General features: G+C 44.7%; 3 protein-coding genes and 1 long non-coding RNA gene across 12 annotated transcripts; 1 reads left to right on the top strand and 3 right to left on the bottom strand.

The window, feature by feature from the left end:
- Window positions 1–20638: 20638 nt before the first annotated feature.
- Window positions 20639–24259, bottom strand: ING1 (inhibitor of growth family member 1). Of its 2 annotated transcripts, none has more exons than XM_015851437.2 (2): window positions 24094–24259; window positions 20639–22254 (listed from the first exon to the last, which is right to left on the bottom strand). In XM_015851437.2, the coding sequence occupies exons 1-2, from the start codon at window positions 24233–24235 to the stop codon at window positions 21551–21553; spliced, it is 846 nt and encodes a 281-aa protein (XP_015706923.1). In that variant the 5' UTR covers window positions 24236–24259; the 3' UTR covers window positions 20639–21550. The 2 variants fall into 2 exon arrangements, with proteins under 2 accessions (XP_015706923.1, XP_015706924.1); XM_015851438.2 differs by lacking the exon at window positions 24094–24259 and adding an exon at window positions 22419–22708.
- An 83-nt stretch (window positions 24260–24342) lies between these two features.
- Window positions 24343–56139, top strand: CARS2 (cysteinyl-tRNA synthetase 2, mitochondrial). 4 transcript variants are annotated; one of them, XR_001552571.2, is made up of 15 exons: window positions 24343–24457; window positions 32581–32698; window positions 35644–35715; window positions 36407–36512; window positions 37188–37271; window positions 38911–39040; window positions 41342–41475; window positions 44886–44953; window positions 47953–48019; window positions 49924–50062; window positions 51196–51319; window positions 52500–52598; window positions 54535–54789; window positions 54984–55178; window positions 55980–56066. XR_001552571.2 is itself a non-coding variant. In XM_015851436.2 (14 exons), the coding sequence occupies exons 1-14, from the start codon at window positions 28077–28079 to the stop codon at window positions 56052–56054; spliced, it is 1710 nt and encodes a 569-aa protein (XP_015706922.1). In that variant the 5' UTR covers window positions 27707–28076; the 3' UTR covers window positions 56055–56139. The 4 variants fall into 4 exon arrangements, 1 of the variants encoding a protein (XP_015706922.1); XR_001552570.2 differs by having other exon boundaries at window positions 24348–24460; XR_001552568.2 differs by lacking the exon at window positions 24343–24457 and adding an exon at window positions 27704–28315.
- A 336-nt stretch (window positions 56140–56475) lies between these two features.
- NAXD (NAD(P)HX dehydratase) lies at window positions 56476–101881 on the bottom strand. 5 transcript variants are annotated; one of them, XR_001552567.1, is made up of 13 exons: window positions 101763–101838; window positions 100265–101064; window positions 98865–99236; window positions 95296–95446; window positions 93983–94028; window positions 92207–92295; window positions 81708–81816; window positions 68567–68617; window positions 68382–68486; window positions 67897–68017; window positions 59488–59608; window positions 57625–58415; window positions 56476–56871 (listed from the first exon to the last, which is right to left on the bottom strand). XR_001552567.1 is itself a non-coding variant. In XM_015851433.1 (12 exons), the coding sequence occupies exons 2-12, from the start codon at window positions 100812–100814 to the stop codon at window positions 58265–58267; spliced, it is 1866 nt and encodes a 621-aa protein (XP_015706919.1). In that variant the 5' UTR covers window positions 100815–100833; window positions 101763–101848; the 3' UTR covers window positions 56476–58264. The 5 variants fall into 5 exon arrangements, 4 of the variants coding, with proteins under 4 accessions (XP_015706919.1, XP_015706917.1, XP_015706921.1 ...); XM_015851433.1 differs by having other exon boundaries at window positions 56476–58415; window positions 100265–100833; window positions 101763–101848; XM_015851431.1 differs by having other exon boundaries at window positions 56476–58415.
- Window positions 101882–103549: 1668 nt separating this feature from the next.
- Window positions 103550–112349, bottom strand: LOC116652745. Its single transcript, XR_004305904.1, has 2 exons — window positions 110393–112349; window positions 103550–108643 (listed from the first exon to the last, which is right to left on the bottom strand). It is a non-coding gene; the product is annotated as an uncharacterized LOC116652745 (long non-coding RNA).
- Window positions 112350–127624: the final 15275 nt, after the last annotated feature.

The following is a 127624-nucleotide window of genomic DNA, read 5'->3' as shown; positions in this document are numbered from 1 at the left end:
AAAACACTGAGCGAGTTGTTGGTCTAGGAGCTGTTAGTAACCTCCTTGCGACAAATAGCACTGCAGAATGACTGAATCACAGAATGGGGGAGGTTGGAGGGGACCTCTGGAGATCACCTGGGCCAACCCCCCTCAAGAAGGGTCTGCAAGATCACATCACCCGAGACCACGTCCAGATGGCTTTTGAATATCTGCAGGGAATGAGCAACTCTTGGGGCAACATGAGGAAGTATTCAGTCACCCACACAGTAAAGAATCTTTTCCTCGTGTTAAGAGGGAACTTGGTGTGTTTCTTTTTGTGTCCATTGCCTCTTATTGCTGGGCACTACTGAGAAGAGTCTGACCCCATCCTCTTGACATCCTCCCTTCAGGTACTTATACACATTGACCAGATCTCCCTTGAGCCTTCCATTCTCCAGGCTGAACAGACCCAGCTCCCTCAGCCCTTCCTCACATGACAGATGCTCCTGCCCCTTCATCATTTTATTTGCTATATCACTGAATGAGTTTTATAATACTGAGTCTAGTTTGACCCTTGGGGGACACTGCTACCTACAGGCCTGCAACTAAATTCCACACCACTGATCACAGCCCTCTGAGACCAGATTTTTGGCCAGTTCTTAATCTACCTGACCATCCACTCATCCAGACTGTGCATCCTGAAATTGTCTATTGGGATTTCATGAGAGCCAGTGTCAAGAGCTTTGCTAAAAACCAGCAACATCCACAGTTCTCCCCTCTTCTATCCAGCCAGTTGTCCCATCATAGAAGGCAATCGGGTTGTTTAAGAATGATTTCCCTTTCGTTAATCCATACTGACTACTGCTGATCATGTCTTCCACATGCTTAGAGACAGTCTCTATCTCTAATTAACTTTTCCATAACCTTTCCAAAGACTGAGGGGAAGCTGGCTGGCCTATAATTCCCAAGGTTCTCCTTCTTGCCCTTTTTGAAGATTGCGGTGACATATTCTTATTTTCAGTCCTCATGCAGCTGTCTTGATTACCATAATCTTTCAAAGATGATCAAGGGTAACTTAGCAATAATGTCCACCGGCTCCGTCAGCACCTGTGGGAGCATCCCATTAGGGCCCTTGGGCTTGCAGATACCAAGTTTGCCTAAATAATCTCTAGTCTGATGTTGAGTCAGTGATTCATGAGGGCTGGCAGTGGCGGTGAATACTGAAGCGAAGAAGGCATTCATTATCTCTGCCTTCTCTGCTTTCTCTTTTGCCAGGGCCTCTGCCCTCACATTTTCCATAGTTTTCCTTTAGTTACTGATTTATTTGAAGAAAGCCTTCTTACTGTGCTCGACATCCCTAACCAGATTTACTTCCTAATGGGCCTTGACCTTCCTCATTGCACTTCTGAGTACTCTGACAACTTTCCTATATTCAGCTCAAGCAGCCAGTCATTGCTTCAACCTCTTGTACACCTCCTGCTTATGTCTGAGCTTTGTGAGGAGTTCCTTGCTCATCCATATGGTTTTTCTGCCCCCTTTGCTGGATTTCTTGTCCATTTGGATGCATTGTTCTGGATCCTTGAATATTAATCCCCTCTTCCTTCTAGGGCTGTTGCCATTGCACTCTTCCAAGAATGTTCCCGAAGGGGACAAAGTTAGCTCTCCCATACTCCAAGGCTGCAGTCTTGGCTGTGTTTCCTAAAAAGCATGTAGCCATTCATGGCAGCATTCCAGTCATGCAAGATATCCCACCATGTCTCTATAACTGCAGTGAAAGCAAAGGTCTGTGTCAGCACACAGATCTCTAGTTCTTTCCTTTTATTCCCCTAGGTATGCGCTTTAGTGTAGGGGCACTTCAGAGAGGTATTAAAGCACACCAGTCTCCCAGAGGGGTGCAATAGGATGCCCCATAGCCCTGTCACCAGAAACTTTATTACTGCTAGTAAGATTTAAATTATTATGAACAAAATGAGCTGTCCGTATAGCTGTCCTACTTTTATATGGCTGTCCTATAGAGACCATACTACGAGCCTGGAAGGATTTCAGTAAAGATGTGCTCCACGCTGTGTAAATCCAGATGCTAGGCTCAAAATTCATTTGTATTGAGCTTGTACAACGTATCCAGGCACAGGCACTTAGATGTATTATATCATCACCTGGATCTGACAGGAAAACCACTTAAAATTAAGGAAGCTGAACTCTACGTAAAGCAAAACTACTTTTGAATGAAGATTAATTCTAACAGAAGTTCTACTTAATTAATGGCATTTCAGGACAATGCTTGGCATGGATTTATGCTCTCAAACCTGTGGCTGCAGGTATATCACTTCTGGGAGCAGCAGAAGTAGCAGGAAAAAATAATAGGAAAGTGCAAATGCAAAGACCAAAGCCTGCTATGACTAGCAAGATAAAACCATCTCAGAATTGCAACAGCTGTGTATTTCACAGCCATGCTTTTCCAACAGGACAAAGTCTACATCTGGCACAGATCATGGACAACACCCATTTTACCTGATGCAGACAATGAGTTTTGCTTTTACTGAAGCAGCAGATGAATTTGCTCTCATCCTCCTCCTGATTCTCCACGATGCTACCCCATGAGTGTGTGCACACCACAGGCGATACCCTAAAACTGAAGAGACACAGAGATAAAAACCAAAACAAAACAAAATATTCTACACCTGTTGAGGAGAAAGGAAATGATAAAAATGGAACAAGATCAAATGCCACCTCAGAAGCAAACTCCAGTCAGCCCCACGATCTCCACTCCTGAGGCTGTCAAGGAGCTGTGGTGGTACAGTAAAATCACAGTGCCTTTGTAACAGCAGCCTCCATCAGCAAATGGGTAGAAGGCTGTGAGAATGAATGCTTGACACAGAAGTGAGGAGGGACAAAAGCAAAGTGCAGAAGGCATTTAATGAGCCCCCAGAAAATGTTTTGCTAGAGGAGAAAGATCATTGAACTCCTACATGCTGCCTTGCCTGCTCCAAATGGTTAGAGGAGGGGTTTGGAGCATGTAGGTATCTTTGAAGGATTATAATCATTGCAAATCGTGGGGAGGGGAGTGCTGCTCAGCACATACCTTGTGCAGCATGTAAAAGGTGGGAGGCTTTGTCTTGCAGAACACCGCATGTGGCACGTGCTGGTTGAGTCTATCTCTGGTTGCACTTCTATTGCCACTGTGAAACTTCTCCACAAGACTACTTTGTATTGCCAACAGGAATGGCATCGTGGCAAGGACGACCACAAAGAGCTCTTTTCAAGCAGTAATTTGCTGTGTTTTGTAGCACATGGACTATGGGAACATACGGGCTTCTCTGCACGGTTTAGAAGTAAAGAGAACAACGCTTTGTAAGGAAAGAGGCAGAGCAAAGGCTGTGGTCATATCCCAGAACAGAGCTATCGAATTAGGGATCTGCTGAATAAACTACAACGGCAGTGAACAGGGAAGATAAAAAGGCATAATCTCATCAGATACAGACTAAGGAAATAAAAACGGATGCTGTTAGTAGGGTGCAAATAAAAGCCACATCCAGAAGGAAATGAACTCCTATTAGATGAGGAGAATGAAAATAGAGTTACTCTTCCTGTTCTAATGGCTAAATGAGAGTGAATGTGGGCATCCATTTCCCACGGCCACCAGGAGTCAGCAGTGGCTCTCCACCAAACCCACTGCAGCTAATCTATCTAGCAGGGTGGGAAAGGCGAGGTGTACGTGCTCAGCCTGACCCCATATGCAAGAAGCAGTGATAAGGCAACTTCAGGCCATCACTTGCATAACTCCTACATGGATCTCACAAAAGGCTGGATTATCCTTTTTTTTTTTTTTTTTTTTTCCTGCCATGATTAAATGGGAGGTTGTGGTGAGGTGGGAATTGGCCTCTGCTCCTGTGTAACAAGTGATAGGACTAGAGGTGACAGCCTCAGGCTGTGCCAGGGGAGGTTCATGTTTCTTCAACAATTTCTTCAACAAGAGAGTGGTCATGTGCTGGAATGGGCTGGCCAGGGAGATGGTGGAGTCAGCAACTCTGGAGGTGTTGAAGAAATGTTCAGATGTCGAACTGAAAGACATTTTGTAGTGGAAAATATTGGTGATAGGTGGACGGTTGGACTGGATGATCTTAGAGGTCTTTTCTAACCTTTTCCAAACAACAACCCTCTTTGGTTCAAGAGGAGATGGTTTTAAGTTGAAGGAGGGAAGATTTAAATTGGATATCAGGGAATAAGTTCTTTACCAAGAGAGCAGTGAGGTGCTGGCACAGGCTGCCCAGAGAAGCTGTGGATGCCCCATCCCTGGAGGTGTTCAAGGCCAGGTTGGATGGGGCCCTGGGCAGCCTAATCTGGTACTAAATGGGGAGATTGGTGGCCCCGCCTGTGGTGGAGGAGAGAGCCATCTACCTCTCACATGCATTTACAGCCCTATGCTGCATGTCTGCTAATGCTCTGTGAAAATGAAAAGGAGAGAAGCACCAGTTTGCAGCGGCTAACGATGGAGCCTTCCAAGGGTTCCACTGCTGAGTCTATTGCTGCAGGTTAAAATGAATGCATTTCCATAGCTATAAGTCTGGAGTTCTGACACACAGCGCTCTCAACACTCTTGCAGCTGGATTAAGGCAGCTACTGGGACTGAAGGAGATGGCCTGAACAAAAGTGGCATGCATAGCTATCCTACAAGTCCCTTGGTCTGTGTACCCCTTGCTGAACCTGGAAAGAGTTTTCAATCAGTTCAGAGGTAATGGAGACAAAAAACACGTTCCAATACCTCGGTGTAAGGACAGAGCCCGGGAGGTATTTCTGCCACCTGATATGTACATTTGTTGGAAAGAAAGCTGGATGTGAACTGAAGACTTAAAAGAAATTGGATTACTTGCGAGGGCACCGTAATTGAAGAGAAATGCGTGTGCTTGAAACAAATTTATTTACTACCACGGGAGAACTGTAATTGAAAAGAAGAGAAACTTGTAGAGCGGAGCAGTTGAAATTGGCTGGAGAGGGAGAGAAAGTAGGGGCTCCCACTCTCTGAAATAAATTTCTTGCTTGATTTGTAGTACCAAACTTTAGAAACATCTATACCAATTAACTTGGAAGTGTAAGGCTTTCCTCAGGGAGCCAGGCCATACTGCACAGGGATAGAAAAGTGAGATGCTTTAAGCTTGTTCCTTGGCTCCTACACAAAGCGGAACAAGGCACTGACTAAGATGGTACTTGATGGCAGCTCCGGGTCCAGGTTTCAGGAGCCTGATGAGTGCACTACAGACCCTGCAGGGCACTGGAGGCCTTAACCAGCACTGCTGCGGCTCTGGGCCACAGCTATGGGTAGGAGGGACTGAGCAGCCCCATTTATAGGAATCATCAAACTAAGCAGCCAGGGATGCATGTGCTGCAGTGGGTGCCTCAAACAGCCTTCTGATCCTTGTCGTGGCTCTGCAGGGAGCCAGGAGCCAAATGCAGTGACAGTTTCATCTCATCATGAACCCCAGGTCACCTGGATGCTTTGGTGCTTCTTAATTGTGCTCTGAAATCCCTTCTCTTCTCTTCTCTTCTCTTCTCTTCTCTTCTCTTCTCTTCTCTTCTCTTCTCTTCTCTTCTCTTCTCTTCTCTTCTTTTCTTTCTTTCTCTTCTCTTCTCTTCTCGTTCTTTCTCTCTCTCTCTTCTCTTCTCTTCTCTCTCTCTTCTCTTCTCTTCTCCTTCTCTCTTCTCTTCTCTTTCTCTTCCTCTTCTCTTCTCTCCTCTCCTCTCCTTCCTCTCCTTCTCCTCTCCTCCTCCTCTCCTCTCCTCTCCTCTCCTCTCCTTCTCCTCTCCTCCTCCTCTCCTCTCCTCTCCCTCTCTACTCTCCTCTCCTCTCCTTCTCCTCTCCTCTCCTCTCCTCCTCCTCTCCTCTCCTCTCCTCTCCTCTCCCCCTCTCCTCTCCTTCCTCTCTCTCTCCTCCTCTCCTCTCCTCCTCCTCTCCTCTCCTCTCCTCTCCTCTCCTCTCCTCTTTTTTCCTGCCTACATTTATTTCTTTAACAAAAAAATTATTTCTCAGTAAAAAAGAAACAGATGATCTGAATCTGTCTCAGGGACAGACTGATCCAATTTCACATATTCCCTGATAAAACCTTCTGACCTATGACAATCTCACACTAAAGGAATTAGGGTTTCCACTTCTACAACATCCTTTGACAATGAGCTCCACCATTTCAGCATGCGCTGAGTGCAGAAGTGCTCGTATTTGTTTGTTTTAATCTTGATCCCCGGTACTGTGAGAAACAGTGAATAAATTTTCTTATGCGGCACACAATTTTGTAGAGCTATCTCGTATTTCTCCTCAGCCATCTATTATCCAAGGAGAGGAATCATATTCTGTTTAGCACTTCATATGAAGCAGACCTATACAGTAAATCCTGATTATTCTCTGTATCTGTTTTTCATTTCTACCACAACATTTTGAGATGAGATGACAGCACATGAAAAGAGGATGCATCATAAATTCACAGCATAATGATGTACCTTATTTTATTCTCTGTTCCTTTCCTAGTAATTACCAACAGTTTCTTTACTGCTCAGCACTGCACCAGTGTTTGCAAAGAACTGCTCAAAAAGACCATAACATCTTTCTTATGTAGTGACAGAGATCGGAGAGCCCATCGTTATGTCTACTTGTGTTGTTAGGATTGTTTTCCCCATGTGAATTACCCTGCCTGCTTCCACCCAAATTCATTTTCCAGCTCCCAGTACTATGAGATCCTTCTGTCATTCTCTGTGGTTGGGTTTAGTTCAGATAACTCTGAATAGTTTTATCTGACCAACAAATCCTCTCACCTCACTACTAATGGGTTGTTGTTTTTTTGGTCCTACATCCTACATTACATCCTTACAAATACTTTGAACGCTGTAAGTCACAGCACGTATAGAGGTGATGTTCCCACTTGCATTAGAAGTGATGGTCCCACCGAGTGAAGATGATCCTCCCACTGTATTTCCCATTGGTGAAGCCCCACCTTGAACATACTTTTCGTAGTGCCTTTTAATGCATGTACTTTGTTTTATATAATTTGTCTTCTTGAAGTTAAGCATTTCTGCAATTGACATTTTTGTTTAACCTTTTCTTTCTCGTGATTAAACTGAGTATGACCTAGGCCTTCTTCACAGGGTTACAGCAACAATTGCATCTTGTGAGGTTCCTGGCAGCTTGATATGACTCTGTGTCATGTGTTTTAGCTGTCCAACAGTTCAGGCTTTGCACCATGCTCTGTAGTCATAGTTGCTTGCTCACATGGGAATCATGGAAATGTATTGTGCATCCCTCAGGATGAAAAACAGCACCATTAATCTCCTTCATGGGCACATCGGTAGTCTTCAAAGTCTTTTCAATAGGCAGTAGGTGCTACCTAGGGGAAAATCCTAAAGCACAGGATGTCTGTCAGCCTGACCATCAGAAGATGGTTGATCCACATCAGAAGATGCCCATGCTACAACAGTTATTAGTTATAAAGCTACATCAGTTATTAGAAAACTACACACCACCTGATTCTTTCAAAAAACTGAAGGCTCTTAACAAATGTTTGTGGGGAAAGAGCTGGTGCTGGTTCACCAGGTCTGCAAGGAGGAATGGTCTGAGTCTGCAGGAGGGAGGAGTGCTCCTGCTGATTTGCAGACAGCAGGCTGTGCAGTGCTGTGCTGAGAGACGCTGCAGGAGCCTTATAGCCTTCCTCTCAAACCATACAGCTTCATTAGGGAAGAGAGAGGGCTATCCCAGGCTGCAGTAAGCCCAGCATTTTCCTGTAACCTGCCTGAAATGAAGATGGATCTGGTGTAAACATGTCACCTGTGTGCCCTTTGCTGTAATGTTTGAGAAACTATATATGTGAGGAGACATATCATTTTAACAGGGAGAGGCTGATGCTTTTATTTGAAAACCAGCAAAAAATCACTGAGGAAAGCCCCTAAACCAACCAGAGCAGCAGGTGGTTAGCTGTTCTGAAGCATGTGGCTCCCACTCTGTGGACTCTCACCCTGCTGGGCAGTCCCTATTCACCAGTACAGTGGGGCATAAGGAAGGCCTGGCAGAGGGATACCAAACACACAGGGCTGAGGTCAGGCCTTGGGCTGGGAATCCAGGCTGTGTGTGCCAGGAGACCTCTGTGCTCCCAGGCCTGCTCACCCTGTTCTGCAAAGGCAACAAGTCATTGCCTTCAGCAGCATCTTGGTGCCTGTCAGCTGCAAAACTAAAGGGTGTGCAGCTTCTACCTTCCTCTGTGCTGGTGGATGCTAATCCATAGGCTGCAGAACCTGACACCAAGCTGCAGTCTTGGGATGACAGAGATCTGCTCCTTTATAAATTCTGATCCCTCCAGCAAGAATGATAACTGTGCAAGGACAAGAAAAAACCTTTAAATATAAAAACAGTTTTACTTTTTTGCTGTCGCAGTTTACTTGCCTTATATTATGTTAGCATTGAATTGCTAGCCCATAATTGCACCAACTTCAGAAGAAGAAAACTGTAAGAATTGCCAAGGGAGAACCATGAGTCTAATTGCAACAGTAGCCATCTGACATTTCCCATTTCCTCCTGAAGCACATTTCTCCCACAGAACTATAATGCTGTCGTGCTGTAAGTGAGCCCTGCTGGCACGCAGCCTGTGGGGTCTGGCACTTCTGTACCAGCAGTCATGTGCGGCCCTGAGATACCGAGAGCATCACATGGATGGTGGGCACAGAACCATATCAGAAGTCAGGCATTTTAGAGTGTTTGAGTTGCACATTTTTATGCAGCTTAGAGTAAAGTTCCTGTTGCAAACTACTGTCTCCATAAAGAGAAACCAAAAAGTGCTGTTCCCTATGGCTCCTTGTGTGTGTGTGATGATGATGGCTGCAAAGTGCTTGACCCGTGAGAGAAGGTGCAAACAGATGAGCAAGAACTGGCACCTTAAGATCTCCTTACTCAAACAGCTCACATTTAAAAATGAGTTATTAGCATTCTCCCATGGACATTAAAGTGGTGCAGGGAATGGTTAAACATCAGCGTGATGCAGAGGTGCTTACCCCTGTAGAGCTGCGTGCTTTGACGTTTCAAGAGCAACCAGAACATTTCCCAGTGCAAATGGAACAAGAAAGGTGGGAACAGGATCCCTTGCTAAAAGAAGTTATTAGAAGTAATGCTCTGCCATGCAGGAAGAACAGCTAAGGAGAACACAGCTAAGACAGCCCGCTTTCTGCCTTTTTTGTAGGCACGATAGCATTTTATACTTGCTGAATGCTTTGCTTTGATCAAATTAAGCTGTTTAACCCCCATGTTGTGTCTGGTCTGATAATGAGCTGATCTTGCAGTGGTGGTGTTCCTTTCAGAAAGAGCAAATTGCAGGATGAGTGGCTTGGGGCATAGGAGCACTGCGTGGCAATCAGCAGGGGTGTTGGAGGCCATCAAGAGCAGCTCACATGCTTTCATGGAGTTACCTTCTAAATGTAAGAGCTAGTAATGCCAGGTAATGACCAGAGGAGAAATATTTCATCTGACAAAAGCCTTTTTCCTTTTTCTTTGCTGATTTCCCTCGGCTGAGAAGAATATACTTGATGCTCAAAGAGAAAATAAATGGGCGCCTCTGCCACAAGCAGTGGGAGTCCTAGCAGGATGCTCAGCTTGGTGTGTTGTATGCACTGCCTTCATCTGTAGGCTCCGTGCAGCTGCTGCTTGGCTCTACCCAGCCAAGGGTGTGGAGTGGAGGCAGCCTGTGGCCTCTCCAGAGCTCTGATGTAGAGTGATGCACCAGGGGTGGTTTATTTATCCTCTCCTCAAATCTGATCGTGTTGGATTTTACCACTAAAGGATTTGGACCATGCATGTGTCTGGGAAATGTTTGTAATACCCTCTGAAGCGGTGATGGTTAATGGTCTGATCTCACCAACATGGATATCCAATATTGACTGTGATGCATTCAAAGTATTTTCCTCAGACATTTTCCCTTGTCCTTGTTTGTAGCTGTACTTGAAGCCGCAGAGACAGCTGAAATACCACAGCTTTGGATTTTCCTGCCTTATGTCAGATAGCTTTTGCACACCAGTGCTAACAAACTGATGCACTGTGACTTCTGAACCTCAGCTTTAGAAATGTGACAAATCAGACCGTCATGGTTTTGCCCGGGATAGAGATAGGCTTAGGATTTCTGTTGAAAACATTGGTGCTAGCATACCAGTGCTTTAGTTGTTGCAGAGCAGTGTTGCACAGACCAAGGACTTCTCTACTCCTCGTGCTGCCTTGCCAGCAAGGTGCTGAGGGTGCTAAGCAGCAGGTGACAAAGCCAGGGCAGCTGACCCAGGCTGGCCAAAGGGATATTTCATACCATATTGTGTTCTGCTCAGCAATGAAAAACGTGGGGAAAGAAGAATGAAAGAAGGGAGCCAGGATTGTTGGGAGTGATGGTGAAGAAACTGCTATTCATGATGTACACAGTTTTCTTAGCATTGGCTGAAGCAGTGAGTTAATTCCTTGTTTGGCTTTGCTTGCATGCCCTGCTTTTGCTCTATTAGTAAAATGTCTTCCCCTCATCCCACAAGTTCTCATATTGCCTTTCTGTCTCTTTCCTCATCCCACCTGGGAGGTGAGTGAGGAGCCGCTTGGAGCTGAGCGCTTGCAGACAAAACACCAACTGTGTGGCTGCTCCTGGAGATGGACTCGTGTTACAATATTAGTGTCATGTAATTCTTTCTAGGTCAGCCTAGAATGGCATTTGTGTACTTGTAATGTAGGAATGGCTGACTGAAAATGAAATCCTGGGCTTTTGCACGACTTGGCATGGCCTTCTGGGCCTGAATGTCAAGGCTGGCGAAATAAGTCTTCAGGGATCAGAGCTGAGCTTTCAGTCATCAGAAACTTTTTCTAATGTCAACATCCTGTAGGATTTTGTTTCCTAGCTATTTTTGAATGATTGTGCTTTGCTAATGTGATAATTCTCCTCCCAAAGGTTTCTGAAGAGGTAACTCTATCACAACCAACTTTGTTGGGTTTTTATTTTGATGGCCTTTGACTCTGAGGCAGTGCTGATTCACAGGAATGCACCACACCACAAAGTACTACAGGATCCACTTAAAATCCAGCTCAAACGCTAACCTTGTAACTCCATCCAGCCTACTCAGACTAGAAAATGTTACTAATTCCTTCTGGATTGCAAATCCTGAATCTATTTGGATATATTACAGTATATGTGACCACTTCCTAGGGGACATTGGGATGGATGGCACTATATCACTGGGAACTGTGAACGCATTCTGTCACATTCTTCCACATCACCATTCATTTCAAAACACTCTGAACTAGTGGCACTATGAAGAGTAATTACCGTTCTGTGTTTCCAGGTGTGTTACATCAGTCTTAATAATTAGATGCTTGAATTAAGATTAACATATCGTGAAACATGCTTTTATTAAGATACCATTTGCAGTAAATGAGCTATCAAATGTGACAACACTTCTCCCCACAGTGTTGGAAAGCCAATCATTTTTCTTCTCCAGCAGGGCTTGCTGTATCACCATCTTCACCACTGCAGCATATTTTGGGTAGTCCTCTGTGCAGCCAAGAGTTGGATGTTATTATCCTTATGTGTTCCTTCCAGCTTGGGAAATTCTGTGATTCAGCACTGAAGTTTTCTGACACCGTTGAAGGGTTGCATAAGGAAATGTGTAGGTTGAATGGAACAGATAGTAACGAGATGAGTAAATCTGGATAGAATGACTCTTCCTATAAGAAGGGATATGCCAGTGCCTGCATAGGTTTAACTTGGATTAAAAATAGCTGGGTTGGTCTCTCTTTTCAAAGGGATCCCCAAGCACAAGGTTATTTTACTTGTAAGAATAAGTACTTTTCAAAGGTGCAGAACAGATTACTTGCTTTTTCTATTTGGAGGAGTGTTTTCTACTTGCATGACTGAACTTGCAGCATCTGGAGGAGCCTGCCCAGCCAAAGGTGCAACAGTTTTGTATGGAGAGAGAAGAGCACTTGCAAAAAGCAGAGAGCTGATATGGAGGCTCACACACAGTTGAGCCAGCAGAGCTACCCACAGCTGGTCCTGGCCCCTGCTGCTGGTTATGCTGGCCCACCACTGGCTTTGTATGGCCAGTACCTTCTGGAACCTCTCCTGTGCCCAATTACCTCCCAGAATGGCTGTCAGAGGAGCCCAGCAGGTGGTGTAACCAGCAAAGATGATGGAAGAAGATGGGGAGGGAGCCGGCCCTGCCTAGCAGCAATGGGCTGTTATGCTGGCTCATGTCATCACATGAAACCTTACCCTAAGACAGCTGCAAGAGGAGGAACAGTACAAATGAGAACCAGGAAAGAAAAAGGCAAAGCAGCTCCTTCTGCCTCAGTATGGCTTTTCTGATGTCACAGTGGCAGTAGGAAGCCAGCTCTGGTGAGAGGAGTGCAGGAAGAACAGCATCACTATGCACTGGGCTGAGGCACAGAACAGACGAAGCAGCAGAGTGAGGGCCCATGTGACATCTCTAGCAGTGTATCTTTTCAAGAAGAAGCTTCTTAAATGGAGAGGGAATCACAAATAAGTCCTTTGGGCCACCAGACAACTCAAAGCAGCTCACAGGATATCATTGAGAGCAATGAGTGCGGTTCTGGGGCAGGTTCCCAGCTGCTCTGCAGGAAGTAATGTCATGCATACTTCATGGGAACTGCTTTTGGTGGCAAGGGGTGCCTTGAAAGTGCCCAAAGAACATGCACCTTTTACCTGACGAAATCATGTTTTTCATGGGAAGGGAGAAATAGGGCTCTCAAAGTAACCTTCGACAAACAGCTTCACATCGGAAAGAGAACCACTTCACAGCTTCTTTTAACAAAAACAAGTTAAGCAGCTGGAAAAGGTGAGATGAAGAGTGAGAGTTTGGCTTTTGCTTAAAAGCACCTGTGCTGAGTACAGCAGCATGGATTTCACCAGGGAGCTGAGGGCTGATCAGTGACACTGTTAGAGTTGGGTCAGGGGACATAACCTTGGTCAGATCCAGAAATTCCTGACAGTCTGAGGCACAGTGGTGCTCCATCGGCTTCTTACACCTTCACTCTCAGTCCTCATCCTCCTGGTATTTCTTCAGCTGATATTGATCTATTTAAGAGGTATAAAGCAAATAACTGTATTTAACAGCCCTCGTTGTGAGCATTCAGCGAGCTCTTAAAAATCTCAGAATGTGAATCTGCAACATTTACCCTCAGGCTGGAATCCCATTAACAATTTAAGATGTCTGTATGCAATAGGACATTAAGGGTAATTTTCAGCTAGGAGGGATCAATCTAGCGGTGTGCTCTAGATCTCTGCACATTACAGAGGTAGCTTTCCTCTGAGTCAATTCCAATTTATATACAGGGAGCTCTGAAAAATGGCAGCACTTTTCCTCTATGGCTCATTTAGAAAGTTTTCCTTAATCCTGGAAAGAGCCTTCATAACCTGACCCAGAGCTTTGCATGCCTGTCACTTACTGGCAGAGCCCTGTTGGCTTGCCACGTAGATCTGAAGCTCCTCCAGTGCCAAAGACTCCAGTGTATGGAAAATTCACCAGGTGTGGCTGGCACTAGAACAACAAAAAGCAGCCTGACAGATGAGGCTGATGAGGTGGAAAACACTTCTAACTGGATTTGTCTGAATGCAGCCTGCTCCTCAACATTATCGCTAAATAGGCAGAGCCCGCTAACAGTTCTCATATTTGGAAACGTGGTTTCTCAGTGAAAGGGGAAATTAAATGGGATGCCATCAGAGAGCCTCAGACAAAGAGAAAACAAGGGTAGTCCAAACCTGCAAGTTATCATCAGAGAATAGATTAATAGATTAGGTAATTTTATTATCTATTAATAGAACATTAATAGGTGTTACGTAGTGTTGCAGACCCTTCTCAGCTAACTAGCTGTAAAAAACACTCTCTACAACGTAGTTCTGTAGTTCACACTTCCAATAGAAGTCTCTGATGTTCCCTCCTTGAGGACCTCCTGCCTTCACCTCTGTCTTCACGTGGGAGATGAGGGGCTGCAACTACACCCAACCCTTCCAGCCAGCAGAGCTCCCCAGGTGATGCCAAAACACATAAAACCTCCTCAGAAATACGGTCATCTAGTGTCTAAAGAGAACATGAACACCCAAAGCCCAGGACTTTAAAGCATGACAGGGTGCTTGAGCACAGCAAATTTAAGAGCAAACCATGGAGAGGAGGTACAAGATGGTTCTGTTGATCAGGCATAGCTAAAGTCCCGGTGACTGTGTCACAGTTGTTGGCATCCTCCAGTGTCCATCCTGTGACCTTGAGGATGGATGTCTCCTGTCACAGTTCTTCTCTACATCATCCTGCTGTACAAAAACTGAGAAGTGTGTTAAAAAAGGCTGTCTTGAGTGGATTGTACATTTTTATAACCCACTGTTGACAGGGCCCTCTGTAGAGATGTGAAGACAACCTTAGTGGAAGCGAGAGTCAGGCTACTTCAACAGCAGCAAGCAGCAATTGGTATTCACTTTACAGCCATGGGCACCTGGGGTGTCTGGGCTCTAACACCAAACATCTGCCCGTTGCTGCTACCACAGAAAGCAGGGGACTGGAAAAAATAAGCTGCTGATTACAGGTAGTGCTTGGAGTAATCCCTCCGGTCATGAATTCCACACAGCTCAGCCTGGGGGATTTTAGCAGCAGTGCTTGCTTCAAGCGATCTCACACAAAATTACTGCATGCTTTCAGGCCAGGCACCCAGTTTTGAACAACCTTTCAGGCAGTGACTTTCTTTCTCCAACTGGATGAAGGAACAAAGCCATAAACAGGTAGAGGAGAAAATTACTGCTCCAGCAATAGCCTCTCAGGCAACTAAGCTGGTGGGAAGAAGTCAGGCAAAAAAACCTAACGGTAGTTGGAGATAACAGCAGCCAATAAAAGCTGCGGGCAGTGTCATTGAAGCTACATGTTATCCAGGGAATTTACAAAGTGTATAGAATCATAGAATCACAGGGTTGGAAAGGACCTACGAGATCATGTAGCCCATCCACCCTCCCATTACCATTGCCACCCCAATCTGCACTGAGCCACCACTTTGAGTAAGGCATTTGGCAGTAACAGGGGGAATCATACAGAGCAATTTATTGTGTCTAATCCCATGAAAGCCCACTAACATTGTCACCACAGGAACCTTTAGGAAAAATCAAGGGCCACTATTACAAAAAAATTTAAAAAAAAAAAGAAAAAAAAATCAGAATCCCCAGTTTTACTGGATCTTGTGGAAACAAGATCTGCTGACTTTAAGTGTCGTGTAAAACACACTTGAAATTCCATCTGGCTTTGGTAAAAGCAGTAGGAGCTCATCAGGCAGAAACAGTCACAAAGGATGGGAAGGATGGTATGGACTTGGTGCTAAGGTGCATGTACATAATCAGAGGTGTGAAACATGAAAGCAGCAGAAATTGTGCTCATGCATGTAAGTGGCTGTTTAGTCCTCATTTCAAGCATCTTACAGCAGTGCCTTGTCCTTGGGCTCATTTGTGTCCATCTTCATTCCTGTTTCTTACAGCAGGCTTCAAGGGAGTTGGATGGTCTTGTCTGGGGCTAAAAACAAGTTGTAGAAACAGCACTGTATTAACAATAAGAACAACAAGACACATGTCCAGTAGCCTGATATAGAGAACTATCTACTGAAACAGTCCCAAACCTGACTACTGTTGATCAACGTATCCATCATGTAGGACCCCCACCACTTCTTGAAAACATTTGGGTTCATAATGTGTTCAGTGATTGAATCTTTCATTTCAAGGCCCCGGGACATCGAGTCTGCATACTGAGGATAATGATAAGGAATTGCAGAATTATTTGGGTTGGAAGAACTTTAAGAATGACCTGGTCCAACCCTCCTACCATGGGCAGGGACATCTTCCACCATATCTGACTGCCCGGAACATCATCCAAACTGGCCTTGAATGCCTACAGTGGTGGGGCATCTGAGTAAAGATTTTCTTTCTCATGTCTAAACCTGTCTTCTTTTAGTGGTATGACCCCTTGTCACACCACTACATGCTCTGGTATGGTCCCTCCCCATCTTACCTGTGGGCCTCCCTTATGCACCAGAAAACCTCTTCCTAAAGCCTCCTCTTCTCACGGCTACAGAACCCCACTTCTCCCAGCCTGTCTTCATAGGAGAGGTGCTCCAGCCCTATGATCATCTTCATGGCCCTCCTCTGTACCTGCTCCAACAGCTCCATGTCCTTTGTGTGCTGAAAGAACTTGCTCCATGATTTTCCAGGGCAGTAAATTGTGGCTGACCCACATGTAGTTCCCCAGATTGTCCTATTGTTTTTTTAAGAATATTATTGTATGTTACAACCTTGTCCAAATTGTGCTACGTACAAGCAATCATCCGCACACCTGGCATAGTCTATGCGCAGTCCTTCCACCTCTGTCCTACGGTCACCTTCTTGATCATCCCATATAATTTGAAGGGCAGGATGATAACTGCCCACATCCCCATGAAGGGCAATTCCCTTCACATGGCTGGCTGCTGGGAATCCCAGTTCTTCGCACCTGTATCAATAAACAAGATCTGTTCCCTAAAACTCTCCATGTTCCAGCACCAATGGTCAAGAAAAAGTGACTCTGTAGTTACTGTAATTGCCTTCTCATGAAAATAAGTATAGAATCTTTCAGTCCTCAGTGTGAAAAAAAAAAAAATACTCCTGGTTTTCTCATGGAAATTAATATTCATGGGTTGTTTTTTCTTTATAGGGTTTGTTTTTGTTTTGGGGGGGAGGGGGAGAGGGGGGAGGTGGGTAGAAACTCACATAGCTTTGGTTTCACAGTAGGTTGAAGTCAAATCTAATTTCATCTGCTTCTGCTCTGACACAGTGACAGTATCCCTGCCTTGCCTCCGGCTTATGAAGACAAGGTTCTACAGCTTCCCTGGACACCTCTGCAGACACGGATGGTATCGCCCAATCAGCAACACGTCCTGTAAAATATAGTCCGTTGATGATGTGACACCTTGGCAATCCACCTGTAGCAGTTCTTCAACGTGCTGGTTATCAAAACCAGCAGAGGTGCAAAAGTCTCACATTCTTTGTATTTATCTTCTCAGGAAATGTGATGTTCTGTTTCTTTTGAGCCTGATTAGCTAGAACTCCTTTAAATATTTTATAGCCCAGTAATGATTACTTCTAATACAGAAGTCCAGTTGTTTACTTCCCTGTTGTGCTCCATCTTCTACTCCTCACAAGGCACACTCTTCCCTTTGTAAAGGTTTATTTGTGTTGATTCCAAGGGCTCAGAACAACAGATGCTCTCATGACATCTTCTGTATCCCAAGATATATACACGTGTTTGTGTATGTCTGACAAAGACCGAGAGTACTATCAGTAGCTCCAATTTAAAATATACCGCCTTTGCCTTCTTGAAGCTGTCTCCAGTCCAAGCAAAAGAGGTTCAGCAGATAAAAAGCTGAGACAAATTACACAATAAATCAAATCCTGATAGAGCGTGGAGATCGGTGCATCCAAGCAATCATATTTCTGTCCTGTGGTGACAATATGCCAAAAATGATATCATTGTGATCAAAGTTTCTAAGTAATTGTGACCGCAGATGAGAATTGATTAAGGTTCAAGGTGTGCTACGTTCATTTCCTTCCAATGTCCGTGTCCTCAGGGAGCACCTACCAACCAAAGCATTAGAACTCAGGGGACCTTTCTGAAAGAGTTACTCATAATCTTTTAGTTGTGGAATAAAATCACCTTGTGGAACACGCATCAAACAACCCATCTTTCACTGATATGGCTCTCAATAAATTGTCTGGAGTTATAAGACTGAGGAAGTCATGAGGAGAATGGAGCACTTTATTTCAGATGAGACCATGCAAATCTCAAGGAGAGAGGAGGCTGGCAGAAGGAGAAGCCCCCTCATGTATATCTAATAATTAACACAGCAGAACATTCCTTCCCATACGCAGGTAAATCACTCATGCACAGCTCAGGGTTTCTCATCCTTATCTCCAAAACCTTTTCCTTTTTTGCAAGCATGACTTTTATTTTGGAAAAAAAAAAAAGAAAAAAGAAAAAATGGACCCAGTGAAGCGTATGATGTGGGAGTGCAGGATGTGTAGCGCTTGAGGGACAACAGTCAGTGAAACCGCATTCATTCGCCCACAGAGTGAGAGTGCAGGAGATGACTCCATCTGTCTCCACCAAGCTCTGCACTTGAAAGATCCAAGTTTATTTTAAGCACATATATGTGTTTACATATGCTGAGTTAGCAGCCCTAGATGTGTTATCTCTTTGGGCCCTACCAGCCAAATGCAGCTGTCTTTGTCTTGCAATCCATTTCCCAAAGCAGAAATGAGGAGCAGAGGTTCAGACCCAGCTCATCCGGCACCCCTGTGGAGAGCTGACATCTCCCCAGCATGAAGCCTGTGGTGCCTGCGTCACCTGCAAGCCTTCTGCCTCAGCTGATGGCAGCATACGAAGGTTGAATTATTAAAGTCAGCTGCTGAAAATTAAAAGCAACATATCTTCCAGCAGAGCTTCAGTAAGGTCCTGCAAAGCTGCCTACAGGGTGACCATGGTCATGGGCTGAAGGACCAGCGTGACACCCACCAACAAGCAGAAGCCCTCCCACTCTGGCCACCAACCCAGCTCCCACAGTTCCAATGCGTATGTCAGCTCTTTATGACTACCACCACCAATGAGTGCTTACCAGGAAAAGTAATCTAGCCACTTTGAGGTGATGAGAAAACCTCAGGCCTGAACAAGCGCTAAACAATACTTTGCATATCTATTTCAATTTTAAAAGAATAAGTAAAAATACCTTATGAAAAGTAAGACCAGTGGAGCAGTCCATTTCTGTTGTATTTCTTCTGCGTGGAGGACACAGCTGATAAGCAGCTGTGCTCAATTACTAAGAAACCTATTAAAACCCAATGATACGCATGGCCAGGGTTGGTGCTGCTTAATGGAGACAGTGGTTGTGCTTAACTGGGAGGCTTTCAGGTGACAGAACGGTTGGAAGCAACACGTTGTTCTGCCTCATGTTTCAGCCTGGTGGGGCCTCTATCTGTCCCGCTAGGAGCATTCTGCAGCTGGCACTGTGCATGAAGTGCACCCTCGCAGCCAGCCTTCACCTTCCAGCTATGCCTTCAGCACCAGCCCTCCCGCAGAACTGCTTGAGGATGGGGACGACTCAAGTGTGAGGTCTGCTGCCAGCTCCCTCTGCTGATTTGTTGAAGCCATGGTTTTCATTAGTTGGAAGGATTTTATCACTAGCTCAAGTGCTCAGTAACATTATCTGGGCTTCCCTGGGACATCTATCCAGATCAGCAGTAGGTACAACTGCCTGAACGCTTTCGGCGAGAAGTTTAAGAAGTTTAGGATTCCTATTGCTATGACTTCCCCTTCAATAAACAACTGCTGCATTTTATGCATTAGAAATTAATGCTGTAATACCGGTAGCTGAGTCAAAAGCCTCAGCTCAGTTCCTAGAAGCCAATGTCCCTCCCACTCAAGTCCCTTTTGCTGGCAGTCACAGTGAGAAATGGTCACCGAGAGCAGCCCCTGAATTGAACTACGGTAAGGAACTGTGCTCACAGATTGAAACCAGACCTCCAAATGGTACAGCACAGGTCCTGTCTGCTACCAGGAGCTAGCAGCAGGAAAGGGGAGGTTATCAGCAGATAGCAGCAATCCTAAAGCGCACTGGGAACAGGAGGTGGGCCGAGTGGTCGTTTGACCAAGGCAAAGGAGACTGGGTCTGACAGCCTGTAGCGACCTGAACCACATATGCATGCACACACCCCTAGTGTACCTAGTGAGAAGTACAACACGACTTCTGCTCATCGCTGTGAGTCTGCCTGCCTGCTGGGGAGCATCCCGCATCGTGAACTGGCGGTGTCTTTCCTGAACATCTTCAGAAAACACTCAGCCTCATCAAATGCTTTATGTCTGTCTGCATCCAAAACTGTTTCTCCATTACTTCAGCATTATGCTTTCAGCATCCGGGAAGCAAAACAGTGACGGCTTTTAAGAGATCACCGTGTTTCCAAAATCCCAACCCCAGACTCTCACACAGCTCCACTCTGACCTGGCAGATGCCGCAGCCTCTCTGTCCGCGTCCTGCTGCCTGTGCCTTTCCACCACCGGCCCCTTCTGCACTTACAGCCAAGTCCCGCAGGGGGACGGAGAGCCGAGATCCAGCACGGAGGAAGTGGCGTGACAGCTCCAGCACCAAGCTGCAGCACAGGTCTGGGTACCCATCCCACGGCATCACACCTTCAGTACGGCTTTAATATGGATTTTCACAGGAGATGACCATGAAAAATACAAATACGTTCCCTGGTGCAGCTGCAACACTACTTTGAAAACACTGTAATGCGAAAGAACTTCCTGCCAACAACACAAGCATGGCATAATTTACATCCACCGTGGGTAAAGGCATGAGAAACAACCAAGCAAGATCAGCTCTATGCAATTGATTTTTGGATAAATGGCCAGGTCTGGGAGTGACTGCAAGCACAAGAAAGAGTAGCTGGGCAGAAGGTTAAGTGCTGCTTTGACTGTCCTACGCTCTTGTTAGTCTGTAAAGATTGATTATCAGAACTGTAATTTGGTTACCACTACAACAGTTCCAGGTTTCCTAGCAGCAGCCCGCTGGAGCTGCTGAGGTTAAAGAGAAATGATGCCTTGGAATGATCGTTCAACGTGATTGCTAAGAAGCAAACTGTCAAAAGTTGTTTCATTTATTTCTTAATATCACAGCTGTACAGTTTTCATACATACAGCAGGAAATGCACATTGGTTACACAATGGCATTTGGCTGCATTTCCAAGTATAATACATTAAGTGCAATTCCACTTAAAAAAATGTACATTTATACAACTTGAACAAGTTAAGGATTGCTACGCTACTCTCGGTGACAGTATAAAGCTTCCTTTATGTTAAGTCATTACTAAACCGCTTCCTGGTTAAATATAAAACGTATCCCATTGCTTTAAAACTGTTCTCATGGTACTCGGCCAGAATAGAAAATATTTGCTGTGTCAAATTTTAACCATTGGCTTTTCTTTTAAATAATCCCCTCAGCCTATTACAAGGTTTGCTGTTGAACTGTCATACCGGCACTCCGTAGCAGGAACCAAATTGTACCCTCCTTCAAGTTTGACCTTGCACCTCTCATCACCGCAAGAAGCGACGTGTGTCACATACTGCAGCTCTATTCGGATGCACAACCAGAGGGCTGAGCTATCTGAACAACTCTGCTCTAACGTTAAGTAACATTCTTCCAGGAGGAAAAAGAAACGACATCTCAGAAATACTCGCCGTCAACGCTTTAATGGTTGTTATTAATGTATCTTTTAAGACCCAGCTGGATATTGAGTTGGAACTCTTATAGCTTGACTTTCAGAATACATTGGTCCACAGACCATATTCTTGTTACAGCTCACCAAATGAAAAAGAAAACTGCTCTTATTGCCGTCCCTGTAACAGGAATGGTTCAGTTTTAAACCTCCTTTAAAAATATACATTTTACAATCCTTTCACCTCAACAAAGGTGACACTGACAATAAATACACTGGTTTGGTGGTCTTCTTTTCCTTTCCCACAAACAGTCTAGAAACTACCTGTTGTAGGCCCTTTCTTTTTTAGACTTCTCCAACGCCTTGTCCATAGTCTTCTCATTTTCTCCTCTACATTTGGGGCAGTACCATTTGCCCTTCGGTTTGTGATTGAGTCCCACGCACGAAAAGTGAAACCACTCAATGGGGCACTCATCATTATCGCATCCTATCATTTCCCCATAGGAGACTTGGTTGCATAAGCAGTATGTCGGCTCGTTAGGATCAATGGGAAGGTCTGGGGGAGAAGCTTCCCGCTCCGCTTTAGCCTTGGATCGTTTCTTCTTCTTGGACGTTTTTGCCTTCTTCTCCTTTGGCGTTCCTGAAGTGATGTCATCGTGGTCATGGTTATTTGAAGCGTTCTCTCGATTCTCATTATTTCTTTGCCTCCTCGACCTCTTATTGTTGGGCTTCTCAGACTGAGCGATTGTCTCGTTCTTTGACTTATCCTGGCTGGCTTTCCCACTGTTCCCAGTGGTGTCGTTAGTCTCTTGGCAGGTCTCAAACAACTCCACGTGGCTGTCCACTTGCCTGGATCTGTTCTCCACCAGCTCCACCATCTGACTGACGATTTGGATCTTCTCATCTCCCAGCTCCTGACTCCGAATCAGTGCCCTCTGAATGCAGTGCAGCATCCTTCTCTTCTGCACGGCATCGCTCTCCCGTTTAAACTTCTCATAGTAGTCATCCAGGTCCTTCAGAATTTCTGCAAAGAAGAAAGAAAAACAGTAAGGATCTCATGAAATGAGGTATCATGAGTATGATGAAACGAAGGCCTCTCGTATCGCTCCTCTCCAGCAGCACCACCGGTAAATCAAAGCTGATCAACGATGAATTGACTTAATTCAATTGACTTAACATCGCTCTCACTTGACAGCTGGTGCAGAGCTCCGAAGGCGCAGAGCACGGCGTCCAGTTACAGCAGGCGCCATCCGACGTTAACGGCCAGCAACAACAACACGTTTGCAGGCTGTTTGAGCCGGCTGCCTTCATTCCCAGCGGCCAAACAACGAGCCCGTGCTGCACGGCAATGCCGGCCACGCCCCGGATGTGACGGAGCAGCCATTGTTCTCGGGCAGGAAACCGGCGGCGGTTCCCCCGTTCCGCAGCTCAGAGCAAAGGAAACGGAGCAGGAGGAGCCCGCACACAAGAGGCGGCGGCCCTCTCGCCTTTCCACCTATCAGAGCGGGCGACGCGGAAAAGCCCGCCCCTGCTGGCGTCCCGCGCCCAATCGGAAGCCGGAAGAAGCGAAGAGTAAAATAGCGCAGAGCCAATCACAGCGCCACTCAGGAGCGGGAGGAGGCGGGTCCAGCGCTTCCCCGTCCCCTCCCGCGGCGCCGCCGGTGTCCGGCCGCCCAAGGTTGTGCTGCCGCTGCTGGCAGCGCAGCCAATGGGAGCAGGGGCAGGTCGAGATATTCAAATCAACGCCACTGAAAAGTTGCTTCTCGAAACGTCACAAGGGGGCGGGGCGGAAGGCGGGACGAGCCGCCCCGCGGTCCAATCAGAGAGAGGAGGCGGGGCGAGCGGCGCTATGCTAACGAGGGGTGGTTATAAAAGCCACGCCGACGCCAAATCCCCAGCACAGCGCGGAGGCTCCCGCTGGCCGTGCGGTTCTGGAGCGCGGTACAAACGCGCCGACCGCCCTGCCCCGCCGCTGCCGTTTCCCCCACCCGCTCGCCCAGCCCCCGCGGAAGTTTCCCCCGTCCCCTTCCCTCCCGAGGGGATCCGCCTGGCGAGACGGCCACCCAACACCGCGAGGCTCGATCCCCACCGCCCCGGGAGCCGCGGGCAGGGGGGCGCGGGGGCTGAGGGAGTGGGGTGCTCCCCGCCCCGGCTGTCAGCGCTGCCGGGTACGGCCTCCCCTCCCCCTTCCCCTTCCGAGCGGACACCGGCAAAGCGAGTGACAAAGCTCCCCCCGGCCCGGCCCTGCTCTCCCTCCGCCCGTGGGGCAGAGGCACAGCGTGCCCCAAGGGAAGGAGAGGGTACCCCGGTGCTGAGCACATCCATCAGCCCCGCGCCCCCCCCCCCGTCCCCGTACACACATACACACACACACACAGAGGCAATACAGTACGCACCCGCCGGCCCCAGCCCCCCGCTCTGCCTAACCCCCTCCGCTCCCGCCCGCCCGCCCCCCCACGAGCCGCCTCTCTCCCCTACTCCAGCCATCATGAATACTGTACATTCCTCTATGTTGTGCCGTAATCTCTCCCTCGCTGTCCGCGCTGCACTTTCCTCCGTACCCCCCGAAGCCTCCTCCCGAAGGGTCCGGAGGGCCCCCCTTTGTGCCCCGCACGCCCCGCTCCCTGCCCCCGCCTTCTCGGCCGGCGATTCGCGAGGCGAAGCGGAGTCCTCGCTCCGTACGAGGAGCCGGGGGGACCTTTTGTTCCGCCCCGTGACAAGAGGCAGCGCTGCGGCTCGTTCCCCCCTCCGGCACACGGCTGCCATCCCCGCACGGCCGAACCCCGGCTGCGGGGAGAAGAAAGGCAGAGACACCCTCCCCCAGCCCCGCACCGCACACACGCACGCAGGGCGAGCGCTTTACCTTGGTATTTGGCGTCGATTTCCCTCATCAAGGAGACATTTCTCTGCAGATCGAAGGGCAGAGACTCGATGGAGTCCAGATAATCCTCCACGTAGTTCACGAGGTGCAGCTGCTCACCGTTTGCAGGACTCAACATTTTCATCCGGCAAAGAGGAGGAAAAAAAAAGGAGGGGGGGGGGGAAGAAAAAAAAAAACCCTCCTTCTCCTCTTCTCCTCCTCCTTCCCCACGCCTCTCTCCGTGCCCCGTTCCCCCGGCAGCTACATGGAGCCCGGCGGCAGGCACAGCCGAGAGCACGGCCCCGCCGGTCCCTACAGCCCGAGCAGCTGATTGAATGGCTGTCGCGGTGGGGAACTCACGGAGGAGGTGGTAGGAACAATCAGCGGGATTTGTGCGTGCGGAGGGAGGGAGGGAAAGGGGAGGGGGGGGGGGAGGAGGAGTGAGGGGGCTCGTCCGGCCCCTCCGAAACACGCCGCCAGCAGAACGTGCCCCGCCGGGCGCTGTCACAGCCGGCCCGACCCGGCCCCGGTTCCGCCGCCCGATCTCAGTGTTCCCCGCCGCCTCACGCCGCGCACGATCCAACGTGGAGGAGCCGAATCCCAGTTTCAAACACTTGGGAAACACTCAGCCCCGCCACGCACGGCGCATGCACGGCCCTCCCCGCGCTGTGTACACACACACACGGACGGACGGACACACGGACGCGGGCACACACCGCGCGCGCACGCTCCCATCCCCCCCCCAGCCCGGAACCGCGGCGGGACCCGGCACCGCCCCGAGCTCCGAGTCCCTCCTCCTCCTTCTCCGCCCCTTACACACGTTTGGGGGGGGGGGAGGCGGGGGCTCCGGGGAAGCCGTGCCTGGAGGAGACCGGCCCCACCTGAGGGGGGTGCTGAGGGACCGGAGGGGAACGGGGTGCTTTGGGACACGGGCGGCGAGGGCCGGCCGAGCACTGTAGGGGGGACGGGAACCACGCGGCGCCGCCGCCCCGCTGCAGGGGGCAGGGCCGGGAGCGGCGGAGGGCAGCGCGGCCTCTCAGCGGGCGGGAGTATCCATCATCCCCGCGGCATCGCCGGCCAATCAACTGCTCCCTCGTGGCCCGCCCCGCGGCCGATCGGCCAATCAGCGGCGGGCTGGAGGGAGGGCGCAGCGGTGACAACACCGCCCGGGACAGCGGAGGGGCGGGAACGGCGCCGAGGGGTGGGGATGAGGGAGAGGGGGGTGCAGTGCGCATGCGCAGCGCCCGCAGTGAGAGTATAAAATGGAGCCGCGTTGTGGCGGGACGGGACTGTGTTTCCCTAGCACCTCCCCTGTGACAGGCTGAGGGAGTTGGGTTTGTTCAGCCTAGAGAAGAGAAGGTTGCGGGGTGACCTCATTGCAGCCTTTTAATACCTGAAGGGAACTTACACCCAGGAGGGGAGTAAACTCTTCGAAAGGGCTGACAATAGCAGGACAAGGGGAAATGGTTTTAAGTTGAAAGAGGGAAGATTTAGGTTGGATGTGAGGGGGAAGTTCTTTACTAGGAGAGTGGTTAGGCCCTGGAACAGGCTGCCCAGGAGGTTGTGGATGCCCCGTCCTTGGAGGTGTTCAAGGCCAGGTTGGACGGGGCCCTGGGCAACCTGATCTAGTAAATGTGTATGTTTGGTGGCCCTGCCAGGCAGGGGGGTTGGAACTACATGATCCTTGAGGTCCCTTCCGACCCGGGTCATTCTGTGATTCCCGGCGGGCTCGGCGGCCACTAGTGATGGGCTGAAGCGCTGCCGTGTCATAGTATCACAGTATCACAGTCTGGTGCGGGTTGGAAGGGACCTTAGAGATCATCGAGTCCAACCCCCGGGATTCGAGCCTCTGTGTAGCAGAGCGGCACTTCTACCACTTGCACCACAGGGGATTCGAACCCAGGGCCTCCGGTGTTGCAACGCGGCATTCCTACCACTGCGCCACCGGGGCACACCGGGCCGAGGCAGGCGGAGGAGCCGCCCCTTCCCTTCGGGGGGTGGTGCTTCAGGGGCTGCGCCTCAGCGCTCCCGCCCTGTGAGCTGCAGCGTGGCGGGGCCGTGCGCTTCGCTGTTGGCTCGGTGCATTACGCGTGCTGTGGGAACACGTCACCGCTCTGCCGAACGCTTTCATCTCCTTCTATCGGCGCTCACGGCCCGTTGCCAGGACGATGGCCTCGCTGCTGAGGGGAGGGTTGAGGGGATGGAGGGAGGCGGCTGCGTCTCGGCTCTGGGGAGGGGGGAATGTGCTCGTGTTTACCTGGAATTTCCTCTAGCGGCCCGAAGAGCTCCGGTTTCTGCTCGGAGAAGCGGTGTGTGTGTGTTTGTGTGTAACAACTAATGCGGCTGTGGTGCTCGCTGTCTTATTTCAGACGTCACCGGCGATCCCCTAATTGAGGGGGTCTGACTCACGGTGTCTAAGCACGGACCTGCTGGTGCGGTTGTGCGTTGGGCGCTGCCGTTCTGCCCTATGGGGCCCCGTAGAGAACGTTGAAGTTCTCGGTCCATCCCCTGGTTTTCTGTGTCTGTGAATTGCTGCGCTTGCTGAGGCAGACGCTGCTCATCTCGGCTCTTACGTAAGTTACTATGAGTACTACAGCATCCAGGCAGCGCTCCAAGCCGGCGTTCCAGGACCTGTGCCTGCTGAGTTACATTGAGAGAGGCATTGAGAGCTGTGCAGAGGCAGCAGCAGCCTGCACACACCACAGCTGAATGGCTGGCTCCACCTGGGCAGCGATAAATGCACCTGTTAATTTCACAGTATCACAGTCTGGTGCAGGTTGGAAGGGACCTTAGAGATCATCGAGTCCAAGCCCTGGGATTCGAGCCTCCTGTGTATCAGAGCGGCACTTCTACCACTTGCGCCACAATTTGCTACACAAGAAATTCTATCCCTTGGTAGAGGGAGGTGTAACTTCCAAGTGTAGCTGTGGCCTGCCAGGCTTCAGTGATGTGCTCAAAAGCAGATGGGGGTGGATGCATAGAGGATGCACAACTATCAGCTGTTGTAGGGGTGCTGTTTACTCAGTCTTCCTCCATTTGGCCTTGCACCAGCAAGGGTAAGGCTGAGTTCAGCTGAGAGCATTTGCTATCTCCTTTCACAGTTCCTTCTCTACAATATTACGTTGGCCTTTCCGCTCTGAACTGCAGTAGGAAGATGAGACGAGAGACTCTGAGTGGAGTTTCAGTTCTTTATTAGAGACATACTCCTTGCAGTGGCAGAGCATGCACAAGGGTGGGGAACGATTGCCATGTGTCACAGAATCACAGAATTGTAGGGGTTGGAAGGGACCTTTAGAGATCATTGAGTCCAACCCCCCTGCCAAAGCAGGCTCCCTACACCACGTCACACAGGTAGGCATCCAGGCGGGTCTTGAATATCTCCAGAGAAGGAGACTCCACCACCTCCCTGGGCAGCCTGTTCCAGTGCTCTGTCACCCTCACTGTAAAGAAGTTCTTCCGCACATTTGTGCAGAACTTCCTATGCTGTACTTTCATCCCATTACCCCTAGTCCTGTCCCCACGCACTACTGAAAAGAGACCAGCCTCACCACTATGGCTCCCACACCTCAGGTATTTATAAACCTGGATCAAGTCCCCTCTCAGCCTTCTTTTTTCAAGGCTAAACAGACCCAGTTCTGACTGAGTTCATACACAACGAGTACTCGCTTAAAACGACTTGTGGCATCGCTTGTGTGTTCCACCCAACTTTTATTCGCTCCAGTTCCGCAGTTCACAATTTCCACACCGGATCCGAGCAGTGTAATCCCATTACCTCCTCCGCTTCCTCTCGGCGCTCCGACCGAACGCAGGCCGGCACCGGATCCGCCCCGTGAGGCGCGGCGCAGCGGGCCCCTCCTCTTCCTGCGGTGCGGCTGTAGCTACCCCGCTCTCCGGCTGTCTCCACACAGGCGGCTCGGTTGTGTCGGCGGGTTGTTGCCGGCTCGTCTCGCCCCCTCCCCCGTAGAGGCGGGGCCGGCGGTGCGGCCATGCTGCTCGGCGCGGCGGTCCGGCACGGCCGGGCTGGAGGAGGCGCGGTGCGGCGTTGGCGGAGCGGGGCGGCGCGGCGGAGGGAGTGGGTGCAGCCGGCGGGCAGGGCCTGCGGAGTGGTGCTGTACAACAGCCGGAGCCGCAGCAAAGAGCCGCTGGTGCTGGCCAAGGACGGCCTGGCCACCTGGTACAGCTGCGGGCCCACCGTGTACGACCACTCGCATCTCGGACACGCGTGGTGAGTGCGGCGGCTGCGGTATCCTGGGCGGGTAGTGGAGAAGAGCCTGACTTGCTGTCAGTGTGACGCGTAATTTTGGCACGGTGGGTTGTTCCAAGTCTTGATATGGCAGCTGTTAGTTCTTTCATCTTCGTCTTACTCTCTTCTGCTGCTGCTCTCTTCAGCAGTGATAGAAGTGCCGTTTGCATCACCAGAGGCTTGGGTTCGAATCGCCTGTGGTGCAAGTGGTAGAAGTGCCGCTCTGCTGCACAGGAGGCTCGAATCCCGGGGGTTGGACTCGATGATCTCTAAGGTCCCTTCCAACCCGCACGAAACTATGATACTGTGATACCTCTGCTCGGGCGTGTGAGATGCTCCTTTAATAGAGTTTCACTAATGAAACTTTGTCCTGAGGAAGGAGAGCTTGCACAGCAGGGCTGTTGAGCTGCTACTTGATGCCACCTTTATATACTCTGCCCGTGTGTCCCTTTGATAGCACAGATTCCAAGTGGATTAGTGGCTCATGACTACAGCACTTACAGAGTCATAGAATTGCTCGAGTTGGAAAAGACCTTACAGATCATTGAATCCAACCGCAGCCTAACCATACTACCCTAACTAACAACCCTCTGCTAAATCATGTCCCTGAGCACCACATCCAAGTGTTTTTAAACTCAACCGGGGATGGTGGCTCAACAACCTTCTTGGGGAGCCGATTCACTTGGCAGGTTGGAGGACTGCACCTTTTGGTCTTTTGGTCTTCAGCATCTTTTGAGTGTCAGCTTTGGTCGGTGGTTCTCCATATTATTCTGATTGAAAGGCAGGGTAGGAAGCCCTGCGTGCTCCGCTTGCTCTGATACCCATCTCTTTTTAAACTGTGCCCAAACTAACGTTTTCAAACTTCAGTTACTGTGGTATGAAAGAGCCGCTAGGGCTGAACTTCACACCCAGAGCAGTGAGTCAGTCAGATTCTGCTGCTGCCTCTTTAGTGCCTTCATGTGTTCTTTCCTGTAGTAGAGATGCCTGCAGTGATGATTATCCTCTTTCTTAATCAGGTGAACCCCTCAATGACCAATGCATTGACAATTCCTTCCACTGTCTGTGGTCACGTGAATGTCAGTTTGGCATTTTGTTGCTCATTCAGGCTTTGCTCTGGATGACAGAACATACTTTATTATCAGTACTATTATTACTGCTGCTATTATCAGAGAGGCAGCACTGAGCTCTCTGTGACAGCGACAGGGCCCTGAGGGAACAGCATGGAGCTGTCAGGGGAGGGACAGTTGTGTGTTGGGAGAGTGTTTTTCACCACAGGGTTGTTATCATGCATGGAACAGGCTGCCCAGGGCAGTGGGCATGACTCCAAGCTGCCAGAGTTCAAGGGGGTGTTTGGACACCGCTTTCAGCCACGTGATCTGATTGTTGGGTGGTCCTATGTGAAGCCAGGGGTTGGACTCGATAGTCCTTGTGGGTTCCTTACAACTCAGAATATTCAGTGATTCTATATTATGTTTTTAATCTTTTTTCCAGTTGCTAGGCACACCTGTAGAGCTGTAAGAATATTGCTTTTGTCACTGACACAGCTGGGAGGAATGCTGCTGCTGGGAGTCTACAGGCCAGGAGGCACACTGGGAATAAACATGAAATCAGGTGGAGCAATGGCTCTTGCAGTGGTGTCCTTCCTATAGAAATCCCTCATTATGCCCCTTTGTGATCTTATCACAAGAATTCGGTATTTTCCATCCTTCAATGGGAAAGCAACTGATGTCATCTAACTGGACTTTGACAAGGCCCCCCCCACATCCTTATCACTAAATTGGAGAGAAATTGATTTGAAGAGTGAACTATTTGATGAATAAGGAATTGGTTGGAAGGTCAATCCAAGGGACTGTGGTCAGTGGCTGTATTATATCTCGGTCGAGGCCAGTAATAAGCAGTGTTCCCCAAGGACCTGTTTTGGGTCTGGTACTGTTTAGCATCTTTATCAATGATATAGATGATGGGATCAAGTGCACCCTTGACAAGTGTGCTGATCACACCAAGGTGGGAGGTGCAGTTTATACAGTAGAAGGAAGGGATGCCATTCAGAAGGAACTCGGTAAACTTGGAAGGGTGGCCCCTTCTGAACCTTGTGAGGTTCAACAAAGCAAAGTGCAAGGTTTTGTGCTTGGGTTGAGGTAATCCCAGATATGTATACAAGTTGGGAAAATAAATCCTGGAGAATGGCCTGTCTGGGAAGGACTTAGGGATTCTGGTTCATGAAAAACTTAACATGAGCCAGCAGTGTGCACTTGCAGCCTGGAAGGCCAATGGTATCCTGGGTTCCATCAGAAGAGTGGTGACCAGCAGGGACAGGGAGGTGATTGTCCATGTGAGGCCTCAGCTGGAGTACCCCAAGTCTGGTGGACCCACACAGGAAAGATGTGGAACATTTGGAGAGGATCCCAAGGATGGCAATGAAGATGATCCAATGGTTGGAGCATCTCCTGTGAAGGCTGAAGGAACCGGGCTTGTTCAGCCTGGAAAAGAGAAGTCTCAGGGGAGACCTCATTTTGACCTTCCAGTATTTAAAGGAAGTTTATAAACAGGAAGGAAATCAACTTTTTACACAGATAAATAGTGATAGGACAAAGGGGAAGACTCTGTCCCCTACTTTCTTATAGCCTCCCTTTATAAACTGAAAGGCCGCCATCACATGTTCCTGGAGCCTTCTCTTCCCCACTCTGTACAGCCCCAGTTCTCTCAGCCTGTCAGGGAAGCCAAGCCAGCCAGGGGGAGGATGGATCATTTTTGTGGCCTTGTCTGCACGCAGTCCAACAGGTCCACATCTGTCCTGTATTGAACTCCACATCTGGATGCAGTACTCCAGGTGAGGTCTCACCAGTGCAGAGGAGAGATGCAGGATCACCTCCCTTGACCTGCTCACCATGCTTCTTTTGATGCAGCCCACAGTGTAGTTAGCTTTCTGGGCTGATGGAGCACCCACTTCATTTTAACTGCTTTCTTCTTTGCAGTTTGATGCTGAAGTTGTAAGGAACCTGCTTTTTGAGATTTACTTGGGCTATTGCAGTGCTTCTTCCATCGATTAAGTTAGAAGATCAGAGAGAGAACAGCACAGAAATTGTATCTGCTCTGGGGATTAAACCTGCAGCACTGTTAAATCTGATTGTAAGCTTTTTGATGCTACTATTGTCCCTTTGAAAGGGGTCCAAAGAATAATTTAATATTCTTCTGGAATAGTGTCATGACATGAGATGAATATTGCTCCCAGTGAGATGGTATTCATTAATACCAGCTGTCTCCCTGGTAGCATGTGCCTTTTTCTAATACAGACAGTGCGAACAACATCAGAAATGTATTATTCTGCATTAAGATGCTTCACATGCTGAAATCATCACAGAATGGCTTGGCTTGGAAAGGACCATAAAAGACAATCTAGTTCCAAACCCCCTGCCATGAGCAGGGACACCTCCACATCCAACTTTAGGTCTTGAACGCTTCTGGGGATGGGGCATCCACAGCTTTTCTGTGTAGCCTGTTCTGGTGCCTTATAACCCTAATCTTGAAGGGTTTCTTCCTCGTATCTAGTCTAAAGGGTAGTTGGGTACTGGAATAGGCTCCCCAGGGAGGTGGTTGAATCGCCATCCCTGGTTGTGTTTAAGAGCTTTTTGGATGAGGTACTCAGGGATATGATTTAGTGTAGGGTTTTTAGAGTTAGGGTTCTGGTTAGACTGTGGTTGGACTTCATGATCTTCAAGGTCTTTTCCAACCTGGGTAATTCTATGATTCTATGATTAAACCTACTCTGTTAGGTTAAAGCTACTAGTCCTTATCCTATCACTGCACTCCCTGTTCCCTCCCCATCTTTCCTGTCGGCCTTTCCTGGAAGGCTGCAGCGAAACTAAGGTGGTTTTCATTTTAAGATCAGCTTATATGTGTATCTCTGTCACGTTGTGTTCTTTGGAATAGTCTCTTGGTTAAGAGGCAGTTTCAAAAGCAGCCCGGTGTTTTCATAAAGAGATGCAAGAAAACAGAGAAAAATTTGCTGTAATGTGTCTCTAATGCCAGAAGAGGGTAGAGCAGTTCAACTGAAATATACTTGACTTCTGTGCATATACTTGACTTCTGTGCAGATTGAAACTAATTTTGGGAAAGCATTTTATGTGCTTGAGACCTTCTTTTGCAAGTATTCGGGGTATCTGTGTGGTTGTTAGTGCTCATAGTCATTTTGGTCAGAGTTTTATTCATATTTACTGCAGCTCTAAAAGCTTGTTTTTCTTTTCCAGCTCCTATGTTAGGTTCGACATCATCCGAAGGATATTGACTCGTTTTTTTGACACTGAAGTTATCATGGTGATGGGGATTACAGACATAGATGACAAGATCATAAAAAGAGCCCATGAGGTAGGTACATGCTACAGCCCTGGACCCAAATGTTTGGTACGTCCTACTGCTAGTTATATAGGGAAATACATTCTACAAATGTTCTACTGTTGTTTTAGTACTATTTTATTTTATTTTTTCTAATTTAGATAAGAATTGTTGAGATTTCTAGCCCTCTATCTACAGCTGAGGTAGTAGTCCTCATAGCCTCCTGCCTTGTCTGGAAGGCAGTGGCAAATAAAAGGCCACAGTGCCCCTTTACCAGTATTGAAACAAACTGAAACTTTCAGCCAGCAGAGTTTTGTCTGTTTTTTGCATCATTGATTGTTAAAGACAGCGTTTAAATGGTGACACACAAGGTTGAGGGCCATTCCTAGAAGGTGCCGAGCACCATCTAGCTGCAAAGTCAGTGCCTGCAGGAGTGTCCTCAACCTTGTCTGACATCGTGGCTTGACATGATCCTGACACAGCATACGGGTAAGTCTTGACAAGGCTGGGGCTTGATGGCAGGGTCGATACAAAAATGGTAAAGTAAAAAAAAAATCAACACAATCCAACTTGTCACCGAACTCTGAGTTATTGGCCTAATTCAAAGTTTTATATCTGTAAGTAGTCTGTAGTTGGTTTTTAATCAGACCTTTTGTAACAGCTGAGATTGTGAATGACCATTCCAGTTTCTTTTTTTGATGTTGTTGTTTTTTTTTTTGGCCTGTAAAATGCCACAAATGTATTCTGCTTTGTAAACTTCTTTTAAATAAACATTATATTGGTTTTTGGAATCTGGATTGTGAATGAAATGAGCTGCAATTACAGTTGCAAGAGCCAGATAATTTGACAAGTATCTTTTTTAGTTAATCCTTGCATAAATGATTACTGTTGCAGTACTGCATTGGAAAGGAATGCTACCACTGCTCCCTTTAAGAAATATATTTGTTCCCTTAGAAACTTCACTTGCAGGTTTTATTGTTAAGGCCAGCACTTTCTAAACAACAAAAAGCCACAAATCCATATCCATATATTTTGCATTTTTTCTTTGTTGTCAGAATCCTATGGGGATTTTGTTTTGAGGGGAATGTGTTCAGTTATTCTTTGGCTCTGTGAGGAAATCTTCTGTGTGGCATATTTTGTCTTTTTGAAATACTTGCCCTTCTGTGAGCATTTTGTTGGGGACCTCTGTACCTGAAACACTACAGCACCAGGATCAACGTATCTGATTTTGTTGTCTGTCCTCTGGTAGGACCCATCTAAACTAGCTCTGAAAGTTGGGCGTCTGCTCTGTGAAGAAAGTGCTTTGTTCCCCCTGTGGTCCTTTGAGGAAGCGATTAATTGTTGCTCATCTGGGTAGGAGGAATTTCCTTGTCTCCCAGTGAGTGTCTTTCTGTTGATCAAAGAAGCTTGTGAGTTGCTTGTTGAGATGAACCACATCACAGGAAGAGCTCTCTTTCTGGCCTGCATGGCTTTACCTCAGGGCTGAGCATCTTCCTTCTTCCATTGCTGGATGAGCATCTCACCCGTCTTTTACCAGAACTCCCACCTAGACCAGCTTGTTCAAATACGATGCCTACCCCTTAAAGATCCTCTAGTAAAAAAAATTGGATTTATTGTGTTAATGATTTGATTATGTGCAAGCTGGAGAGAGTGGCAGTCTGTTGGCTCCTCCTCAGTATGTTTTCCTCAGAGAAGATATAAAAGCTTGGATCTGAGATGCTCTCATATAGAATCATAGAATGGTTTGGATTGGAAAGGACCTTTCAGATCACCTAGTTCTGACCCCTTGCGATAGACAGGGCCGCCTCCCACTAGACTAGGCTGCTCAAAACCCCATCCAGCCTGGCCTTGAATGCTTCCAAAGGGGGCATCCACAACCTCACTGTCCCCAGTGTCTCACCACTCTCCCATTAAAGAATGTCTTCCTAATATCTACTCTAATCCGCCCTCTTCCAGTTTAAAGCCATTTCCTCTTGTTTTTTTTACTACATACCCTTATAAAAAGTCCCTCCCCAGCTTTCCTGTAGGCCCCTTCAGGTACTGGAAGTCTGCTGTAATGTCCCCCCAGAGTCTTCTTATTTCAAGGCTGAAGAGCTCTCTTGGCTTGTCCTCGTAGGCGAGGTATTCCAGCCCTCTGATCATCTCCATGGCTCTCCTCTGGACCTGCTCCAACAGCTCCCTTCCTTTCTTGTGTTGGGGGTTACAGAAATAGACACAGCACTCCAGGTGGGGTCTCATGAGAGCATATATCCTGTCATATCATGCTTGTGCTTGCTGGGATGGGATTTGCCATCATGTGTCTTTCAAGTCCTGGCCTATTCTGAATATTTGAGACAAGGATCTTGTCATGTTTAAATTGCCTCTTTCCTTTTGGATTGTGTTTCTGTGGGTACTCCTGTTTCTGTTGGTCAGTCTGTGAATGTGAAATATGGAGATATTTGAAAGTACTGCACCTGGCAAAATATGGAACCGGTTCTCAGTTAATCGTGCTGATTGTATTGAAATATGTGAGTAATGATCAGCTGAAATATCTTATTTTCTTAATCACTACAAATTAATATCCTGCCTCATCCTATAAGTCTCTGGTCTGTCTTTCTGACACATTGGTGCTATTGGTGTCCCTTGCCAATAGGCAGAATGCATTTTATATCCATGTGCTGTAGTTTATCTTGTCACTGGAAATGGAAGATTACCCTCTCACGAGGAAAATAAAGGAGGGGGGAAGGAATTCATTATTTTAATGTTCGGTTGCTTTCTCTTAAAATATATCTTTTAATATTTTGGCATTTCAGAAGCCTGAATGAAATACTGCTCTTAAGTTATAAATAACTGGCATTGCCTCCCATGAACGTTAGTTAGATTAATAAGCCTCTCTGCCTCGTTACCTTGGGGGCTCTGTAAGTCCTTCAATTAGCTGTTAACTGATAAAAGATTGTGGTATTTTATGTTATTACTTTGATTTACTAATCTTTTTTCAGATGAATATATCGCCAGTAGCTCTTGCTCGTATTTATGAAGAAGACTTTAAACAAGATATGGCATCCTTAAAGGTATAGCTACTCGAGCTTCTGCGTTTTAGAGTCTTCTCAAGCAGTTATTTTGGTCAGGAATCTGAATTTGTCAGTTTGATCTGAGGGGGGAAAAAACAAAAGGTGATTGCTTGCTTGACTTATGAAGTGCGACTGGGTAGTGATTTACTTTTTCATTCTTCTGAGAAGACAGAGGCTTTATATTGCACATCTTTTGCATTTAAGAGTGGGAAGCAAACCTTGGCTATTCAGGGAGAGGAATTAACAAGTTAGATTTTTGTAGGAACACAGACTTTCTGCCCTGTGTAGTAAGGTCTTGATTCATAGATAACATGTGTTTACTATCATGCAGAAATACCCAGATCTAAAACATGTAATATTACATGTAAAACATGTAATATTCAGTCTTTGATTGCAGATGGCTTTGCTTCTTGTCTGGAAGCAGGGAGCAAGCCTCTGGTGAAAGTTAGTAGATTTATTTATTTATTATATCTGTCCCTTCCTCAATTTCATTTTAATGTTATCTGCATCTTAAGTTCTGCTTGTGACCTTCTTATGATATTTGCAGGGTTGTTTTTTGTTTTTTGTTTTTTTTTTTGCTAAGCTAAAAATTGGGACAGATGTTCTTTAATGTCAGTTTCTTAATTTGGAGTGACTTCTCAGCAATGCATTACGTGTGGGTTAGTGAACTGTTACAATTTCTTCATTTAAGGTCCTTCCTCCAACAGTGTACATGAGAGTGACTGAAAACATTCCTCAGATAATTTCCTTCATAAAGACAATAATTGCTAATGGACAGGCTTATGCAACTTCACAAGGTAAGATTTGTAGCAAGGCAACTCCTTATTGCATGCATGGAAAAGAAATACTCAAAGGAATCTTGTTTTGGGGTCCGATGAGATGTGCTGCACCAGGTTTTCCTTATGTTGATTATCATGGGGTGAGCAACTTGCTTGTTATGATACAAATATGCAGAACATCTTTTGTGTCAGTATCTAAGCAAGAAGTGGTTCAGTACTGAACATAAATGTTTATTGTAATAAGCTGCTGTCTCAGCTCCTGTGGGGAATTCCTGGCCTAGGCTTTGTGAGGGAGCTGTTAGCTCTGAACATCTGATATGTACTGTAAAAGACGTGTCTACAAACAATGTGTGGTATATTTTTAGTAGAGCTGATGCTCATAGAAGAGTCTAAGTGTATTGTACCTGGAACAGTATAGGTAACATTTCAGTCAGGGGATGAATCGCTTGTCCCGGGAAGAACCCGGGGAGATCTCCAGAAAACAACATTATCTTCGGTGCAAAACAAGTAAATTAGGTTACTGAAAAGCCAGTAACAGGGTATTGTGGGCTGCTATTGCTGCAGCATTTCTCACTTTCAAGTGGAAGTCCAAGGGTGTTTTGTTTTGCTTCCACAGAAGTGTTATCTCCATTGTATCAACACTGTGAGTGTTCCCCATCTTTACTGTGAAGCTGAATATTTCTTTTCTATTAGGCAACGTTTATTTTGATGTTAAGTCTTGGGGAGAGAGGTATGGAGTACTAACTGCTGTTTCTCCTGATACACAAGGTGAAGCAGGTAAGTTCCTGATAGCAATTTGTCTGTGTTAATGCTTTGTCTGAAATCATGATATATTGATATCTAAATCTTCATTCAACAGTCTGAAGCACTTTTAAAATTTGTGTATAGACAGCTTTTTTAGTTAATTAGGACATCATTATTTCAGTAGTTACTTACTGAGGCATTCACTGTTGCTATTCACTAGGCAGCAGTGAGGGATGGCAAGGAGAAGCATCACCTGCATTGTTATAGTTGAGCAGTTGCACCCTACTGGGGTGCACTAACCAGGTGCATTACATCTTTCATTGCTTACCACCATGCTACTGTGTGAGCCCTCTTGGTGGGCTGTGGTAACATACGTCTGTACCCTTGGTTGTATTCTATTTTTGCTGCAGTTTTACTGAGCAGGGTTGCTGATCTTCTCCGTAGTTTCTGTAAATCAGCTCTGATCGAGGATCTGTGTAGGAGAGTTTAAAACAGATCTCCTGCATGATTTGTGTGCTGAAGTTCACTGTGTCTTCATTGAAAATGTTGTTTGCAATTCCTGAAAATGCCCAGGTGGATCACAGCCAGATGCTTTTTACAGCTCAGCTCTTGAGTTGTATCATTTAAGCCCACAAAGGGGATGTGCTCTAGAGGCAGTTCTTGACAGGCTGAAACCATCTCCCTGACTAGCTGTAGGCACCCAGTAGCACAGGGGTCCCCACTGAGTACATCTAGGGATGTGCCGTGTTTCATTGCACTGTTAAACCTGCTGTCTTCACAGGGTTTCTGCATACAGTACTAAACAAGGATGTAGTTGTGCAGAGGACACGAGCACTAGGTTGTGGAGTAGTTGTGGGGTCTCTCCCCTTGGAGGTGCTCACAGTTCCACAGGATGTGGCCATGAGCTTCCTGCACTGAGCAGGTGGTTGGACAAGACATTCTCCAGAGGTGCCCCTGAGCCTCAGTCACTCACATTTTACCTTGTTTCCCTTCAATTCACTTACTAATAAATTCACTCGAATCTCTGAAGATTCTGTAACTGCTGTTGAGTTTATAACTGAGTAGACAGAGGTTTGGTTTGATTGTTGTAGTAATATACTCAAAAAAAAATCAGGAGAGACATGGAGACAACAGGCACAGGTCAGCCAGGGCTTGGCAAAATAGTGAAAGAGACAATGTGAAGATTCAGTAGATAAAACTTGGGCTGTGTTTCTATCCTTTATTTCTTACCAATTCTGAATGAGGAAGCAAGTGTAATGAATTTTTGCAAAGTGCTTCACTTGACATTGCAGTGTTCTGAATTAGAACTGATTCTATATAATATCGATAAATCACAGATCACAGAATCACAGAATGAGTTGGAAGGGACCTCAAGGATCATGTAGTTCCAACCCCCCTGCCTGGCAGGGCCACCAAACATACACATTTACTAGATCAGGTTGCCCAGGACCCCGTCCAACCTGGTCTTGAACACCTCCAAGGACGGGGCATCCACAACTTCCCTGGGCAGCCTGTTCCAGGGCCTAACTTCTAGTAAAGAACTTCCCCCTAACATCCAACCTAAATCTTCCCTCCTTCAACTTGGATCCATTTCCCCTAGTCATGCTATTGTCAGCCCTTTTGAAGTGCAATTAGAATAGATTGTAACAGAAGTCTCTCTTTTCCTTGGCAGTTGATAACGAAAAGCGGCATGGTAGAGATTTTGCCCTGTGGAAAGCTGCCAAACCTCAGGAGATATCATGGAGTTCACCCTGGGGAAAGGGAAGACCTGGGTGGCACATTGAATGCTCCACGATATCAAGGTCAGATTTCTTGTATTTTAAATCCACGGCTGTTTCTTGTTTTCAGTCACTCTACAATGGTAGTGGCGGTGCTGCTTTTTTCTTCTCATCAGTGGAAAGAACCAGTTGTAATCATCTGTTTTCTGCAATTTGGGGGTTTTGAGTATGCCACAAATTCTCCTCCTCCACCTTAATGGAGCAGCATCTGGTTTTATTTTGTCGCTTTCCTCCTTGGAGAGAAAAGCGAGCGTTTAAAATAAGCCACGCAGGATCACACGGTTGATCAGGGAGTCTTTTACCTTCAACTGAGTAACCAGTGTTTTCATGAAAGTTACAGTATGTCTTTCATCTGTCTTCCGCTTTGTGCAATCCACATTGAACCTGGTCAGTACATTCTGTGAGCATGATGTGAATTGTGTGCGGTAGCGGTTTGTTTAGAGCTGGCTTAAATTCATTTGCTCTTGATTTGGAATTTAGTTTTATTTACTTCACAGAATAGTAGTACTTTCTGCAGTATTAATTTATGACCGATTACTTTGTGTTTGGAAAAGACTCTTTAACTCTTTTGATTGATGATGGTACTTAGATTTCACAGAATCACAGAATTGTAGGGGTTGGAAGGGACCTCTAGAGATCATTGAGTCCAACCCCCCTGCCAAAGTAGGTGCTCTACACCATGTCACACAGGTAGGCATCCAGGCAGGTCTTGAATATCTCCAGAGGAGACTCCACCACCTCCCTGGGCAGCCTGTTCCAGTGCTCATTTCATTAGTCTCAAGTATTCTTTGGAAGCTAATAAGAAATTACTGCGACCTGAGCTTGTTTCTCTTGAGTGTTTGGAACCTAAGCTGTAAGCAGGTGGAACAACTGCTTTAGTTTTCTCTTCAACAGGCTGTGCTGGTACACCTCGGGTTGTTAGTAATTACCACCTGATAGTGAAAAACGTTTAGAAAAAGTGATTTTATGTCACTAAACAATTTCTGCACTATGGAACAGTTTTTAAAGCAACTAAAGTACACAAAAGCATGATGCATTTGGAGTGCAGCCTATGACAGAAGTGCACTCTAGATAAGAAATAACAACTCTTTACAAAATTGCATATCTGCTATTGTGATGCTACTTAAAGTATCTGTCTCTTTCTGTAAAAACTTACTTGACTGTGTCTGGATGAGGCTCTCACCATGTAAATAGGTGTTGAGTCATACGGAGAGCGTAAGTGCAGTAATCTGGGACTGGGAAAAATGGGGAACTTAGACTTTTAAGTTATCTAAAGTGTTTTGCTGTCACAGTCAGCTGTCAGGTACCCATTTTAAGCAATAACTACTTGTCTGTTTTGCCAAGCACTTGGAGCTAGGTGAATTAACTTGGAAACAGCTTTGAAGCTCATGTGTGGGAAGGTGACCGAGCATTGGTCACTGGTGTAGTCCTGCAGAAGGGAGCCATCTGGCATGACTTTGATCTGGTCTCCTTTTTGGAGCTTCACTCACAATGGGATGCACTGTGCCTCCACAGGCAAGATGAGGTCTCCAGAGGTCCGTGCTTGATCTGATTTTTCAAGCAGGCAGAAAGAAGCAAAAGGGCCCGGGATTTCAAAATGGCCACTGAGACACTGTCTTCCTCTTCTGATTTCCTTCTCTTCTTCTGCCCCAACTAAGGTGGTTTATAAACATATCAATCTGTGCATATTTATGTCTATAAATCCCTAAAAGAACAGTGCGCAGAGGATACAATCAGGCTCCTTTCAGTTAGACCCAGTGCCAGGACAAGAGGCTGTGGGCACAAACTGGAACGTAGGAGGCTCCCTCTGAACACCAGAAGCACTTCTGCGTTGTGCAGGTGATGGAGTGCTGCATAGGCTGCACAGAGGCTGCAGGGTCTTCTCCCTGAGGGTCTCCAGCAGCCGTCAGGCTGTGGCCCCGGGCGTCCTGCTCTGGGTGGCCTGACAGGTATAAAATAAATGAATGCTAATACCATATCTGAAGAAGCAGTTGTCACTGAACTTGTTTCGCCTGCAGATGAAGGCAGCTGTCTGATATTGTAGGAGGGCATAGAAAAGAGATGTCCTGCTTGCCATTCTTTAATCTAAACAAGAAAAAACAATCATTCATACTGAAGAAAATGAATTGTGGGTGGGTATGGCCCTGTTTGTACACATAGTTCTGCTGCAATTTTCATATCCAAGGTCTGTGAGTTCTTTCTTGACGTTACATTACTGTCATTAAATCATGTATTTATATTGCTCCATCTTTTTTTTTCTTTCTTTCTTTCTTACTAAAAGTTTTGGTAGTGTTCTACTTACCCATCAGGAAAATGTTGTTACAGTGCAGTGTTTGGAAGGCAGCTGGACATCCATACTGGTGGAATAGATCTCGCATTTCCTCATCATGAAAATGAGATTGCGCAGTGCGAGGCATATCATCAGTGTGAACAGTGGGGGAATTATTTCTTGCATTCTGGTAAGTAAAATATTCATCACCTGAGAGGCGTATAGAACTGCAGGGAATCTTGTTCTAGTTTTTTAGGGTTGCCATTTTTCTGTGGCATGAAATGTGAGGGAAACTTTACACATAGATGCTGTACTACAGTGGCCAGGTACTGTCCTCACTAAATAAAGGAACATAAATGAGTGCGTATCTTGAAATTGAATGCCTTTATTTATAAGATGGTTACAGTAAATACTGAATATCATCCAAATCAATCTCCAAATAGTAACAGTGTGTGCATTACTCACATGTAATGTTTACTCCAAATGAAACATGCAGAAATCATAGAATTACCCAGGTTGGAAAAGACCTTGAAGATCATCAAGTCCAACTGCAACCTAACCATAGTACCCTAACTCTAACAACCCTCTGCTAAATCATATCCCTGAGCACCACATCCAAACGGCTCTTAAGCTCAACCAGGGATGGCGATTCAACCACCTCCCTGGGGAGCCTATTCCAGTACCTAACTACCCTTTCTGTAAGGAAGTTCTTCCTAATATCCAACCTAAACTTGCCCTGGCGCAACTTGAGGCCATTTCCCCTTGTCCTGTCACTTGAAGAAAGAAGAGTTTTTCCTCTTAGAACCTCTTCCCCTCTCATTTGAATTTCTCCCAGATTTTTATGCTTATGATAAGATGTTACTTTGGTTATAACAGTCCTGCAGGAAAAGAGTGGAAATAATTGATCTTTTCTATTTCTTCTAAAAGTAATTCCTGCTGTCTTAGAGATAGAACCTTCAGTATCTGGAGGTGGGTGAATGAAGGTGCCAGGTAGACAGGTAGACGATCATAATGTTTTAAAAGCTTTGAAACTGGAATAAACCAATCCAGTTCTCCAGTCTCTCTCAGTATCAGTTTCTTGTGGGCTTGAAAGGAAGCTTTGATTGCTGAGCTAAGTAGTAGGTATGGTGAAAGGCTTTAATCATGGTAGGAAAAATGCAGTGTACTACTGGAGGATAATAATAGCGGTTGCAAAGCTGCATGAACCAACAAGCCAACCAAGCTCACAGCTGTGATCCTGCAGAGAAGCATCTCAGTTGAGATGTTTTGCATCATTTGAAATGTGGGGAAAACCTAACAAACAGATTCTCTAGTGATTAATAGCTGCAAGTTTTGAACATGTGATTCATGTACCTGTAACGATGTAAATTATCCTGAGAAGCTTTTATAAATATATTCTCTTCCTTTAAATACTCGAGTAGCATTATATTGAGTGATGAGTAAAAGACACAAAATTAATGCTGAGGTCTGGGTGAGTCAGACACTTTGGTTGAGTCTGCTCAGGCACAGTCAAAGAAGTTGCTGCTGTGGGAAGGCAGAAGGTCTATAACACCTATGGGCTGTATCTATACCAAGTCACTCACCCCTCACAGAATCACAGAATGGCTCAGGTTGGAGAGGACCTCAAGGATCATGAGTCTCCAACTGCGCCGCCACAGGCAGGGCCACCAACCTCCACATCTAATACTAGACCAGGCTGCCCAGGGCCCCATCCAACCCATCCTGTCCAGCCCAACACATCCAGCCCCTTAACCCTCTTCACTGATGCACATCCTCAGCATCTGCCTATCCTACAGAGAGTGACTGACTCAACTTGACCTTGGCCTTGGTGTATCCTCTGCAGATCTCTGTTATTCTTCACCGAGAAGTCACTTTGCTGTTCACACCTGACTAAACTATACCAAATTGTCTTTCACTCACTCGATCTCTGGCATTATGACATTGCTTGACGTTGTGTAGAACTGTTCCCTGCTGCCTCGTACAGTGGTCCAGTGAAGATTCTGCTGAGCAGTGCTCTGAACTACATCATTTTATGATCATACTGGTGGTGTTCTTCTAGAAACCTCCAAGTTCATACTTCCTGTTGTAGTTGTTGTAGTGGTTCTGGATGGTCTTCAAAGTACTGAAGGCAATAGAAAATCAGCTGCAGTCTGTTTTCTCTTCCTGCTGAACAGTACTTTGTGCAAGATCTCTTTTTGAAGTCTTTGAGTTACTTGTCTGAGCAAGAGTTGTACAGCCTGTGCTACACTATGGGAATTATTGTGGCTTTTTTTGTGTGTGTGCGTGTGTAAATATGTATCTGTTGGTTCTGTTTGGGATGAATTTTAAATTCTAGTTTCATTTCCCAATGCAGAGGCTGTTATAAGTCAACAGAAGCTGGTACATCCTCCAGGGTGTGCTTTATTCCTGCAGTGCTGGGGATTTCTCTTCACTTCTACTGAGATGCACTGGTTACTGCCAGCTGGAACCTTCTGCTAAATAGAACAGTCAGTCTGAGTTTTTGAGCTTGGAGTCATAACTACTAAACACTAAAGTGTTCTTTGAAACTAACTGAAGGGGATTGAAGATTTCTCAGGAAAGAAAACAAAAAACCTTGATTGCAAGAGCGATTTGAATGCTTCTGTTTTGTAGGAGCTGACAGATTGCGTTCATTAATTCAAAGAAAATTTTGCTGGAGGACGATAGCATGAATTATTGAGGGCAAATGAATCAGCTTCAGAAACAATTTATTCTGGTAACAGAGTTCAGAATTTTAGCATGCTTAGAATTGGAGGAGCAATCCCCATTAGAAGAAGAAAATCCCCTGCACCGGGGATAAATCTTCTTATAAGGGCTTTATTTTTAGACTACTTGTACTCTGGGAAGAGCGCCAAGCCAAAGTTATGAAAATCCTTATATTTTGTGATTCTTTAATGAAATCATTCTCTCCGAGTACTGAAACTCTTGAAGAAGAGCATTTCAAATTCAGATGTTACTGATACTTTACTAGGAAATCGTGGCCAACTTGTTTGAAATGTGGCTGCCAGAAGTTAAGCCAGTCAATATTTAGGCAACTAGGAGAAGGGGTTTGGCCAGACAACCTGCCTTTCCATCTAAATCCCTCTGTTATTTCTCTTCTATCTGTTGAACTCCCTTGAGGCAGTAGACAAAGAGTTGGTTCTGGTGGAAGGCCTTCATGGGGGCTGGTCAGAGTCATGGCTACGTGAAGGTGCTGTGTGGTGAGCAGCATTAGCATGCAACCCTTGCTGCTCTGCAGACATGCTCCTTGCTGCCTGGAGTGCTCTGGAGATGCCAGACCTTGGAGGCTGTGGCTGAGAGCCGCATGTCCTTGATGGGGCACAGCTGAGTGCTGAACAGGGGGATGCATTTTAAGGGTAGAAGATCTAGGTGGCCACCTTGTGTTGTGTTGCCTGGATGTGTGCAGGGCTGCTGGCAACAGTTATGAATGGTAACTTGCGCATTGCATTGAGATGGTTGGCACTCATCCACCTCAGCCTCTGCTTCCTCCTGTGACTCCAGTATCTCAGTGCAGAGCTTTTTCTCCTTCAGTGCCCATTCAGAAGCACGCTAACGTATCCTGGTGCATTTATTTTGTTCTAGGGCATCTGCACGTTAAAGGAAGTCAAGAGAAAATGTCTAAGTCGTTAAAAAACTACATAACAATCAAGGTAATCTCTATTTGCATGTTGAAGAAATGTGTGTATGTAGTATATAAATACTAACCACAGTCTTATTTTGTGAAAGGATGTGACTGAATGCTTATACTGCAGGGAAAGTGAAGAAGAGTGTTTTTTCCTAGTGCTGGTGTCCTTGTTTGGATGCAGTAACCCTGCTCTCTCAGGCGTTGCTCCTAACTTGGGTCTCGCTGAGCTGAGAGCACTTGTGGGACCATAAATACTGGTCTCCTGTCTTTATTGTATTTTTCTTACTGTCACTTTCTTGCCAGCACACAGAGAGCTTTAATTACCACCAGGCTGCATGACTGTCTTGTTTTGGTGTGTCAGAGAGAGGGAACCCTTAACCAGAGGGAGTGATTCAGTAGCATCTGGGTTATCTTTTGTCTCATGAAGGCCCATGAAGAGACTGAGCTCAAGTTTGTGGTGCAGCGTAGAGCAGTGTCACCATGTCTGTGATGCACGATACATAACACCAACGTAGCTCCAGTGTTAGCTGACACCTATTGTTAGAATCAGGTAATTTTCTTCCTTGAGACAAAGCTTGAGAGGCAGCTTCAGCACATATGTTCCCCTCTGCCCCCGTGGAAAACTAGTTACAATCCTTTTAAATTGGCGTGAGCTGCTTTGTTCTTAATTCTACCCGTCTTGTCTTGTCTGCATGCAGTTAAGCCCTGTCTCCCCCTGGAACATTATCCAGCGCTCACAGTTTTCACAGCAGTTTCCTGAGTCTGAGCAGATGTTGTAGACAGGGCAGAGAACCAACCATTAATGCAACACATGCAATGAAAAAAAACACCTATGGAAATGTTCCCCTCTGTTTTTGCAGTGGTGCTTCTTTGCAGGAGGCAGTTGTAGAGAGCAACAATGTGCTTAACAACAAAAAATTCAAGACCAGCTTTCTTCTCATGCTGGTCTCGTCTTTTAATTTCACGATTAGACACGGTTAGCAAGTATTAATCCTCTCCCTCAAGTAACTTGCAGTCCAGCGAACCACAGTTCTTCCCATGCGGCCTTCCTGCATCCTGGACGTTAAGCCCTGTGTGGTACTTTGCAGTGTGTGCTCTGAACAGTTCGCAGCCTCTGATGGTGCCGCTGGCTTTTCCATTGTCTGTGGTGGCAGAGGAGCGCAGAATGCATTCCTGGCAGGCACTGAGGCATGGCTCGCCTTTCCTGCTGGGGCACTGGATGCTCTCTATCCAGCTGCGCTATTTTTCTTCCCCCTTCATCCTTTCTCTGTGTTTCTTTCATGTGTCTTACTCTTGTTTTCTTTAATGATTATTAATTCTGACCTTCAAAATCAAGTGCGTAGCGGCGATGCACAGCCAAGCAACCCGCTTTGGGAGATCCATGCTACTTTCTTTCTCTGTGTTCTGTTTTTAATGAAATACAGAAGTAATTTCCAGAAATCCCTTCCCAAATTCAAACAATTCCTCATTAGAATCCATTTCCTTGTTTTAGTGTTATTGTTTTCCTTCCACATATTAGCATAAAGGACACTGTGGTGCTGGAGCAGGTCCAAAGAAGGGCAACAAGGCTGGTGAAGGGCTTGAAGAATGTGCTCTGTGAGGAGAGACTGAAGAAACTGGGGCTGTTTAGTCTGGGGAAGAGGAGGCTGAGGGGAGACCTGATTGTTCTCTTCCAGTGTCTGAAAGGTACTTACAGTGAGAGTGGGTCTAGTCTCTTCTCACAGGTGACAGGATGAGGGGAAATTGCCTTAAGCTGTGCCAGGAGAGGATTAGGTTGGATATCAGGAAAAACTTCTTCATAGAAAGGCTTGTTAAGCACTGCAATAGGCTCCTCAGGAAGGTGGTTGAGTCACTGTCCCTGGATGTGTTTAAGAACTGTTTGGATGTGGTGCTCAGGGCCATGATTTAGCAGAGGGTTGTTAGTTAGGGTAGTATGGTTAGGTCATGGCTGGACTTGATCTTTAAGGTCTTTTCCAACCTGAGTGATTCTATGATAAAGCTTCTGAGAGTGCTGAGCGCATAAAGTTACACAGAGTTGATTTAAAAAACGGCCACTTAGTATTATAGTCTGTTTCTTGATTTATTTTGCCCCGATTGCCTCTATTGCTTCTATTTCCACTTGAGAGACTGCACAGTGCTGATGTGTGCTGCCCTCTGTGCTCAGGCTCTTTGATGTTTGGGCTTCTAGCAGAAGCTAAACCTCAAAATGTACATCTTTAAGCAAATGCCATTTCCACATTTTCTTAATTGCGCTGGCTTCACCCCATGATTTTATATTGGCAGTGATGCTTCAGTGTTGCAAACTTCCTATCACTGGTTTTCAAATTAAAAATCAGGAGCGCAGTAGCAGTTAATCGGCCACCTTGTCCAACCTTCGTGCTGAGAGCAGAGCTGCCGAGTGATTGAATGTCTTATCAGTGTACCTTCCACGCATTTAAACAGTTCTTTGTAGGGGTAATAAATTATTGTTAAAGCTAGATAAGTAGTAGGGTGAAATTAATGAGGTTTCGTGGCCAGCATAGATAAATTCCAGCAATATATGTGTATATATATATAAAGGGTTATTTTTATTCACTCAGTTTTCCTTCACATGCTCCAGAAATGTTGCTTTCTTGTTCCTGTCTTTCACAAGCTTTGCAATACTTGGGAGCTGTCCGTTCCTGCAAGGTCACGTCCTCATTTTGGTCTGATGGCTTTGGTTTGTTTTCTTCAGAAGTCTTTATTTAATGCACAAATGATGATGGTTACAAAATATTTATCAACGTCTGATATTCATGATTGATGTTCCATGTATATCGATGTCTTCTACCTATATATGCACATCTATCTTATATGTTTATGGCATTAGACTTCAGATGTGAGACCAGTTCTCTAAATTAGAGTTTTAATCCTATCTTCAGCTACTGTCGTGGGCTGTTTGTAAAGTCTGTTTGCCTGTAAAACCAGTGTGAGAGGATTAAAGAGCAGGTTGAGAAATGGTTCGATATAATGCTAAAGCTGTCTTTTTTTGTGGTTGGGGTTTAGGATTTTCTGAAGAAGTTTTCCTCGGATCAGTTCAGGATGTTCTGTTTGCGCAGCAGATACAGCTCAGGTAAGAAGGTGTATGTGGCTCCTCACATTCCTCCCAGCCTGGATTTCCAGGGGTGCCTTGGAGCTCTCACCTTGTAGGTGGAAATGTTCCCTGCCCAGAGAGGCTGTGGCAGCCCCATCCCTGAAGTGTTCAAAGCCAGGCTAGGGGGGCCCTGGGCAGCCTGATCTAGTGCCTGATTTAGTGGTTAGCAGCCCTGCCCATGGCAGGGGATTGGAAGTGGATGGTCTTTGATGTTCCTTCCAGTCCAAGCCATTCTGTGATTCCCTGTAGGATTGGTCTTAAGCCAGCATTTAGGAAAGTATCTTTACCAAGGACGGTGCTTAACTGTTTGTCTAAATACCTTCCACCCTCATGGGATGAAATAAACTGTGCACACTTCAGTGCTGCTGGTCTGCAGCTGGGGGCACGTGGGACTCTCATGTGAATGTGACACTGAAACAAAGGACGAAGGAAAAAGGTTTAGCACCTACAGCACTGTCACACACGTATTTATTCTGTAAGTAGGAGCTGATGGCTGCGTTGCCTCCGAGGTGACGAATGACACTGAACCCCGCAGCTCTGAGTGCCTGCACATCATCCTTCTCTGCTCCTCCTGAACTGGTTGCATCTGAATGCGTATTAGAAGGATGTGACAATTCTAAGTGGTTAAATGTCTCCCTGTGATAAAAGCAGAGGGCTATCTTGTAAATCCAGGCAGATTTGATAAAAGGAGGTGGTGGTGGTGTGTTGCCAGCAAGCTGCTCTGTAGATAAGAACTGCTGGGAGGTCTGCAGTGCTTGGCAGGATGCGATGCCGATGGCAGGAGCTGTGTCAGATAAGCAGGCAGAGTCAGGTACTTGCTATGCAGTCTGTCAGCACGTGTCTGTGCCATCAGCTCAGTTCTGCTCAAAGACAAATTTACTTCATTCCTCCTTGCCTTTCTGTCTGCTTCCAAAGTAATTTTATCAGGAATGAGATCCCCAAGCACCTCCTCTTTGTTCCTAAGGAGGTTTCTGTAACCTAAACCTATTTGGGATGTTTCCTGCCATCCCTGACTTTGAAAGAGAATGTGTTGTCGTTGCTTGAGTGTGGGCTTGGGTCCTGAGTCACTGGGTTTCCTCTTGTATTCCATCACTTCTGGCTTTGCTCTCACTGTTGCATATGGGCTGTGAAGCTGCTGTAGGCGTGGGGGTTTGACCTCCAAAGCCCTCTGCTGCTCTCTGGAACAGGCTTAAGAGATTTTCTGAGCTTGAATGGCGGTGTGCAGTGTGTGGCGGTTCAGGAGAATGCCCTGAATCAGCGGAGAAGAATGGATTTAATCAAAGCTTCATCAGAATAAACTTCCATCGAGTATTCCCCTCTGAGCCCTGTAACCAGGGCAATGGGTTGAGTAATGGTAGCGGATATCAATGATCTCTCTTAGTACCTCACCGTTTTCTAAAAGTCAGCACCTCAGCCTTTTAAAAAGCTTTGTAAAGCTTAAATTTAAGACCAGCGTTAGTGGGACAGTAATGCAGATTTTCATTGCACACAAGTAGAAAACCTGACGAACGCAGCCCAGGGTTATACCTCAACAGGGGGGGATGATCAGAAACATGTCCCATCCAACACTTGGGTACAGAAAAACCCTTTGAATCAGGTAGTTGTTCCCTCCGTGAACTTCCAAACAGTCTTATCAACAGTCCGATTCCTTTTCAGTTGGCTGTATGTTGGGATCTATAGGAATTGTCTTTTATGTTGATCTACGTAATTGACTTAGTGCAACGTAAGGACGAGAGTGCAAGTAATTTAAAGAAAAGCTCGCTGTGGCAAAGAATAACAAACTTCTTTGCTAGAAGGACTGTGCCAAAATACTGTGCCTGGGTATGGCAGCCACATCCTCTGTATCATAGTGCTCAGATACTTTGTTTTTTTCTTTTCCTTAGCTGTAGATTTTAGCGATGAGACCATGAATGATGCCAAGAACATTCTCCAGGCAATCTCCTCATTTATTAGAGATGCGAACGCTTATATAAAAGGACAGCTGGTGTGTGACCCTGTTAGAGAAGATGTACTGTGGGAAAGGTAAGTGCTCTCCCTCTATCTAAAGACTGTGGTTATATGAGCAATGATTTGCATATATGTCACATATGCTGACATCCTGGTGTGGGGCAGAGGGCAGAAGGGTTGCTCAGAAATTGGCCAATATAGCTGGCATAGGGAAAGAAGTAATGGTTATTGAGACCATGGCAGTGACAAGGAGAATATCCATGGAGTCCCTTATGAAGACTGGATCATCTTACAGAGCAGAGAGATGTGGTTTCTGCTGGGTGTAAAACTGAGGAGCGAGGTGCTCTGGAAGCAGAGTAGGAGGGGCAGTGAATGATAAGGCTTGGAGGTGTGAGGCATGTGAGGAAATCAATGTAGATTGTCAGTGGGAAACATAAGAGGGTAACACCTTGTGTGTTGTTAAATATAAAGGCAACCAAGGTGGCACAAAGTTCATATTTTTGGAAGAGAAGGGGAAAGTCACAGGGGAGAGCTTAGGGTGGGGTGGGTTTAGGGTGGCAGCAACCTGATACCTGAGACAGGAGAGCATTCCAGGTGAAACCACCCTGCAACAGGCAAAACAGGGTGAAGAGGAGCCTCAGAAGAGCTGGAGTAGCTGGAGGTCCCCAGCTAACTGTGCTCCTTGGGCATTATTGTGAAACAGCCCCTGGGGTTGGTGCCTATCAGTGTCCAGGTCATCTGGCATCCTAGCAGAGAAAGCTGCCGGTGCTGTTTGCAGCCTTGGTTGAGCTCTCCTGTCAAGTGCTGGAGCAAGGCATGGGACAGGGCTTTGGGACAGAAATGTGCCACCAGCACAAGAAGTGGGCTGCTGGGGAAATAAAGGGCTTAGCAAATAGTTGATGTGCTTAACATGAAGCAAATTTTCCATGTGGTTTTAAATGATTAGGCAAGCATTTGCTATGCTGTTGCTGGTTCCTTTGGTTGGTGATGTATTTATTGAACAGGTCCAACACTTTGACAGGCATCAGGTTTCTCCCTTTGCAGATGTGAAATGCAGCTTTCCTGACCAGTGCAGCATCTCCCAGAGCAGCTAAGAAGGAGATGGCAGTGTCCTTTCAATGACTCCATCTGGCTGAATAGCTGATGAATTCAGCGTACTGCTGGCATCTTGTTTGTCTTGTCATAAATGCTGCCTCTTCTCCTTGCAGGCTGGCCAGCACAAAGGTAAATGTGAAGGCTGCGCTTGCAGATGACTTCGACACCTCCAGGGCTGTTGCAGCAATTATGGACCTCATTCACCATGGCAACAGACAGCTTAAGGCTGTTACTAAGGTAACCCATTAGGATACAGAGATCAGAAAATGACAGCTGTCCACTGTCCCACTGTTTAATGCAGACAGATTAGTTTATTGTTCACGTAAGAAAACGGCAGAAACAAAGCTCCATAAATTGTTGACCTTAATGGTACCCATTTGTCCTGACCGTGTAGCAGGAATTGTATATGGCTGTTGTTTATGCCTCACTGTGTACAAAGTGTGTCTCTTTTGCTGCCCTCTATTATTTATACCTGAGGTTTTTGAAAGGCCTGAAGCCATGGTGCCACGCTGCTAATTGTGATGCAGGTTTTATGGCCTTACTGCGCTTCTTTGCCTACTGTCCGTGCATAGGAATCGACCTAAGGGGGGAGCAGGGGGTGGCTGTTCTGGGGGGCTGTGGCAGGCAGGCACAGTGAGCTGCAGGTGCATGTTGGTGCCTGAGTTCAGCTCTGAGCCCTCTGTAACATGTCTGGGAGCAGCCCCGCTCCTGAGGCTTAGACTCCTAGGCAAGAGGTGTGTTCTTTCCCTCCTTAACAGCTGTGAGTGAATTCATGTGAACGTGCCTCGTTCCTCTTTAATGTTCTCATAGTCCTTATCTCAGCTGGTACATTCCTGCCCCTTTTCTTCAGTGCTTCACATGAGCTCCCTCCAGTTCAGATCCTTTGCAATTTTCAGTATGTGGTTTATCTCAGATCCTGCTGGAGATACTGGATAAAAGCCAGTCCCAGCTACTGATTTGGTTGTTTGCATCTTTATTCTTTTTTTAGGCAAGTCCCTTCAATCTCTTCTCAATCTGTCACTTAATCTTGATTTTTTCTTCTTTAAAGCTGAAATAAGTGCAGAGGAAATAAATAAAGGCCCCTGTTCTTAAATAGGCTGCTGGTGCTACCAGAGTATGGCAGAGCACCGCAAGCAACCTCAGAGCGGTCTTGCTTAGATCAGTAAGATACTCACTGAAGGTGGTGTGAGGGTTTTCTTTTGTCATCTATTTTAAGAATGCCCTTGAACCTGTACTTTTATCTTCAGTTGATTCTCATGGTGGAGCCCTTCCGTGCTGTGTCATTCCCCACCTGGCTGGGTTTTACTGTTGGGGGTGGCTCTGTGCCATTAGCAGTGGTTTTCCCCATGGGCTGGGCTGTTGAGAGCTGAGTTTTGTAATGTGTATTGACTGGGCCATTTCTTCTGTTTCTCAACAGGATGTTGGATCTCCCAGAAGCTCGGTTGTGTACGGGAGCATTACTTCCTATATAGAAAGCTTCTTTAATGCCCTCGGGATGTCCTTTGAAGAAAGACAGGTATGAAACTCCTCTTTGGGATGCGCTGGTGCGTAGTAACGGTGTCAGCATTATGCTCTGTGGAGCACTTGCTAAAAGCATCAGAGGTAACAGAGCTATTTCTGGTTTGGGTAAACCTTCCTGCATTGCTTGCGGTTTCTGCTGTGGTGTGTTAGGAAAGCGTCTGAGCAGACAGAAAAGGATGAAGCCCTGCGGGAGCCTGTTTCTTCCTGTGGGTGTCCCTGTATGACTTCTGCAGCTGTCACGTTGTAGTAACGCGCGTCTGAGGAATGAAATGAGAAAGTTGCCACTTGAAAGCCTTTACATTGGTACTGTTAGGTATGCGGTATGTGGTATGTGTAGTCTAACATAACCCCCTGTACTTCCGCAGTAGTCCCATTTTGTACAGTCATCTGGGTGCAAGCTGCCTCTCTCTATGGGTGAGAGAAGGAGCCTGGATAGCCACAGGCAGGTAGGGTGAATGTGTTTTGCACTTAGGATGGGTTTGACCAGACAGAAGTTGTGGTAGATGTTTCTCTCTTAGGCAGCCCTCCCCAGTTCCTGCTGGGGTTCTGGCCCATGCATGGAAGGCATCATTGCCCATTTGGAGCCTGTGAGCAAAGAATCATAGAACCACAGAATATCCTGAGTTGGAAGGGAACCGCAAGGATCTTTGCAGTTCCAACTCCTGGTTCCACACAGGACCACCCAGAAATCAAAGGTGAGGCCTGAGATCTCTCAAGGAGTTCCATGTTCCAGAAGTAACAGCAATAATCATCCTGGGGATAGACAAGGGCTACGTTTCCTTACAAATCTCCTTATGGGCCCTTTGAATTGGTTGGTACTACAGAAGAAGAAAATTGAGCTCAGCCCTCAGAGCCCATTGGGTGTTTTACATGGAAGATGAGCTGATCTCATATCCAGTGCTGTCCTCCTTGGGGAGGATCCCTCCTTTGTGCCATGGATCAGTGCTTCCATGAATGCTGGCAGTAGTGCCTGTGGAAGCAATGCTGCTTAGCCCCACTCATCATTCATCTTTACTCTCCTACCCTTCTGCATTCAAGCATTTACTGTGCTCTTCTCCCTGCCCTAGGTTCGTGGCTCTTAACATTTATTACTTTCAGTCTCATAAACTTCTTCTTCGGAATGTTTATCAAGAAGAAATTATTTACTGTGAGAGTGGTGAGACACTGGAACAGGTTGCACAGTGAGGTTGTGGATGCCCCCTCCCTGGAAGCATTCAAGGCCAGGCTGGATGGGGCTTTGAGCAACCTGGTCTAGAGGGAGGTGTCCCTGCCTATAGCAAGGGGGTTGGAACTAGGTGATCTTAAAGGCCCCTTCCAACCCAAACCATTCTGTGATTCTCTGACAAACCAGAACCTTCCAACTCAAGTGATTCTATGATTCTTCAATTAAAAAATGCCGGATTTTCCTTGGTTGTACTCCTTGAGGAGGGCTGGGGTTCAGACACAGGGTAGGAGGCTGGTGTGTGTGCTCTCTCCTGAGGAGCTCATAGCTGCGGAGCTGGGCTTCTGTTGTGCTGAGAGCTGCTGCTAAGCCATGTTTGGGAACGCATGGAGCTACTTGAAAGTATGACTGTGCCATAATTTTGGGTGGTGAGGTGCTGGCACAGCTGCCCAGAGAAGCTACGGTGCCTCATCCCTGGAGGCTCAAGGCCAGGTTGGAAGGGGCCATGGGCAGCTGAGCTGGTGGGGGGCAGCCCTGTCTATGGCTGGGGTTGGGGTGGGTGGGCTGTGAGGTCCCTTCCAGCCTAAAGTGTTGGGTGACTCTGTGATTCTTCTCACTTCTGTCCAGTGCGAGGAGGAGGGGCTGCAATGTTTCAGTTACATCACTGTAATGGAAGGCATGCAACCAAGAGAGGTGGCAAGGCTGCTGAGTTGTGGTTGACTTTGAACTCGTTCTCAGATGTTTTTAAAGCACCATGTTTGGTTTGCAGGTTGCGGTGGAAGGAGGAAATACAGCTCTGCTCTCAAATGTGATGGATGAGCTCGTGAGCTTCCGCACAAAGGTCCGTAATTACGCTCTTGTGCTGCCGGAAGCCACAGAGACTGTGCAAATGGAAGAAGGAGCAAAAGGACCAAAACAAGAACAGAAAGAGAAGAGACGGCAGTTGATGCAGGAGAGAAAACCCCTCCTGGAGGCCTGTGACAGTCTGCGTGGGGACCTGGCTGCCTTAGGAATCCACATCAAGGTATAAGACAGCTGCTCCCTGTGTGAGATGGGCCATGGTTTGTCAGGCAGCATCCAGATGTGCCCTTTCACAGCTCCCCCATCAGTGTGCCCTGTCCCTGTACAACAGCAGTAGCAGGAGGCAGCTGATGGCACTGCTGGCCTGTCCTGATGCTCAGCCTCGTGTCCCCATGCAAGCTGTAGCTCCTTTTGTAGCTGCCAAGGGAGTGCTGTTTTGCCACTGAAAATCCCATCATGTCCATAAATGCTGAGATTGTCCCAGTTCCATACAGAAGAAGGGCTGGGAGTGATGTGTGCTGATTTTTGAAGACTGAAGAGGAACGGGAAAGTAAACTGAGGTTACTGGTGGAGATGCTGCCTTCCCTCTACCTACACTCCCGTACCAAAAGGGTGGGTCTGCTCATGAGGGTCTGTTCCTCACTTTGAGCTGTACATACTTTCCCTGGCTCCTGTACCTCTTCTCTCTCCATGGTGCGTCCTGCTTTTAGTCTGCATTACCCCGGCTGTGCCTGTGCTCGAGAAGTCCCCTCATTGGGCTGCCATCTCCTCTTGGTTTCAAGATGCTGCATTGCTGCTTCAGGGGGTGCTGCTGCTTCCAGCTCTGAGTCGCACTGCCCTTCTCACCTCAGCTTCAGCCCTCGGTTCTATCTTGCTTCTTATATGCAGAACCATCCCTGCTTTGCTCAGCAGTTCACGCTGCTCCTCTCACACGAGCCATGCTCAGTGTCCTTGCATTGTTTTGCCACTGAGCAGATACAAAGCGGGATCACATGAAGGGGTGTTACTTGCTAAGCATGAGAGGCGTTCTCAGTGCTGCCATTAATAGCAGGCTGGAGCTGTGGTCAGCAGCCTCGGGATCTCATGTGGAAGCCAGCGTGCTGCTAAGGGCTGGGCTGAGGGACAGAGCACCACAGGGCTGAACTGCAGCTGTGAAAGCAGAGGGAGCCGTGGGAAGCTTAGAACATCTGCTTCCCTGTTTGAACACAGCTAAAAACTCATCTCTGCTGCTCGGTCAGGACAGCTTGTAAATGCAGAAGCTGAGGCTGGCAGTGCTGCAGGACGGCGGCTGCTGTCAGTGCCATCTCAAAGCTGCACATGGTGCATTGTGGGGCACCCAGAGCGAGTGTGAGGCAGGTGCTGACCCTTTGTGATCCCAGCTGCCGGGCCTGACCCACTGCGTGTTCTTTGCAGGACAGAAGCACAGCTTCAACATGGGAAATGGTGGAAGGTGGGCAAGCAAAGCAGCGAGCTGAGGAGAAAAGCTGAGCCTTCGGCGCTGGACTTGTGCTTTTGGCTGCTGTGTTGTAAATACTGCTCCTATTCTAATAAAGTATAAGGTGTAACCTTTTCAGTTTGCTTTTGCAGAGGTGAGTGTGATTTCCCCCGCTCTGGGAGCACAGGGGCTCAGGGTGTGTGTGTCAGCACTGGAGAGAGGGAGGAGGTGGTGCATGCGATGCACTGCTGGTCCCATTACTGAGTCCCCATGGAGCAAGCAGCCGGCACCCAATGTGGGGGGTGAGTGAGGGAGTGGGCCTCTTTGCTTTGGCCATGTGTGCTTTAAACACAGAGGTGAGGCGATGTGCTGTGTGCGTGCTGCTGCTGTAGCTGTGTGCCACCATGACCTGGAAGAAGAAATGGTTTTAATGCAGCCCAACTCTGGGGGGACAAACGTGCTCAGAACACAGGGTTAAGTTGCTATATTTTTATTTCCTACTGAAAGGAATTGCTACATTTCCAGAACGTTCAAAAAATCATAACAATTATTATTAGAGTACATTGGTGAAGAACAAAGTTACAACTCTTCTGTAGACTTAAAACCAACAGGGCAGGTTGAGGTCCGTACTGATGGAGATCCATTGGTTTGGCCTACAAGTGCCATTTTGCTATAGCGCCCTTTTGATACGCTGCCACTGCTGCTCTATAGATACAAAACCTTTTGCCCAGTGTTTGCAGGAAATCCAGCAGCTGTTTTATATCAGTTCACTTTCCTGATTGTTTCTTTGAAAGGAGTTCGGGGCTTCTGGAATGAAGGAGGTAAATCCCGGTACCTTGGTTTCCTCCAGCATGTTGGCCGGGTAGAAAACTGCTTAAACAAACAGCAGAAATCCATCTCTTACATGTAGACAGTTAGTCGGGCTCTGCTTTAAGAAGTCTGCGAACCCTCATAGACCAAAATGAGCAAACGTTTAAAAACCCATTTTACAAAACAGGTTAACTGGGTTAAAAAGAAAAACAAAATGCGTTGGGGTGAGGTAGTAGTCACAGTGCATACAGGAGTAGTAATGCTAAGGGCCAGAGGGGCGATAGGCAGAGCAGCCTGACGCCAGGTGGGAAGCTATTGCAGGGTATGAGGGAGCGATGCGCCTTGCGTACGTGTCACGGTGCTCCACTCTGGAGCTGGAAAACAGTGGTTGCAGTGAATATTTAACAGCTGTTTTAGCCCCTGCCGCCATTTTCTGTTCCTTCCCGTGGCTCACAGTGCACAGCTGCCTGCCTTAGCTCTGACTATACAGTTAAGTGCTGTTGTCTGCTGTTAGTTCTTCCAGTTCATATTCCTGCTGGCTAACAGATACCAACCTACTTCTATGTGTGCTCATGTTCTCAGAGCTCCAGTTCAGCAGCTACTTGAGCTCTAAAACACTTTGCTCTGCCATTATGCCCAAGAGCCTGAGCAGGTCGGTTTGGTGGCACGGTGTTCCTACCCTGCCTAGCACCTCTCTGAATGAGAACGTGACACAAGTCATCGTGCCCAGTTCTGGATGACTGAGACCAGCTAAAGGACTAGAAAAGAGTTCTTTTCTCAGGTAAGCATAAATGCTGTTTAATACTAACATACCTACAGTATATCCTTATTGTGCAATGGGGGAATCTTCCCAAAGCCGAGACCTCGCAGGAAGGATGTCCAGTCAAAATGAATGCTGCCTCTGGGACTGGGAACGGAAAAGGCAACTAGTTACATTCAACATCTAAAGCAACGCTCATGCATTCCCTTTCCAAGGAGGCTGGCTTTCTGCTTCTTAAAGTGACTATACTACATGGCAAAACATGAAGTGCAATCGTTAGGATTCTAGACGGAGGGTCTAAGGATGAAATCAGGACAACCGTGGTGCAATGTAGGAAATTCGGTTGAGCTGGTGGAAGAATTTTATTCTTACCTAAGTCTCAAGTGCATTGTTTTGCTGCTCGTATTTCAGTTATTGCTCAATAACTATCAAAAAGAACAGAAGGATACTTTCAGCTTAGTTTTATTATATTATAACAGATCTGCAACTACAGCTTCTTTCAGCCAAAACATTTCTGTATTCCAAACTCTTAAAAAATATCTACATTAATCATAGTTTTCTATTCTTAAGAATAAAAAAAAATCTACCTATCATACCGATGCTGCTACAGCACTTGAAGGGTGCATGACTTAAATTCTACTGTAAATGCAATGACTGGCAGTCGTCGGTCTTCTCTCCTCCTCTGCTTTGACTTCAGGTTTCAAAAAGTTTGCTAAAAGCTGTTCCGACTTCTGAAACCATGTCGGAGGCGGTCATTGAACGTCCCAGTTTTTGGAAGGCCTGGTTGTTGCACTGCCTTGTCAGAGAGCAAGCTCCAAATGCAGCCACGAGGAAGGGATTTTGACTAAAAGGAAAACAAAACAGTATATAAACCATAGCAGAACACTCTTGCTAAAGCAGTCTTGTCTAACACTGATCCAGCCAGTGCAAGTAACCCTATAAAGGACCAGGGAGCTCCTCAGCGATGGAGCTGGAGCACACCGAGCCCTTCCACTGCCACACCGGTGTAAAAAAGTGCTTTATAATGGGATGCGTCAGGCAACCACCCCTCACCTCAGCTGGTCCTTGGGTGTAACACAAGTTCCTTTCCCCATACACAACAGGAGGAGACTCTGCTCTCAGAGACAGTGTTGGGGTCATGGGCAAGCAGGTGGCAGTCAGTTAGATGTATAAATACCTCACCAACTGCACAGAAGGTCATTACGTACCATTAAATGAGCTTAACAAGAGCTCTGTAACACCTGAAAGCCGCAACAGAAACTCTTGAAGCTCTCCCTACGTTGATGAACTACCTAACAGCGTATCCGTGTATCCATGCCCGCTATTCAAGCACTGATCCTCCCACAGAGCAGGCAGCACAGATGTGAGTTCTTATGTTCTACAGCACCAGGTTCACGCCTATGGTATTCCAAAGCCATCTCCTCAACATCCTGCTTACTTACTAGGAGAACCCTGTGTGCTGTACTAGAAAGTCTGCAGAACATGTGCAGGGTTTGCTGATCTCTCCAATGATCCGGTGTACGCCATGCACACAAACGAACTCACCCTTTTCATTATGTAAAACCAAGTTACTCTTTTAGGGACAGCTGCAACTTCAGATACACCAACAATCCCGTTTTCATTTTCCATTCTGGATATGTTATGGTTTATGTGATGGAAACAAGGTGATGATGATCATTACATTCACTATTTGGCACACTAACTAGAGAAAGACGAAATGTGGAGTAGGGATCTGGCATTTGCTGCAGTCAGCCATGCTCAGTGGGGCAGCCAGCAAGGCAGAACTCAGCCTCAAGCTTCAAAACTCAGCCCTGGATACCCTTTCTCCAAATATCCAAGACTGAAAGAATACAGAAAGAACTGGAAAGGGGAACACACGCTAATAACAAGTAAGAAATGATCAATAATATCCATACCCATTTGTTTTTTCTGCTCCAGCCAGAAATGCCCAGTGTGCTAAGACTCCAAGGGAACCAGAAAGGAGGTCTCCTTGTCCTCCACATCTCCGGCTGCTTCCTTCGTGACTGCATACAAGCACTGTAAATGAGCAAACCAGAACCAGTCAGGTGCGTTTCTTCTTCTGTACAGCGTGATTTTGCTGTGGCTGTGGGAGCAAAGCTCTGAGGGAACTTGCAGGCAGCAGAGTATACTGAAATACACTAGTTTGTCAACCACAAAAGAATTGTGTTAATATTGAAATAAACACTTCCCAGTTACTTTTCAACCATTGGTTAAGTAATGTGGCACAACGCACGGACCTCATTCCACTCAGCCTGCAGGGAACACTGCTGCCCAGCAGTTTAGTGCTTCGTGTTTCCATCCACCACCAATGCTGCTGTTATAAGCACACACAGTACAGTACAGGCAGTACAAAGCAAGGCGCTGCTGGTGCCAATAGCTTTCACCTTGGGATTCTCCAAGGTGTGTGACGGAGCAGCCCAGGAGTTATAAAGAGATTACCATTCATATTTTTCAGAGTAACCGTGTCTTTCAGATAATGGGGAAAAAAATCTGTTTGTGCATAAAATGAAGGCCTTGCAGGTAAGCCTTCTTAAATAGCAAGATTAAAGAAAACCTACTTAATGCGAGCAAACCCTTCCCAGTTCATTTGCATAGCTCATTTCTGTTCTTTGTTACTCAGTGCAGCAGAGAACTGTACTTCATTCCCATTGCCTCCCAGCTCTTCCAGCAGCAATTGCTGGGCTCAGGAGGCCGGGCAGTTGTGTGTTCTTACTGCCACTGGGAGGGCAAAGATTCATCAGCCACCACCAACACAGCAGCGCTCCCTGTACGTAACATTCCCAACTGCTCTCCTCCCTCCCCTCCCCCAGCCCCAAATTAAGATTCCGGAGGTGTTTCTCAGCGAGCAGGAGTTAATGTCAAATTTCACAAGTGCAATACTCTGCTGAGCGAGGTATCTGAAAAAGGTATGCCCTCGTAGGTGGATTTTATGTTTTTTTAATACGGCGCTTTGGAGAAATTACCTCTAATTCTGCTACTTTGAAGATGGTATCTCACAGGATTTTCGCTTTGAGGTCTTGAACTCCTGGCAGGAGGCAGGATGGAAATCCTCTGTTCAAAAGCTTTGAGGCCTTCTGACTGACAGCTGAGCACGAGCCCCCGCTTATTAGCTGTATGTCACCATCTGCCACTATTCTGCAGCCCCACAACCTTACAGTCAGTTTTGAGCTGTGCAGGGAAGTAAGATCTCCTCAAAGTGGCCAATTATAACACCCCGCGACCAAAAAAAATAGTGCTCTTTTGTTTCTAAGTCTCAGATATGTGCAGAGTACCTCATGGGCAGCAACAAAGGCAGACCTTTGTACTCTGTACAGAGATGCTGGAAAACAAATCCAAGCAATAGCTTCAAAGAAGCAGAATTATAGGAAATACACTGAATGAGGGGGAAAGGTGTAACGCCCGGCCCGTTCTCGCAAAGAGGCTCCGTTCCTCAAAGAACATCTCTAAATAAAAGGATGACGAACATTACAACAGGCAGTGTGAACAGGAATGAAAAGCTCCTCTGAACAACAGTCGCTGTTGAGAGCTTTTAAAACAAAAGAAGGAATCCCACAGCAACGCTGACACAGCCTGGCACGCTGCCCAACCCGCAGAGGACAAAGTCTTCCAGATGCTCTTCCCAACCTTCTCCTACAGCGGTAAGAACACATTGCTGCCTTCCCCACCCTTGCCAGCCCAACACCCCAACTGAGTGTGCCCCACTGCCTGCATAGAGCGGCTCTTCAGCCACCAGGTGGGTGACCTGACAGCGCTGCACTGAGCAGTGCCAACTGGTGGCGATGCTGCGAGAGCTCTATGAGATCATAGCATCACAGAGCGATGTGGGTTGGAAGGCAGCTTTAAGATCACCTAGTTCTAACCCTTTGCTCTAGGCAGGGACACCTCTCACTAGGTCAGGCTGCTCAAAGCCCCATCCAGCCTGGATGGACACGAGTGGATGAGATAAACAGAGAAACAAGACCTTCAGAGGCAAAGACAGGCAGCCGATGCCAGTCACACTGTTGGTAGAGCGAAGTGTCCTGTTCTGTTTTTTAATAGTCCCTGGCAACCAGATCTGATGTCATTATTTCACAGGGTGATGAACTGAAAAACTAACTCAGTATAATTAATGACAGACTTTTAATGAAAACCAGTTTATGGCAGGCAGCCTTCCGAAAAACAATCAACCCGACTCCCTGCCACCATGGAGCACACACAGACTGTAGTAAGAAGCAGAAGTAAAAATGCTGTAACTGAAGAGATCACTGAACGAAATAAGGCAAGAGAGAGCTACTAGAGTCAGGACAACCACAGCCCTGTTCCTACAACTCCACCACCACTTCAGCAATTAAACAGCACACAAACACTGCCAGAGCTGTATGCACCAAATACAACGCCCTGGCACACTGAGTCACACACGTTAGAATAGGTACCATAGAATAAGTTACCACCAGTCCCTTTTCAGTATGCCTTGAAGATAAGATAAACATTAGCATTTGGGGAAGCATTCAGACCATGGCCTCATGCTACCCCTTATCTCTACCAGCAAGCTTTGAGCCAAAGGAGCTCACAGCCCAAACTGTGCAGGCAGATCAAAACATTTCTTCCTAACATCTCAACTAGAACTCCCTTCTTTTAGTTTAAAGCCATTCCCATCACTATCAGACCATGCAAAAGTTGGTCCCCCTCCTGCTTATAAGCTCCCTCAAACCACTCAACTGATGTGGAAAAATGTAAGTTGGCTTTTATATAAAGGGTGTTTATACTTTTATATTTGCTAATCACACTTCTAAAACTTAGCTAGGTCCTTGAGGGTGAGATATTAGAGGTAATGTAAGTTAAAAGGAAACAAACTGAATTTTATACTTCTTTCCTTGAATAGGTGCAGGAGCCAGGGGATGGATGTTATAATAGATGAGTAATGCCAGGGAGACAACAGGCTGAGCTGTGCATGTAGCTGACAACAGAGTGGGGCAGTGTATGGTAAACAAGAGCTCTGTTTCACTTGGACTGCAGAAGCAGGAGTGTAGTTGAAGGTAGTGCCTTTCGGTTACAATCTAGGCAGAATCTACTGGGCAGCTGGATACCACAACAGCTTCTAGCTAAGCAAGCAAGGGACTGACAGGCACTGAATAGCTTCTTTTCTAGCCATGTAGAGAATAAGTGGCAGAAACTCTTAAGTACTGTTTGGGGATTCAGGGTAAGAGCTGTTTTTTTACCCCTTATTCAGTAAATCTTACTCCCTTTCACACGCTTTGCTTTTCTTGTCCATGCAGTTGGGCAACAGGAGTGAAATGTTTTACCATTGGCTCCAGGTAGGAGAAGACAAGTGGCAGTAACTGGCTGGCTACCATGAGCTCTGCTTTTGGAAAGGAGGGGAGGACAGACACAGGTCCTGGCAAAAGCACAGGAAAAACTCATCATAGCATTAAAAACAAAACAAAAACTAAAAACCCCAAACAATCAACAAAATAAATTCTCTATTTCAAGGACCCAGCCAAATTTTAAGCTTGCTAGGAACTAAGACAGGTATAACCACACTTTATTATTGACCAGTTCTCCAATGAAGAATAAAAAGAAAGCCTTAGAGAGCTGTGCCATAGTGAATAAAAGCTGACTTACCTTTTCCCCATAGGCTGGGTACTCATTCCTACCCTGGTCAGTGATGGCACTGATATCACCTACTAAGAGCATGGTGAAGCTCATCTTTGTGGAGCAGGGAATCAACAAGTGTAGACCGAGCTATAATGTGAAATTGCAAAAGGAAAGAGAAAAAAAGTATATAAAACTTAATTTAAAATCTTGCCAATTACGTTTACAGGGCAGTTGGCAGCTCGTAACTGAAGCTGAGACACTTTAGGAGAGCCTCATTTGTAGTGGAGGATCATTACTGATTTCACAGAGGCCACGTATGTGATTCAGTTCTGATTTTAAGGCTCCAAAGAACCACTTGAATCATCATCTGATGTGATTTGTAAAAAACAACCTTAAAGGTGTCCTGACATTGGTTTGGGAATCTATCAGCATTCTAGGTATGTTATTCTCATGGCTAATTTCTTTGACTCTTAATAAAATCTTCCTTACTTGTGATGTGACTTAGTTTAAACTTCAGCTTCCAATCAGAGCTTATCGTGCTGCTTTGTTCTGATTAGAGATACCTGCTAACAGCAGTCCTTCACCGACAACACCTGTACTTCCAGCTCACTACCAAAGCACTTTATATCAAAAGTAGATTGTCAAATGCATTTCCTGCAGACACATGAAGAAAAGTACACTGAGAATAACCACTACAATCAGTCCTAAGCTAAGAAGTGTTCACCAAGACATTGTTTTCCCTGCTGCAAAGCTCTGTGTGCTCAAAACGCTTTCTTTCCAAACCAGCAAAGCACTGCACACCACAGCTACATGGTTAAGTCTGCAATTTCTACTTCTTCTGGAGAGCAGTGAGACTTAATTCTTCAGAAAATGTGCATGCATTTTCTGCCTAAAGGAGAACGTTTAGAAGTGATGCTAGGCACTACAGTATTGGTGAGCTAAGCACAGGAGCTCAAGCAAGAAAGGCCTAAAAACAGGTAAGGCTAAAGCACGATAGACAGATGATGATATGAAAAATAAAAGGCAAAAGGAGAACATAGATGTTTTCATAATATTTGGTTGTGCTCAGAGGACACTGCCTGATCCAGTATCTGCGTTTCCCTCACACTGGTATCATCGCGTATGTTGTCCCAGCTGAAAAACAATGACATCAGATCAAAAGGACGGACAGATGAAAAAAGCAGCAAGTTAAGAATGGAAAACCTGGGAGAGAATTCAAGGTCAGTGACACGACAGCATGCTCTGTGCCGCATTGGAGGAGCCCTTCGGAAATTGACCAATGGTATCTCTCAGACCCAGAGATCATTACTGTTAAAAGGAAGCTAAAGTCTTTCCAGCAGAATTCTCAGGAGCTCTTTACCAGCAACACTAAACACAGTGTTTGTAGTAGACACTATAATCTGTATTAAACTTGACAACTGCTTTCTCATGGCTCAGTAATGCTACCTGTAATGTCTGTAATTCTGGAGAGAGAAAGCCATCAATCACATAACCACTGTAAGAACACGAACACGGCCCACAGCTGCATCAAACAATTGCTACAAAGGCACAGAGTTGTTTTTATTTCACGTTAAAAAGCTGCTTGGCTAAGAGAAAAGAATATCAGAATGTGAGACAAAGGAAAAGGTGGAGCAAAAAAACACACCAGTGAAAGCCCCAAAAACACATGAGACAGACACCAGATTCGTGCCATGCCTGACCGTACAAAACTGAAATTGCAAACACTTTTAGTTGCTTCCTCCCCTTTTCTGAACCTTGTGTGACCACAGACAGCAGATGCTGTGTGTCTCCTCTCTCCAGCAAGCAGTGAGAATATACTTATCTCAGAAAGAGCAACTCAAAAGAACAGAGATAAATGAGGCGATGTGATCAGCCCAAAGTGCCACCCAGTTTTCCCAACATTCATCACAAAAGCAACGAGCCTGCACAAAAATAATATGGTTGACAGATAAACCCCAGGAAGAAGATTTGCTACTGTACTCTACAGGTCTCTAGCTGACGTAAACTGGAGCCACGGTATTTCTTCCTCTGGCATGGATCATTCTCCTTTAAGCACGGACTGATAGTCCAAGGCTGCAAGTCAAGTCTTCCATTGGTACAAATATGACAGTAGACCTCGTGTAAGGCAATCTGAGTGCTGCATGACCCAAAGTCCTTCACCACACAGCCATAACTGCACTGTTTCCAGTCTCAGCTTGCTTTGCAGTCTGCTACAGTAGTTGTACTAATGGGACTATGTGGAAGTCCTCAATGCCTTCTTTACATCTGCCTTTAATATGGAGATCAGTTATCCTCAGGGCACTTAATGCCCTGATCTGAAAGTCTGGGCTGGAACACAGAATACACTCCTGGTGATTCAGGAGGAGACAGTTAGAGAGCTCCTCCTCCACCTGGAATGTCAGAAGTCCAAGGGACTGGATGGGCTCCACCCTCAGGTAATGAGGGAGTTGGTAGGGTTGCTTGCCGAGCTGCTCTCCACCATCTACCCTGAGCTCCTGGTTATCTGCATTGGAGGCAAGAAGGGCCATAAGGAGGATCTGGGGAACTACAGGCCTGTCAGACTGACCTTGGTACCAGGGAATGTTATGGAGCAAATAATCTTGGGTGAGATCACACAGAATGTGCGTGGTATCCAGGGGATAAGGCCCAGCCAGCACAAGTTCATGAAAGACAGGTTGTGCTTGACCATCCTCAACTCCTTTTACAACTGGGTGACCAGACTGGTGGATGAGGGAAAGGCTGTTGATGTAGTCTACCTAGTCTTCAGCAAAGCCTTTGACACGGTCTCTCACAGTATTTTCCTGGGGAAACTGGCTGCCCATCACCTGGATAGGTATACCCTTCTTTGGGTAAGGAAATGGCTAGAGGGCTGTGCCCAATGGGTAGTGGTTAATGCAATCAAGACCAGCTGGCGACCCATTACAAGTGGTGTTCCCAAGCGTTGGTACTGGGGTCCATCTTGTTTAATATGTTTATCGACCTAGATGAGAGAACTGAGCGTACCTTTGGTAAGTTTGCAGATGACACCAAGCTGGGAGGTGGTGTCGATCTGCCTGAGCGTAGGGAGGCCCTTCAAAGGGATCTAGACAAGCTGGATCACTGGGGTGAGGTGAATAGGATGAGGTTCAACAAGCCAAGTGCTGGGTCCTGCACTTTGGCCACAATAACCCAGTGCGGTGCTACAGGTTTGGGACAGTAGTGTGCCCAGGTGGCCAAGAAGGCCAGTGCCATCGTGGCCTGCATTAGAAATAGTGTGGCCAGCAAGAGTAGAGAGGTAACCATCCCCCTGTACTCAGCACTGGTGAGACCAGACCTCAAGTACTGTGTTCAGTTTAGGGGCCCTCACTACAAGAAAGACATCGAGGCCCTGAAATGTGTCCAGAGAAGGGCAATGAAACTGGTGATGGGTCTGAAGCACAAGTCTTATGAGGAATGGCTCAGGGAGCTGGGATTGTTTAATCTGGAGGAGGCTCAGGGGAGATCTCATTGCACTCTATGGCTGCCTGAAGGGAGGCTTTTATGAGGAGGGGTTTGGCCTCTTCTCCCAGCCAACAAACAGGACCCGAAGAAATGGCCATAAACTGTACCAGAAGACATTTAGATTAGACATAAAAAGGAACTTTTTCTCCTAGAGAGTGGTCAGGCACTGGAATGGCTGCCAAGGGAAGTGGTGGAGTCGCTGTTCCTGGCAGTGTTCAATAGGCATCTGGACAAGGAGCTATGAGATATGGTTTAGTGGCTTGTGGTAGCAATGGTAATGGGAGGATGGTTGGACTAGATGATCTTATAGGTCTTTACCAACCTTGTGATTCTATAATTCTAAGGTGGCTCTGCACAAACCAACCACAGTACTACATGTGTTTTTTTGTTATAAAAGACTCCATGGCTCCTAATAGTGAAAAAGGATATACAAAAAGATTCTGAAAGCATTGATATTTATCAGAGTTCAGCATGTCAAGTAATTAGGGGCAGAGCTGCTGCTTGTTATGCACATGAAATAATGCCATGTAGTCACAATGGGATGAAGACACTCATTAATTCATTTTATACTTATCACAGCAAACAATCTTAAAATAAGACAAGCAGCTAATTTTATTAAACATGCTTAAACCATATTAGTAAGTGACTGTTACAAAAAGTTGTAATGGTGATCTAGAGCTAAATCAAAGAAAAGTTGTCAGGGCTAATATATAAGTCACTTAGGTACATACTAATCTTCAACCCCATGGCAGACAATAACAAACAACTAAGTGGTCCATGAACCTCAAGACATCTTCTTTTCAGACACATCAATACATGGTGTAACAACAGCATTATTCTGCATGGATTTAGCAGTGTCACTTAAACCTTCTCAGTGAAGGACATTAAAAGAGCTTACAAAAATAAAGAATGGGAGGCTGGAACATGAAGATCCTTGGGGTCCTTTCCAACCCAAGTCATTCTATAATTCTATGAATGAGTTTCTTAATATGCATTTAATATAAGACATCTGTTACAGCCATTTACATTCAAAATAAAATCAGCAACTTTTTTTTTTCAGCAAGTAAATAGCCTTCTTTTAAAATACCAACTTACATAAGGCACCTAAAGGTGATCTGCAAAGACAGCCTTTTCCTCCTCCTTCTCAATTGTCAGAATACAGCCAACCAGTTACTATGGTGTCAACCATCGGACTTCAACTTAAAACAAACAAAAAAATCACATTGCTAAGAGCATGAGATTTCACTTACCTTTCTCTCCATCTGAAATAAGATCTCGTTCTCCCTTTTGAACAACTGTCAAATTCCCCAAGGCTTGGCTGAGTCTTAAAACACATCCATGATGATCACTACTGTCTACGGGGTCTCTAAGCTACAACACAAGAATTCCACACACAATACGTATTTTATTACTAGAACAAAACATTTGAACACATGCTACTTCAGCATGTGTGGGGAAAAGAAAAAGTATCATCATCAGTCTTTCCAGGTATTTTTATTCTATATCCACTGCAGCACCAGAAGTATCTAAGAAAGCGTCTTCTGTAAAGGAGAGCTCTGTTTAAGAATACACATTGCTGAGGCAATTATGCCCTAGAACGAAAACCCAGACAATGCTTATCTTGCATATAAGTAAGCAGTACATAATGCTTAGTGCAGTAATAGGGTGTTTATTTTTATAGACTATGAGACTAAACTTGTGTGTAATTAAGTATCAAAAAAAGGAAATAGCTCACCATGGCCTCATATAGTCTGCTAAACTCCATGTAGTTTGGAGTAAGAATAGCTCGCTGGTACCCTTGAATAAGAGAAGGCTGCTGTGAAATAAGCCACAGTCCATCCTGCAAGAAACAGCAAGAAAACCATTTTCTGAATAGATTCTTAAATGTCAAGCCACTGAATCGATCAAAAATATACTTACGGCATCAATAATGATAGGAATTCCTTTCAGTTTTGATTTTTCTATAATAGCCTGCAAGAAAAAAAAAGCAGATAACTTTAAGACGCTTGCAGATTCAAAACTTCTAACATCCAAAATAAATCCTGCATTTTCTTCCTGTCTGAAAGGTAGGTGCTGTGATGTAAGTTTGGTCATACAAAATGCTTTTTCACAGAAAAATAAATTCTATTATGTTCTTCAAAGTAAAAGAAGACATTTTCATATCCATTGGTAATTTTACAGTGGCATCAGTCCCTCCCTAGTTCAAGCAGTGACAAGAAGGCTCGTACACTGACACAGTGGTATCGGCAAGCAAAGAAGAAAACGAAGCCCAACTCACTTCTCTGCTGTAGGAGACTTGTGATGCCAACTAAGGCACATCTAGGAAATGTACATCTCCAAGTAACAAAAAAGAGAAAAATCCAAATCAATTAATTGATGCTGGGTGCTGAATGTTCCTCTGTTCTTGCAGTCAAAATAAACACAGCCCACAACGCTTCCTGTAAATTACTAATGTTAGAATACACATATCCTCATTCACTCCTACACGATTCTAACTTCTCCAGTTGCAGTAGCAATGTTTCTCTTCTGTTTTTAAATAGATGACCAGAACGTAAGTGGTGTGCTTCAACCCAACATTACTTTTGTTCATTTGGTTGCTGTTTTCATGTTGTAAGCGTGAGACTGAAACATGACTCACTGCAACAAGCCTGAGGGCTTCTCTCAATACACAGCTGCAGCTACATTAGGAGCCACTACAGAATATAAACCTCTTCATTACACGTACACACTTGCACAGGTCTCAGCTTGGGCTGCGTTTCACAGTCTACCAGGTATAATCCCCCCCTGGCATTCCATGGGAATGCCACAGGTCCTCTCTTATATCCAGCTACTTATATAACTCTGAATAGCAAATTTCATACAACTCACACCATTCAGCTACTACAAAAGTATTTAAATTTACAAATAAGTATATTCACAGCAGCTGTGTGAGGATGGAATCTTAGAACACAGCTAGTTGTGGCACACTGAACACTAGGTAGCCTCTCTTTGAAAGATTTTAAGAAACTTATGAGATAATAGAACCATAGAATGGCCTGGGTTGAAAAGGACCACAACAATCACCTGGTTTCAACCCCCTGCTATGTGCAGGGTCACCAACCACCAGACCAGGCTGCCCAGAGCCGCATCCAGCCTGGCCTTGAATGCCTCCAGGGATGGGACATCCACAGCCTCCTTGGGCAACCTGTGCCAGTGCGTCACCACTTCTCCTAATATCTAACCTAAACCTCCTGTCTCAGTTTAAAACCATTCCTATCACTATCCACCCTTGTAAACAGCCATGTTTATATGCTCCCTTCAAGTACTGGAAGGCCACAATGAAGTCTCCCTGGAGCCTTCTTTTCTCTAAGCTAAAAAAGCCCAGTTCCCTCAACTTTTCTTCCTAGGAGAGGTGCTCCAGCCCTCTGGACATCTTAGTGGCCCTCCTCTGAACTCGTTCTAAGAGCTCTTTCTTTTACTGGGCACCCAAGGCCTGGACACAGTACTCCAAATGGAGTCTCACAAGAGCTGAGTAGAGGGGGACAATCACCTCCCTTTCCCCACAGGCCACTTCTCTTTTAATGCAGCCCAGAACACAGTTGGCCTTCCAGGCTGCAAGCACACACTGCTGGCTCATGTCCAGCTCCCACCAGGACCCCCAAGTCCTTCTCCGCAGGGCTGCTCTCAAGGAGATCTTCCCCCAGTTTGTACAAATACCTGGGACTGCCCTGGCCCAAGTACAGCACCCTGCACTTGGCCTTGTTAACTCCATTCTCAGGGGCCCACTTCTCCAGCCTGTACAGATCCCTCTGGATGGCTTCCCTTCCCTCCAATGTATCAACCACACTGCTTAGCTTGGTGTCATCTGCAAACTTGATAAGGCAGAAGCTGACACACCAGAGGGAAGGGATACTATCCAGAGGGACTTGGACAGGCTTGAGAGGTGGGTCCATACCAACCTTATGAAGTTCAACAAGGCCAAGTGCAAGGTCCTGCACCTGGGTCGGGGAAATCACAAGCACAGATACAGGCTGTGCAGAGAGCGGCTTGAAAGCAGCCCAGAGCAGGATATGAGGGTGTCAACTGATGAAACATTCAACGTGAGTCAGCAATGTCATGAGTCACAAGTGGTGTTCCCCAAGGGTCGGTGCTGGAGCCTGTCCTCTTCAATATCTTTACTGAGGACCTGGATGAGGGCATTGAGTGCACCTTCAGTAACATTATTTTCATTAAACCAGTGAATTAACTTTGCCAAAGTGTTTTCTGTTTCTGAAACAACTAAGGTTTGGCTGTTGCTATTATTCTTTGGCCCCCTGACTACTAGCTAGGATTTCTCTTTACACACACACGTAATAACAGATTAAATAAATGAATTCTGAAGGTCTACTGTTCACCTCAAGAATTTATGCTTAAGGGAAAAAAAAAAAAAAAGGTGGACTTTACAAGTACAGAGGGATATGTACAGGTAAATAGTTTCTGGAAGGCTGGGTCACTGGCACACCCCAGAGAAATAAGACATTTCTTCCTGGTAACATTTTGAACTCCCACTTCTCTAACACGCTCTCCACAATCTAAGTGAGGCATTTGACCTCTGCTCTGAAGAAAAATTCCATCTTGTTAAGTAAAATACACTAGCCAACCAACTTTCATTGTGTATTGAGTCTCTGAGGTATCCATTTCTAATCTAACATTGAAGCAATATTTGTTTTCTCTTTCTTCCTTTATAAAACAATCAGGAGATACATAGTCCATTCCCTTATTTAGAAAGCTTTTTTTTTAATTCCAAAAACAAAAATCCAAAAGCAATTATTTTCCTTTCTTCCTGTTCCATAAATCCAGACAGAAGCTGCTTGTTGACAGTCACAGAATCTCACAGAGGAAGTTGTGGGGAGAAAAGGGATAATGTGGTAACCATAAAACACAGAGATAAGAGAGCCCTCATAACATAACCACCTCTTGAAGGGCACAATGTGCATTGGAGAAGCTCTGCTTCTTATAGATTGTGGACAGGATTTATCTCACCTGCTGCCATTTAAAGGTCAAAAGGCTCAGTACAAGAATGCATCTGGCTTAGGCACTGCATTTAGGGAGGTGTGGATCATCAGTAGATGTACCTGTCCCTCCTCAGTTCTCATAGAGGGTGCAGAGAAAACTTACTGCTGTATTTTCAGACGTCACAAATTAGGTGAGATAAACCCCCCTTCCCCTTTTAAACACTCTATTACTGCAAATACAGCATACAGGAGTTATTTCAATAAGAGGTGCTTACAGCAACAATGGCTACATCCTCTATGGGGATTTATTTCTGGAAGAATAAAATGAATTTTCATCTGAAAATGCATCTCCATGTTCAGCATGGGCCTTCCTGTGTTAATACTTAAAGTATTTAGAAGAACCTTCATTGTGATTGTATAATAAATACAGCTCATGATAACTTCACTTTCACACCAAAATCTGTCTAATATTGTCTAGTAGTCTGCTACTGAAAGAAGGTAAAATAATACAAAAAACCCACCCCACTAAATGGTTTATCCAGCCTACAGCCTGAGACCTTGCCTTGAAACATAATGGTAACCAATGCCTCAGTAACAGAGACATGCAGGACTCTCACACAGATTCACCATTCTAACTAAGAGGGGGTTGGAGAGAACATTTCAGGAAGGAGTAAATTGCTGTGGAGCTCCCAGGTACAACTGGAGGATCAGTCAGCCAAGGAAGTCTTCACAGAGCACAAAGCATGAATCCTACGGCACAAGGAGCAGACACCAGGTAGTATGTTCCAAGGGAACATCCACGGCTTCTTACAATCAGTCAGGACTCCTCCCATCAAGTCCATGGATTAGCAATAGTACAAGTATCCTACTTACTCCGCCTGTGTTCAACAGTATATAACCTGGCCTTCCATGGCACCTGAGGAAAGACCATTATGTACAGTTTTGCCTGCATCCGACTTAAGTGTACTTTTCAGCTTATTTTATTAGATGTGCACAGGCAGAAAGAATATCTGCAGTGATATTTGAAACATCAGTAGTAGCAAACTTGTGGTTTTCCTGATTAAATGGTTTAGCTACATAATAACCTTGGCATTCAGTATTTGAAAGGGAAAAATAAGGAAAGTGGAGCCAATGGTTTCAATAAAAGATTGACGCTTAATGAAACAAATGGAAAACCACTGTACCAGCATATGAAGCAGCAACATTTATCTCACAATAGTAATTAATTTTCTCTAAAAGATACATCACACTCTCGTTGTTTTACCTTGCAAAGGAAAGATACTGTGGGCAAGGTTTCCTTTACTGACACCAGCAATAAACAGTGCATTTCCTAGGTCCCTTTAAAAGATCCATGTCCCGGACCACTCTTGGCAAAATTCCTTAACCTGTGTGTTTGAAGACAGTTCAAAACTCAGCATGCCATAATACTGGATAGCACTGACCACAAAGTCATCCCAGCACCTCAGTAAACAGCATACTCTTGCTATAATCTCTATTAAAAAGTGCATTCTACTGCAATCTGAAATGCACTTGGATTTGTTGAACCTCACAAAATTCTCTTGGGCCTACAGCGCAAGCCTGTCTAGGTCTCTCTGGATGGCATCCCATCCCTCAGGCATGATGTTGACTGTACCACACAGCTTGGTGTTACCAGGGAACTTGCTGTAGTCAGTTCTCACTGTCCATGTCATTGATGAAGATATTAAAGAGCACTGGTCCCAGTACTGACCCCAGGGTCAGTTATCCTACCCTGTGGTTCTCTGGCAGGATAATCAAAGAGGCTGTCAGGATTATTCTTTAAAAGCACAGATACTAGTTCAGAAATATTGGCAACACTGAGGTGACTGATATTACAGTTTAACTCCACTGTTCAGCATGTGCTACTGACCTAAAACACTGGGCTGACCTGGGCTCTCACCTGACTAAGCAGACTCGAGACAGCAATCGTCCCTAGCTCTCAGTGGCAAAGACATGCCAACGTGCATAACCTGGCACTGGTTATGTCTAGTACAACCTTAAATGATCAAAAAGGAATGGCAGCCCTCTTTACAAAAGAAAAAATCACCACCACAAAACCAAAACAACGTTACTGAAAGCTGCTAATGCCTTCAGAAACTGCTGCTGAAGACTTCTACATTTGCTTGTATTTCCAGCATGCCTGAATCCATAGTTTTGTCTGGAGCAAAGAGATAAAAATGAAGAAATATTCAGAATTTTCCCTGTAAACGCTGCAGCTGGAAATGCCTCTGCACCCCTTCCCCACCTCAATGTGCCCAGGTGCAAACCAGCTCCTACAGATGGGCACTAAAACCCCTAGGAAGTATTTCTGTGCTCCTTGCTTCAAGCCTGGAAAAACGCAGAGTTAGCATAGACTCAGCTTCACAGAGGTCAGGAGGCAGCTCTGTGGCAGAGATGCTTGGAAAATGGGCTTAGCAAGCACAAGTTTGTCATCTTGCCTGCCTGAGGCAGACAAACATTCCACATCTGGGCTGTGTTCAAGGCTACAACCACAGGTGCTGGGGATGGTGTGGTGGGCAGGGAAAGGAACATCCCTAAACAGCAGAGCTTTGATACAGCAGGTTTTAAAAAGATGTGAAACCTGGAGTTCCACTGCTTGAGATTCTTCACGTTAGAACCATCTTCTCAGTTAACTGCTTTTTTAAGCTACTGGTGGAAACATGCAGTTAACTTCAAAAGGTGCTTCTCCAGCCTCTGTTAGTTTCCCACAGAGTAATCCAAGAACTCGCCTTCCTTTCAAAATTCAGCAGTGTCAGTCAAAGTCGTGCTTTGTGGGCAAGATTTATATAAATCACCTGCCCGACTGCCTCAGTTTTACTTTATATATTCCTGTATGTGTTACTATCAGTAGCTCATTGATCACTCCAAGCTCTCAAACCTTACACATGAAATGATTAACTACTGACTGCCACTCATACCACCAGAAGGAAAGAAACATTTAACAGAGACAAATATCCCCTCCCTGACACAAATAGCATCTTTATCTCATGCTTTATGTGGCATTCAATGTAACTGGGTCTTTTGTCTTTTAACTCTAGTACCACACACTGGGCCCTTTTATCCAAAACTTCAGGTGCAGAAGAAAAATATTCCATTGAAGCCTGGCAGATGGTGAAAACAACTTTCTTAAAGAGTACCCTGCTACCTCATCAAGTGCTTTGGGAAATGTTAAAAGCTGTTGCTCAAACTAACAGGACTGAAAGTGCTGTAGATGGCAGTTATCAAAACAGTTCTGCTCTACATAAAGAGAGAGAGAAAAAAGAGAAAGAATGATCTACTTTAGATTCCTTGTTTGAATTCATAGCAGATCATTTGCTGACTTGGCAGAGGAACTGCAGCTTAACGTATGCCTCAGCCATACGCTACATTTTAAAAGCGATGTAATTGAAAGTAATACCTGAATAGAAGAAACACAAAGCGCAGCAAAAGCCTCCAAACGCCTCCTAAAACTAAAATATGAGGAGAGACTGAAGGAACTGGGGCTGTTTAGTCTGAGGAAAAGGAGACTGAGGGGAGACCTGATTGTTCTCTTCCAATACCTGAAAGGTGCTCACAGATCAGAGTTGGTCTCTTCTCACTGGTGACAGGACAAGGGGAAATGGTCTCAAGTTGCACCAGGGTAAGTTTAGGTTGGAAATCAGGAAAATGTTTACAGAAAGGATGGTTAAGCACTGGAATAGGCTCCCTAGGGAGGTGGTTGAGTCACCATCCATTTGGATGTGGTGCTCAGGGACATGATATAGTGGATCCTTTTTAGTTACCTCCCCCCCACCAAACTCATGCACATCTAGAAACCACCTGGGATACTATATTTAAATGTTCCCGTACCTAAACTCATACAAATCCTGCTTAAACAAGAACCGTGCTTACTTCAATCCAAAGCAAGAATTCTGAATCGGAATGAACAGATGCACTAAGTTTTCACACGCTGTCTCATTCACTGAACACTGACAGTCAGAAAGCAAACTCCTTAAGGTTTCCAACTTATGGTTGGTTATGTTAATGTTAAATTTGGCTTCAGATATTCCTGGTGAACTGCTGGCATTTTGCCTTAAAATGAAACAAATAAACTTGAGTTGAACTCCATAAGTTATCAGCACCCGTTTCTTTTTAGTTTCTAGCTGAATACTGCTCAGAAAGAGTTGAGAAGGCATTCAACACCAACGTTTTCCTTACAAACACTTTAAGTTTCAAAATCTAGTTAAGCAACAATATAAGCCTGCACATGGAAAGCAAATAAACATCCCACTTAACTGTGAATGACTTTCATCAAGACCCATTACATATATTAGAGAACAAATTCTGCTTGCAAGCTGCGTAAACCTGTATTTAAGGTCCTGTTAGCATATTTTCAAACACTGTTCTTCTAATCAAGACATCTGTGAGGAAGCTGCTGAATACTAATAGTTCTGAGCATAAGCAGCAATACTGCTTAGCCTAACCAACAGCATTTATCTGCTCAGGGCTGGTGCTCCCAAACTGTTCCTGCACCAGTACAACTCCTATCATATCTCTGCACCTGTTTCCTCCTAAGCGAAGATCTCCTCAGCCTAAATTCTGAAGACGTGGGGCCTGAAGATGGGAAATGAATCCCACCAACAAAACACAAAGGCAGAAAGGCTGACACTTCATTTGAGGTGGGACCGGGAATAACCTTAAAAGAGAAAACTTCAAATGGACTCTATGGAGGTGATCCACAATGGCCCAAACTTCTGGTTACTGCCAGCAAAAGGTATTTAATGCCAAGAAAATTCCATACAACCTTAACTAGAGATTCAAGAGAAAATGAGTTTTCTGAAGTGTATATCCCAGCAGATAGAGATCTTTAGTAGAAAATGCTCTTTGAACAACTGGTGTGGGAGCATCAGGAGGGTAGCACTGGGGAAGGTGAGAACGCTGTTGTTATCTACCAACACCAGCAGGCAGAAATGGCAGCCAGGATGGGCCTCAGTCAGAAGAACCCTACCTGGTTTTCCACAGATTTTATAGGAGCTAAAACAAAGCTTGGGAATTGAGTAAGAGGAATGAGTGTGCAGTTTGAGAACCCAGCCGATATTAACACGTAACGTGAGTTACACAGAGCCATTTTGCTATCAATCATTACCTCTCATACAGAATGAATGTAAGCCTGCTCTGCTGAGAACAGCAATTTAGCTTTGCTGCTGCAAGATGAAACACAGAAAGGCCGAGTCCAGGATTCAGTGCTACTGGTTCAGGGAAAGAAGCAACGAGCCCAAAGGCAACAGAGAAGGATTTCAACATCAGACATGCTTCAATTAGGATAAGACTCTTCACAAGGATGAATGGATGAATGCTTTTCTCTACCTGTACCAATAGTAACTGCTATCCAACAGCAATTCTCTATCACTCCACTTGAGCACAGAGCCAGTAACGTACCCAGTAAGAGATTCACCAAACTCTGAAGCAGAAAATTTGTCAGGAATATCATACTCATGACAGGATGAGAAAGGGGAACATATGAAAAGAGGCTGGAAAGTGATACAGAACATAGCTAAGCCCATAAACGTGTAACTGCCGGGCAGCAGGCAGAATGCACAACATCCAAAACCACGAGGGATCACTGTTTGCTCTTCCCAAGGACTACACAAGGAAGACAATACTCCTTTCCGAAGTCCTTCTTAGGAGCTGCATTCATTATCCTGCAGGATAGGAACTTGGTCCTCTCACCTGAAGAGTTGCTATTCAGATGGGAACTGCCCTGGTTCAAGACTCATGCTTCAAGACAAATTAGATCACCATAAGACCAGAAGTGCAAACATCTCTGAAATGGCTGAATGAAAGTCCTTGCGGTGGGGACATATAACAGGGGTGCAATACTTCCATGTGAAATAAAAGCATTGGAAACAGGCTGACCAGGGAGGTGGTGGAGTCTCCTTCTCTGGAGATATTCAAGGCCTGCCTGGATGCCTACCTGTGTGATGTGGTGTAGGGAGCCTGCTTTGGCAGGGGGGTTGGACTCGATGATCTCTAGAGGTCCCTTCCAACCCCTACAATTCTGTGATTCTGTGAAAAGGAAAATAGCCAATAAATCTGGAAACACGCTGCCTTTAAGCAATTACAGACAACAGTATGAGTGACCTTGGCCTTGCTTGCATGACAGCATGCTCTGTCTCAACAGAGTCTAAACCAGCACCAGCTGCATACCAAGTGCAGTGAACACAAGGAAGCAGCGGTACTTTTGGCTCCAGCCAATATCAGAGACGGTGAGGGGGAAAAAGAGATAACCTGATGTTACCTACAAGGAAGCTGGTTGTGGAAGACAAGCTCCATGAAGAATGTGGCAATGGCACTCTGGAAGACCAAAGCAGAATAGGGAACAAAGACAATTCAATCTGTATGCTCCAGAGCTGAGAAGTGGAGGAGAAATGATCCTTTGTTCCTTTCTCTTTCAGGGGAATAGTTTGGACTGCTTATTTGCTCCAGGAGTCAGAGGCCAAGTCTAGAGCTTCTATATCTGCATGGAATCCATCTTGACAAGTATTAGGACCCAACAAAAAACTTCTTTAGTACATTTTTTGTGAAACTGCAGACCCTGATTATGCAAACCCATACCTATGAAACATCAAATCTCATCCAGGCAGCTGAGGAGTAGTATGTAAAGGTTTTGGCACAGGCTCACACAAGAGAGGGGGATATAACTTATTGAGTAACTTCTTGTAGCAGGTCTTGTAAATGGAACTACAGCCAAAATCAACCATAGGAACCTAAGAGCACTTCTTCAAAGAGCATCATTACACTCAAGACAAGCATAAAAGGAAACTGATCATTAAATTCTTCTTTTCCACCAAGCATAAAAGGAAACTGATCATTAAATGCTTCTTTTCCACCAGCCTGTTGAAAGGACCTGAAATGCCATGAGATTGAAGACATTTATACAGTAGCCTTTCTGTGCCTGAAGGGAGGCTATGAGAAAGAAGGGGACAGACTTGTTAGTATAGTCTCTTGTGATAAGATGAAACAGTTTCACACTAAAACAGGGGAAACTCAGACTGGATATAAGGAAGGAATTTTTTACAATAAATGTAGTGAAGCATTGGAACAGGTTGCCCAGAGATATGGTGAATGCACTCCCCCCAGAGACCTGCAAGGTCAGGCTGGATCAGGTCGTGAGCAGTGTGATCGAGCTGTAGGTGTCTCTGTTCACTGCAGGGGATTTGGACTAAAAGACCTTTAAAGGTCCCTTTCATCTCAAACAATTCCATGATTCTGTAAGTGAGAAGGAAGTAGGTGTATCGTAAAGACACTTGTGTCCAAGTCTGGGGCCCCTGGAAAAAGAAAGATGCATAACTGTTGGAGCAGGTCCAGAGAAGGGCCACTAAGGTGATCAAAGGGCTCTCTTACAATGAAAGGTTATGGCAGTTGGGTTTGTTTAGCTTGGAGAAGAGAATGCTCTAGTGAGACCTCACTGCAGCCTGCCAGTACTTGGAGGGAGCTTATGAGCAGGAAGGGGAGCAACATTTTATACAGTCTAATAGCAACAAAACAAGGGGGAATGGCTTTAAACTAAAAGAGGGGAAAAATAGGTTAGATATTAGGTGGAAAAATCTTTACTCAGAGGGTGGTGAGGTGCTGGCACAGCTGCCCAGAGAAGCTGTGATGCCCCATCCCTGGAGGCACTCAAGGACAAGCTGGATGGAGCCCTGGGCAGGTGGGAGGCAGCTCTGTCCACAGCGGGGAGGCTGAGTTTGTCAAGGGCTCCCCCTCTACCCCGTTCAGTAGTAGTATGAGAAACTGCAGGATATTGTATTGATATCTTGATTTCTCAAAGCTCATAAGAGAGAAAAAAAAGCAAACACATGTCTGTTTGGACAAATAAATTTGCTGGCAGTGTGCCTCTGTACAGTTCTGACAAGACCCAGATATAAATAGCATCAGAGGTGATGGACCACTAAGCCTCATCACTTCAATGAGGAAAGAGAAACAGAGGAAACCTCTTACTGTCACTGCCACCCTGATGCAAAACCCTGAAACAAAAGCAGACACTAATCTACATCTCAGCAATGCATTCAAATGACAGCATGCTGAAGTTAGCTTAAAGGGAAAAGAGAGAATTACACACTCAGCCAGAGCCTTAGAAAAGTTTAATATAGCAGTGCTATCATCACTTGCTTGGCTTTTGGAAGGTGAAAAGTAATACAAAGCTTGAAATCCACTGCTGAAACAAGAGGGAGACAGCTCAGCACAGAGAAACACCAGCCTTTCTTAAGCACGCAACCAGCGTTCACTTGCCCTTGGTTATATGCACTTATTTTGGTTGAACAAAGAATTTAGGGGGTAATGTTTGTAGGATTCGAACAAGCTAAAAACCCAGATGTAACTGGATAACTAACAAACGTTTCCATAATTATAGCAAAGACAAAGAACTGGAGCTTTAATGTGGCTTGAATTCAACAAGGTCAGATCTACAGCTCACGTAAACATGAAGGAACTTCCAAATGGCTGGTCTTCATTGGTTGTATTTGTTTCATTAACTGCAGGTAAACTCAACAAGGATACTCAAAGTTGAAGTAAAAGCATGATTACAACTTACTAAGAAAGTAAAAGCTGTTTTTAGCAATAGAGAAGACCATCTTTAAGAAAGAAAAGGAATCCTCCAGATACTTGTGTAATGCAGATAAGAACATGACAGATATCTCTAAAAGCTGGATGGAATTTCTATACTGAAGAAGCTTAAGTATTTTAGAGACTCTAAACAAAGTGTTATTTTCTTTTGTTTAAAGTCACTTTTCTCTAGAAACAAAAGTGAAAATAAAAACTGAAAAAGCATTGCTCAAATTTTTTTTGCTGCAGAAGGAATTCCTAATAAAGTTCTAAAAATCTCTGATGAAAGTTTTCATTTGGGATCAAATTTGCTTTATTATCAGCTGTATTCAATTAAACGATTGCCACTCTGAATCCATCTTTTTTATTAGTTTTGTACCTGTGTGTCATAAAAGAATCACTTTTTGAAAGGAGAAGATTCAGAGGAATGAAGAACTCTGAAAGGCAACTTTCTCTAACAAAAGTTTAGGAAAAATGACCTCTACTACTATCAAGGTACATTCTACATGTCTTGGATAGGGTGGTTTTTAATTTCTTGCTTCTTCCACTTTGTAAATCCACTGTTTAACTTCCAACATTCCTGTAAATTCCATTAATTCCACTTGTTAGTACCACTGATTGATTCAGTGTAACTTCTCAGACTTTGTAAGATTAATATGAACCTAATTTTGTTTCAGTGGAAACATACACTCTGAGCACGCCAAGATGCGTTGGGAGTAACACGGGATATCTGGAAGGCTGTGTGGGTGCCTGCAGCTTAACATACAGAGCTATCTAAGCTCCTGTTTTCAGTTAAACACTAAGACATGAGAGAAAATAGGATTATTTCTTTATCCAGGGTAGAATTTTGCAACATTTTATGATTAAGACTACTATTTCTTATTGCAAGGGGACACAATCTCTGTTCTTTGGTACCCCTCCTGGCACATGCTGCCAAATACAGCTCCTAAAACTAGGAACTCAAATTCATATTGAGGTTCTTACAGTAGCAGGTGCTCAGCACCTAAGAAAACACAGAGCCCTTAGTCTGGAGATGCCAATATCTATTTCTAATTAGCAACTTTAACAACGAAAACAAAAGCAAATCAAAACAACTACATGGATCTCTAAACTTAAAACATCCCTCTGAATTTTAATAATGGAGACCATAATTAACAGCTGCAATTTTCTGTCAGCAATACCCACTTCAACTCTTCCCTTTAAATTATAATTGCTATAATAAATACTAACCATTCATTAACAAACAAACAAAAACCAACAGCACAAAAATAAAAATCAAGCAAAAAGAACCAATTTTATGTAGATTTCTTCAGAAAGTGGGTGAGAATGAACTGTGGAAAATATTGCAGAGATTCCTTTCAATTATGGAAATATACTGCAACAGTTTTATTTAATCTGTGAGTTAGTATCCTTAATCAGAAACATCGGCGTAATCATGCAAAAGATATGAAATTGGTTAATAAAATTCAACACTAAGACAGTGAATAAAACCTCAGAAAACATATTACCTTAGCGTTCTCAAGTAGTGCTTCGTCTCTGCCTAAGCCAGGTCCTATGACAACTGAGTGCAGTCTTGGTAACCACTTATCCACCTCATGGACAGCATTGGGACTATCACTAAACAGAATTGGGGGGGGAAAAAAAGGCATGTTAAAAAAAAAAAAGCTCCATCTTAGCATTCTCAGAATCCACATTTCAGGTGCGAGATAGAAAGAGAGGTCTCTTGTCTTGAGCATCAAGCAAATATATCCTCCAATTACCAAACACTGCTCGGGATATATGGAATGATCGTCCAAATAGCTAAAATGAAACATTAGTTCCTTCTCAGTTCATTCCCTAAGGGATACCACATAAAAATGAGGAGATAATTACAAGTGTCCCCTATAGCCATTAGAAAATAATAAGGCAGGAAACCAACATTTCCTACAGTCTGTCACAGTGTCATGCTTCCTACTTAATGCTTCTTCAAGGAGATTACACCTTGGACAGAAGATTCACCACATCTGCAGATATATTTTGTAAGTTGCTGGAAGTTATGCAACTATTGATTATTCTGCATGGCAAACCGATGAAGCCACTTACAAGCTCTTTTTGTCAGCTTCTTTAGGAGCATTTGTTCCAACTGAATGACAGCCAAACCATCCCCTTCCCCCAGAAGAAACAAGCTACTCACTGATGGCTGATACTTAAGGGTTCTGCAGCATTTTGGTTTTGTCTATGTATGAAATAATGAAGAGAATACTCACTGCCAAAACTAATTGCTACAATAAAGCATTCAGTATTTCACCAGAACTGTTTATTTTGTTCTGATGGGTTCTGTTGTGTAAATAGATCAAAACATTTTAAAAGCACAGCTGGGCAATGCCAGTTAACTCTTATCGGCAAAGTTTAGCCTCCACCTCTGGCTATGCAGCCAATAAGAGATGAACATTTTAACTGAAGCACGAGGGGCAAAAGCTCAGTGAAAGCTAAGCAAGGAGGTACTCCATGATAGCATGACTCCAACCGTGTTGAGCTCGCAATACTCCGACAAAGCTCGATTATTAGGGATAAAAGCCCTGGCATGTTTTTTGTATCCGGCAGCTGTACCAATGGGCCATACCACTTGGGAACAAGTGTTTAGCTCCGCTCTGGCAGAATCAGCAAATTCCACAGCGATTTCTGCAAGTGCCAGGCAGGAGCCCAGAGCGGCTGCAGCTGAGGGGCAGGCAAAGCAGCCGCTGGAGGCCGTGGGGCCGTGGTGCCTCATGCCTGGCTGTGGCCCAGCAGCCCCTCCACCAACAATAGCCGCCTCAGAAATCCCGGCAGTGCTGGCTCCCCAGAGGCACCCGGTGCTGACACCACAGAACAGCTCTGTCAAAACAACGCTGCTGGCTGGAAGTGATGGCCCACTGCAGGGGCGATGGGGACGGTGAGGCACGTGATGACAGCACGTTGTCCCTGAAGCAGCTTCTCTGCTATGGGAGCTGAAGCTGGATTTCTGATGGAGCCGAGCAGCTCCTCCTTCTCTAAGGGTTGAGGAAACTGCAGTAATACAAGGATTTCCCAATAGCTCATTCCTAGAAACCTCTTTCCTACAGCCACCTATCAACTTATAACCTTGATACGGGCTGGAAATGATGTTTTTCTTTATATGTCAAAGCATTAAAACCAAATTAAACCCAATTCTAATAAAGCATCGCCACTTCTGAATGCAGACACAATTATTCACATATTAAATACAGAAAATGATCGTAGCTGTAGAAAAAGAGAGCTGATCTGTGGCAAAACTCTGCTTCACTGACAAGGATATTTGAAAGGATTGGATTCGAAATACGTTTGGGCAGCAGAAGCCAAACACACTGAACAAATGTTATTTCAAACAAGGCTGAGATTGTACCAAAACTTTCTCTGCACTTTCACAGACCTCTCATGCAAATAATCTCGAGGTAGAAAGTTTGCTAATCTATTTATAATCAAACTTGAAATAAGCTCATTCTGTCTCCAGCCTGGTGGATTACATACACTCTTCAAAACAAAGCCATCTCTTGGGAAATGAACAGCCCAACATTAAGCCACTCCTGCTCACTTTGCCTCTGGTAATAATAAAAACCTACTGTAGAGCTTTTCATCTTCAAAGCATTTTACAAACATTACGTTTCACATAACTCCTTTGCAATTTCACATCAAGAGGCAACCCACGGCATACAAAGGGCCCAAAGATTTAAAATGGCGATAATTACTATTACATTGCAAAATCGGCTATAAAAACATACTGAAAAATAGCTGATGGATTTCTATTCTTTATAAAAGAAAGCAGAACAAAAACTGCCTCTTAGTAGCATCACTCTAACTTCACTTTAAGATCCAGGATATTCACAATAGCTGCAATTATGCAGCTAAGGACACCATGTACACTATCCTGCCTCTATGGCTTTTCTCAAAGCAGAGGGGCTTATCATGCCAGCTTGTAGGAACTGCTTGTTCCTACACACAGACATCAAAGCAGCAACATTTTCAAGCTGATACAGTAAAAACGATCAGCGTTCTTGATCATTTTTCTTCGGGAAGATAATGAGTATCCTCTACATGGTCTATCCTGACCATGGGATTTAGCACAAAGAAAAACTCTTTTTGCTCTTAACAGCTACAGTCTACATACAAAATTCAAACACGCCCCAGTTGGTTTTCTGATACAGAAGTCAACTGGCCTCTGTACTGCAAGGCTTCAGAGCAGTGTGAACACCCAAGCTGCCCTTGTCCTTGGACTGTAGTAATTCCTCAGCAGTGAAAGAAGTTGTTTAGGAGAGGATGCTTGGCATGGGGCACAATCTTGCCCAACATTGTTCAGATAATCTGACAGTACAAATAACAACTTTTAGGTCTCTGGGAATACATATGCCTTGGCTCTGTTGAGTTTACTACTACAGACAAAGCCAACATGTACTTTTCAACGACAACAAAATAAAGGCACCAAAATATTTCAGAGATAGCAGCACAGAACACAAGTCAGGTCCTCAGCTGTTCTCTGCGTACTGTGCTCACACAAATAACTGTTTGCTTCCTTTTTCCCTTCATGCCAATTTCTCCACCTGATTACTAACCTGATTTCAAACTGCTCTATTTAATTATTGCCTCTACTGTCAAAAATGTGCACACACGACTTAAATTAGCACTGTATTTTTTTAAAGTATCTAAAAAGTGTAAGGTATGAAGGTGATGTCCTCTTGATCAAAAGAGATGTGATCTTCAAGCTTGGATAGACCAAGATCCAGAAAAAAAGAATCAGAGTTGTCTTCAGAACCACAGAGCCGTAAGATAAAGCAACCCAGCTTTGTTACAAAACAGGAATCACAAACACAATACCTCTACTTTGAAAAATAAAGCTAATACGAATATAAAATGGAGTCAGAAGATATTTTGCAAAGCCACAAGAAAATAGTATTTGCATTTCTGAAGGGTGTAAAACACTTGGAAAAAGAGATGTTACCTTCCCAGATCAAGGCTCTGACTGAGTAGAAGTTAGGGATTTCTTTAATCACAGAATGGTAGAAGTGGGAAGAGACTTCACAGGAAGTCATTTAGTCCACCCCACTGCTCCAGAAGGACCAACCAGAACAGGATGCCCATGTCCATAACCAGGGACTTTCCAGAGATTGCTAAGGATCCCACCTTAGGAGACTCCACAAACTCTCTGAGCAACCTATTCCAGTCACTCACACAGCACAGAAGACTTTCCTAGTGTTCACACAGAACCACTTGTGTTCCAGTTTGTGCCCACCACCTCCTGTTCTGTTTATTTTCCAATTTTTTCTTGCCCTTTATTTTCTAAAGTAAATTAAGCTTCCTTTTTGGAAGGAGATGGGGTTGGAGAGTGGGAAACAATCTGGCTTTCCCAGGATTTAAAAATATACTCTCACACCATGGATATACACAATGGGAATAATTTGTGAAGCTGAATGCAAGCAATAACACTTGTAAACAAGAAAAGCAAACTACAGTACCATTGTGCAGATGTGTGCAATAAAGATTATGGTGAGAGACCACAGTTATGGCAATGACTACGTCTATAAGAATTACTTAAATCTGCAGTTAACCACTGTTAAGTGAAATATGATCAGGCACCATTTTACAGGAAATCTAGATGATGACAGCTCAGTGTTGCTCAACCAAGAAACTAACCAACACCTCCCAAAACCCATTAAGCTTCCTCAAAGTTTTAGCTTGCATGGAGAGCAACTAATAGAGCTTTGCCTGCATACAGAGAAGAACAACCATTGAACAAACAAGTAAGTAACAACTGTAACACAATAAAATTACTACTTTTCAGGAAAATAAAAAGATCTTGCTTAAGCCATCCAACTCCTGAGAAATCTACTAGGTAAGAAAGAGACTAAAGTTAATGTCAAGTCCTGTCCTCTTTGATACTTTTACTGATGACATGGACGAGGGAAACAAGCGCACTCTCAGTAAGTCTGCAGATGATACCATGTTGGCTGAAAGCATTGACCTTCCTGAGGACAGGATGGCCCTACAGGGTGATATGAACAGGCTGCATCAATGGGCTGAGGCCAATGGGATGAAGTTCAACAAGACCAAGTGCTGGGTCCTGCATTTTGGCCACAACAACCCCAGGCAACACTACAGGCTTGGGGCAGAGCGGTGCGAAGACTGTATGCAAGAAATGGACCTGTGAGGATTGGTTGATGCTTGGCTAAACATGAGCCAGCAGTGTGCCCAGGTAGCCAAGAAGGCTAACAGCATCCTGGCTTGTATCAGAAATAGTGTTGCCAGCAGGAGCAGGGAAGTGATCTTCCCTCTGTAACCCCACTGGTGAGGACACACCTCTGTTCTCCAGCTATCAAAACAAACAAAATTCTGCTGTATGACATATTTTACTCAAAGAGCGGCTTTCACCAAATGATCAAAAGCCATCAAGGCAATAACTTTAAATTATCACAGAAAGCTCTAAACACAGCAGCTTTTCCTATCCAGCAAGAATGACAGTTACTGTCACTGCTTTCTAGAAATGGGAAAAGGAACAATGTGAAAAGCTGCAGCTTTGTCAGATTTTACACAGAAACAAGAAACTGTGAAGCAAATTCATCACAGGTGTAAGTGGGAGCTATTGAAACAGTAGATAACCAGGAATGACTGCACAGACAGGAAACAGCAGGACCACAGCTCTTCACTTTTGTTTCAGGCAGGTGGAACCACCTCGTTAATCACAGATCTGGTTTGGAATTCATAAAAACACCATCAGCAGGATCTCCTCCTAGAGAAGGTCATGGGACACAAGCAAAATTTCTGCAAAGTCATCAACACAGCACCTTACTGCTTACTGGAGAATATGCTCTTAAAAACCTTCTTATGAGTGCACAGGTATAGCGGTTGAGGCTATAGGTGTAGGGAACCTGCTTTGGCAGGTGGGTTGGACTCAATGATCTCTGAAGGTCCCTTCCAACCCCTACAATTCTGTGATTCTGTGAGGCCAACTCCAAATGCGTTAAAATGTATCACTGCAGAAGTCAGTTAGGTAAACTGAGACAAAGACATTTTAAGTCTTGAAGTCTAGAATCTTATCTTCAAAGATGAGAAAAAGTCTCTGACCTGAGGATGAAAGAGTATTGGTTTTGTTTGTCCAAGCACTGCAAGTAATTATATTAACGTGAATCAAACAATAGACCTGCGGACAGTTAGATCCTGTCATGTTATACAGTACATCAAAATACGGGACATGATGTATAGCTCTGGAGTGTAGGTAGTTCTCTCAGAAAGCCAATTATTAACTATTATTAACTATTGTGGTGAACTTTGTGTGAGCTCATTATTGGAAAATGGGCAAATAAGACAGGGACAGAGATTATTCCACATCAACAACACAGTGGCATGAACAGCAATCCAGCAGGTGGAAGGAGCAGTGGTACCCCCCCAATTCATGGCAAAGGACTGCTCTCAATCTGCATATTCCACAGCCTCGCTCCATGTTCCACCTTCAAGGTAGAGAGAGCATGAATGACCTACTGATGTACATATTTGCAAAAAATGCCTTATTTATCTTAGTGATAAAACCCCAAACATAATCCACAGCTGCTACTCAGACACCAAAGACTCTCATAGAGGCATGCGATCTTCCATTTCACCAGGCACTGGGTAGGTATACTACCAGTGCACTATAGGCAACAGACCTAACCACAGCCTCCTTATGAACCTCAACGCACTACACAAATAGGGTCTCTTCTCTTTGACCTGCTCTCACTCAGAGCATCTCATATCCCATGAGAAAAAGCCCCAAAGGAGAAGAAGCTATCACTTAAATCTGCTTTTGGAGATTTCTCACACAGACATGGCAACAGCACTCAAGGGCAACCCCTCCAGCCTTGTAAAGACACCACAATTATTTTACAGTCTTCTTTTAGATGTATCCTAATCTTCAGAGCATTTACAGTACATTCTGATCTAGATCACATTACCAATGTGTTAAAGCAATCACCCTCAAAGGTAAAATAACAACCAAATGTCCCGACTCAACTGTTTTCCCATTTTAGAGTTCACAGAAGAAGTCCTGACCTATTAATGCTTCCTGTAACTGCCTTTGAAAGTAGAACCTATCAAAATCTCTCCCAAATGGCACGACTGCAACCAAACCAAATCTGTGATTTTATAGGCCACAGAATGAAGCTCTGTGAATTGACCTCATTGCAGCCTTTCAATACCTGAAGGGAACTTACACCCAGGAGGGGAGTAAACTCTTCGAAAGGGCTGACGATAGCAGGACACGGGGAAATGGTTTTAAGTTAAAAGAGGGAAGATTTAGGTTGGATGTTAGGGGGAAGTTCTTCACTAGGAGAGAGGTTAGGCCCTGGAACAGGCTGCCCAGGGAGGTTGTGGATGCCCCGTCCTTGGAGGTGTTCAAGACCAGGTTGGACGGGGCCCTGGGCAACCTGATCTAGTAAATGTGTATGTTTGGTGGCCCTGCCAGGCAGGAGGGTTGGAACTACGTGATCCTTGAGGTCCCTTCCAACCCGGGTAATTCTGTGATTCTGTGATTCTGTGTGAAGCTGAGTTGACAGGGTAACCACCCTCAGAATGAAACAGCACTGCCCCTAGAAAAACAAACTTTCTTTTTTTCTTTATTAATATTGGCTGATGAAGTGACAAGTTTCTATTGTTTTGATATCGCTCTTCAGTTTACAGTTGAATCCTAATGTACAGATTATAGTTGAACCAATACCTAGAAGGCTAAAGTACTTCAAATCAGCTGTGGACACACAGAACAAGTCTCAGTTAAAACATGTTTTGGTAACTGTCAGCTACAAAAAGGAATGAGACCCTAAAAGCTTCCAATAAATAAAGAGAATACCCAGGATGCCTTTCTTCATTCAAACTCAAGGAAGATTAAACACCAAAGAAATCTAATGCTGATGTCAAACCACAGCAGTATAGTAAGCATTCAGAAGGATGATTATATTCCAGGACCTAATTGGAATATAATGGGTCTACATGTGTATGCTTCTCTTTATGTCTCAAAAAGCAGCAAGACCAGCCTCGCTCACCACAGTGACACCACAAATCTTTTGCTACATCTCTATCTGTAAGATTTCACCTGGGATGAGAACCCTTGCAACAATGGGGAAACAAGAGACACAGCATGAGGTGAGCACATCTTATTTCTTCTATTCACTTGGCAGCGTAAAGCAAAGAAGCAGCAACTTTTCTTCCCAAGAACACTGGACAGAGAACACAGGTCTGTAAACAAGTTTTTTCCATGGGGCTGCATGACATGATTAGAAACAGCTTAAGTATACTCCTCCGAGTCAGCACACATGCAAACTGACCTTTATCTCACCCTAAGTAATTCAGAAAGAAAAACAACAAACACTACTTTCTCATGTGATTCCTAACCAGGCTGCTGTCTAAATGTGGTTTCAGATAAAGATCACACAATTTATACATGTATATGCTGTAGGTATGTAAAAATCCAGCAACCAAAACATTCAGGAGGTTTCTTTCTGGTAATCAGAGCAACCTGAGCTTTCTCTCTGACTTGCTTCAGTGACAGAATTTCTTTCACTTCTTACTTCTTCCAGCAGATTACTCAAAATAGAATTTATTCTCACACAGTTTAATAGCTATTCTTAACTAACAAAACTAAAAGCTATGAGCCTCCTTCCACAACAGAACGGATTTATTTTGTCTTCTTCTAAAATATAGCCAACTGGGTTCAAATAGCTCATTCAACTATATGATCGCTGGCCTATCAAGAGAGGGTAAGGTAACTCAAGATGGGTATCAAAGACTCTTCGACGTGACCAAAGCCGAAGAATGGACATGCCTGCAGTAAAACCTGGCTTTCACATTTCAGTATTATCATCTTGTCTCTATTTGTGTAAAGTTCACAGTAAGAGTGTGATAACAAAAACAAACTAACTAACTGACAAAAAAAAAGCCCACAGAAAAACGTAGCTCAAAACATGAGTGATGGTAGGAAGAGTGAGGTAGATGTGACTAAAACACAGTGCAGTCCATTCTCCAAAGGACCTTGACTTCTGTAATTTTTAGTTCTCCACAGAGAAGCAAAAAGTCAGACAGCAAAAATATTGGAAAGATGGTTAAACTATTAGTACTACTTTTATTACCACAAAGGCATCGATGATGCCTTTGATAGAATCCCTGACTAAGAAAGAAAAATCACTATAGATAACACTGACAATTCATTGCTCCTAGAAACACAGTGAACAGTATTCAACTCAGGCAGTAGGGACACACAGAGCCAGGTGTTAAAGCTTTATCTTCTCAAATCCCAGGCTGCAATGTGCAGTTCTGGCTCTTTTACCTTCCCACATGAGAACACCGAATGGAAGTCACAAGATAAATCACAAGAGAAACTTGTATTATAGGGTGTCTCTAGCACAAGACGTTACACTTTAAATGAATCCAGGATGATCTGCAGCTGTGGCCACAGGGAATTACCCTGGTAATTCTGCAAGAGGGATGGTTATTTTCATAACTCTCCTACTCAATCCTTCACACATAATGTTCTTGACATTCTTGAAGCAACAGGCATTTGCCAAGGACCTGAAACAGACTGAAACAGCTCTCAAACACTTCTGCTAGTCCTGCCACCAAAGATCAGCTGCAGCAGCAATAATGAGCCAGAAGAGCCTCTACGTTCAGAGGGCAGCAGCAAAAAGATGTTTCTTCTTTAAGGTGATCCCCCTTGAAGTGAGGGCTATACAGAAAGGTAGCGGCAGCCGAGTTGCCGAGGAGATGATAAAATGTCAGACTTCTGGCTGTACAAAATGGCAGTTGAACCCTGGCAAAACGCCAAGCTGTTCAAATAGTGAATTGAGAAGTACACAGGGCCATAATTATGATTAGCATAATAAGAGAGTGGTACAACAGCTACCTAGTTACTCTGAAGGGTCACAGAGAAATGATAACAAAGCGAAGTTTTAGGGAAGGACACAAAAGAAAACAATGTCATAGCCCAGTGGTTTTTAGCCAGTTTCTCCCATGCATGAAGCCTGGCTCAGGAGAAAGTACAAAGACTTGATTAAGCTCTGAATCAAGAGCAGCCAGCAACCCTAGCAGGACTCAAACTGCTTCAGGAAGAGGTTAAAAAGAGATGTTTGAACAAATAAATTCTGAACATTCTGATATTTGCACGTCTTTTTCATTTTTCATGTCGTATAAGCAATGTTTACAGAGCCACAGATTCACACAATTAGCCAGCTGCCTGCGTGGAATTAATCAGAGCTGTAAGAAAAGTACTACTACTTATTACTACATTATCACTGATTTTCAGTCTTAACACAATATGGATATGAAAACTGCCAGATTCATCACAGAATCACAGAATTATCAAGGTTGGAAAAGACCTAGAAGATCATCTAGTCCAACCATTACCAATACTTCCCAGCTAAATCATATTTATCAACACAACATCCAAACGTTTCTTGAACACTCCCATGGTCGGTGACTCCACCACCTCCCTGGGCAGTGCATTCCAATGCCTGACTACCCTTTCTGAGAAGTAATACTTCCTAATGTCCAGACTGAATCTCCCCTGGCGCAGCTTAAAACCATTCCCTCTAGTTCTATCATCAATTACATGAGAGAAGAGGCCAACCCCCAGCTCACTACAACCCCCCTTCAGGAAGTTATAGAGAGCAGTAAGGTCACACCTTGTACATCTACAGGAATACATATGTTACTGTAACCACTGTAACACCCCACTGAAACAATTTCTCCACTTCAAGTTCATTCATCCCTGATGCATTTCAGAACTCAAATTCAGGGAATAAGGATCTTCCTTATAAAGACAGTTGGTTATCAAACTTTTCACCTTCTTGTTAATAAATCTTTTCCTTCTATTCCCAGCAGCAGCTGCATATGTAATAAAGCAAGACACTTATGAAGAAAAGTGAGAGCAAGTGTATGTAATGTAAGCTAATCAAGTGTCAGACTGCAATGTTCAAACCACTACGCCCGAGTCGCTCATTTAAACAAAACAGAAGTGACTTACAGAACTGGATGAACAATCAGCTCGGGACTATATGATTTGATTACTGTTGCTGCATCTTTGGTACAAAACACATGGGATAAATCTGCACCCTAAAAAGAAAAATTGCAAAAATAAGCATCAATAATACAGCAACAACTTCAGAATTCCAAAGCTTAGACAGCAAATAATTCACCTCTTTTCCTGTTTCTCAGTAGTTAAAGGGAACTTTTCTCACTCTTCTATTTTGACTTTATCTTTGCTCACCTGAACAGTGGTTCTCATTTGCAGATTAGTAAAGATTAAAACATCACACACACAGTAAGAAAATAAGGCAAGAGAACTGAGTTGAGCAAGAGACAAGCTGCACTAAGGAAAATAATAAGGTACTATGATTGCAAAACACAGCTATGGCAATCTCTGAGTACTATTCCAGCCCTATCGCTTTCACTCAATGGGCCAAATCCATACCAGATAAAGCCCAGCACAATTTCAACAACTTCCCTTCAGCTAAATGAAGCCAAGGGGTTTAGTCTCAAGCTTCTACTAACAACTCAAAAAATCACAAATACACTTTAAAAACACGTAATACGCAGGAAACCTGATCTGCTACCTGTCTTCCCTGTTGAAATTTCTCAAGGTTAATAGAGCGTCCCCTCTGCTTTACTACTTATACATTTAACATTTCAAGCTACTAAGTAGTTCATAAATATGATCCTATGATTCCTTATGTGAAGCTGCAATGAGCTGAGACCAAGTAACTCAAAGAGGGGACTCCCATAATACACTTCTGTATTTGCACATAGTGAATAGAAGGCTGAGTAGTTTCTAATGTTTATAGAAGATTATTAAATGATATAATTTTAGTTAAAATCCTTGAGAGATTGGTGGGAGGAAATACTGAATAAGCACTGAGTTGGTTCTTATCCAAACAGACCTACAAAAGGAGCACAATGAATGGGAAGTACTGATCACAGAGTTCTGAAAAATATACGTATTATGTAAGCATGTTTGGGGTACATCTGAATAATCACCACAGTATTCGTGCAGTGCGCAGTAAGTTTATCTTTAGCCATTTAATTTGTCACTAAAATAAGGGAGTTCACACTTCTACGGGGAAAAAAGCCTGGAAAATACTTCTGCTAAAGATTATAATGTAAATTAAGGGTGCTATTGAAAAGATACGTTGAATTCAACCAACAATGTTTAGACTTACAGCACCTAAGTATTTTACAAGCCTAAAGCTCTACATTGTCCCATTCCTGGAGGCATCCAAGACCAGGCTGGATGTGGCTCGGGGCAGCCTGGCCTAGTGGTTGGTGATCCTACACACAGCAGAGGGCTTGAAATTAAATGACCACTGTGATCCTTTTCATCCCAGGCCATTCTATGATTTCAAAAGAAAGTTATTTCTTTCAGTGCTTACCAAGAATTCTGACTGAAACACTGAAAACACGACTTCAAACACTAACCTAAAGGTTATGTCAGAAACTGCTTCAGCAAGGTTTTAAATTTGCTATCCAAGCCTCTGATAAAACAGTTTTCTCTACAAAACCTTCAGTTTTCTGCCATATCTCTACCTGTACATTATACAGAGAAAATATTTGCAGGAAACAGTAAGTGACACATCCATACAAAGTACTTTTACAAATCAAAAGCTGAGGATTTTCTTTGTTAGATACAAGACCTTTTAGAACTCCAATTTGAACTACAGCACAGACCAAATGCTTTTATAAAATGGCACTAAGCCAACATAAATGATGAAAAGTTCATTTCAGATTGATATAGAAGAACACATACCACTTTGAGAGCTGTAATTGCAGCAAAATACGGTGCTCCTGTGTATCTAGAATGAAATGAAAAACAATTTAGATTAGGAAACACATTCATGAGGTTAGACAATCTGGAAATCAGTCTGCCTTAAAGAAGACTCAAATTCAAGAGCAAATTAAAAAGCTTTCTCTTACGTTTGCTGTCAAAGACAGATAAAAATCCTGCTACACTGAAGCCAATCTCAAACTTTGCTTTAATTTTAAAGGAGCTACTTTAGTCACCTGATCTCATCACAGAAATATTTATAAAGATCACGATGTAAAAAAGCAAACTCTTTTCAGACAATCAACTTTAAAAGTTTGAAAACCGACAAATAACAGAGAACAATAATTGAGCACTGTTTGCAAGCCAAGTCTGAGATCCATGACCTAGTTCACTCCCATCTGGTTTCAGATGCTTAACCAAATTGCCTAAACCGGGATCCCAGTTGCCCTGAATTCTCTTTATGAAGTCTGAAGAGCAAAGTAGAGGCAGAATCACCCAAAGAGGTGTCTGCTTGGGCCAAGAGCTAAGAACCCAGGCCTAGCAGACCAAGAGGAAAACTAATTCCAGTCTAACCAATACAGCACATTTTGCTCTTTAGGTAATGGCAGACCTCTTTCACAGGAGAAAGATGCCACCTCTATGTTGAAAGCGGAAAATTAACAGCAGGAAGGTACAATAGCTTGTTCGAAGTATTGTGCACGTTACTGAAAGCAGCCAAGAAACAGAACAGAGGTTTTATTTCTAGACCAATATAACTCATTTATATTGTATTTCTTTTTTATTTTTTTTTCTGAAGCACGCTATTTCTATTGCTCAAGAACATGAATCAGGTTATTAATAAAATCTAGTAAACAACATAATTCATCAAAATAATAAGCATACAGTAAGATGATCTCAGCAACCTTCTATTCCTGACTTAAGATATCTAGTTCCCAAGATAGCAAAATACAACAAAGATCAACTGCCTTATTCTAGTCCATTTACTTCTATAACATCATCATGCAATGGGAAAAGACATCAACATTGAATGAAGAGAGTTACCGTGGTCAGAAATTACTCAGAAGGTGGAAACAGGCACAAACTGCACTCTAAGCTTCAGTCACATTCACAACTGAAAGCTTGTGTCATGACACTAGGGCAATATGGCCATTCGTAAGAAAGATTATGATGAGACTAGTAAAGCACTCCAAAAAATACTCAAGTTCTAAATGTAGGGCAAGCTTAAATGGCTTCTACAAGTAGGAATGACAACTGCAACCTCTTGGAAACGACTCTCAAATTTCTGATTAACTTACTCTCGACATCCTCCAACAATGCCTATACGTCCATCTTGACCTTTATGCCTTTTCCCGGTTAGAGGAGGGATAACGTTGCGCACCAGTTGAAAAATATTCTCCATATCCTTTAGAGTGTGATTTCGGTGCAGTGAAAAAGATCTCTCTATAACTGAAAAAAGAAGTGTTACTTTAAAAAATGCTCTTTCTTAAACATCAGCATTTAAGTAGTCAAACAGTAACAAAGTTACTCAAAGATACACAAACTGACATCCTTGTAAAAACCCAAAGATTTACCACCTAAAGACCTTTAAAACACCAAGTAACTAAGGAAAGTGATCATTTTTTATACATACATTTCAAGTCTGATGCAGTGAGTATTCCCACTGTTCACAGTCTTAGGGCTCAAGTACAGAAAGAAACAACCCCCCAGAATAGATAAGTTGCAACACACACACAAGGCTATCTTCTTAGTTTGGTCATAAATCGCTTCTGTAATTCTGCTCTACTGAAATAGGTACAACTTGGTGAGTACTAAATACACCTGGACATGAAATGAGTAGTCAACAGCCAAACCCACATCCCATATTGACACCCTACCTTATTTCCATTTCCCCTCACAGACTTCCACCTCTTAGCAGACTCAGGGCCTATCTCACTGCTTTATTTTGGCAGGTGGATACAGAGCATAACAGGAGTCATTCTGCAAAGCTCTAATTCAATTGCACTAGCCACAAGCATTACAGAAACAACAGTTTTTAGCTAGAATGCGACTACTGATCCCTGATGCAAAATTATGTTTGAAACTATAAATTAAACCAACCATACATGCAGAAGGCCACGTGTTCAACCTGCTGTTTCAAAAGACTATGAAAACATAGAAGAAAAACATATTTCAACAACTATACTGCACAACTAAAGAGTATTAAGCAGTGTACCCAAGGCAGGACAAATGTGAGGATCAGTACTTCAATGGACAATATAGTAGCCATAAACTAAACAAGTCACATTCCTGTGTTTTGACACAACTCCCCATATCTGCACAAAGCCTGGTCAGAAGAGAGCTCTGTGTGATTGGAAGGTGACTCCTACACTTTAGTCACATTTCTTTTCTCACACAACTTCTAAGTAGCTTTCAAGGAAGTGCTAAATACTGACAGAGTAAATAAGTAAAAATAACTTGCACTGTAGTCCTACCTTCTAGCTGCGTAACATAGCCCTAAAAAATGGAGGAGAAAAACCTGTGCCACAAAATGAAAGAAAAACGTACTAAGCAAGAAAAACTGCATCTGCGCACTATCAGCAGAAAGCACCTTTTGCTCCATCCTCCCGAGAATCTAAAGCTACACCAGACATGCTAATCTTCAGTAATAGAATGCTTTAGTGTTCCATAACGATAAATACTCCTGGCTGATCTTTTGCTTCTAAAATCCTTCCATAATACAGGCATTCCACTCCTATTGAGATAAAAATAAATAAATAAAATTAAATCCACCCTGCTTTGGACTATGGCCAAAATAGCACTGCAGCGACCCAGAGTAAAACAAAACACTCATCTCCTCCAGAAATAGGGCAGATTATTTCCTTTGAATCACACTTCATACATTATCTGGCTTTCAACCACATGACAAACATACCTATCTTCCACCTCAGGAGGACTTCACAAAGCCCTCTGTTCGTTTGCTGCTTGTTATTGTAAGTATAAGCAATTACGTAACAAACAGAAAGAAAACAGAACTGCGCAGAAAGGAATTCGCAGCAGAGTCCTGCTTACCTATGTACACACGGGGGTTTAGCTATAAACAACTGACATCCTAATTCCTTAAAAGATATGCTGCCTGAAGCGCTTTGTTTTTAGCACTTCATTGCAAATGCTTTGTTACACCCTCAACATTCAAAAGATTCAAACTCAGGTTTCTCTTAGTACAGTCAGATATATGCAATGGCTTTTTGTATAACGCCGTATAACTGTACACACATGTAAAAGAAACTGAATTGTAGTTTCAAGCCTTTACAGATAATAAAACCCTTCCAACTTCTAGCAAAAAGAAGATTTGTTACGAGCAGTGGTAAATCCCTGCTGGTACTGTCACACCAGTGTAGAACGTCCAATGATTTCCTTAGAGAATTGCTAAAGCACTTCAGGTTTCCTTTCACAGAAGCCATTTATACACAGAATCCATATACTTGCTGTAATTTACCTAGAAAAGCCTCTGGACATTGAGGAATTCTGCAGACCAACTATCCAATCAGAAAACAACTGGTCAGAAAACAACCCGGTCACCAACCCTAAGCCTCCAGCACACCTGAACATCCAATTCCCAACACACCTACAGGGACACACAGAACGGTAAAGGTTCCAAGACCCTCTCAGGAACCAGCATGCACCTCTTAGGATCCAAAGTGTGGGGTTATTATTCAATGCCACGAGTATGGGTGTTGGGTTTTTTTCCTTTTCAAGCCAGAATTTCTCTTTCCAGCAGTGCAAAGCTCAGAATTAAACCCAAAGAGACTCGTTTCCACACAGCAGGCTACGATCACCAATCCCAAGGCTCACTCTGGTTTCAGTACCAGCTAAAAACCAGCCTTCCTCCTGCCTACACAACACACCTCCACATAAAGAGACTACATACATGACACGGAACCACAGCTCTAGAAAGTCTGGTAATAAAAGCTAGGATCTGATCGTCAACTTCTGGCCCACATGTGTCACAGAAGAAAAGGTCTGTGCAAGTAATTCACAGAATCACAGAATGACCCGGGTTGGAAGGGACCTCAAGGATCATGTAGTTCCAACCCCCCTGCCTGGCAGGGTCACCAAACATACACATTTACTAGATCAGGTTGCCCAGGGCCCCGTCCAACCTGGTCTTGAACACCTCAAAGGACGGGGCATCCACAACCTCCCTGGGTAGCCTGTTATTCAAGAGCATTTGCTTTGTCTTTCTCTGTAAAATCAAATTCAGGTCCCCAAAGAATTTATAAACGACCCAGTAGAGAATAAAAAGCAATGCCAGCTTTCCCACGTTGTACCATATCTGCTGCAGTAGCATGTTATTTACTGAAGAGGCAGCAATTTTTATTTAATGGGATTAGTTTTCAAGAAGCTGGATTTTAACATTTGACTTTTCTGGAGCACAGGCAAAATGTCACTCCCTTCCCAACGTGGACAAAACATATGCACACCCTTAACTTCACACACTGAGTCAGTGCTGATATCCTCAGTTACAGCAGAACTTCTGCTATAACACACTTCCCCTTCCCACCTGCCTTTTATATATATATATATATAAAACTTCCTTAACTTCATTTTACGGAGATGTGAATGTTGAAAGAAGTGCCCAGCATTGATCAAGTTTGAAAAGCGTTAATTCAGTCAAGGAAATTTGTTGTAACTAACATATCTACGTTAAATAAGCAGTACAATGGTACGAACGACGTTTTAATTCCGTTTTACATCAGACAGACACCTTCACCACAACATTAAATAATTCCAACTACCTTTTATTTGCAAAAGCTACTTACTAACAGGGCTTTCACACAGAACTTTAAAAAAGACTCGCTTTTATTTATGCTATAGAAGGAAGTACCTATCGGTGGTGAAAGTGCTGCTGTCATAGCATTATAATTAAAGTTATCCCCATATGAACGATGGTTTGCTCTCTGAGGTGGACTCGTTGGTATAGACTGTGCCCTTTGTGATACCGTAGAAGAAATTCCTGACAACATCTGTCCCAACATCTGCAGCATCTGGAGCTCTCGAGCGTGTTCAGCTTCGCGCCGTTTGTCCTCAATTTTGAGCCTCTGCTCTTCGTATCTATAAAATTTCTCTTCTGTATCCACGCTCTGCTGCAAGAATTTCTCCATCATTTTATCCAACGTTAAATTCGCGTGGCGCTTCTTTGATCTTTTGGGCTGACTGAGAGGCGGGGTAACCGTGGGAGCGCTCATTTCTTTAAAGCCTAAAACAAGAGGAGAGAGGGTTTTATTTCTGAAGGACTAACAAGAAAGCAGCAAAAAAATCCTCCTATGAAACGTGGATCAAACACATCACAATGTTGTTACTGTTTCAGTGCAAAGTGCAGTTATCTCAGACATTTTTATTTCAGAACACCTAAGCAAAAATACTCATGGCCTTCTATAAAGTTACAAAGGCAGCACAAGAATCACGCAGACATCTTTTAATTGTTGTAGTACTAAACTTGGACAATAGGAGCCTTTTTGATCTTCTAAAAAGGTTTAAGTGAAGGCTATTAAATAGTACGGGCTCGTTTGTGTATTGCAGGTAATTACATTAATCTAAATTGAGTTTCAGTCTGTTGGCATTCCGGATTTGCATTTCAAAAGCACACGAGTGTAAACAACTCTTTGATGGGGTTTATGTGTAAAAAGAAGGTTGGTTAAACGTCAACCAATTGGCTGATGCCTCAGTGATGTCAACCGCTGAAGACAGGTTCATGTTTGCATTAAAGCCCAGCGTTAATCTAGATTTAAAACAAACAAACAGCGCTGCCCCCCCCCCCCCCCCTTTCTCTATCCCCCTCACACGGAGCTGCGGGGAAAGGACAAGGAGGAAGGGGCAGCCACTGCATGAAGGCTGATGTCTGCGTGCCTGCTGAAGTTGGAGCAGAGCTGATGGAAGAACTCAAGCAATTCGTTACGTAAAAGCTCCCGCCTCGCTTTCTGCCCCATCTGCAACAATAAGCAGATTTTTCAGTACGATCTCCATCATCACCATAACCCATCAAAGGGAACGGGAAAACCCGCGGGTGAGAAGGACACCCGCGTCCTCGCACAGCGCTACCAGCAGCGTCCTCAGATCTGCGCCAGCGTTCCCTCGGTTCCCCTCCGCTGAACACCAATAGAACCTCCCGGCTCTGCCTCCCTCCCCTCCCCTCCCGCGGGGCCGAGGCTGCCGAGGACGCGCAAGGTGCAGGGCCGGGGCCGCACGGGCAGTGCTGAGAGGGGGGGGGGGCCGCCGGCTACTCACCGTCTCCGGGCGGCACCGGGATGGCGAAGGGGGGGCACTCCACCTTGATGGGGCGCTCGGCGTACGAGGAGCACTCCCCGGAGTCCTCGGCGAAGTTGTCGCGGGGGGACTCGAGCCCGGCGTCCTCGTCCGCCTCGGGGTCGTTCTCGCGGCCGTTGTGCAGCACGCCCGGGCTGGGCGGCACTCCGAGGGGCTGCGGACCGTCGGGCAGCGGGGGCGGCGGCTCGGGGGCTCCGTCGGGCCCCCCCCGGCAGCTGAGGATTCGGTCCATCTCGTCGTAGTACTTGCAGATCTTGCGGGCGTGCCCGTTCTTCTTCAGCCCGTCCCGAGCCTGGTAGTACTGCCGCTTAAGGCCCTTGATGCGGATGCGGCACTGCTCCGGGGTGCGCTCGAAGCCCAGCTCGGCCAAGCGGCACGCCACGTCCCGGTACACATGGCTGTTCCGAAAGTTGCCGTCCAGAGCCGACTGCACGTCCGCCTCACCCCAGATCTCCAGCAGCGCCCGCGTCTCCAGGTCCGACCACAAGAAGCCCCGCGTGTTCGTGATCATCCTCGGCCGGCCGGGGTCACTGCAATGGCCGCGCACCGGGAGAGGAGGAGGAGGAGGGAGGGACGGAGAGAGGAGGTGCCGGGGGGGCGGCGGGAGGGAGCGGGGGGGGAGGTTAATACCCGCGCTCCGCGCTCCCAGGGGGCGCCTACGGCAGCCCCGACCGCGGTGCGGCGGGAGGCGGCGGGGAGCCGGGCCCCGGGCCCCGCATCGCAGCGCGGGCCGCCCGCACGGCAAACTTTCCAGCGGGCACCTGCAGAAAGGGAGCGACAAAAAAAAAAACAACGGCCCACCAACCGAGCCCGACACGCACAAAGCCTCCCCCGCAGCTCGCCCTGCCCTGCCGAGAACAACACACAGATACGGGCGCGACTCGCTACCCCCGGGCAGGTCACAGCGCCCCGTTCGGCGCTCAGCCCCGTGCGGCCGCTCCCCCGCCGCGGGCGGCTCCGGGGGCGGCAGGACGGCGGTGCGGGCGGCACGCGGAGGCCCGGCTCATGGCAGCGCCCTCCTCCTTCCCTCCTTCCTCCCCCTCCTCCTCCCCTCCCTCCCGCCGCAGTGGATGCACACACAGACACACACACACACACACACACACACACACAGGCCGCTGCAGCTCGGCGCACGGCGGCCTGACGGACCCCGCGGATCCACACAGCCCCTCGGGGCAGGTGCGAGCCCGAGGCCAGGCGGGGCCGGCTGTGCCCTTTTCGCCCGCTGCCCACAGCACACACCGGCGCAACGCTGCGCTCCCCCCCGAGCTCTCTCAGGCCCCGGCCCCCGCCTCACGGGCAGGTCCCACCCCCTCGTCGCCACAGCTCCGCCAAGGAGATGTCTGTACCTTCGTCACACCGCAGCCAGAGGGCCGCAATTGCGGCCAAGGCCAGCGCGGCCACCGAGCCGATCGCGGCCCGTCCGCACATCCCGCCGCGGGAGGCCTCTATCGCTTACCTGGCCGCAGCGCGAGGCTCCGCGCAGCCCAACGCCGCCCCCAGCTCATCGGAGCGGCTTCCGGCTCCGCGCCGCGGCGGGGCCGGGCCGGGCCGGGCAGGGCAGCGCGGGGCCGGCCTACGCGGGCGCGGCAGCCCGGCTCCGCTCCGCGCCTCCCCGCGGCGCCCCGCGGCCATGCTCCCCCCCCGGCGGCAGCCAATGGCGGCCGCGCTGAGGGACGGAGCTCCCCGCGCCGCCTGCGGCCTGAGCCCGCCGCTTCTTTCAGGGCTGCTTCCACCAGGCCTTCCCAAGGGGAGACGTGCCCGGCGATGCACCCAGCCTGGCGGCCCTCGGGTTGCCTCCACAGCCCTTGTCATTGAATTGAAAAGGTTTAGATATTACCATTTGTATTTATTGCTCCCAGCGTTTAAAAGCGCTTTGCACCCCTCGTCTCATCAGGCTTTTTGGAGTAAACCTTTGATTTATGAGGGTGATTAGTTTCTGAGGTGCTATTTATGTCTCAAATACAGCAGTATTGTACTATTTTCTTTAAAGCACACCAAAGGCGGTGGGAATGCCAGCTAGCGTTCATCGCTGGTCCTGCAGCACCTGCTTTATCTACACAGTAAATCAAAACACAAGTAAAACAGATGGGATTACGTGCATGAGCCATCTGAAGGCTCAGAACAGTTTTAATTTCTGCCTTCTAATCACTGCTCTGCTGTTTCTGCATGTTTTATCGCTGGTCCCTACCTGTTGTTGAGTGTTGGTGCCTTCTTCCCTAGCTGTTGATGTCAGCTTTCAGTTCTAGCATTTAACCCCTTTTCTAGCACGCTGTCGACACACAGAGCCTCCTCACTGATGGAAAAATTACAGCAAAGAAAGGCTGCCCATCAGTGCCTTACCTGAGAGTCTCCTGCTGCTGTCAAGGTAGGCAAACAGTCAGAGGCTTGACTTAGTAGTAGATGGCTGAGATTAATTCTTCTTGTCATGACACTTCTGTGCATTATTATATTCGATGGAGAGGACAGTGGTAATAAATTAACAACAAGCAGGTACAAAAAAAACCCCAAAACATCAGTATGCCTTGGCTTCCCTATGATATTTACTGAATAGGAATGTCAAATGATCTGAAGAAGCGAAAGGAAATGGTAAATGGTAACAAGTACACCCACACCCAATTAAATCACATATATCACTCCTTTTATGTTCAATAGCTGTGTGTGATGTTTCATTTCAGTTGTGTTACAGCTGAGCGTGGGAGCTTTGCCTCATCTTATCAATTGTAGATACACAAAAGTCAGCCCCTTGCACAAAACACAGCTTTCTGTGCGTGTAAGAAAGATAGAGACACTCAAAACCATGGACAGATTTGTAAAATATACATTGGTTTTTACCATAACCAACGCATTTCATGTCAGGAGAAACACAGTATGTATTGGACATGACAGCCAGAAGAACACTACATGCTATATCCACAAATGGATTTGAACATTGAAAAAATGCCTTGCTCAAACACTTTGCTTTCTTTCTTTTCTTGTAATATATTGTGCAGATCCATCATATCAAGTGTTTTGGTTGTGTCCCCAGGTGTTTCTAGAGACTTTGTAGTAGTAGCTTTCCCCATAACCTTCTAAACCTAGCATTTGTTGTCAGTCTCCGATTGCTTCGTGCCATGGGTGATGTCTTTGCCTCCAGCTGCTTCTAGAGTTCTGCATAATTTTGTTGCCCAAAGGGGAAAGCTGAAGTTCTCTTTTCTCCCTCTGAGGGCTGTTTATGTTACTATTTTTTTCCTCTTTTTTTTTTTCCTGAGATCTCATACATGGAAAATACACTCTAGTCCTTAATGTGCTTGCTCTCCAGTATACAGGTGTAATTTAGCACACATACCTGAGTTTCATTACAGTATTCTCCACTGGAAAGTCAGCGTATAAGCATATATATTATTTCTGTTGTTACTTCAGCTGTATAAATGCATGAGTAGAAACAATTCATTTTCTCAATGCCGAGGCCAGCCCTACAAATTTTACTGCTGTAATTAATCCTACTTGGAGAGGGGAGTGTCATTTAAGAATAAAAGCCAAAATAGGGTAAGAGTTCTGTGGTGCATGTAACTATGCCATTATGAAGATGAGACATTGGAATGATGATTTTCCTCTCAGTAACGGAATAGCTATCGTAGTATGAAGCACCTTTATGTAACTGTAACAATGGGCATATTAAGAAGTTGAGATGGCAGGGGAAATTTATTACTTTAGTCCTATAAGGATAATGAAAATGGTACCTGTTTCTGACTGACAAACCCCAAATACCTATGACAGTTTTAAATTACTTCATTTGGCCAATGATTTTCCACAGAGAAGCTCGTCACATATGGAATGATAATGAGCTGAAGAACTCTGATAGGGATGCAGAGCTGGAATAAGTGGACAGCAATCCCATATAAAAGTGTTCTCTTTGGTTTGCAGTGTCAGGTGAACTCGTACTATGTTCACACACCTCTCCAGCCCCACACTCACTTCCTTAGAAAGGAGAGAAATCATTGGAAAGAAAATTTAATCACCTTTGGTTTTAGTCTGGGAGTGCTCATATGTAATGCTTCAGTGCAGATGGGCTGGTTAGGAAAATGACCAAATGGGATGCCATTCTTCTGAGATAAAATTTGATGCCTTTCATTTGCAGCTGTGCACACACAGTCTTAATCCACCCTGTGTTTATCAAGCTCAGAAGCAGTTTTATCAAATTCAATGAGGAAAAAGAAGTGCTGCGAGTCTGGGCTTAACTGTACTTCTGATACCTGTAGGGCAAACTGGAGACCTCAGGTCTTCCTTCCCTCCCTGAGCTTATTAAAGCTGCTGACCTGTTGCAGTTCATTATGGTGAGGCAAGTAACGGACACCTTTTGGAAGTATCATGTCATTTCAAGATAAAAACATTAAAGAATACCATTATACACAAACACAGAGATCTGCTGAGGCTGGCAGGGCCCTCTGTGTCCCTCTGGCCCACCCCTTCTCCAGCAGGGCCACCCAGAGCAGGGTGCCCAGGCCTGTGTCCAGGCAGCTGCTGGAGATCTCCAAGGAGACCTCACAGCCTCTGGGCAGCCTGTGCCAGTGCTCTGTCACCCACGCAGTGAAGAAGTTTTTCCTCATATTCCTATGGAACTCCTTGTGCTTCTGTTCATGTCAGAGTGCCTCTTATCCTGTCACTGGACAACACTGAAAAGAGTTTGGCCTCAATTATGGAAAACAGTCGATGGAAAAGGAATGGTTTATCAGGTTTAACAGGTGTTTCATTAGTTGTTCTGCCAAGTGTGTGTTTCTACACGTTTCCATGACCCTCTTCAGGGGTGCCCTGTCTGTGCCCTTCTCCCTCTGTTTTGTTGTCGTTGTTGTTTTGTCCTGATGAGCCAGGATTCACTGGTATAGTCATTTTCTTGAGGGCAGAAGGCTTCTCAGACTCTTTTATCAGCCATAAGATTAATGTTAACTGCTCTTTAATGATTCTATGATCACAAAGACCCAAAGGATACCTACTGATGCATTAATCTACAAATGCCTCACGTGCGCACAATCTGGAGATAGTCTTTTTTTCTTGGCTTCCGAAGAACCATGTCTGTCACTAATAGGCTCTTAGCCTATTCAGTGTGAGGGAAAAGACTCAGAATTAGAGGTCAGAGTGAGAAGGATGACCTAATTGTGGAGGTGTATGAAGGCTCTTTCAGAGTAGTGGAAAAAAGTGGGGAATAAAGGAAGTCAAATAGTTTCAGAAGATGCTTCTGGCTGAGTATTTTTGCCAGGTCGTGAGCTGTGACGGGAAATATGGAGTGTAACTCAGCTCCAGATTGTAGACATCTAAATTTAGCTGTTAAATGTAGGTAACTGCCTGCAAGCCACGTACCTCAACTTCCATTTCAAGGAATGGACATCAAGTCCTTAGAGTTACTGGGGCCTGGAGAGCTACTGTCCACATCTTAAATTAGGTATCTACCAGGGCAGTCAGTCAAAGGTCCACCCTGCTGCCACTAAGCTACTTCTTAAACTTTGGCAAGTCTGTATGGCACATATCCAGACATCTAGGGAACCTGAGGATACTCTGGGTTCCCCGAAGACAGAGGAGCCACACTCATCTCCGTGGTAACTTTTTTTTTTTGGCAAGGGGAAATTATGTACCCTTTTGCCCACGCAGAAACATGCCAGATGGTTGGGACAGCTGAGTGTAATGCATCCTTCAGTGCAAGTCTTCTTGAATGTCCCGAAAGGGCATGTCCCCAGAGCTGCTCATTTGCTTGCTTGTTTTATGTGGTAGACACAAGAAGGAATAGACATGGCTTCAGCAGCCCCTGGAACCTTCCTCTGTTCAGAATCTCTCATCCACTGTTTAAGTCTTATAGTTGAACATAAGATGAGTACAGAGCGTTTCTGGAAATAAAGTATGATGGTGCAGATCAACAGAAAATGTGCACACACGAATCCTTAACAACAGTGACTAAGAGTAGATGTGATCAGCTAACAGATGAGAGTGTGAGCGCAGATAATTCACTTGCCCTTCACAAGGAAGCATCTGGTCCCTCACTGCTCATTGCACGTTCTCTTCACAAGGTGTTGCTGGTGCACGTCCGCTTTAAAAGCATTATCAGCTTTGTCTGTGCCACTGTTTATATACACAGTCATGTCCCTTTTGCTGCTGTTAGGCTTCTGTTTGCAACTAAAGGCTGTTATATCCATCTGTTCTGGGCAAAATTCTGCTTCTGAAAGACTCTCATTGTCCTTTGGCAGTGTGCCATAGAAACGTTTCTTTACAAAAGCGCTAGCTGGATTACAGGGACTGCAGGATCACCTTCAGCTCACAACAGCACAGCTTTCAATTGCTTTCTATTAGGCCCCTCCTGGAAGTGAATTTTCTGAGCCTGGACTTCTGGTCCACTTCTCCAAATGGAGAAGATGCTGCCATACAACTCCCTGCTAATGCATAGGACGTAGAACAGCCCAGTCTGTACTGTGAATCCACTCCTTTTTCTTGATTTTCTTTTTAGGCAAGAAAGCTGGAAAGAGAAGTGAGTCATCTCCTGTAGCCCGTGTATATCACTGTGCAGCACCTGACAAAAGATTTGCTCTCTCCTATGCCCTTTGTGTCATTACTGACAACACAACTCTTCTGGTTGACTTATAACCTAGGCATCACTTTCAGGTTGGAACTTGTATTGAGTTCCTTGCATTTGTACTGTGCTTAAATCTTGCAGGTTATTTTTGCCCATGGCTGAAAGTGATTCTTCCTGTCTACTCATACAGCATAAAGCTTGTTGGACAGAGACACCTCAGTACCAGAAGGACGGGAAGAACTGTTGTGCTTTGTCAGTTCACATTAGATTATTCCCAAGATAAAAATTGTTTCCTATTATTTTTTTTTCTTGAGTTTTCCCTCAAAGCACTTCCACCTTTTGCAATACAATCCTTCATCCCTAGAACACCTCTGCCTTCACAGCTGCTCACCTCATCTCAATTCCTTTTGTCCTCTCATTGGAGAACCACAGCATCATAGAATCGTTTGCTATCCTTATCACAAGTTAGAAAGGGAGTTGCCGAGTTCTTGGTATTTTTGCATGTTTGGAACTTCTTCTGTTTTGAAATAGAATAAAACCTGGGGTTTGAAATCTAAGGCAAATACTGAAGACAATTGTTATGGGTCATTTTGTGGATGTGTTTCCAGCTACAACCTTTCCCTCCCTTCATACAAAATTAAAGAACTTTAGAACCAAACGTCACTTACAGCAAAATCCTTTTCACCTAGTCCTTGTCATTTAAAAATTAGTCTCTTCATCTAAATGTCCACCAACTCAGCTCTGGATGAGTGAATACTGTGAGTGGTTCATTGCATCCCTTAAAAATAAATGTGCTTTACATTTTCTAAGATCAGATTCTAATTCCTTTACTATAGGACTTCAATTTATCTTGACCTTGATATCATAACTCTGGGTTAGACACCCTGCAAGGTGTATCCTGGGTTTCTAGACTCTGATTTCCCACACTGGGGAACCAGTTGGAGTGTATCACTGCTGCTTCACTCTCACGTATCTAGCTTTTCTTTGGATGGAAAAGAGTCTCCAGGGAGGTAATGGAGCACAAACATCTGGCTTTCCCTATTCAGTTAAGGTAGAGTCAGAGCAGATACCTGGACCCAGATACTCTTTGACACATTACACCAAGTACTTAATGTATGGCATATCATATCAAATAACCTCTTTTTATATTTCTTGTGTAGGAGTAGTTGGGTTTTTTGAGCTGTCAGATATGATACACAAAACAGAAACTATTTTATGAAGCAGGTCAGAAAATCCAGGAGAGGAAAAAAGTTAATAAATATGATGATACTCAAAGGCCTTTGGCTGCCACTTCTGTCTAGTTTCTGTATCTAATACTAATCTCTTGAAATTTTATGATGTTGCTTTTATGTGTCTTTTTCCCTCTTACTGCTAGGGAATATTTTATTACTATTGAGTTGTTTATGGCTCTGTGGCAAGTCTCACGATTTTTCTCTCTCTTATTTTTAATGCTCAGTAGTAACATTGTTTGAGAAAAAAGCGTGCACAATAATTCACTGGCACAGCAAACTTCAGAAAAGCCATTTGAGTTTCCGAGCTCTCAGTTTCAGTGCTGTCTGTCCCTTTAATGTCAGCTGAACACTTAATACTGACGAGAAGACAGCTGGTTGCTCAGATGTGGATGTACAACATCTGCGGGCTGCTGTATGAGCACGAGACTTGGAACAGCTTCCACTCACCATGCACCTGACTTTTTTGAAAATGCTCCAGTTTTGTGTTTGTGAGCTGATTTGGTATCTTTATTCATCATAGCACATCTCCTCATCCCTTCTTTATCCGTTTTTGAACCAGTGCCATGCCATCTGAAAATAAAAGATTGAATGATAGCACTTGTTTTTTTAGTTTTTATGCATTTTTTTTTCTAACATTTCTTCTAGTTAGAATAAAAATACATCATTTTTGGAGTGCCTGGAAGTCTGTGAGACTCTTTGTCTCACAGGTGGCAGAAGAGAGAAAACAAAGCATCCAAATGCTCACAAGCTTGGAGCTACAGGAAGGCAGCTGCTAAAGAATCTATGTAGGGGTGAAGAGTCTCTGGTTCTGAGCAGCTGAACTACGAAGTCTCAAATCATTAATAAGGGAAAGCCTGTGACTAGTAAGTGTGTCAGGGAGATGCATTAAAATATCGACACTGGGATCCACTCTTGATAAATTTAAAGAGCGTCTAGGTCTGTAGTTGTAGTTAAGCTAACAGCCTGCAAGGAGAAAATTTGCCAGGACTTTAACCAGCACTAAGAATAGTACCTGTCTTTCTGGAAACTTTAAGCAGAAAGCCATAGGACAGTTTACATAGTACTGAAAATGCAAATGTGCAGATGGTGGCTTTCTAATTCTGTAAATGCTTTCTTTCCAACATGTAATCCATGCATGTCATTCTGTGCTAGTGTGAATGTGCTTAGGCAGTTTGCTAAAATCATCATTTACAACAGAGGGACAAGTGGGAATTCAGGAACTCTATTTGCCATCAACACAAAAGTAGTTGGTGTTCTGTTTCATTGCCTCTTTACTTAACCTTGGTCACTTCATCATAGTAAGACCTGCACAAACATATGCATTCACCAGAGTGAGGTTGGACCCTGGAACAGGATCCCAAGGGCTGTGGTCATGGCCCCAAGCTGCTGGAGTTCAAGAAGCATCTGGACAATGCTCTCAGATATAGGGTTTGATTTTGGGGTGGTCTTGTGTGGAGCAGGAGTTGGACTCAATCATCTTTATGGGTCTCTTCCATTTAAGGATATTCTGTGATTCTGTGATCTGTCTAACATCAAGTATGAAAACCAGTTACCATGGTGGGAGAGAAGACGTTGATAAGCTCAGAGTTGTGCCCAGGGTTAAGAACTTGCAGACCCAAAGCTGTCCTCCTAGGCAGCTGGATATAGACATGATCACAGAATCACAGAATCACAGGGGTTGAAAGAGACCTTAAGAGATAATGGAGACCAACCGTCCTGCTGAAGCAGGTGTCCTACAATAGGTCACACAAGTAGGCATCAAGCTGGGTCTTGAATATCTCTTTAGGAGGAGACTTCACAGCCTCTCTGGGCAATCTGCTCCAGTGCTCCTTCACCCTCACTGCAAAGAAGTTCTTCTACATGTTAGCATGGAACCTGCTTGTAAACCATTGACCTCTGTGATCAAGTTTTAGGCCATTACTCCTTGTCCTATCACTACACACCACCAAGAAGAGCCTGGCCTCATCCATTTGCCTCCTACCTTCAGTTAGATATTTATAAACATTCATCAGGTCCCCTCTCAGTCTTCTTCTCCCCAGACTGAACAGAAGGCCCAGGTCACTCAGCCTTTTCTCATATGGGAGACAGTCCAGACACTTAATCATCTTTGTGGTCCTCCATTGGACTCAGTCTAGGAGATCCTTGTCTTTTTTGAAGTAGGGAGCCCAGAAATGGACACAGTATTCCAGATAGAGTCTCATCAGGGCAGAGCAGAGGGGGAGGATCGCCTCCCTTAACCTGCTGGCCACACTCATGCACCCCATGCTAGTCATCCTGTTCTCAATCCACCTCACAGTCCACTCATCTATCCCACACTACCTAAGTTTCATAGCAAGGATGTTTTAGGAGAAGGTGTCAAACGCCTTGCTGAAGTCAATGTCCTCTGTTCTCCCCCCATCTATGCAGACAGTTATGACATCGCAGAAGGCTATCGTGTTGGTCAAGCATGATTTCCCCTTGGTGAATCCAGTCTTCAGGTACCTTTCACATTTGTTAGGACATTTCAAAGATGATTAGAGGGTGGTTCAGCAATAACCTCTGCCAGTTCTTTCAGTGCATATGGGTGCATCCCACCAGGGCCCTTGGTTTTGTGTGCATTGATTTTGGCTACATGCTCTCTGTCCAGATCCACTTTGACCAACAGAAAGCCTTTCTTTACCCAGACTCTTTCTTTTACCTCCAGAGTCTGAGGCTGCTGAGGGCTAATCTTAGCATTAAAAAACTGAAGCAAAGAAGGCATTCAGAATCTGTCTTCTCAGCATCCCCTTTTACCAAGGCACACACCTCATTTAGTAGGGGACCCACATTTTTCCTAGCATTTCTTTCACTGCTGACATATGTAATAAAACCTTTCTTGTCTTCCTTTACCTCCTTTGCAAGCTTTAATTTAAAGAGGGCTTTATCCTTCCTTGTTGCACCCCTACACACCCTGAAAACATTCCTATGTTCTCAGGTGGACAGGCCCTTTTTCTCTTCATCATGCTTGCTAGCCAAGATAATACTTCATTCACATGTCTACACGCATTCTAGATTGACGTTATCTCCCTTAAATGAAGGTGAAGGAGATTAATGGAATAAGTACCAGGTGCGGTCCAGTGTTCAGTGCAGCCAGGGCTCTGGGTCTTGCTCTGAACCTGTAGATAGTATTGCTATAGAAGTAATATCTTTTTCCAGCTTTGTCAAGATGTTAGAAGATCTGATGATTTTTAAAGAAAGAGGGAAATTCCTATTTAGGATTTCAAAGATTTGTTCAGGTGAGCTTTTTGGTCTTTGTTGAGGCTCTACATTTTGACCTCTCACTTAACTACATTCACTGGGTCATTGCCAAAGTTCCTTCCAAGAAAAAAATTGTGCCAAGAAGTGTTGGCCTGTATAGTTCTCTGACTCACCTGCACTGGATCAAATAGCTGTGGTGATTTAACCTACACCCGTTCAGCAGCTGACTGCACCTTCACTCTGCCAAAGAAAAGAGAATGCCTTCTTTTGTCCTGGCTTACTGTAGTCATGAGGTCGTGAAGGTAAACGCAGTCTGAACTGGAACAGCTGGGTAAAAGTATGTGCTTGATCATGCTGTTATTATTCTGCAGGAGTGTGGGTGGACTTAGAAATGTCTTTGGTGACTGTAGTGCCTTTGTCATGTTCCTTCTACACTAATGTCTTGTGAGGGTGTAGGGAGACAATAACCTCTTTTTGATTGCAGACATAATTAGGTCTGAAGTTACACCATTGACTGCAAAGGTTTGTGTGCATTTACTTCTGCACATGCTCAAAACCTCTTGGCAGGTATATTTCTTACAAAGGTTAAAGGTAAGAGTAGAATATATATGCTTTGATTTAGGTGTCAGAAAGTAAACTATTTAAAAACACAGAGTCGCAGATTCAAAGGGGTTAGAAGAGACCTCTGGGGATCATCTAGTCCAGTTCCCCTTGTTAAAACAGGTTCCCTGGAGTAAGCTACTTAGGAAAGCATACAGGAGAATTCTGAACATCTCTGAAGAAGGAAACTCCACAGCCTCTCTGTGGCAGCCTGCTCCAGTGCTCTGTCACTCTTATAGGAAATAAGTTCCCTGTCATGTTCAGATGGAACTTCCTGTGTTCCAGTTTGTGCCCACCACCCCTTGTCCTGTCACTGGGCACCACTGAAAAGAGTCTGGCCCCATCCTCTTGACTCCTGCCTTTTAGATATTTGTAAGAGAAGATTGCCTCTGTCTTCTCTGGGCTGACTAGCCTCAGGTCTCTCAGCCTTTCCTCATACAGGAGATGTTCCAGGCCCCTCATCATCTTTGTAGATCTCCACTGGACTCTAGAAGTTCCCTGTCTTTCTTGAACCAGGCAGCCCAGAACTGGACACAGTACTCCAGATGTGGCCTCACCAGGGCAGAGAAGACGGTGAGGTTTGCCCCCCTTGACCTGCTGGCCATGATCTTTTTAATGCACACCAGGATCCCATTGGCCTTCTTAGCTGCAAGGTTACACCACTGGCTCATGACCAATCTGTCATCCACCAGTACCCCCATGTCCACTATGTCTCAGATCTTCATTGTAGGCTCCTTTTATAATCAACTACCAAGCAAGTGCACCATAAAAGATGGTGTCATCCTAAACAGAAGGTATGCCCATAAAAAGTTAGGCAACCCATAATTCAATGATTGGATATCCCTTTTGCAGGTAACAAAAATAGAATGAGATCACACTAATGAACGTTGGAAAGACCTGAGACAGACATTTACAGTAACTAACAGGACTGGATGGCTCACATCCAGGAATGGTAAAGAATGGAACAGCTGACTTGTTAAATATCTACAAGTGATCTTCTCACATTTATTAGGCAATACTGACATGAAACCTTAACCCTGACTAACTCTAGCCATTGACATACCAGTTAAGTTATAGATACTTCATTTTTGCATTATCTTGAATAATACAAGCTGTATTTGTGCTAAAGAAATTCCAAGATATATTGACCAGTCTTAATTACTGAATGTCACGGTTAATACTAAGAATGATAAAATCTTGAGATGCTTATGACTTGAGGACAAATTAACAGCTTTCTGACCAATTACTAAAGAAAGGAATAGAGAAAAACAGAATAACTGTTTACTGGCTGAACTTTCACACAATAAACTGTGAAAGAAACTTGACAACCAGCAGGTGGGAGGAACTGTACTGTCGTTAATCTAAACCTGCAGGTGAAAGGAAGCAAGAGATAGTACTATCCCTCTAGAATGAGTTTAAACTTGAATTGCTCCAGTGACCAGCACACAGAAAAGATCCAAGTGTACTATCACCAGCTAGAGTTAATTACGTCATCTAACTATCATAAAATGCACATACAGTTATTCAGCAAAATATTATTGATCTGAAAAAAAAAAATTAAGTTGAAGATGAGCATTTTAAAAATCATTATTATATTTTACTCAACGATGCCTTAACGTCTTTTGACAGTATTATTCAGTTCATCTATCTCATGAAGTAAAGGATCCTGTTTCTTCTTTGAAATCCTTGGAATACATCCATTTGCAAAGTTGCAGGTCCTGCATTTTTTGGTGTCCACGGTGTAGGATGGGAGTGCAGCTGGTCACAGTTGCTCATGCTTTATACCACTTGACATATAAGAGACTCTATGAGCATGCCATCATGAGTATGTTGGCTTGAACACTTGGACAACGGCATACAAAACATAAACCCCAATGCCCAACTACACCATATAAAACACAAATTCAAAGTATTGCAGTACTGACATAGAGGGAAAGTAACCTGCTAGATAACACTGTGTAAAACTCTTAATCCAGATTTTTTTTTTTTTTACTTTTATATAGTTTCTTCATTTCTTTTTTTTAATGGACTCATGGTAACAGGAGCTGAGCAGAACTGCACAGGCTATCCTATTCACTGAACAGTTGCACTGGCCAGGTGGTGCAGTGAGGTTGGCTGGGGACACAGATGCTTCATTTTACACTTTCTACGAAGTGTCCGGATGTAATGAAGTGAGCCGGGAACAAAATCTGTTCTTCATTCCTTGGAAAGCTGAGGTAGTATGGAATACATGCTTTGGGTTTTTCAGAATACACTCCTAAAATGGTTTGGAGAAGAAGCATGTCTGACAAGACAAGCACAGAAAATGCAGGTTTGTGCCATCAGAAGGATGGGGTTGCAATGCTCTTATAATGGGGATGCAGACAGACCAGGGTTGTTTACTTCTGTCTTCTATACTTTGTGCTATCAAAAAGATGAGGGAGCTAAAGAATCTGTCACCAGTAATCCTTCCAGACCCCGCAAAGGCAGGTTATTTTTTACCTATCAGACTACTGGTAAAGTGTGAAGAAGGTCTCAGTGTGGGCCAACATGTAGTAGAACAGTTACATTGCTTCCAAGGAAGATCTAACTTGGTTTTGACACCTATAAAGCCTCATTCAAACTGTGTTACAGACAGCGTATTCATTTTATGTGTTCTTCTTTCATGCTTCAGTTTTTCAGCACCAGGAAACAATGTTCATGGTTGAGTTAGTTCAAGAAGGAGTAGTGCAGAGATCTCTGTGTGAGGAAGAACAAGCCCAGACTCCAGGACACATTGGGGCCACCTAGAAGGAAAGCAGCTCTCCAGGAAAGGACCTGGGGTTCCTCATGGACACCACGTTGGACAGGAGTCAGCGGAGTGCCCTTGCAACCTGAAGATGTCCTGGGCTGCATTAGGAAAGGTATTGTCAGAAAGTGGAGGAAAGTGATCCTTCCCTTCTGTTCAGTACTGGCGAGAACACAACTGGAACACTGCATCTGGTACTGGGTGCCCAGAGCAAGAGAAACACAAACATACTGGAGAGAGTCCAATGGAGGGCCACCAAGATGATCTGGGACTGGAGCACTTCTCCTTTGAGGAGAGGCTGAGAGGGCTGGGACTGCTCAGCCTGGAAAAGAGGAGGTTCAGGGGGATCTCATCAATGTATACGAATACCTGAGGGAAGGTTGGCAAAAGCACAGAGCCAGGCTCTTTTCAGAGATGTTCAGTGCCAGAACAAGCAGCAGCAGCCACAGGCTGGTTCTCCAAAATGGTTTGGAGAAGAAGCATGAGTGCATCTTAGAATGTGAAATAAAAATGTGAAGACCAGGACTGAATTATCCTATTAACTGGAGGAGAGAACTGAGAGATGCAGTAGGGAAAGAATGTGAATAATAACAAAAAAAGAAGGTTGCTCCCAAGGTTTTGGACAGGCAGGCACATTCCCAAAAGGTTAATGAAGACTTTTCAGTAACCCTTTTGTGTATATATATATATATGTATTTTTGCCTTCAGCTTAAAATGCCAAGTAAATGAATCAAAGTTAGGAGCATTCAACAGAGCAAGGAATAGAGCAGAGAACTGCTCCTGCTAAAATTAATAGAGGCATTGGTGGAATCTCCTTCTCTGTAGATATTCAAGACACGACTGGACGCCTACCTGTGCAACGTGGTGTAGGGAGCCTGCTTTGGCAGGGGGGTTGGACTGAATGATCTCTAGAGGTCCCTTCCAACCCCTAGAATTCTGTAATTCTGTGATTCTGGATCCTCTGCTCAGATGAACGAGCAACCTGTTACCTCAGCTATCAGAAATTTGTTGTATATGCAGCTTTGAGAGATTCAGTGAACGGTTTGAAAGACTGGTGACCACCGGAGAAATGAAAAACAAACTAATGTTAGTTACAGTATTATGACTTCATTTTGCCCTCAGAAAGTGACCCGTGTGACCTGGCCAAACAGACATACTACAGTTTCATTTGATCAATATGAATTACAATGATGCAACTCTGTTACTTCTTCAGCAGCTCAGGTTGCACACAGTTTGATTAATGTACATGGTTTACATTGGGGGCATTTTTTTCTGCCCGCTCTCATGATTACGTAGAAAAAGAGATGATCTGTCTTGGAGATTATCTATCCTGATATCTATCCTGGTATCATCAGAACTCTCTTACATACACTTTTCTTTTTTCTTCTTTTCCCTCTGAGGTTTTGTTCTACAGCTTGTAAGGAAAAATAACTTTGGTAATTTCCCAGTAGCTCGTGCGAAATTTAATGTCACCTGTGCTGCAGAGATGTTTCAGTTGTCAAACAGATATATGTCTACTGGCTTCAAAATGCCCCATTAAAAAGTTGCTTAATTTTTTCAGAAGAGCAGTAGTTGTTGCACTGAAGTTGTTCAGGTTGTATTGGCATTTACAGCATTGAAAATGGTGTCAAACTACAGCCTCTTGGCTTCTCAGCTGGTTATTTTTTGTCTTTATTTCTAATTGCTTACACAGAATTTCCAGCCAGGATGATCTAAAGTTCAAAATGAACCAGCCGATGAAGAGAGAACAAGAGAGAAAAAAAGATAAAGGAAGAAGAATGAACCGATAGTTCTTGTTCATGAACCTGAAAATAACACATCCTGTTAGTTGTGTTTAATCAGGTTCTGCTCACTTGGGTCCTGGTGTGGCGCAAACAGGCTCACGATGCCCAGCAAGCAGGAACCAAAGGTATTCTGTTTCAGTTTGGAAAGCACGGATTTATCCTGTCACCCGCATTTGAGTTCAGCAGAACAGAAAGCGGCACTTCTTTTGAATGACTCATTGACACGCAGCATCGCTGATCAATTGGGAAGAAGGCATTGCTGCTTGGAACAGCATTTCTAGCAGTTAAGTGCAGTAACACTTACAGGGCAGTGCTGCTTCCATGCCCAGGGATGGCAGAGCCCTGTAGCAGCTGTGCTAAATTCTTTATTCACCTGGAGCAACCTACACCATTAAAATACATTTGAGAAACCACACATTATCATTAAGTTAAATTAAAGATGAGGGGGAAAAAACCAAAGAAAAACAGCTGGCATCAAAGGACATAGGGAGTTTTTTTTTGCTCCCAGTTGCTCCTTCCTCATTCTGACTTTTGCAATGCAAACAAACAAACAAAAACCTAAGCAGATTTGGATTAAGGATATTTCAACCATGGCTCACTCGGATGTAGTTATATTCTTCCTTAACATACTGACAGCAGTGTTTCTTCTTGTTTTCAGAGTACTTAGTCCATTCAGAAGGTAATTCACAAGGTAGGTGAGGAAACAAAATGCATAGTCATGTTGTTACTACAGATACACAGATAATGTGCATGAATGTAAACCACGATTTGAGTAGTAAGGGATGTAGAGGTGAAAAATGCTGTTTGACTGCTGATGGAAGTATTTGAATGCTCACTTGGTGCATTCTGCTCCCAGCAGCCTAATTCCATATGCCTGTTCATTCCTGCAGGCTATGTGCAGTGACGAGGGCTGAATTCCTCAACCCAAAGCCATAAACCAGTCCAGAAGTTACCCTCAGGTATTCTGAGCAAGGTGAGGGCTTATGCCAGCACAGTGCAAGGTCTACTGAGTGTGCCTGAAAGGGAGTTAGAATCATAAAATCATAGAATTACCCAGGTTGGAAAAGACCTTGAAGATCATCAAGTCCAACCGCAGCCTAACCATATACCCTAACTCTAAAAACCCTCCACTAAATCATATCCCTGAGCACTACATCCAAACGGCTCTTAAACACATCCAGGTTGTTTTCATGTCTTTAAGGGATACTGTCAGTCCCTGCGCTCATCAGAAACAAATAGTGAACAAGTTTTCCACAAAAATTACTGTGATCTTAACAGCACCTGACCACACGTGAACATTTTCTGGATGCAATTACATTTCTTCTGGTTTTTATGTAAGGTATCCTTAGGAAGAGTACTCCAAAACAGAAAACTTTCTGTAAAATCAAAGAACAAAATGACAAAAGGGTGAAAATCTTACAGTTTCAATGCTGTCCATGTTTACCATGGAGGTGGTTCTTTGCATCCTATGAGAAACCCAAGGAGTCTTAACTCTCAGCACTCTTCAGGTGGCATCCATTTACAGTAGGTGTGAGGAGGGGTCTCATGTTGGCTTGTGAGTCCCCAGTTGGTCCAACCATGACCTAACCATGGTACCCTAACTCTAACAGCCCTCTGCTAAATCATGTCCCTGAGCACCACATCCAATGACATGATTTGATAGAGCACATTTTCAGCTACAAAACACTGTTTTTCAGCACAGTGACCACATTTAGCTCTGCGTTTCGCCAGCACTGAACAAGAGCTTGCGTGCTGCGCTCATAAAAACATGCACCAACAGAGGTGCCCCACTGTTACCGTCTCCACAGCTGAAATGCACTACCCACCACTTCAGTGTACTCATATCCACTGTCTGGTATTCAGAAGCATTCAGCAAGCATCAACAAATGTCAGTGGGTGTCATTTCTCCTGTATGGAGGAATTCAGTTCCACATCTTTGGTTTATACAAACTTCTGTGTCAGAAGCCATTCTGTCAGACTGCCTCTCTGCTGCCATCTGTCACACAGCAAGAAGATGTCATGGAATACTGGTGGAATAATCAGCCTCTACTGCCACACCACCAAAAACTGCCGCTTATGTTGTGGGCCAACATAATAACTTAGGAGGCATTACTTTCAGAGCAGCCTTCATACAAGCAGGCAGTTGACAGGCTCTTTCCTGGTGGAGACAGAGAAATAATTTCTGCTGGGCTGGACAGCCACATTACTGCTTGAGTGGTACTTTTCCGATGAACAATATCAGATTATTCTGGGAAATAACAAATCAAGTGATGATCTTATCAGTGTTGTATAAAACATTATACCCACTTTCATCTCTTTCATTTTAGCACTGGCCCCTAAATCTTTTCTTTCTAGGTTCACGGCCATTCTAGATTATTATTACAGTGTCAGACTCTAACGTGTTACAAGGGATGCTCACAACGATACCCCGTGCATGTCGACATCTCAGCGTTGTGTGACAGCAATACAAATGACTTGTGGGCTCCTGCTGTGACCATCCAGGGGAAGACATTCTCCGCCCCCACCACGGTACCTTCAAAGCTCTTATCGGCAGGGCTTTCCCACAGGGTAAGCTACGCGGGCAGTCTCCGATATTCGCATCATTAGTCTTCATCAGGTGCTTTGTGCTGTGATAAGCATTCCGTTTGATTTGCGGATGGGATCACTCGTATTCAGAGCGGTTGTAGCAGAGCCGTATCCAAATAGGATAAATGCCGGTCCCTACCTGTCACAGCGTTCCTGCAGTTCCACGATTCTGTAGTTCATTGAGGGATGTCCATGGTACTACCTTTCCTTTTAGGCTGGTTTGCGGTTATGGGATTTTCAGCAGGAAGGTCTCTTTCATCTTCCAGAGTCTCTTCTGTTCCGGTGAAGCACTTGCGAAAGCTGCTGCTGAGAGGATGGAGGTTCAGCGAGGGAACATCGGCAGAGAAGTCGGAGCTCATTTTTAATTAACGACTGCCGATAACGAAGAAAAAACCCAAAGACACGGCCAACAGCCGATAGGAGAAGGCCGGCTGCCACCTGGCGGTGAGGGACTGGAGCTGCACCGCTGGGTATCTGCGGTATCTGAGTCTGTTCCAGAAGTAATTCCTCCAGCACTGGGATGCTGCGCCGTGTTGCCCGCTGCCTTGATTTCCCTACTTTATCCAGATAAAGTTTGCTGTGATTCCCTCCTGTTCGAACATCAAGTTTTATTCTACTTGGATAAAAAGAACAGCAAAAGGCCCGGCAACATAAATTCTCAAAACCTTCACATACTGCAGCCAGCTCACACTGCAGATTAATGCAAAGACCCATCGCTGCAAATCCCTTAGATGTGTAGGTCATATATGACCGTAAGTTCATCATTATGTCCTTTCGCATCATGACAGAGGAGGTGAGGGTCACGGTCACCAGGCTCCTCTGACTTTAGATGCGACCCTGAAAACTGTCAAGCACCTACATGGGGTGGCACATGGGAGCAGAGAGCTCCCACTTTCAGCTTCTGGTGAAAAATGTTCTTAGTCAGAGAGAGGAAGTTGATGCAACACATTAAAATCCCCACTTTCTTAGCCAAAATAGAAACACCCCAGTGGGTATGTCTACACTGCAGCCAAATGCACGAGTACAGCTCCAAGTAGCTCAGACTATCATAATTACCACCCACAGGCTTCTGCTAATGATAGTATGGGGCAAAGATATATTGACTCAGCTTTCCTCTCTCTGTCATAATTTGAGTCACATGGAAAGCTTCTTCTTCTTCTTTTTTTTTTTTTTTTTTTTTTTTTTTTTTTCTTTTCTTTCATCTTATTTACTGGAAAGTGTATCAAGGAAAGGACCTGGAGCACTCAACCATGAAACTGCAGTATCGTGTGCGAGTTTTTAATTCATCCCAAACGAACCATTTACTGCCTTACTGTGCGTGTTTAAACAAAAGCGACTGGAAGTTCAGATGGGAAACAAGAAGTCTCAAAGGAAAAAGTGCATGTATGGCACGTATCCATGGCTCAGTTCAGATGCAGTTGTGGAGAATGGAGGCGATACGTTTAGGCAGCCTGATTCATGAAGCTGCTGGTATGGTATCTACTTTGCACCTGGGGTACAGGTAGATCATAACCTTTGTGTTGTAGAAAGAACAACTTCCAGTTTCAGGATGCTTTCCGCAGTGGGCTGAGCTCCTCAGAAACCATCCAAGGGAAGTTAGAAAATAATTCTGCTAATTCAGATAAACTTTGTGAAAACCAAAGGCCCACCAGTACATGCTGGTGAGCAGTTACTTCCACCACTGCATTCGTTACCATATTGTATTAATGTACTTAACATGCACAAGCAGTTGATGAATAATGAAGATGTTGATTTTCTTTTTTCCCTACAATCAGAAACATAGCTTGTCAAGGACGTGAGCCATTTTACCCCTAGGCAATAGCTGATCTCAGAATGTGACCATCCCAACCTCCATTTACTGGTTAATAATTAACAGTTTATTTCAAGAGCTTGATAAACTCTGGGTCAGAAAACCTGAAAACATCTGAGGGCTCGAACTTAATGTTCATTTTAACAGAATGAAAACATGTGCCACCTATATCTGTAGCCTCTTGTGATTTGATTTGATGTGAGGCACAAGCAGCCATCTGCCTTACCAGGGAGACTGAGAAAAAGCTTGAAAGAAAAACCTCTCAGAAATAGAAGACTGAATGGGAGGAAGCTGCAAAGACCCAAACAATAAGTCACCACTTCTTTCAGATAGTTTAAGATACGTCAGACTTACAGCATTAACTCAAACTCCACCACTCTAGGATCAGCCCCCAATGCTTTTGCTGTTGTTATTTTTAATTTCTGCTTTTAAAGGAGATTTATAAGAGCTTAAGGTCTATCCAAACTGGAATTACACTCCACTTATTCACTTACTGGCCTTCCTGATGAAAGACAGTTACTTGTTCAACTCAGAGGAAGTGGTCAAACCCATCCCTCATGCAAGCTTTGATCAAGCTACATAGTTTTTGAAAGATCTTTTCAATTCTTTAATTTTAAATATGATCTCTACCTTTCTTTGCTTAATTTCGCTGCATAATATACTACTTCCTAAAATCAACACTGCTCAATTTCTTCCTTCCTTTCAACTAGTTGTGTCATGTTGTCACAAGTTTTATGACCCTTACAGCTGATAATAAGAAAGCAAGAGGGCACTTAACATCTTGCTATTTAAAAACGTGAAAAATAAAGCCTTGCACAGCTGTTAGCAGCCATGTTGCACTAGTTTATATTGGGCATGAGTCAGCCCAGAATCTAGGAGACCTTTGCAGCCCCCTTCTACAGTCACCTCCTGCCCTGACTGCGCTATTAAACCTCAGTGTCTCATAAGTCACAGAATATCTCAAGTAAGAAAGGATCCATAAGGAGCATTTAATCACAGAATCACAGAATGACCTGGGTTGGAAGAGACCTCAAGGATCATGAAGTTCCAACCCCCCTGCCTGGCAGGGTCACCAAACATCCACATTTACTAGATCAGGTTGCCTAGGGCCCCATCCAACCTGGCCTTGAAATCCAACTCCTGTCTCCACACAGGATCACCCAAAATTCAAACTCTGTGTCTAAGTGCATTGTCCAGACATCTCTTGAATTTCAGCAGCTTGGGGCCATCACCACTGTCCTGGGGAACCTGTTTGAGGGCCCAACAACCCTCTAGTGAAGAATATTTTCCTGATTGATATGGGCAATAAGTACTAATTTCTATCTCCTGAAATGCCACAGCTTTTAGACCGGTGCTTTAAGACAAGTCAACCCAAAGTTCAGTTTGTGTTTATGTGTAACCATAGAGGCTTAGGGAATGCTTCTTAAAACCACTTCAAGTTCAAGCATGTGTAGGAAAGCAGCAAGCAAATGGACTCTCTTGCCTAGTACATGCTGCAAGTGGCTTGGGGACTGTCTGCTTTCCATTACTTTATATAACCTGTTCTAAAAACACTTCTGAGTTCCACAGGGCATAGGGTTACCTTCCAGAACTGAGAAAAATGATCCATATCCTTCTGTTTTAAACCTTCTCCCACAGCACTTTTATTTTCTGCCCTCGTTAGTACCGGCTCCTAAGTAATTTTTCATATTGGCAATTTGAGAACAGAGGCAGTGATGTAAATATTCACTGGCACAGCTGCCCAGAGAAGCTGTGGTGCCCTATCCATGGAGGCGCTCAAGGCCAGGTTGGATGGGGCACTGGGCAGCTGAGCTGGTGGACGGCAGCCCTGCTCGTGGCTGAGGTTGGTGCTCAATAATCATTAGTGTCCCTTCCAAGTGTCCCAGGCCATTCTTTGATTCTATGATTCTGTGATTTTACCTAGAGAACAAATTCACTTCCATTCCCTGGACTGCCTCATTTTTTCCAGTCAATATGGTCTTGAGTTTTAAGTTTTCTTGTTTCATTGACAAGAAAGGTTTCTAACAAATATTTTGTCATTCACCACCAAAAAATGTGCTTAGAATCAACAAAAACACATTGTGTAGTTGCTCATGTTATCCATCCAAACCCAGCTTTTGATCTAACACTTGCTTGAAATTGATGGATTTTTTCTCACCCGCCCTGAAGAATACAGCCAAGTGTTCTTTGCGATTTCTCCACTTGTGTGCCATTGTTTTTGATTTCCTTTTGTTACTACTCATTGTCTGCATGTGCAGAAGTTAGCTAATGGATAACCCTAATAAAAACCCCAGGGTGTAAAAATCAAGGAACTCCTTCTTCACTGAATAACTTTAGCATAAGATTTCAATGTTGGTATGTAAATGTTTTGTATATTAGATTCATTTTTAACTGTTAACTGTTTTATCTGATTTGAGAATAGCAAATTTGATAAGTTATTTTATAGCTTTAGAGAATTACAAGCTTCGTTACTGGAATTAAATAGGAATGGGCTCATCCCAATAATAATATCTTACGTTAACATCTCCAGTATGTTCTAGAAGTGTTCTTCACTCTTCGTTATTTTTGCTCTTTAAACAGACTAGTTTAGACACAACCAAGTGTTTGAAGTCAATTAGATTATATCATATTAAATCTGGATTGAGTTTCACCCAGAACTTCTGCTTAAATTGGGAATTTAGATTAAATTTCAACAAGCATTGGTGATTTCTGTAACTTCTTTTCCCTTTTTGAAGGGAAGCTGTTTTCTCAGTATGTTAAAAGGATCCATTATATATATATAAAAGGATACCTCCTAATAGAGTGGAACGTTTTCCTCAGGCATTTTGCTTCTTGTTCTCCCCACTGCTTTCCTTCTCCCATCCCTTATGGACCCAACTTTTCTGATTTAAGAGTTGCTCATTCTGGGTGTTAAGGAAGGTTGGAATACATTGCGCTCCAAGCTGCTGCTACTGATCAGTGATGTCAGGCTGAATATGCAACTGATTTACTCCCATGAGCAATTTATGCAGAGCTGCAGTGAAGCTTGCAGAGGTGTAAATCAGCACGGAACAGAGGGTTACACTTCTGCAACGCTCAGAAAATGAAAACGTCATGAAAATACTGAATATTACTGATAACTAAAGAGCCAAAGAAAAGCAAACTGCAGCTATGCTCACCTCCTGGTTGGCATTTCAAAGGGAAAAAAAGCAAGCAGGCAATTTTTCAAATAAGACTTTCAGAGCTGAAGCCAGAACAGGAAGTACCAAAGCAATTACTTCAGCAACTTGCTTTTATAGAGGAAATCAGCAGCAACGAGTTTCATTTCTAGGTAATTTCCCAGGCTCCCAAGAAACACAGCAGCATCTACAGTCTGGAAAGATGTCAAACAGTAGCACGCAATTCACAGCAACTCAGAAGCAAAGTGCCAAAAAATACAGAGTGCGAGCGATTGCTATTTGTGTCACATTTTCCCATAGCGGTGTGACATAGAGGGATAATTGTACTAGAGACAGAGAAAAAAAAGCTTGGACTTCAGCTTCAAACAGTAGACATTGTCTGTCAGAAGAGATTTTAAAACTTTCTGAGCTCTTGAATTTAGAGCAGGATTAAGTCTGTGTAATTAGAGGGGAAGATATTTCTTTTGAGGTGGCGGAAGGTCAAATCCCATCATGCTTATTTATATCTTTGCTATGAGAAGTTCATAGAAGTTCTGCTGACTCTAACAAGATTTCCAAGGTAACAGTGGAAAATTTAGTTATTGAAAAGAAAACAGAAAAGCCAAATGTCATAGTTTTATAGGATTCATCAACAGCAAACTCCTACGTGCTGAAATCAAAGCTGATCTAAGAACTGACATACAAAGAAATTCCTTGAAACACTGTAAGGTAAAGGGGTGCATATATGCATACGTGGTTAAAAACACAGAAAAGAATAGGAAATTCTAAACACAGCATTTTGTATGTCTTCTCTACAGGTTGCTATAGTACTGCAGTCTTTCAAAGGTAGTGATGTTATGCATAAATAAATAAAACGCAGGGTTGTTCTAATAGGCCTTAGTGCCCATATAGACAGTATCTAGTAAAGTGGGTTTTTGTTTATTCGTTAGCTTTTGTCTCTTTACACAGGTCAGAGGAAGCCAGCCAGGAAGTCCTCTTCCCCACTGTGTTATTTTCTGCTACAGAAATAGTTGCTACTAAGAAAACTACCATAACACTTTTTTTCTGTTTGTAAACTGTGACTTGAAGAGGAATACCGAATATTTTACACACAGAGTTTCTGATTTGAAGACCACAGACCCAAGCAAAAGTTTCCAGTACTACTTTCCTCCCTCCCCTCCCAAAAGAGAATGACATTTGCATATCTGAAATCTCGCTTTGATCATCCTTCCTTCTGCTAATCTCCAGATCCCACCTTCACGCATACAAATGAATTGTTCATTTCTTTATCCTTCCCACTACGTCAGTGAACCCCTTCTACATTAATCTTATCATTTATCTATATCTGGTGAGTGCCAGACCCAAGGGCCAAGCTTGGGTGGATGAAGTGAGAACCCATGACTGGCTTTCACATTTTTAGGAGAAATGATAGAATCATAAAATAGCTCAGGTTGGAAAAGACATTAAAGATCACTGAGTCCAACAACAACCAACCCATACATACTACCCTATCTAACAACCCTCCACTAAATCATGTCCCTGAGCATCACATCCAATGGTTTTTAAACACCTCCAGGGATGGTGACTCACCCACCTCCCCGGGGAGCCTATTCCAGCGCTTCATAACCCTTTCTGTAAATAAGTGTTTACTGACATCCAACCTATCCAGTCATTGCTGTAGATGTCATTTCACATGATCACTTCGCACTTCAAAGGTTACAATGTTATCTTTCTATGTAAAGAGAGGACAGTTTCTCTTTACTGCCAAATTCAATCCAATTCCTTTATCTTTAGGAGGAGCCCAAAGGAGAAGTTACACTCACTCCACACTCTGGGTAGGCAGGAGTTCAAAGGGCAAGGGAAAAAGCAATCACAGTTCATCCAGCCCAGAGAAAAAACATGAAGCAACATGGATAAGGGTTGGAGGAAGCATAAGTGCTGGTGGGACATACTGCTGAGGTCTGTAGATCTTCGTGTAGATCTTTCAAGCTTAAAGAGAGCAGATTAAGGTTAAATATAAAGTATTTTACAGTGACAGTGGTGAATCAGTGGAACAGGCTGCCCAGAAATTTGGTTGTTGCTCCATCCCTGGAGATTTTCAAGACCTGGCTGGATTAGGCAACCTGACCTAGCTGTGGTGTCCCTGGTCATTGCAGCGGAGCTGGACCAGATGGCCTTTAAAGATCCCTCCCAACTTCAAAGATTCTATGATTCTATGTAGCTGTGGACATGTTTGTCATGAACAAGATACAAGATTCATGAAGGTTTTATAAGAAATAAATTGAAATCCATGGCAGCGTGATCACTTTGAACCACAACTGATTACTTTCTGACTGAGGCAATGGAGTAGGGAGTTACTTCCAAGTCCCTGGCCTTGTCTGCATCTCTGTCACCTGAGTCCCAGGGCAGAGTTTACATCTCAGTGACAGTACAGCTGAAGCGGCCTCATGCTTCTCATACAAGGCTTTCTTTTTAGTTAGTGCAGACAAATTCTAATCATTCAGTCAGGATCTTCCATGACAAGCTTGTTGACTCACAGGTCTTATTCCAGTGTGTTGTGATTCAGACACCACCAGGCAGCAGTAACACAGACACACTCTCCTTCCACCTCTGGCAGAAAGCGGCCCTGCAGCTCAGGAGATCTGTGGTGTCCACATGGAGCTCGGTGGCCTCAAAAGAAGGAAAGGGGAGGGAAAAGGTGAGGGAGAAAAGAGGGAACTGTAAACATAGAGAAAGGCTAACTATTCTTATGAAGTTATTTCCCTTGATGAAGGAAGGTAGGTTGTGGACTGCATCCATTGGGTGAAGAGCATGAATCTAGTCTATTTAAGGATAAAAACATGGGGCAGTGCAATGCAATGGATGGTTCTCTTAGGCTTTGCAGCTAAAAAGAGAGTGTTTTGAGAGAGAGCTGTATTTAGGGCTGCTCAGGGGATGACGAGTAGGAATGCCTGTGTTTAGTGAGCATGAACACTTATTTGCTCATTTCAAATAAAGAAGTCATAAAGGAAGGCATTAAGCACAAACAAAGCCAGCTATTGCCATGCTCCAAAAACTTCCAGCTGTTCCCAGGTCATGCAGTGACCTCATACCTTACCAAGAAGCAGCTCACAAAGCAGAGTATGCCACCACCATCTGATGTTGGGGACTAGGCCTTATTTATTGCTCCCCTCTTGTATTTATAAGGCCTGGCCTAGCATTCGTTGTGCAACTGAGGCACATGGTCCTGCTGTATGGATTTGTCTGTGTTTAAAGAGCAGTGTGTTTCTGTCAGCACCACCTTTATCATTACAAACAGTCCCATTCAGCTCCCCTGCAATATTTCCATGCTGCTGGTGGGATTCAACATTCCAGGGGACAGAGGCACTGTGAGAGGGAAGGAAAACACAGATAGAAACAGGTGCTTAATAGCAAGGCCCCAGCACACTCGTGATGTGCTGGGGTGCCTGAGCTGTAGCTGGCACAGCAAATACCTTCCACCACTTGCTCAATTTGTCCCTAAAAGAAGGTCAGCTCAGCAAAAAACAAGCCTGTTTTGTGACAAACATTTCACCCCACGTGAACTTACAAAACACCTGTCACCCTGAGAACAAATGGGGCCTGTGGGAAGGACAATGTCCTGCCACAGGGACATACTCAGGGATATATGAA

This window comes from Coturnix japonica, chromosome 1 (genome assembly GCF_001577835.2).
Source record: "Coturnix japonica isolate 7356 chromosome 1, Coturnix japonica 2.1, whole genome shotgun sequence".
NCBI lineage: Eukaryota > Metazoa > Chordata > Aves > Galliformes > Phasianidae > Coturnix > Coturnix japonica.
This window is presented reverse-complemented; position numbering and strand designations above follow the sequence as displayed.

Excerpts from the sequence above, each read along its gene's own strand:
- CARS2 (XM_015851436.2), top strand. The coding sequence starts at position 28,077 with ATGCTGCTCGGCGCGGCGGTCCGGCACGGCCGGGCTGGAGGAGGCGCG. Across the intron at positions 39,041-41,341 it reads GAATGCTCCACGATATCAAG|TGCAGTGTTTGGAAGGCAGC; the intron begins GTCAGATTTCTT and ends ATGTTGTTACAG. Across the intron at positions 44,954-47,952 it reads AAAACTACATAACAATCAAG|GATTTTCTGAAGAAGTTTTC; the intron begins GTAATCTCTATT and ends GTTGGGGTTTAG.
- ING1 (XM_015851437.2), bottom strand. The coding sequence starts at position 24,235 with ATGAAAATGTTGAGTCCTGCAAACGGTGAGCAGCTGCACCTCGTGAAC. Across the intron at positions 22,255-24,093 it reads AATCGACGCCAAATACCAAG|AAATTCTGAAGGACCTGGAT; the intron begins GTAAAGCGCTCG and ends TCTTCTTTGCAG.
- NAXD (XM_015851433.1), bottom strand. The coding sequence starts at position 100,814 with ATGATCACGAACACGCGGGGCTTCTTGTGGTCGGACCTGGAGACGCGG. Across the intron at positions 68,487-68,566 it reads TTCCTATCATTATTGATGCC|GATGGACTGTGGCTTATTTC; the intron begins GTAAGTATATTT and ends TGTTTCTTGCAG. Across the intron at positions 58,416-59,487 it reads GGAGCAGAAAAAACAAATGG|TCAAAATCCCTTCCTCGTGG; the intron begins GTATGGATATTA and ends TTTTCCTTTTAG.